This window comes from Bos indicus x Bos taurus, chromosome 3 (assembly GCF_003369695.1).
Source record: "Bos indicus x Bos taurus breed Angus x Brahman F1 hybrid chromosome 3, Bos_hybrid_MaternalHap_v2.0, whole genome shotgun sequence".
Lineage (NCBI taxonomy): Eukaryota > Metazoa > Chordata > Mammalia > Artiodactyla > Bovidae > Bos > Bos indicus x Bos taurus.
Window position 1 is genome coordinate 54734781 of NC_040078.1, and position 122564 is coordinate 54857344.

The following is a 122564-nucleotide window of genomic DNA, read 5'->3' on the forward strand; positions in this document are numbered from 1 at the left end:
AGGCTAACTGTGATAACCTGGGGGGTTCTGGGTCTAGTGCTAGATGACCTGTGAGTGATGTGAGGCTCTGGGAGACCTGGGTGTTGCCCACACACTGGTGGGTAAGGCCAGGTAGTGGGGCTAGTTGCCAGTTTTGGGAACTGGAGGAAAGAGCCAGTTTTGGGGGACTGGTTGCAGGCTCCAGGGTCTTGATTACAGGGTCTAAGAGCCCCAGAACCTATGTTGGTTAACTGTAAGGTAGCTGGTTCCTCACACAGGTGGCTGCTGGGCCTGGGATGTCTTGAAACTTCTGTTGGCCTGAAATTGGTCAAGGCCTGAGCCCAGCTGGGTGCAGGGTGGGATCTGGCCTGCTAGTGGGTAGGCTGGTCATGCAGCCTGGGAACTGAGGTTTTATTGCTCCTGGTTATCTTCCCACTGGTTTGGAGATGTAGGTCAGAGGTCTCTGTCTGGAGGGCCCAGGGATTTTCAGGTTTAGACCCCGTGGCTGGTGAAGGTTGCTGGGTTCTTTCCAGAGTTGGCTTTGGATCTCAGGAGTTTGTAAGGTAGTCTGGCTTCTGGTGGATGGAGCTATGCTCATGCTCAGTTAGTTGCCTGAAGCATCCCAGCAGTGGCAGCTGACTGGGCCAGGGTAAGCCTGGGTCTTAGAGCTAATAAACTAAAAGCAAGATTTCTAAATGGTGATGGCCAGCATCAATGTGCACCTGGGATAACGAGTTCTCAAACATGATGCTGCAGTGACTGTGTCCCCAGAGGGGGCCGCAGTTGCCCTCTGCCTCTAGAAGACCCTCCAAGGTCAGGAAGTAGGTCCAACCCAGGTTCCTGTCAAATTGCTGCTTCCTTTCTGGATTATGGAGCATGTAAGAGTTGGTGTGCACTCTTTCAGGGTTAAATCTGTATTTCCCCAAGCCCTCTGAGACTCCTGACAGGAAGCCCTGCTAGTCTTCAAAGCAGAATGCTGGGGAAGATTGTCTTCCCAGTGCTAGACACTGGCTGTGGGGCCCAATGTGGGAGCCGGACCTCTCACCCCTGTGGGAGGACCTCTAAAGCTGTAATTACTCTGGACTGTGGATCATCCACCTGGGTGTACGGGATGCGGCAATACTGGGACACTGCCCCTCCTATCCATCAATTGTGGCCCATTAAATTTCTGTTAGATTTTGCTCCTTTTCACCAATGATTGCTTTTCAAATAGTTGTGACTTCAGTGTGCCTGTGAGAGGAAATGAACGCAGGGTCAGTGTGCTCCAGATATTACCAAGACAATCAGTTAGTTTAGTCCTCAGAATAATAAACTAGGTACTGCTGTCATTCTCTTTATAAAACTAAGAACTATGACATATGGAAACATCACTAAGTTGCTTAAGATCACAGAGCCATCAAGTGGTAGTGCTGGTGGAGCAGCTGTAATTTTTTGACAATTATTCAAAAATCAGAAAACAGCTTAGGAAAGCTCCCTGGAAGAGGTGGTAGAAGCTCCAAGTTGAAATGACCATAACTGATATTCTAACAAAGAAAGAGTATATAGGCATTAGTCAAAAAAAAAAAAGAGAATATGCATATATAGCAGTTGCAAACAATGGAAGATGGGAGTTTGTAGACCTGCCCTGAGTTCTGGAGTCTGTAAACATTTTAAGAGCGTGCAAAGGATGGAGAATTTAAAGGGTCTCTTGTGTAAGTTTACTAAACAATAATTTCCACAGCAAGACACTACATCTTCCCTACCTGACAAGTCTTTGCTCCTTGTTTCCTTGGGCCAATGAGGTCCTCCAGAGCTTCCTGCAGTCACAGGGAGGAGTAGAGGCAGCCATCCTGCAGCCAGACCAGGCCCTCACTGATGGGACAAGGCCATGGAAGGTACAGGGAGGACTGAGCTCTCAGAGGGGAAGGTGGCTCCTGTGCTGCCCTTAGACAGGTTTGCGAGCAAACACTTCCTGGAACCAGAGCTTCCCCTTCTTCTGTGGAACCTCTCTGCTACATGTAAATAAATGGGGGAGTTTGGGTGGCATGTACATCCAATCAGTGCCTCTGTATCATGTGCTAAAGCAGATTATCTGATGTGGTAGCAGGAACAGTCAGACCCCTTCCCACCAATTTAAAGTCATCCTAGTCTCTGAGCTCAGGAGGGTATAGCTCAGTATAACTGTTATATGTCTCTCTTTAAAATGCTTGTGAAACAGAAGAACGAATCAAGGGACAGAAAGCTGAGATGGAGCAGGAACTGCTAACACAGAAACTGAATGACCAGAAGCAAAAAAAATGGAAGCACAAGAGAGAGGTTTCAGTGAAGAGGTGGCTCAGCTGAGAGAGAAGATGGAAAGGGAAAGAGAAAATCTTCTGAGAGAGCAGGAAATGATGATGGAACACAAGCTGAAGGTAAGTTTGGAAGGGCCTGAGCAGGGCCTGATGGGGAAAACCCTAACTTCTCATGAATAAAAGGACAGGAATTTGACCTAAAGTCAGACCCCAGAGGGAACTCCAAAGACATAGAATTCACTATAATGTCAAAGAGATGTGGATCGTGCTAAAGGCTTACCTCTGTAAGATTCAGCACCTTCTGTAGTGTTAGGGTTTGAATGGGACAAATAAAATGACCCAGACTCCTGGACTGCTGTTCATGGTAATTATAGCATCACATTTGCTCCCAAATGAATAGGACTTCAGTCTTAGACTCCTTAGAATTTGGGGGACAACCATCAGAGACCTGGACTAGTTCCATCTGCTCTTGAAGGTATCAGATGGTGCCTGCTATGAAATACAGGATACTAAAAGCTGTAAATTTTGCTACATTTGTTTCTAGGTCTGCCTGATTCATTTTATGCCGGCTCCCAGCAATTTTATATACCTAGAGTAAATGTATTCTTTCTCCCAGCTTGGAGTTTGAATGCCAGTGTTTTAGAGTCAGCAGTGCCATTCTGGTGATGTGTGTGGGCATTCTACCTCAGTGAAACGGACAGATATTTAGAATTCACCTGCATTCTCTCCCAAGGGCTGGAACCCCTTCCTAGGGTAATTTTCAGACCTGACCTACACCCAGCTCCTCTGTGTCCAGGAAGATGCTGTTGAAGGAACATGGGACGCTCTAAACCCTGGATGCTCTCCCTTCCCTGGTGCAAACATTTGCAAATACTAGACAAACATCAAAAAAGCATCTAAGGTGTTAGAGAAATAGACAAACGTACTTTTTTGCTGTAGTTGTTTGATAAAAAATACTTACTTGGTCTGTTTTCTAAAGGGAACTCTCCCCTTTTTACAGATGCAAGAAGAACTACTTACAGAAGGATTTAAAAAGAAAGCTGAGGAGCTAAATAAAGAGATATATCAACTAAAAGAAGACATTAAAACAAGTAAAAATAATAAGCCTTCAGTGACTGCAGAGTACCTTGATGGGGCTAGCCTAGCATTAGTTGCTGAACTACCTGGGATTAATAAAGTATATGGTTTGATACCAAAAGCTATAAGTGAAATTATGAATAAGATTGAGATTCCCTGATAAGTATATTTTGAAAGGCATCTTTTGTCTTAATAGTGTAACACTGTAGCTCATTTTTTAAACGTGTATGTCATGATAGCTTTGTTCAAGAAGACTTTAAAAATAAAAACCGATTATCAAACAGTTGCTGTAGTATATGTGTGTGTGTGTGAGTCCCTTAGTCGTGTCCAACTCTTTGAGACCCCATGGTCTGTCCATGGAATTCTCCAGGCAAGAATACGGGTGGTGGGCGGGGGAGGGGGGGTTGCCATTCCCTTCTCTAGGAGATCTTCCCAACCCAGAGAATGAACCCAGGTCTCCTGCACTGCCGGTAGATTCTTTACCTTCTGAACTACCAGGGAATCCCATTTAAGTGATTACCAACATGATTACCGTGGTCTGATACACAAAAAATAAAAAACAAGCAATTCTGATTGAATTAGTGAATTAAAAAAATGGAAAACAAGTTGAAAGATAATGATTAATTCTGGTAAAGTGTTAAGAGGAGCAAGAAACAAATATAAGAGGAAGAACATCTGCAATCTATAATATACAGTCCTGGAGATCAGCTCTTTAAGTTATTATGAGCCCTTATATAACAGTGAGCAAACAGCAACAAGAACATTTTTACATGGGCAAAAATATAGAAAGAGAAAGTGTGTTTAACTTCACTGATAATAAATGACATACAAGGTAAAATTAGGAGGGACCTGTGTCACCTCCCACCTGGGCCAGAAACAGCAGTTTGGACAGGACACTAGCTGTCAAGAGTTCCAGGAAATTGGGGGTCTCTGTTAACTGTTAGGGAGAGTGCAAATTGGTACAAATACAATTCAAAGATTTGAATGCAAGTACTGCTGCTACAGAATCCACATTTAGTAATCTGTCTTAACGGACTTATTAACCTGAGTTGAAAATGGCATATGCTATAGTATATTTGTTTCAGGATTGCTTTAATTTCAGAAGACTGGAAACAACTTTATTTTTTATAATTTTTATTTATTTATTTTATTTTAATTTTGCGTTGTCCTTATCTTTGTTGCTGTGCAGGCCTTTCTTTAGTTGCAACAAGTGAAGCCTCATCCTAAATGCAGAGTGCGGGCTTCTCATTGTGGTGGCCTTCTTGTTGTGGAATTCAGGCCCTAGGACACTCAGCCATCAGTACTTGGAGTACATGGGCTCAGACATTGCAGCTCGCGGCTCTAGAGCACAGGCTCAAAAGTTGTGATGCACAGCCTTAGTTGCCTGCCCCACAGCATGTGGAATCTTCCAGATCAGGGACAAACCAATGTCTCCTGCATTGGTAGTTGTATTCTTAATCATGAGTTGCCAGAGAAGCCCTGGAAACAACTTTCAAGCCCCTGTCTCATACACCAGTGAGATAAAACCTGAGACACACTTACAAAGGAATACTTCACAGTCTCTAGAATGAAAAAAGGAAACTCTCTTTGTGCTAGTGTGGGAAAATCTAAGATATGGAAAGTATGTATAGTTGTATTACTGATTGAAAAAAATAATGAATGTATGCATTAGTTATCATCTATCTTCAAAAATACAGAAGAAATTGGTATCCATGTGCACAACATGAATACTCCTTCATGTTTGATGTAAGACATGCTGCTGCTGCTGCTAAGTCACTTCAGTCGTGTCTGACTCTGTGCGACCCCATGGACTGCAGCCCACCAGGCTCCTCCATCCATGGGATTTTCCAGGCAAGAGTACTGGAGTGGGGTGCCATTGCCTTCTCCATGTAAGACATGAGAGGATAACTAACTTTGCATGACACTTTCTTCTGTGACATTTATATTTTTCAAGAATTCTTACATATTGAAACATAAGTACAGTTATTAAAATTAAGAGCAGAATAATGTATGGAATGAAGAAGTTCCTATGACAAGGTGAAAGGATTATAACTACTAGAAATAACATGTCAGCTCAACAGGGAATACCTACCTGTTACAGCAGGAAGTGGAAAATACATGATGTGCATCCTAACTTTCTTGTCATTTGGAGTTCTTGCTAAGGCATTGAAATTTAGTCCCTAATTCTTTACAGAAAAAGGGTCCCTGGGTGTGTTGGCTAAAATGTTCTCTAAGTATTAATCTTAGATTTTAAAAGATGGTGATTTCAAAGAAAAATTTCTCTTCAACTCAACATTTTAGGAATTCTTCTTAGCTGTCTGATGCTTGACCATTGACTTAGAATAAATTGCTGGCAATTCCCCAATAGGACAAATTCTCTTGATTTTGGGAATTTGAGCCCAACACAGATATCCCTAACCCAGGTCCCCAGCCTGAAACCCTGATCTGTCACCATCCATTCCTCCTTACCGTCTCTGATTTCCTAATTTCCTAAGATTGGGTCTGGTGTCCTTCTCTGTGATGCCATTGTATCAGATTTCCTTCAGACCACAGGATTTTTGTGTAATTTTAGTACTGAAACGACCTATTTATATTTTGTCTCCTACTGCCTCATGATTTTGTCTTTTTGATCTTCTTCCCTGTCTATGTAGCTCCCACCACAAACCCTACCACATAAGCCCCAGGTATTCAAACAAGGCATGTAAATAAATACATGAGCTTCCACCCATCAAGGCCACAAATAGCCGTGGCCAACCCACTCTAGTATTCTTGCCTGGAGAATCCCATGGACGGACAAGCCTGGCGGGCTACAGTCCGTGGGGTCGTAGAGTCAGACACGGCAGAGAGACTTTCACTCACTTGTGGGTATTAATTGGAGTCATCATCTAAACAAATACAGCACACATTATTCTGAAATATTTTACTACTGATTTCCATACAGAACTTGGACAGGGGAACCTGACGGGCTACAGTCTATGGGGTCGCAAAGAGTCAGACGTGACTTAGTGACTAAAGACAACAGCCACACGGAAAAAAATAACCTTCTCAAGTTCCAATCTGTGATTGTTCAGAATGTTTGTCTCCTACTTAATCACTCGGATAAAACACCCTTATTGCACCCTGCAACTACATAAATTGACTCTGGATTCTGTCCAATCCATGAGGATGAGTAAAATACCTCATTGCTGCCTCATTTCCTATGCAAGAGACTTTATTAAGATAACTCATCTGAGGATATTGAACACTCTATATGACAGATTTTATGTAATATCATTCATTAATTAATACTCATCAAGTAAATGTATGACAAGGGATTTCACCACCCATCGCCTAGCAGAAAATTTTTCTTAATATAAATGATTTCTCTCTTTCAGAGGAAAAGTACTTTCCTGTTGGGTATATGTTCTTCTATGAGTATCAAAGAATTTAGTATCATTTTAAAGATTTACTATTCACAGAAAGGCTCCTTCATAGCTCCGTTGGTAAAGAATCCACCTGGAATGCAGGAGACCCTGAATCGATTCCTGGGTCAGGAAGATCTCCTGGAGAAGGGATAGGCTACCCATGCCAGTTTTCTTGGGCTTCTCTGGTGGCTTAGCTGATAAAGAATCCGCCTGCAATGTGGCAGAACTGGAGTGGATCTCTGGGTTGGGAAGATGCCCTGGAGAAGGGAAAGGCTACCCACTCCAGTATTCTGGCCTAGAGAGTTCCATGGAGTTGCAAAGAGTCAGACACAACGTAGCGACTTTCACTTTCACTTATTCACAGAAAAGTATAAAACTAATAAACTGCAATCCCAATAGTGAGTTAAAAATGCTATTCATGCTGCTGCTGCTGCTGCTGCTGCTAAGTCGCTTCAGTCGTGTCCGACTCTGTGCAACCCCATAGACGGCAGCCCACTAGGCTCCTCTGTACCTGGGATTCTCCAGGCAAGAGTACTGGAGTGGGTTGCCATTGCCTTCTCCAGTGCATGAAAGTGAAAAGTGAAAGTGAAGTTGCTCAGTCGTGCCCGACTCTTAGTGACTCCATGGACTGCAGCCTACCAGGCTCCTCCGTCCATGGGATTTTCCAGGCAAGAGTATGGGAGTGGGTTGCCATTGCCTTCTCCGTTAAAAAAAATGCTGTTCATAATGGAATGCAAATGTTCAAAGCTCTGATTTATTTATTGTTGTTCTTGTTTATTCACTAAGTTGTGTCTGACTCTGCAATCCCTTGGACTGTAGCCCAGTAGGCTCCTCTGTCCACGGGATTTCCCAGGCAAGAATACTGGAGTGGGTTGCCATCTCCTCCTTCCCAACACAGGGATCCAACCCACATCTCCTGCTTGGCAGGCAGATTCTTTACCACTAAGCTACCTGGGTAGACTCTGATCTACTTATTATTGATATATAAATACTGTGCAAAACAGAACAGTATTGCACCTATTATGAACTGAGTTATTCACAGCCAACATGCCCAAATTTGTTGATAACAATAACTTTGATTATCTAGAAAAGGGTGTGGAATATGGGCAAAAAATTCATTCCTTCATATTATTGATGAATTAAAAGTCTTAAAGAAATTCCTCTTCATAACAACAGAAAAAGAGAACACTTTATATTATTGAATAAGCAGTACCCAGTACATGTGTATCAGTAGATTGAAATGACTAAAAAGAATAAACTCATGTTAATTATATATCTAAGCAAATGAGTCCTTTACTATTGCAGTTTTTAGCCAGTATAGAGCATGTTTCCTTAAGATCAATGAGATCTTATTTTCTGTTAAGCAGATAGGATGGCACAATTTACTATTACATGCTAAACTTTCTGTACCTTGCTTCAGAGAGTCAAACTCATGCTAAATTAGAAACTGAATAATCGATATTTTGGATACTTGAAAGAATAATCTAATGTCTTTCATCTCCCTGAGAAGAAATGGTTACAGCCAGGATTGAACCTATGTTAAGATTCCAAGGTGTCAAGGAGCCTGTAGATACAACTACCATATATCCTAGCTATTCCAAGTTTGTGGAATAGTACAGGGTAAACTCCGGGAGTTGGTGATGGACAGGGAGGCCTGGTGTGCTGCAGTCCATAGGGTCGCAGGGAGTCAGACATGACTGAGTGACTAAACTGAACTGAAACGAACAGGAAATTACCCAAAGTACAGGAAAACAGTAATTCAAACTGATATAGGCACTGAGATCTTCTTTGTAGCATTATTTATATCAGCCAAGATATGGAAACAACCGAAGTGCCAGTCAATGACTGAAAGGATAGAAAGATATGAGATATATATATATATAATACTCAGCCATAAAATAGAATTCAAGTCTGACATTTGTGACAACATGCATGGACCTTGACAGTATAATGTTGACTGAAATAGGTCAAGTGAAGAAAGACAAATGCCATATGATTTCACTCACATGAGGAGACAAAAAAAAAAAAAAAAGCAAATGAGCAAACAGGGTAAAACAAACAAACAAACAAAGCCCTCATAGATACAGTGAACAACTGGTGGTCACTAGAGGCAAGGGGGGACAGGGCGGAGGAGGCAGACAAATGGTGAAGGGGGTCAACTGTATGGTGATCACTTTTTGTGTAAACAGAAATCAAATTGTAATACTTAACATGAAACTTTTGAAGTTAAAAAATAGGGAAAGGATCCTTACCCAGCTGTCTCCAAAGAAAATTTCTAAAAAGGAGATGGACAAATGGGCTTTCTTCAGGTTAGAAACATGAAGAATTCACCATCACTTACGTTTACCTGGCACATAGTATATAAGAACATTTACTTGTCCCTGGTATCAATGTTTTGGTTTGTTTGCCACATAAATAGTAGATTTTTTGATCAAAGTAAGAAGCTGGTTTCCTAGCATTAGTCCCATTTCAAAGCAGTCCTGCCCCTACTTTCATTTGCAATCTCACTTCTAATAACCATAGACTGCATTTCACACTTTGTCCTAAAATAGACACCAGCATTTTACATTCATGAAGAAAGGTGGCGATAAATTTTAGAACTTACCATTTATAAAATGTTAATCAGACAAAACAAGAAATGAAAGGCAAGGGAGGAGACAGGCAGAATTCATTCATTGTTGCCCAATTTTTCTCAAATTAGAGTTAAATATAGCCTGAAACTCTATGGACACACTGACTTATCATTTGAGTACCTGACACCAATTCCTTGAAAGCTTAGGTAAGAAATAACTTTTGAGAGCAGCCGAAATGGCATTGTAGAAAGACCCTGAGCTTACTCCCTCTCATGAGCACACCAAACCACAAATATCTGCAGAGCAGACATCAGTGAAAAAGACAGGAACACACCAGAATAGATCTTCTACAATTAAAGACATAAGGAGGGAATGACAAGGAGATGGGTAGGAGAGGCAAAATCATATCATCAGATCCCATAGTCCCTGGGTGAGTGACCCTCCAACTGGAGAATAATTATCTTGCAGAGGTTCTCCTGCAGGAGTGAGAGTTCTGAGCCCCTCTGCAGGCTCTTAAACACAGGGCTCCAGCACAAGGAAGATGAGCCCCAGAGCAAGTGGCTTTGAAGGCCAATAGGGCTTAGTTGCAGAAACCCCACAGAACTTGGGAAAACAGAGACTTCAGTCTAAAGGGGTTCACACAAAATTTCACCCACACGTGGACCCAGGGGAAAAGCAGTAACCTGATAGGAGCCTGGGCCAGACCTACTGGCTAATTTTGGAGTCTCCTGGAGAGGCAGGGTAGTGATTGTGGCTCACTCTGAGGACATAGACACTGGAAAGTGAAAGTGAATGGGTTAATCACTCACTTGTGTCTGACTCTTTCCAACCTCATAGACTGTAGCTCACCAGGCTCCTCTGTCTATGGGATTTTCCAGGGAAGAATACTGGAGTGGTTTCCCTTGCCCTCCTACAGGGGATCTGCCCCACTAAGGAATTGAACCTGGCCCTCCCAAATTGCAGGCAGATTCTTTACCATCTTAGCCACCAGGAAAGCCCATAGAATACTGAAGTGGGTTGCCATGCCCTCCTCCAGGGGATATTTCCCACCTGCAGATCAAACCCATGTCTCTTACATTTCCTGCATTGACAGGTGGCTTCTTTACCACTAGCACCAACATTGGGGTGGCAGCCATACCTGGGGAACTTTGAACCACATGAACACTCTCGGCAGCTGCCATATTGACTCTTTAGTGCCGAGATTTTTCCCTACTCAATACACTGAGGACAATTTAAGAGACCCTTATACCATTAAGCTCACACATATTTGCATTGTAGTATAGGAGTCCCAGAAGGAGAAGAGAGAGTGGAAACGGGATGAAAGTATAACTGAAGACATAATAGCTGAAATCTCCCAAACCTGGGAAAGGAAACAGTCACTCAAGTATAGGACGTGCAGAGTGTCCCATATAGGATGAACCCAAAGAGGAATATAGACCAAGATACACTGCAATTAAAATGACAAAAAATAGGGGGAGGAGCCAAGATGGCGGAGGAGCAGGACAGGGAGAACACTTTCTCCCCCACAAATTCATCAGAAGAGCATTTAAACATCGAGTAAATTCCACAAAACAACTTCTGAACGCCGGCAGAAGACATCAGGCACCCAGAAAAGCAACCCAACTCTTCAAAAGGAGGTAGGAAAAAATATAAAAGACAAAAAAGAGACAAAAGAGGGAGGGACGGAGTTCCGTCCCGGGAAGGGAGTCTTAAAAAGAGAGAAGTTTCCAAACACCAGGAAACCTTCTCACTACCGAATCTGTGCCGAGCTTTGGAAGCACAGAGGGCAACATAACAGGGAGAAAAAATAAATAAACAATTAAAACTCGCAGATCGCGAGCCCTATGGTAACTCCCTCAGTGGAGAAGCAGCGCAGATGCCTGCACACGCCATAGGCAAGCGGGGGCTGGGCAGGGAGGCGCGGTGCGGGCTGCATCGCTCAGAGTAAGAATCTGGCCTGAATACCCTGAGCGCTATCTGAGCGAAATAATTTGGGCTAGCAAACCAGACTGTGGTATATCTACCACGGGAAAAGCCAGCCCCAACCTAAGACACCGCCAGGTCCGCGCACGGAACAAAGGACTGAACATAGATAGCCGGCTGCAGACTTTCCCCTCTGGTGACAGGCAGCCAGAGCTGGAAGGGGGCAATCACAGCCCCAGAGAGACATTATCTATAAAACTGTAAGCAGGCTTCTTTGCTAACTAAAAGTTCTTGGGGGTCTGGACGGTTAACATCTGCCTGAGAAGGTGCGCCGGTTGTACACCCAGGTAACTGAGTGGCGGGGAGGCGGTAAGTCGCAGCATTGGCATTCGCCAAACACCTCATCACCTGAGCTGCTCGGACCTGGGAAGAGCACAAAACGCAGGCCCAACTGAGTCTGCGACTCTGAGGACTACCCAAGTGCCTGAACCCGAGCGGCTTGGACCTGGGAGGTACATGCAGCCCAGGGCCGGCCTTGGATTGATCCCGGCAGAACAACCTAGAGCCCGAGCAGTGTGGGCAGGGAGGCTACACGCGCCGTGAGCGGGGGCAGACCCAGTGTGGCTGAGGCACTGCGAGTGCACGCCAGTGTTACTTGTTTGCAGCATCCCCCTCCCTCCCCACAGCGCGACTGAACAAGTGAGCCTAAAAAAAAAAAAAAAAAAAGTTTCTTCCACTGTCCCCTTTGTGTCAGGGCGGAAACCAGACACTGAAGAGACCAGCAAACAGAAGAAGCTATAACAGAGGGAAACGCCCTGGAAGCTACAGGCAATAGATGAAAACCCTGTGGTTACTACGGACTACATAGGAAGGGGCCTATAGATCTTGAGAAATATAAGTCGGACCAAGGAACTAGCCAAAAATGAACTGAACCCACAATACTCACAACAAAACCAGAAAAAGTCCTAGATATATTTTCACTATTTTTACGATCATTCTTTCTTTCTTTCTTTTTTTTTTAATTAAAAAAAATTTTTAAGTCCTCTATTGTTCCTTTAATTTTCACTTTTATAACCTATTACTTTGCAAAAAAAAAAAAAAGACCCTAATTTTTTCTTCTTCAGCAAACTTCATATACATATATTTTATAATTTTTTGACCTTGTTTTTTTTTTTTCTTCTTCTTTTCTTTAACATTGTATTTTTGAAATTTCAAACTCTACTCTAGTTTTTAAATTTTAGCTTTTTGGTATATGTTATCAATTTTGTACCTATAGTTCTTTTTATAATTTTTGTGACTTTTTTTTTTGTTTTTCTGTTTCTTTCTCTTCTTCTTTTATATAAAATTGTATATCTGAAATTCCAAATTCTACTCTAGATTTTTAATTTATGCTTTTTGGTATTTGATATCAATTTTGTACCTGTATTTTCTTTATGATTTTTGGACATTGTTTTTGTTTGTTTGTTTGTCTTCTCTCTTTATGCTTCTTCTTCCTTTTTTTTAACATTGTATTTTTGAAATTCCAAACTCTACTCTAGATTTTTGATTTTTGCTTTTTGGTATCAGTTATCAATTTTGTACCTATATTTTCTTTATAATTTTCACAACCTTGTTTGTTTTTCTTTGTTCGTTTTTTTCTCTCTTTCTTTTCCTTCTTCTTTTCTTTAACATTGTATTTTTGAAATTCCAAACTCTACTCTAGATTTTTAATTTTTGCTTTTATGTATTTGTTACCAATTTTGTACCTTTAAGAACCCAATCTTCAGGACCCATTTTTCACTAGGGAGCGAGATTACTGGCTTGACTGCTCTCTCTCCCTTTGGACTCTCCTTTTTCTCCACCAGGTCGCCTGTGTCTCCTCCCTAACCCCTCTCTACTCTACCCAACTCTGTGAATTTCTGTGTGTTCCAGACGGTGGAGAACACTTAGGGAACTGATTACTGGCTGGATCTGTCTCCCTCCTTTTCATTCCCCCCTTTTATCCTTCTGGCCACCTCTGTCTCCTTCCTCCTTCTTCTCTTCTCTGTATAACTCCGTGAACATCTCTGAGTGGTCCAGATGTGGAGTGCACATAAGGAAGTGACTGCTGGCTAGCCCACTCTCTCCACTATTGATTCCACCTCATTTCATTTGGGTCACCTCTAACTCCCTCCTCCCTCTTCTCTTCTCCATGTAATGCTGTGAACCTCTCTGAGTGACCCTCACAGTAGAGAAACTTCTCATCTTTAACGTAGATGTTTTATCAATGGTGCTGTATAGAAGGAGAAGTTTTGAAACTTCTGTAAAAATAAGACCGATAACTGGAAGCAGGAGGCTTAAGTCCAAACCCTAACTCCAGGGAACTCCTGACTCCAAGCAACATTAATTGACAGGAGCTCATCAAACGCCTCCATACTGACACTGAAACCAAGCACCACACAAGGGCCAACGAGTTCCAGGGCAAGACATACCAAGCAAATTCTCCAGCAACAAAGGAACACAGCCCTGAGCTTCAAAATACAAGCTGCACAAAGTCACCCCAAAACCATAGACATCTCATAACTCATTACTGGATATTTCATTGCACTCCAGAGAGAAGAAATACAGCTCCACCCACCAGAACACTGACACAAGCTTCCCTAACCAGGAAACCTTGACAAGCCACCTGTACAAACCCACACACAGTGAGGAAAAGCCACAATAAAGAGAACTCCACAAACTGCCAGAATACAGAAAGGACACCCCAAACTCAGCAATTTAAACAAGATGAAGAGACAGAGGAATACCCAGCAGATAAAGGAACAGGATAAATGCCCACCAAACCAAACTAAAGGGGAAGAGATACGGAAGCTACCTGATAAAGAATTCCAAATAATGATAGTGAAATTGATCCAAAATCTTGAAACTAAAATGGAATCACAGATAAATAGCCTGGAGACAAGGATTGAGAAGATGCAAGAAAGGTTTAACAAGGACCTAGAAGAAATAAAAAAGAGTCAATACATAATGAATAATGCAATAAATGAAATTAAAACCACTCTGGAGGCAACAAATAGTAGAATAGCAGAGGCAGAAGATAGGATTAGTGAATTAGAAGATAGAATGGTAGAAATAAGTGAATCAGAGAGGATAAAAGAAAAACGAATTAAAAGAAATGAGGACAATCTCAGAGACCTCCAAGACAATATTAAACACTACAACATTCGAATCATAGGGGTTCCAGAAGAAGAAGACAAAAAGAAAGACCATGAGAAAATACTTGAGGAGATAATAGTTGAAAACTTCCCTAAAATGGGGAAGGAAATAATCACCCAAGTCCAAGAAACCCAGAGAGTCCCAAACAGGATAAACCCAAGGCGAAACACCCCAAGACACATATTAATCAAATTAACAAAGATCAAACACAAAGAACAAATATTAAAAGCAGCAAGGGATAAACAACAAATAACACACAAGGGAATTCCCATAAGGATAACAGCTGATTTTTCAATAGAAACTCTTCAAGCCAGGAGGGAATGGCAAGACATACTTAAAATGATGAAAGAAAATAACCTACAGCCCAGATTATTGTACCCAGCAAGGATTTCATTCAAGTATGAAGGAGAAATCAAAAGCTTTTTAGACAAGCAAAAGCTGAGAGAATTCTGCACCATCAAACCAGCTCTCCAACAAATACTAAAGGATATTCTCTAGACAGGAAACACAAAAACGGTGTATAAACTCGAACCCAAAACAATAAAGTAAATGGCAATGGCATCATACTTATCAGTAATAACCTTAAACGTAAATGGATTGAATGCCCCAACCAAAAGACAAAGACTGGCTGAATGGATACAAAAAAAAGATCCCTACATATGTTGTCTACAGGAGACCCACCTCAAAACAGGGGACACATACAGACTGAAAGTGAAGGGCTGGAAAAAGATTTTCCATGCAAATAGGGACCAAAAGAAAGCAGGAGTAGCAATACTCATATCAGATAAAATAGACTTTAAAACAAAGGCTGTGAAAAGAGACAAAGAAGGTCACTACATAATGATCAAAGGATCAATCCAAGAAGAAGATATAACAATTATAAATATATATGCACCCAACACAGGAGCACCACAGTATGTAAGACAAATGCTAACAAGTATGAAAGGAGAAATTAACAATAACACAATAATAGTGGGAGACTTTAATACCCCACTCACACCTATGGATAGATCAACTAAACAGAAAATTAACAAGGAAACACAAACTTTAAATGATGCAATAGACCAGTTAGACCTAATTGATATCTATAGGACATTTCATCCCAAAACAATGAATTTCACCTTTTTCTCAAGCGCACATGGAACCTTCTCCAGGATAGATCACATCCTGGGCCATAAAGCTAGCCTTGGTAAATTCTAAAAAATAGAAATTCTATTTCTAAAAAATAGAAATCATTCCAAGCATCTTTTCTGACCACAATGCAGTAAGATTAGATCTCAATTACAAGAGAAAAACTATTAAAAATTCCAACATATGGAGGCTGAACAACACGCTGCTGAATAACCAACAAATCACAGAAGAAATCAAAAAAGAAATCAAAATTTGCATAGAAACGAATGAAAATGAAAACACAGCAACCCAAAACCTGTGGGACACGGTAAAAGCAGTCCTAAGGGGAAAGTTCATAGCAATACAGGCATACCTCAAGAAACAAGAAAAAAGTCAAATAAATAACCTAACTCTACACCTAAAGCAACTAGAAAAGGAAGAAATGAAGAACCCCAGGGTTAGTATAAGGAAAAATCTTGAAAATTAGAGCAGAAATAAATGCAAAAGAAACAAAAGAGACCATAGCAAAAATCAACAAAGCCAAAAGCTGGTTCTTTGAAAGGATAAATAAAATTGACAAACCATTAGCCAGACTCATCAAGAAACAAAGGGAGAAAAAGCAAATCAATAAAATTAGAAATGAAAATGGAGAGATCACAACAGACAACACAGAAATACAAAGGATCATAAGAGACTACTATCAACAATTATATGCCAATAAAATGGACAACAAGGAAGAAATGGACAAATTCTTAGAAAAGTACAACTTTCCAAAACTTGACCAAGAAGAAATAGAAAATCTTAACAGACCCATCACAAGCACGGAAATTGAAACTGTAATCAAAAATCTTCCAGCAAACAAAAGCCCAGGTCCAGATGGCTTCACAGCTGAATTCTACCAAAAATTTAGAGAAGAGCTAACACCTATCCTGCTCAAACTCTTAGAGAACATTGCAGAGGAAGGTAAACTTCCAAACTCATTCTAGGAGGCCACCATCACCCTAATACCAAAACCTGACAAAGATCCCACAAAAAAAGAAAACTACAGTGAACTACTATGTTCACTGATGAACATAGATGCAAAAATCCTTAACAAAATCCTAGCAATCAGAATCCAACAACACATTAAAAAGACCATACACCATGACCAAGTGGGTTTTATCCCAGGGATGCAAGGATTCTTCAATATCCGCAAATCAATCAATGTAATACACCACATTAACAAATTGAAAAACAAAAACCATATGATTATCTCAATAGATGCAGAGAAAGCCTTTGACAAAATTCAACACCCATTTATGATAAAAACTCTCCAGAAAGCAGGAATAGAAGGAACATACCTCAACATAATAAAAGCTATTTATGACAAACCCACAGCAAACATTATCCTCAATGGTGAAAAATTGAAAGCATTTCCTCTAAAGTCAGGAACAAGACAAGGGTGCCCACTTTCACCATTACTATTCAACATAGTTTTGGAAGTTTTGGCCACAGCAATCAGAGCAGAAAAAGAAATAAAAGGAATCCAAATTGGAAAAGAAGTAAAACTCTCACTATTTGCAGATGACATGATCCTCTACATACAAAACCCTAAGGACTCCACCAGAAAATTACTAGAGCTAATCAATGACTATAGTAAAGTTGCAGGATATAAAATCAACACACAGAAATCCCTTGCATTCCTATACACTAATAATGAGAAAACAGAAAGAGAAATTAAGGAATCAATTCCATTCACCATTGCAACGGAAAGAATAAAATACTTAGGAATATATCTACCTAAAGAAACTAAAGACCTATATATAGAAAACTATAAAACACTGGTGAAAGAAATCAAAGAGGACACTAATAGATGGAGAAATATACCATGTTCATGGATTGGAAGAATCAATATAGTGAAAATGAGTATACTACCCAAAGCAATTTATAGATTCAATGCAATCCCTATCAAGCTACCAACAGTATTCTTCACAGAGCTAGAACAAATAATTTCACAATTTGTACGGAAATACAAAAAACCTCGAATAGCCAAAGCGATCTTGAGAAAGAAGAATGGAACTGGAGGAATCAACCTACCTGACGTCAGGCTCTACTACAAAGCCACAGTTATCAACACAGTATGGTACTGGCACAAAGACAAAAATATAGATCAATGGAACAAAATAGAAAGCCCAGAGATAAATCCACGCACCTATGGACACCTTATCTTTGACAAAGGAGGCAAGAATATACAATGGATTAAAGACAATCTCTTTAACAAGTGGTGCTGGGAAAACTGGTCAACCACTTGTAAAAGAATGAAACTAGAACACTTTCTAACACCATACACAAAAATAAACTCAAATGGATTAAAGATCTAAATGTAAGACCAGAAACTATAAAACTCCTAGAGGAGAACATAGGCAAAACACTCTCTGACATACATCACAGCAGGATCCTCTATGACCCACCTCCCAGAATATTGGAAATAAAAGCAAAAATAAACAAATGGGACCTAATTAACCTTAAAAGCTTCTGCACATCAAAGGAAACTATTAGCAAGGTGAAAAGACAGCCTTCAGAATGGGAGAAAATAATAGCAAATGAAGCAACTGACAAACAACTAATCTCAAAAATATACAAGCAACTCCTCCAGCTCAACTCCAGAAAAATAAATGACCCAATCAAAAAATGGGCCAAAGAACTAACAGACATTTCTCCAAAGAAGACATACAGATGGCTAACAAACACATGAAAAGATGCTCAACATCACTCATTATCAGAGAAATGCAAATCAAAACCACTATGAGGTACCATTTCACACCAGTCAGAATGGCTGCGATCCAAAAGTCTACAAATAATAAATGCTGGAGAGGGTGTGGAGAAAAGGGAACCCTCTTACACTGTTGGTGGGAATGCAAACTAGTACAGCCACTATGGAGAACAGTGTGGAGATTCCTTAAAAAACTGGAAATAGAACTGCCTTATGATCCAGCAATCCCACTGCTGGGCATACACACTGAGGAAACCAGAAGGGAAAGAGACACGTGTACCCCAATGTTCATCGCAGCACTGTTTATAATAGCCAGGACATGGAAGCAACTTAGATGTCCATCAGCAGATGAATGGATAAGAAAGCCGTGGTACATATACACAATGGAGTATTACTCAGCCATTAAAAAGAATTCATTTGAATCAGTTCTAATGAGATGGATCAAACTGGAACCTATTATACAGAGTGAAGTAAGCCAGAAGGAAAAACACCAATACAGTATACTAACGCATATATATGGAATTTAGAAAGATGGTAACAATAACCCTGTGTACGAGACAGTAAAAGAGACACTGATGTACAGAACAGTCTTATGGACTCTGTGGGAGAGGGAGAGGGTGGGAAGATTTGGGAGAATGGCACTGAAACATGTAAAATATCATGTATGAAATGAGATGCCAGTCCAGGTTCGATGCACGATACTGGATGCTTGGGGCTAGTGCACTGGGACGACCCAGAGGGATGGTATGGGGAGGGAGGAGGGAGGAGGGTTCAGGATGAGGAACACATGTATACTGGTGGTGGATTCATTTTGATATTTGGCAAAACTAATACAATTATGTAAAGTTTAAAAATAAAATAAAATTTAAAAAAAATAAAATGAAAAAAAATAAAGATAAAGAGACAATATTGAAAGAACCAAGGGAAAATAAACAAATAACATGCAAAAGAACTCCCATAAGCTATCAGCTAATTTTTCATCAGAAACTCAACAGGCTAGATGAAAAATGGCATGATATAGTTAAAGTGATAAAAGGGAAAACCCAAAACCAAGCTTACTCTATGCAACAAGGCAATCATTAAGACTTGATGGAAAAATCAAAAGCTTTATGGATAAGCAAAAGCTTAAAGGGTTCAATACCACCAAACCACCATGACAACAAATGATAAAGGAATTTCTTCTAGGCAAAAAAGGCCACAAGTAGAAACAAGAAAAGTTATGAAATGAAAGGCACACCAATAAAGGCAGACGTACAGTAAAGGCAGAAAATCAGCCACACATAAAGCTAGTATGGAGGTTACAAGACAAAAGTAGTAAAATGGTCTCTAATCACAGATCAGATCAGAACAGATCAGTCGCTCAGTCGTGTCCGACTCTTTGCGACCCCATGAATCATAGCATGCCAGCCCTCCCTGTCCATCACCAACTCCCGGAGTTCACTCAGACTCACGTCCATTGAGTCAGTGATGCCATCCAGCCATCTCATCCTGTGTCGTCCCCTTTGCCTCCTGCCTCCAATCCCTCCAAGCATCAGAGTCTTTACTAATGAGTCAACTCTTTGCATGAGGTGGCCAAAGTACTGGAGTTTCAGCTTTAGCATCATTCCTTCCAAAGACATCCCAGGGCTGATCTCCTTCAGAATGGACTGGTTGGATCTCCTTGCAGTCCAAGGGACTCTCAAGAGTCTTCTCCAACACCACAGTTCAAAAGCATCAATTCTTCTGTGCTTAGCTTTCTTCACAGTCCAACTCTTGCATCCTTACATGACCACAGGAAAAAACCATAGCCTTGACTAGACGGACCTTTGTTGGCAAAGTAATGTCTCTGCTTTTGAATATGCTATCTAGGCTGGTCATAACCTTCCTTTCAAGGAGTAAGCGTCTTCTAATTTCATGGCTGCAGTCACCATCCGCAGTGATTTTGGAGCCCAGAAAAATAAAGTTTGACACTGTTTCCACTGTTTTCTCATCTATTTCCCATGAAGTGATGGGACCAGATGCCATGATCTTTGTTTTCTGAATGTTGAGCTTTAAGCCAACTTTTTCACTCTCCACTTTCACTTTCATCAAGAGGCTTTTGAGTTCCTCTTCATTTTCTGCCATAAGGGAGGTGTCATCTGCATATCTGAGGTTATTGATATTTCTCCTGGCAACCTTGATTCCAGCTTGTGTTTCTTCCAGTCCAGCGTTTCTTCCAGTCCAGTGTTTCTCATGATGTACTCTGCATTTAAGTTAAATAAGCAGGGTGACAATATACAGCCTTGATGTACTTCTTTTCGTATTTGGAACCAGTCTGTTGATCCATGTCCAATTATAACTGTTGCTTCCTGACCTGCATACAAATTTCTCAAGAGGCAGATCAGGTGGTCTGGTATTCCCATCTCTTTCAGAATTTTCCACAGTTTATTGTGATCCACACAGTCAAAGGCTTTGGCATAGTCAATAAAACAGAAATAGATGTTTTTCTGGAACTCTCTTGCTTTTTCTATGATCCAGTGGATGTAGGCAATTTGACCTCTGGTTCCTCTGCCTTTTCTAAAACCAGCTTGAACATCAGGAAGTTCACGGTTGACATATTGCTAAAGCCTGGCTTGGAGAATTTTGAGCATTAGGAAGTCATGAAACACCTGGAGTAACAGGGAAATTTGGCCTTGGAATACAGAATGAAGCAGGGCAAAGACTAATAGAGTTTTGCCAAGAAAATGCACTGGTCATAACAAACACCCTCTTCCAACAACACAAGAGAAGACTCTACACATGGACATCAGCAGATGGTCAACACCGAAATCAGATTGATTATATTCTTTGCAGCCAAAGATAGAGAAGCTCTATACAGTCAGCAAAAACAAGACCAGGAGCTGACTGTGGCTCAGACCATGAACTCCTTATTGCCAAATTCAGACTTAAATTGAAGAAAGTAGGGAAAACCACTAGACCATTCAGGTATGACCTAAATCATATGCCTTATGATTATACAATAGAAGTGAGAAATAAATTTAAGGGACTAGATCTGATAGACAGAGTGCCTGATGAACTATGGAATGAGGTTCGTGACATTGTACAGGAGACAGGGATCAAGACCATCCTCATAGAAAAGAAATGCAAAAAAGCAAAATGGCTGTCTGGGGAGGGCTTACAAATAGCTGTGGAAAGAAGAGAAGCAAAAAGCAAAGGAGAAAAGGAAAGATATAAACATCTCAATGCAGAGTTCCAAAGAATAGCAAGAAGAGATAAGAAAGCCTTCCTCAGAGATCAGTGCAAAGAAATATAGGAAAACAACAGAATGGGAAAGACTAGAGATCTCTTCAAGAAAATCAGAGATACCAAAGGAACATTTCATGCAAAGATGGGCTTGATAAAGGACAGAAATGGTATGGACCTAACAGAAGCAGAAGATATTAAGAAGAGATGGCAAGAATACACAGAAGAACTGTACAAAACAGATCTTCACAACCCAGATAATCACGATGGTGTGATCACTGACCTAGAGACAGCCATCCTGAAATGTGAAGTCAAGTGGGCCTTAGAAAGCAACACTACCAACAAAGCTAGTGGAGGTGATAGAATTCCAGTTGAGCTATTCCAAATCCTGAAAGATGATGCTGTGAAAGTGCTGGACTCAATATGCCAGCAAATGTGGAAAACTCAGCAGTGGCCACAGGACTGGAAAAGGTCAGTTTTCATTCCAATTCCAAAGAAAGGCAATGCCAAAGAATGCTCAAACTACTGCACAATTGCACTCTAAACACAAGAAGCAGTTTAAAAAGACACAAAATAACTAGATGTAAAACAGGCTATCAAAAACAGCAATCTTGAAGGGAGGAGAGTACAGATGCAGGGTTTTGAAAATGTGTTTGAAAATGAGAGATCAACAACTTAAAACAATCACCTATACATATAGCCTGGAGAAGGAAATGGCAACCCACTCCAGTATTCCTGTCTGGAGAATCCCATGGACTGAGAAGCCTGGCGGGCCACAGTCTATAGGGTCACAAGTAGTTGGACATGACTGAAGTGACTTAGCACGCATGGATACACATAGCTTTTCATTAAAAAAAAAAAAAAAGAAACCTCTTGGTAACTGCAAACAAAAAAATCTATAATAGATACACACACACAACACAAGGAAAAAGGAATCTAAACATAACATTACAGTTAGTCATCAAATCACAAGAGAAGAGAGCAAAAGATGAAGTAAGAGGAAAAGAAGACCTACAAAAACATTTCCAAAACAATTCACCAAATGGCCATAAGAATATACATATTGGTCATTATCTTAAGTGAAAATATCCAAAATGCACCAACCAAAAGACACAGAGTGGCTGAATGGAAACAAGTCAAAACCTGTGTATATGCTGCCTACAGAGGTCACTTCAGATCTAGAGACACACACAGTGTGAAAGTGAGTGTATGGCAAAAGGAGTTCATGCAAATGGAAATCAAATGAAAGTCAGAATAGCAACACTTGACAAAGTACTCTTTAAAATAAAAGAGAGAAAGACACTACCTAATCAATCAAGGGATCAATCCAAGAAGAAGATATAACAATGCTTATCCTCTGGCTCAGACAATAATCCACCTGCAATGCAGGAAACCTAGGTTTGATCTCTAGGTTCTGAAGATTCCCAAGAAGAAGGAAATGGCAACCCTCTCCAGTGTTCTTGCCTGGGTAATCCTATGTAAAGAGGTCTGTGGGTACAATCCATGGGGTCACAGACGAGTTGGCATGACTCAACAATGAAACAACAACAAAAATACACGTGCACTCAGCATAGGAGCACCTCAATATACAAGGTAAATCAGACATGTAACAGAGCAAGATAATGGAGTAGTGTGTGTCTCCTCACACAGGGCATTAAGTAGGCACTGGTGGGGGTCCTCAGACACCTAAGGAGACAGGAGGAAGCCCCTCGGTACCAGGTGAGACTTGGGAAAGAGGAGAAGGAGGGAAAGTAGAGGCAGGGTGGGATCAGTGCACCTGTGGGTTTTGGGGGTGTGGAGAGGCTCTGATGCTCAGAGGGGCCCACTCACCAAAGTGGGATCAGCAGGAGCAGAAAGGCAATTCTGTGGATCCAATGATTGGAAGGGAACCCTGCCAGTATATCCTCTCACCCTCTGAGGCTCAGGCAAGCCTGTTGGGGTGCCCTGCCTGAACCCCTACTCTCCTCTGCCCCTTCAGAGTGAAGGCACAGTGAAGGGACTGGTGAGAATGGAGAGTGACCTTGAGGGGTTTGAGGGAAAGGCTGCCAGAGACTCTCCTACCTGCTCAGGCCCTGGCCAGCCTGATGAGGTCCCAGGCTTGAAATTTCAACCCCCAGGGCCCCTTCTGGGTGAATGGATCCTGGGCCAGAGCACCCCACCTTAGGCCTCTTCTAGCCATGTAGGTCCCCTCTGGGACACACCCACCCGCTAAGGGCCTTTCCTGGTGCATGGGACCCCAGGCCTGAAGTGCACTCCCTGGGCCCCCACCCGCACCAAGGCCTGTTATGGAAATGTGGGTCTTGGCAGCCCGAGTGCCACCCTTGACAGGGTTTCCTGGCTGTGTGGGGCCAGGAGGACTGAGCACCAGCTCAGTCCAAGGCTTACTCTAGCTGCACCAGCCCTTGCAGGGATGCCTGTGGAAATCTGCATCTCTGATGGCCTGCACAGGCACCTGTGCTCAGAAGCAGCTCCAGGAGCAAACGCTGGTGAGAAAAGCACACACAGAGATGGACTGACACAACAGGACCAGAGAGCTGCCTAGGAGCCTTGGAGGCCTGCCTGGGGGTGCGGGGGTTGGTTGTAGCTCACTGCGGGAGTAAGGCCACTGAAAGAGAAGGCACCAGGGAATTGTTTATTTTTTATATTATTATTATTGTTGTTTTATTTTTTTTATCTTATTTTCAGTTTTTATTTATTGATTGATTTTGCTGTTGCGGTTCTCGTTTCTTTGTTGTTGTTTCATTTTTATTGTTATTTTTTATTGTTTTATTTTTATTTTATATTGTTATTGTATGTTTTTTATTCTTTTCATTTTACCTTAGCTTTTATTGTGTGTTATTGTTCTTCTCCTTACTGCTTGTTGCTTTTTGTCTTTTTCCCACATAGCATGGCTTGCAGGGGCCTGGATCTCCGGCCAGGGATTGGGCTTGAGTTTTTGCGCTAAATCCAGTCCAGTGGACTAACAGAGAATATCAGGTCCCAAGGAATATTAATTGGTGTGAGATCTCCTGGAAGTCCTTGTCTCAGCACCAAAACCAATAGATGAAAAGATGTAACATGTTCCAGGGTTGGAAGAATCAATATTGGTCAGATAACTATACTACCCAAGGCAATCTACAGATTCAATACAATCCCTATCAAGTTACCAATGGCATTTTTCACAGAAATAGAACTAAAATCTCCTGAAGTTGGGAAGGAGACACAAAATTAGTAAACAGAAATCTATTGCACTCAACAGACTAAAAATGAGCCACCAGAAAGAGAAATTAAGGAAACAATCCCATTTACCATTCCATCAAAAACAATAAACGACATAGGAATAATCTTACCTAAAAAAAGTGCTGCACTCAATATTCCAGAAAATTTGGAAAACTCAGCAGTGGCCACAGGGCTGGAAAAGGTCAGTTTTCATTCCAATCCTAAAGAAAGGAAATGCCAAAGAATGCTCAAAATACCCCACAATTGCACTCATCTCACGCTCTAGTAAAGTAATGCTCAAAATTCTCCAAGCCAGGCTTCAACAATATGTGAAATGTGAACTTTCAGATGTTCAAGTTGGATTTAGAAAAGGTAGAGGAACCAGAGATCAAATTGCCAATATCTGCTGGATCATGGAAAAAGCAAGAAAGTTCCAGAAAAACATCTATTTCTGCTTTATTGACTATGCCAAAGCCTTTGACAGTGTGGATCACAACAAACTGTGGAAAATTCTGAAAGAGATGGGAATACCAGACCACCTGACTTGCCTCTTGAGAAACCTGTATGCAGGTCAGGAAGCAACAGTTAGAACTGGACATGGAACAAAAGATTGGTTCCAAATTGGGAAAGGAGTACATCAAGGCTGTATATTGTGACCCTGCTTATTTAACGTCTATGTAGAGTACATCATGAGAAACGCTGAGCTGGATGAAGCACAAGTTGGAATCAAGATTGCTGGGAGAAATATCAATAACCTCAGATATGCAGATGACACCACCCTTACGGCAGAAAGCAAAGAAGAACTAAAGAGTCTCTTGATGAAAGTGAAAGAGGAGAGTGAAAAAGTTGGCTTAAAACTCAACATTCAGAAAACTAAGATCATGACATCTGGTCCCATCATTTCATGGCAAATAGATGGGGAAACAGTGGAAACAGTGACAAACTTGATTTTGGGGGTGTTCCGAAATCACTGCAGATGGTGACTGCAGCCATAAAATTAAAAGATACTTGCTCCTTGGAAGAAAAGCTATGACCAACCTAGACAGCATGCTAAAAAGCAGAGACAATTCTTTGCCAAAAAAGGTCTGTCTAGTCAAAGCTGTGGTTTTTCCAGTAGACATGTATGGATGTGAGAGTTGAACTATAAAGAAAGCTGATCGCCGAAGAATTGATGCTTTTGAACTGTGGTGTTGGAGGAGACTCTTGAGAGTCCCTAGGACAGCAAGGAGATCCAACCAGTCCGTCCTAAAGGAAATCAGACCTGAATATTCATTGGAAGGACTGATGCTGAAGCTGAAACTCCAATACTTTGGCCACCTGATGCAAAGAACTGACTCTTTGAAAAGACCTTGATGCTGGGAAAGATTGAAGGCGGGAGGAGAAGGGGACAACACAGGATGAGATAGTTGGATGGCATCACCCACTCAATGGACGTGAGTTTGAGTAAACTCCTGGAGTTAGTGGTGTACAGGGAGGCCTAGCGTCCGGTAGTCCATGGGGTTGCAAAGAGTTGGATACAACAGGGCGACTGAACTGAATGAACTGAAGGAGACAAAAGACATATATCAAAATACCAGTATTTTTCACACATATAGAAGAAAAAATTTTCAGTGCATATGTAAACAAAAGACCCCCAAAATCCAACTGGGGAGGAAGACTGAGGGTGGGTTTGTGAACTTGACTGTGAAGGAAGTGATGTCATTACTCCCACCTCATCTCATTCCTGCCTCAAAGAATAAAAAGGAAAGAAAGAAAATCTAATAACTAACCTCTCCAGAAAAGGTCATGTGGTTTAGACTTGATTTCCTCTCCTTTGGGGGCTTCCGTGATAGTTCAGTTGGTAAAGAATCCGCTAGCAATGCGGGAGACCCCTGTTCTATTCCTGGATCGGAAAGATCTGCTGGAGAAGGGATAGGCTACCCACTCCAGTATTCTTGGGTCTCCCTTGTGGCTCAGCTGGTAAAGAATCTGCCCTCAATGCAGGAGACATGGTTTCAATCCCTGGGTTAAGAAGATCCCCTGGAGAAGGGAAAGGCTACCCACTCCAGTATTCTGGCCTGGAGAATTCCATGGACTGTATATTCCATGGGGTCACAAAGAGCTGGACACGCCTGAGCAACTTTCATGCCACTTTGTTTTTTCTCTTTTTATCAACTCAACCCATAACAGGATGGGTGTAACACCCTGCTCCATTTTCAGTTTCAAAATAGACGTGTTTTCTCAAAACCAAACACAGGAGGGGCTCAGGAAACAAGTGAGGACAGCTGAGAAATTGTTTCCTGGCTGCAGAATACACACAAAGTACACTCCTAAAATTTACTTATACGTACTTTCTTGTTGACTAGAAATAGCAATAAGTCCCCCAGCACAGTGCCCACACTTTGGGAGGGGAGGCAGGAGAGTATGGAGGGAGTGAAGGACAAGCAGCCTGCAGGGAGCTTTCCTCCTGCCGCTCGGTATCTCGGTTTGGACCTGAGGCAGCTGGCAGGTAACAGCCTGTGCACCATGTCCTGGATGGATGCTCCTCCTCCAGCATCCATCCAGGAGTGCAGAAAGGAGCCCACCACGGAATACAGAGGTGTGCATCCTAACTCTTCTGAGGTAAGGGGGCTGAAGTCCTTCCTAGGACTGCATGACCCAACACCTACCTCTTCACAGAGGCACTGGTTGGGGCTGTTTCCCCTGCCCCTACCCCCCCCCCCCCGACTCTGACTGAGTCCTGACTTTACTTTGCTGGGCATTGAAAAAACTAGAGAGAGTGGAAGTCCCATAATATACAGATTATGTAAACTCTAAGAGATAAACACGATTATTTTTGTATTAAAAATATTTAACAATCCATGGGGGAAGGATGGGAAGAAGGGATAGTTAAGGAGTTTGGGACTGACATGTACTCAATGCAATATTGAAAATGGCTAACCAATGAGGTCCTACTGTATGGCACATGGAACTCTCCTCAGCATTACGAGGCAGCCTAGATGGGATGGAAGTTTGTGGAAGAATATGTATGACAGAGTTCCTTTGCTGTCCACCTGAAACTATCACAACATTGTTAATCAGCTGTACTCCAATATAAAATAAAAAGTTTTTTTAAAAAAATTAAATATTCCACATACTATTAAACTGTATTATATGGAATAATTCAATCTTAGTCTCATTAACCAACTATAAATAATAGCTTTAAGGTCTAATCGTGTTGATTTATCATGCACTGCTTTTAATACCTTTCCCATATAAGAACTGCCTCATAATAACTTTTGGTATTTCCTGAAAAATACAAAGATTAGAGTACTTTTAACCATCACTTCAGATAACTCTCCTGAACAGTAGCCTTTGGAAAACGTTAGTCATCTGCCGTGTAGTATCATTATTTCATTCTATTTGGTTAGTTTTAAAGTGAAAAGTTTCTTGGTTTGGGTACCTCAGTATACTTTGAATTCTAAAAAATACATTGCAAACTTATGGACTCTTACACAAAACTTTATCACTATTTAATCTCAGAAAGAAAGTCTACAATTCCTCTTGCTTATGACTGCTCACCTTAAAAATTAAACAGCTATTTTTCAAGTAAAAGTGGATTTATTCAGGAATAGCAGAGGAATTGTAATTCAGAAGTAGCAAGTTACAGGAAAGCCATGGGCAAATCTCACAAAGAAAGAATATTATTTTATTGAGAAAAGGAAGGAGTTGGGAAAGATCATTTTGAAAACAAGTCCATTAGTAAAAAAAATAAGAGGTCGGGGTGATGACCCATCCTCATTGGCTGAATTGCTGGGGGAGACAATTCTTCTAGGAGATGCAGTGTACATCTTTTCCTGTTGGGGACTGTCATTGATGATTCCCCTGTTGAAGGTTTTGTCCTTGGGGTCTATATTTGACAGTTTTCCTTATAACTTACCTCCAGTTGTACTGCATGCGAGCTCTTCTTTCTGGCATGCTGACTCCATTTGAGTGAAGTTTCCCCTTATTAAGTTTCACATAACACGGAAGTAAAAGATCATTTTGTTCTCCCATCTCTGCTGCCAATCTACTATAGGAAAAAAAAAAAAAAAAGATACGTGTAGAGAGGAATTCTGCTGAAAAAAATTCATGTTTTTTTTTTTTTTTAAAGGTTTTAGATACCTTGATTATTTACAACTTACTGGAAGCACTAACAGATTATTACATTTTCTAACATGTTCATCGTTAAAACAGTACATTAATGCAGGAAATTTTCTTAAAATTTTCTGAGACCCTATATGTTATCAACTGTACAGCAATGAATCAGGCAGGAATTATTCTTTTTCCTACAACATTGATAGAAAATGGAGGCTTCCAAAGTTAAATTCCTTTTACAAGGTCTCAACAGCAAACAAGTCACGTGAACCCTCTGATTGAACCCTGGCAGCCCAACTCCAGAACTTGCACTTGGACTTGGCCAGGCAGCTCTGAGCTCCTCCAGCCTGACTCTCCCCCATCACCATCCTCTCTCTCAGCTGTCCCCACTGGATCTCCCCAGCCTGCTCATCTTCCTCTTGGGATGTGTCCTCCCACTTGCTTGCAACCAGGGAGGGAAGTGTCACTGTTTCAGGCCAGAGCCAATCCTCCTCTTTCATTCAGAAATTATCTTCCCCTTCTGCAGAGGACTCAACTGTAAAGCAATACTTACATTGGATTTACTATGAACCAGCATAATGTTAAGAATAGTGTAAGTATTATGAGGTATTTAATTCTCCTAATGACCCTAACAACAAACTGATTTTTACTTTTAGCGTCACCAGTTTATAGCAGAGAAACATAAGGCACAGAGAAATTAATTTTCCCAGTTGTCACATGGTTAATAAAGTATGGGAACATGTACATACTGCTTAACATGGTCTGTGAGAAAAGAAACAATGGGACTGTCAAAGCCCTCAGAGTGCTGTTTGTCTCTTGAGATCATGAAACACCTGATCATTGTGACAAAATCATTTTAAGTAGAGCCTGGCCCAAATGTGAGACTCTGACCTAGGCAGACCTTTAAACACCCTGGCTGCTTGCATCTCTTCCCTATCAGCTTAAGTAATAAGAAAAGTCTTATAATTTCAGCTAATAAATTAATTCGTACATACACAACTTTGAGTAGCCACATTAAAGGTCTATCCTTTTGTGTTTGAGAGAGAGCTATGTTCTTTATCTCAATTTTTTTCCCACACTCACTCTTCCAGCTTGTTCCAGATCCCACTGATTCCCTGCATCCATCTGTCTTCATCAAATCATTGATTACATTCATTTTCCTTACTTGGCATGGTCTTCCTTGGCTACTGACTTCATAAATTCAACCCCCAGTGCTCTATAGGCCATTCCTTTATCCTTTCCTTCTGATCTCTTCCCATCCCCTAATATACACATATATGTTTTGTTTGGGGTCGTGGTGGGGGGCGGTTTCCCTGGTAACTCAGTGGTAAAGAATCTGCCTGCCAAGCAGGAAACGTGGGTTTGATTCCTGGGTCAGGAAGTTTCCCCTGGAGAACAAAATGGCAACCCACTCCAGTATTCTTGCCTGGGAATCCCGTACATGGAAAAGCCTGGCAGGTTACTGTACATGGCGTTGGACAAGATTTAGCAACAAAACAACAACAGCAATTTTGGTTTTACTTTATTATCTGTCTCCTCTAGAATAGAGCTCCATGATGCTGAGATTTGTCTCCATGTTGTTCACTGTTTGTTTCTGAGCCCCTAGACCTGTGTCCAGCACATGGTAGTTTCTCAATAAATATTTGTGCAATTACTGAGTGACCAAATCATTTGGAATTCCAGAAACGGTGTCTGGTCACTCCTCATCCCCTTCATATCCCATCTGCCTCTCAGATCAGATAAGATCAGTCGCTCAGTCGTGTCCGACTCTTTGCGACCCCGTGAACTTCAGCATGCCAGGCCTCCCTGTCCATCACCAACTCCCGGAGTTCACCCAGACTCATGTCCATAGAGTCAGTGACGCCATCCAGCCATCTCATCCTCTGTCGTCCCTTTCTCCTCCTGCACCCAATCCCTCCCAGCATCAGAGTCTGCCTCTAATACCCACTAAATGCTTGTGTTCTTAAGGCTTCATCATCAGTGCTTTGTGTTCTCATTGTATTCACTGCATGCCTCCCATGGACAGGTTGCTTTAGGGTTCATTAAGGATCCATGAGGAAATGTACATAATTCACGTGTACAGGCCTAGGCACACTAGGCTAAATACTTACCTTTAAACCCCAGAGCACTGAAGATTCTCGAGCAGATATCTCAGCCTGTGGTGGTGGTGGCCATCGCAGGGCTCTATCAGACGGGGAAGTCCTACCTGATGAACCGCCTGGCAGGACAGAACCATGGTGAGTGTTGTTCAAGACCTTTTACTTGGAAGCAGTGATAACACAGTCTGCTGATCCTCCTCCTCTAGGGTCATGTTACTGAAGAGCCTAACTCCCTACTGAAGAAAACGCCTAATTCTCACCTCCGAATTTATAACTTCAAACCCATCCCTCCACAATGTTAACTCTTTTATCCAGTAATTGAGAATTCCCAACGTCATCCAAAAATCTACCTCATTCGTCCTGATCCTATCCATTGCCAACTGCTCAGGAGCTCATCTTCAACAATCATTCCCTTCCCTTCTCCTTCTCCATGTTTGCCCTAAACCACAGGGACATTTCAGGTAGCACACAAATTTTGTTCAACATGTTCTGTTTTTTAAAAAGGATAGAAGGAAGTACAGACAGATGAATCTCTGTAAAACCCATATCTCAATGGGGCTACCACCCACCTTTTACTTCATTTAATTTGCTTATTTCCAATTTGGTAAATTATACTTTCGTTTTCTCTTTTTCCTACTATCAGCTATAACACATACAGAATGGTGCATAAAATATACACATATAAATACTATAAAATTGATAAACATAATGTAATCATCTGTCTAATCACTACTGAGATCAAAAAATAATACTTCAACACCCAAAATCCCAAGTTATGTCCTCTCACACCTTCATTAGACTTCACCAGTGTTCTGATTTTCATGGGGTATTCTTTCACTCTTCCTTTTAAAAAATTGCTTCATATTATGTTTCTCCATTTGTAAAACATGAAGTGAAAGTCGCTCAGTCGTGTCCACCTCTTTGCAACCCCATGGAATATACAGGTGTTTCAACAACATTCTTTTTATTCTATTTGAGATAACATCAGATAATAAGGAGGTGAATGGCATCACTGATACAATGGACATGAACTTGGGCAAACTCCAGGAGTTCATGAGGGACAGGGAAGCCTGGCTTGCTGCCATCCATGATGTTGTGATGAGTCAGACTTGACTGAGCAACTGAACAACAAATTCTGTTACTAAGGAAATCCCTCACTTAGTTATGTTTTAAAGAACTTGAATTGTGACTCTACCACTCCAGTTGTATGACAAGGAGACAAAAACCAAAAATGAAACAAAATTGGTGCCCAGTCAAAGTCCACGAGCAGAAGCAAGTCACTGCACTCTGCCCTTGTGGTGACTTCTTTGTCTGTCCTTTACCTCACATAACTGACAGCGATGATCCCCAGTTATACCTTGTCTTTTCTCCCTGTGGGAAATGGGAGCTTATATTTCTCTGTATTAATTGGCAAACAGTGAAAAGCCATCACGATGTTGAAGAGTGCAGATCACCTCAGGTGTTATATCCTCTCTGAACAGAACACACAGGATATGATCATTGAATGGCCTGAGCCGTGCTGAACCATGCTCCACTAGGGATATCATCATATCCATTTCTAGTCTCATTGAAGGGACCATGGGCATCCGGTGGGCACTTAAAATCTTGCACTATAGATAAGATTCACTGCCTGCAGCTTTTAGGCATATACCTCACATAATCTCCCTCTGGGCCTCCCTGGTGTCTCAGCGGTAAACAATCTGCCTGCAATGCAGCAACCATGCGAGACTCAAGTTAGATCCCTGGGTGAGGGAGATGAACTGGAGGAAGAAATGCAGCCCACTCCAGTATTCCTGCCTGGGAAATCCATGGCCAGAGGAGCCTGGTGGGCTACAGACCGAGCACACACACAATCTCCCTCAGTTGTTTTAAGACTCTAGAAAGAAGGGCAAACAATTCTCATGGGTCTTTTCTGATTCACTGCTGTAATATCAGCAACCTCGGGTCAATGAATGAAGAATTCATCATTTCTTGAAGAGGAAAACAGAAATGAGGAAAATACAGGGAGGAAGGGAAGGAAAAACAAATCTATCAAGAGTGTTATATCAGTCTAAGTCCTGGAAGGACATATGGAAGTCACTTAGGGGGTAAATCAAGATGTTTAATGAAGAAACAATCACAAAGGAACAAGCAGAGCAAAAGGAATCAATGAAGGATGCAGAAGCAGTCAGAGGGTGGCAGGAACAATGGCCATGTAGCCTTTGTATCTTCTGTAGTGTGAAGAAGCAAGCAATGAATGGATTCCAGAATGTGACAAACACCAGAGCTACTGGATGGAGCTAAACAAAAGGAGATGTGGTCAAGGTAGAGGAACAGAGCTGCTGGGACAACGTGGCTCACGAGGGTGGAAGCCAGCGGAACAGGAGGCTTACTCCTGATCTCCTACTGGTACTGGTGGGACTCCATCAGAAAGTGGAGGATATGGAAGCTCTTTAATATCAGATAACTAGAAAGGTTAACAGAGTTTACACTGACCTCTTAATGTGATACAGTATGAGCCATTAATGTTAGAAGGTGAATAAGGGACATTAAATATTTCTTGGGAAGGTCCTGAGTATGTGTAGCACTTGTCCTTGCTGAAATGGAAACACCTGTCCCCAACCCAGGCACTCACATTCCAACCATTTTACCCAAAGCAACCCCTGGGTAGCCTGAACTCTCTGGTCTTACTGTGCGTTGCTTCCTCCTCTTTCTGTGCAGGTTTCTGTCTGGGCTCCACAGTGCAGTCTGAAACCAAGGGAATCTGGATGTGGTGTGTGCCCCACCCCTCCAAGGAGAACCACACCCTGGTCCTTCTGGACACTGAGGGTCTGGGTGATATGGAAAAGGTGAGGCAGGGAATCTTCTTTATTCCTTACTCTACTTACATTTCAATTTCCCACCTCAGTTCAATTTTTATGACATGTCCCAATCAAATTATGCAAAGCAAACTATGAATGATGAGGCTAAAAAAACTTTGCTTGAATTTATTCTATAATAAATTCAATAGTTTGGTTATTATAGATAGATCTTATTTTCAGCACTGAGACAAAAAACGTGCTGTGCTGTTGCTTAGTTGCTCAGTTGTGATGGATTCTTTGCAATCACATGGACTGTAGCCCACCAGGCTCCTCTGTCCATGGGGATTCTTCAGGCAAGAATACTGGAGTGGGTTGCCATGACCTCCTCCAGGGGAGACGAAAGATACCAGTTAATAAATATTTATTGGGCATATGAATCCCAGGGCTTTGTGTTGAATGCAACAGGTATCAGAGTGATGGAGCTAAGGGCCCAGAGGTCAGTTGGGGAGGTAAGAAATATGCAGTGTTATCAGCACACAGAACCATGTTTACACAAAGTGATAACCTATACCAGTTGTTAGTTTGGGAAGTCTGGTGAAAGCTAGACTGGTGGAAGTCTGGCTATAGTCAGAAGATGATAACCAGTCTTTCACCAGTTATAGTGGTTATATATATATATATATATATATATATATATAACTGGTGAAAGACTATAGTTATAGTCCAGTAGAAGCTATAACCCATGGGAACAATGGGCTCTACTAGTTGAGAGCTGTGGAGTTGATGGGGTTGTAAGTAGAAAACATGAAATAGTTTCTCTGAATAAAAATCTATTTTAATAAAAAATATATTTAATAAAATAACATTTTTAAACATAAATAAAATTTAAAACTCTATTTAACAAAAATCTATTATATATATGTTTTTTAAATCTCCAGAAAAGCTCCTTCTGTACCCGGAACATTTTAGTCCAAGGCTCTGAGCATTGTCAGTGAACTCTTAACTAAAAAGCTTTGTAAATGGGAAAAATATAGATATTTTGACTTTATAGTGTTAGTTACAATCAGTTTTTTTCTCCTATTTGTATTAATCTGCATCTAAATTAAATGTAGGAACACTGAATCTTGGGTTTCATCACTGCAGAAAAGAGCTGGGACATGAATTCTGAATTATAAATTAAAATTTAATTTATTCTTAATCACATCAGTGTCAACCCAAGATGGTCTATGATTCATAATAGGTTGTAGTTTGCATAATCTGCCGCCTTTATCTAACCTCATTTGCCATAAGCCAGTGCACAACAAACTGCACACTGATAGTAGCAGAACCACTTGCTGGTCTCACTATCTGTAACGTATCTGGGTGAAAAAAGTGAAAGTGTTAGTCACTCAGTAGTGTCCAACTCTTTGTAACCCCATAGACTGTATCCAGCCAGGCTCCCCTGTCCACGGAATTCTCCAGGCAGGAATACTGGAGTGGGTAGCCATTCCCTTTTCCAAGGGATCTTCTGGACCCAGGGATCAAACCCAGGTCTCCTGTATTGAAGGCAGATTCTTTACTGTCTGAGCCACCAGGGAAGCCCAAGAATTCTGGAGTGGGCAGTATACATATAAATCAGTTCCAAAGTCACTCATGACTTGTTCTGAATATCATTTTCCACCTCGTTATCTACTACTACATGGGTAACACCACTTCAGCCAAATAAAATAACCTCGTAATACCTCTATATAACCACAGTTTCTGGCAATCATGATCAGCTTCTGTGGGTCCTTCCACTTGCATGGTTCCTGAAGTGACTGATGTGAAAGACCTCAGTCGTGTCCAACTCTTTGTGATCCCATAGACTACAGAGTCCATGGAATTCTCCAGGCCAGCATACTGGACTGGGTAGCATTTCCCTTCTCCAGGGGATCTTCGAAACCCAGGGATCAAACCCAGGTCTCCCGCATTCTAGGAAGATTCTTGCCACATTGCAGGCAAATTCTTCACCAACTGAGCTATCAGGGAAGTTTCTGTCAATTCTTTAATGTCCAGTTCTTTTCAACTTCATGTCATCACATCACTGTAAGACACAATCACTCTTGGCTCTGAATACACAGAGTATTTTTTTTTTCTGTCTTTGTGGTATTACTCCTTTATCTATTACAGTAACACATTTGGTTCTACACTGAGTTGTTTATCATCTTGGATAAATAGGTATGTTCCCATATATATCTGACCCTCCAGAAAGCCATCTCTCTAGGGTAGGGATTATTATGTGGAACTTTATATTCAAGTAAGCAAATGAGTGTCTCCTATTATCTAGATGAACAGTTAGTAGTTGAATTTAATTGATTAGTATTTCTATTCCTAATATCCATCATGATCTAGAAAATGTTGCAAAGGAATCGTTGTCCACTTTCTACTGGAAAACTTCTATGTTCCAAGTGCTATAGTAAACATTCAAACATATATAAGATGTCATTCATTTCTGCTAATAGCTAATCACACAAAAGAGCTTAGATGGGTCAATATCAACACCAGAATGATTTGCATTTAGTCCATGGGGTCACAAAGAGTCGGACACGACTGAGCCACTGAACTGAACTGAGATGAAAATTTATGTTGCTTGCCTTCCTATCGAGTTACAGTCTGCTGTTACAGCAAATGAACAATTGAATGAGAGCATGAGTAGTGTCCTCACCCTGTAATGTACTTTCTAGGGTGACTCCAAAAATGACTCATGGATCTTTGCCCTGGCCGTGCTCCTGAGCAGTACCTGTATCTACAACAGCATGGGCACCATCAACCACCAGGCCCTGGAGCAGCTGCAGTATCCTTCCAGAGCTGAACTAGCACATTTCATTGAGTTTATGGGAATAGCAGCTGACACCGTTTCTCCTATTCCATGACTCCATTCTGTTGATTGATGAGATGGTAAAATGGGGCAAATTTTAAAAGGGAATATTTGTAAAACTTGCTTTGGGGTATGATCTGGAAATTTTGTTGGAGAGTGCTTCTTTTTCCTTACCTAAGATCCCAGCTATGTGACTGAATTAACAGAGCTGATCAGAATCAAATCATCTCCCATCTCTGATGATGTAGAGGATTCAGTCGAGTTTGTGAGATTCTTTCCAGACTTTGTCTGGACTGTGCGGGATTTCATGTTGGAGCTGAAGTTTAATGGAAACCCCATCACTGAAGATGAGTACCTGGAGAATGCCTTGAAGTTGATTCCAGGTATCAGAGCAGGGGCAAGGTGGTAGAAAGCTCAGTAGGAAGTGGGATCAAGAGCCCTGATATTCAGCACTTGATGTCACTCTTAATTTGGGGTTGGAATGAGGCTATGCTAATGGTGCCTGGTGAATGACTGGTGGGTGGCTTCAGTCATTGTTGTTACTGGAAGAACTTCAGAGACCAGAGCATAAGCTCACTGAGGAAATTTAGAATCTAGTATTAAACAAATGATTTTAGAAAAATTAATATGAAGAAAAAGTCTCACATATTGTATTACATATTAAGTGCTCTTCTTTCCTCTTTGAGAAAAATAACCCATCAAATTGAAATTGGTAGATGTAGAATCATAAGGTAAATAAAAGGATTAGTTTGTGAAATATTGATACATTTCACAGAGTGTTTTTTATTGCCCTATATAGATATATTCTTAATAGACAAACTATTTATACTCTAATTCGTTCAAAAGAAAAGCATTGCTACATCCTTCCATTGAGACTATCAGACTTCAAAGGCTTTCTCATAACATCATACTCTTCATTCTAGAAACTTACACCATATGTACATGCATGCTCATGTGCTCAGTTGCTCAGTCATGTTTGACTCTTTTTGAATGTATGGACTGTAGCCCACCAGGCTCCTGTGTCCTTGAGATTTTCCAGGCAAAAATAGTGGAGTGGGTTGCCATTTCCTCCTCTGGGGATCTCCCCTACCCAGGGATTAAACTCACATCTCCCATGTCTCCTGCACTGGCGGATGAATTCTTTATGATTGAGCCACATATAACCTCTCTTACATGGTATATGTCATATTCATCCAGTAAGTTGTTTACTCAGATTATATTTATCAGAGAGAATAATAGGTGGTACCTAGAAGCAATATTGACTTTGTTTAATCATATACTTAAACCTTTCAATAAATATTTATTGAACTGATGATATATGCCCCCAAATCCCTCTGTATGATACTGTCACACCCAATAGAAAGTGTTGCAGAGGACTGATGGAGTGTCCTCATTTCCTTTAGGCCAATCTAACCATGAGATTGGTATGCTAAAGTAATCTCAAAACATATTTATAGAATGTGCATTTTTATTCAATTTTATAAAGCATTTCTTTCCTGTATGTCATTTGTTCCCAATGTGATTTCTTTCCCAGATATATTGTGAATATCCTTATTTCCACCATTACTTTTCATGTCTGAAATGGAGATTGTAACATCAAACTAGTGTTTTTGACAGTTATTTGGATTGGCTTAACTTTCAAGAAACACCTTATAAATAATTGATCCAGTGCATACTATGCAATGGCTGAGGAAAACAAACATTTCTTCAGTTGGTATAAACAGTTCTTTTTCCTCCCCAGAAGTATTTCCTTCAATCTTGGCTCAGTATAAAAATAGAGTTTCTATGGTAGATAACTTTAACTTATTTAACTTTATTTTGGGGGGCTCAAAAATCACTGTAGATGGTGATTGCAGCCATGAAATTAAAAGACGCTTATTCCTTGGAAGGAAAGTTATGACCAACCTAGATAGCATATTCAAAAGCAGAGACATTACTTTGCCAACAAAGGTCCATCTAGTCAAGGCTATGGTTTTTCCAGTGGTCATGTATGGATGTATGAATTGGATTATAAAGAAAGCTCAGTGCCGAAGAATTGATGCTTTTGAACTGTGGTGTTGGAGAAGACTCTTGAGAGTCCCCTGGACTGCAAGGAGATCCAACCAGTCCATTCTAAAGGAGATAGGTCCTGGGTGTTCTTTGGAAGGAATGATGCTAAAACTGAAACTCCAGTACTTTGGCCACCTCATGCGAAGAGTTGACTTATTGGAAAAGACTCTGATGCTGGGAGGGATTGGGGACAGGAGGAGAAGGGGACTACAGAGGATGAGATGGCTGGATGGCATCACCGACTCGATGGACATGAGTTTGAGCGAACTCTGGGAGTTGGTGTTGGACAAGGAGGCCTGACGTGTTGCAATTCATGGGGTCACAAAGAGTCCAACACAACTGAGCGACTGAACTGAACTGAACTAATGGTAGATTAGTGTAAGGTTGATTTTCAAATAGAAATGATTTATAGGCATAGGCATTAGAATGATTGTAAAAATTCCTGGAAATCAAAGTCCTCAGCACCCTTATCAAGAGTCTGTCTCTTCTTTGATTGTTCATTTCCACTTTTGCAGATGAAAATCACCAAATTCAAAATTCCAATTTACCCAGAGAGTGTATTAAGAAGTTCTTTCCCAGACGGAAGTGTTTCGTCTTTGACCGCCCTGCAAGTAACAGAAAACAATTACTCCATCTTGAGGAAATACCAGACAACGAACTGGATGTGAATTTCAAGAAGCAGTCAAAAGTTTTCTGCTCGTATATCTATACCCATGCAAAGACCAAGACTTTAAAAGAGGGAATCACTATCACTGGGAAAAGTGAGCCTCCTTTGCTACAGCATGTCTCTCTGTGATTCACTGTGGTTGAGGAATGTCTGGTGGAGTTGAAGTTGTAAATGTACTCTGGGATTGTCGATAATGGTGCTTTCTTCTTTTTTTCTTCATTAACTGTGTTCTCTATATAATTTGGAAAATCAGATATTCATCCCCACATAGAAATGCATGCTTCTTCACTAAATTGCCCTGTATGAGGCTTTTTTGAAGCATACCAAATCTCATGAAACTATTGGGTTGGCCAGAATGTTCTTTCAGGTTTTTCAGTAAGATATTATGGAAAAAGCCAAACAAACATTTTGGCCAACCCAATATTACACTAAAGATATGTTAAGGATACACATATTCATGGTGATGAACCACTGAGTGGGTAAGTGTTTCTAATGAGGATATACAAGGTATTCTGTGAATTCACATGAATCAATAATAAGTAGTAGGTCATGAATCCATGTAAGCTCATTGAGAGTCTGAGAAACAAGTCTAAATATAATCTTACGTAGTTCTGGCTTCATGCCCATGTCAATGGGGCAGTCACATAGTGCCCTGTGCTGAGATGGGGCTGCTTGCTTTAAAGTTTGTATCATGGTCTGGAAATTCTTGATGACATTTTTGCATGTGGCACTACATTTTCATTTGGAAATAGTGCTCACAAAATATGCAGTTTGCTCACATATATATAAGTTCTTTGTATTGTATTACAATGGGAAAAGTGTTACAGGAGAACCTTGAACATATTGTTTGAGATATTTCAGTTAATAATGAATTGTGATGAACTGAGAACTATAAAATAGTGTGAATGGGAGACACAGTGATGTTACTATAAGAAAGTTGTAGAAGGTGGAGGATACAATGATGAGGATAAGGATGAAGATGAGGAAAAGAAAGAGAAGAAAGAAAACCTCAAAGTCAATAAAACTTTAGTAATTTTAAGAGTATTGATCTAAAGTTCATAAAACAAGGGAGAATGTTCTGTTTATTTTCAAAATATGTGTCATTCAGGGTTGGGGACTCTGGTGGAGGCCTACGTAAATGCCATCAACAGTGGATCAGTTCCTTGTCTGGAGAACGCGGTGACAACTCTGGCCCAGCTAGAGAACTCAGCAGCCGTGCAGAAGGCAGCAGACCACTACAGTGAGCAGATGACCAAGAGACTGAGCCTCCCCACAGACACGCTTCAGGAGCTGCTGGAGGTGCACGCAGCCTGTGAGAAGGAAGCCATTGCAGTCTTCATGAAGCACTCCTTCAAGGATGAAAAGAAGGATTTCCAGAAGAAACTTCTGGTAATGTAGCCTAGAATATAGCCTTCCTGATACATTTTCTTCTAGAAATGTACTTAGGCTCCTTCTTTTTACCTGTGGTTCACATGCTTCTCACTTGTAAAAGGAGTTTGGATTCATGTGAAAGACAGGATTCTACAGGCTGCATTCCATCCCTTTTTCTAAAAACTGGCCTCTTTATTTTCTACTGTAAGCAAATTACCCTGTACTTAGCTGTTTAAAACAACACACATTTATTAGCTCAAAATTCTTCAGGTTAGATCCCAGCTCAAGGTGTACAGGTGATGTGCTCTGTGTACAACAAGATGGAGGGGGGAAAAGGCGCAAAGGGCTTAGTAATACTCCCAAGAATAAACAGCAAACAGTTTCTCATAGCATAAGAAGAATATGATTTGAGCCAAATGAGGACTAGAGCCTTGAAGATACACATACAAGAAGCATTTGAATTGTGCTCCACTGGATTCCAAAATGGGTGCAGGGAGGAGGGGCTGCAAAACCCTCAATATAGGCAAAACCCACAAAACTACCTGTAGTATTTGTTAAGAATTAAGACCGGAGTTGGAAAGAAGTAAGAGTGCTTGTTAAAGGATTGTTTGGAGTCTGAAACCATTGCCTGTTTACAGTGGGATCTTTGAGACCATAAGTTTTCACCTTCCAGTTGCTATTATAGCAGACACTGTTTTGGGAATGGATGGTGGCATCCTTGAGTGTGACAAAGTTCAGGTTTTTCAAGTTCTCAGTGATGCAGAAACATGCCTGAAACCACATCCAGAATGGCCACCAAGGTCAGTTTTGAATTTCTGCACAAGTTATTCCATTTTGATTTTTAAATGTATTCCTTTAATGATTGAAGCAGATGTAAATGCATGCTTGATAGGCCACAAACAGATTATTGTATTTAGCATAAAGTTTAATTTAAAGCCACACTGTCATCCCTGCATGTAAATATGTGAATGTATCTTTCTTCAGCACTCATATGGGCTCTGGATAACCACCCTGCTCCATCTTTGGGCCAGCAATGGTGCCCTGTATTCTTCTTTTCTTTCTAATCTCTCTGATTACTTCTTCTGCCACCAACAGGAGAAGACTACATGTGAAAGACTTAAGTGATTAGGTATTGTCCACTAGGGTCATCTCTACATTTTAAAGTATCCTACGCTATACAACATAATCTAAAGGCTAATAGAGTTTTGCCAAGAGAATGCACTGGTCATAGCAAACACCCTCTTCCAACAACACAAGCGACCATGCTATACATGAACATCACCAGATGGCCAACAGCCAAATCAGATTGATTATATTCTTTGCAGCCAAAGATGGAGAGGGTCTGTACAGTCAGCCAAACAAGACCAGGAGCTGACTGTGGCTCAGATTATGAACTCCCTATTGCCAATTTCAGACTTAAATTGAAGAAAGTGGGGAAAAACACTAAACCATTCAGTTCAGTTCAGTTCAGTCACTTAGTCGTGTCCAACTCATTGAGAACCCAAGAACTGCAGCACACCAGGCCTCCCTGTCCATCACCAACACAGAGCCCACCCAAACGCATGGCCATCGAGTCGATGATGCCATCCAACCATCTCATCCTCTGTTGTCCCCTTCTCATACTGCCCTCAATCTTTCCCAGCATCAGGGTCTTTTCAAATGCATCAAATCTTCTCATCAGGTGACCAAAATATTGGAGTTTCAGCTCCAACATCCGCTGGATCATCGAAAAAGAAAGAGAGTTCCAGCAAAACATCTATTTCTGCTTTATTAACTATGCCAAAGCCAAAGCCTTTGACTGTGTGGATCACAATAAACTGTGGAAAATTCTGAAAGAGATGGGAATACCAGACCACTTGATCTGCCTCTTGAGAAACCTGCATGCAGGTCAGGAAGGAACAGTTAGAACTGGACATGGAACAACGGACTGGTTCCAAATAGGACAAGGAGTACGTCAAGGCTGTATATTGTCACCCTGCATATTTAACTTCTATGCAGAGTACCTCATGAGAAACGCTTGGCTGGATGAAGCACAAGCTGGAATCAAGATTACCGGGAGAAATATCAATAACCTCAGATAGGCCGATAACACCACCCTTATAACAGAAAGTAAAGAAGAACTAAAGAGCCTCATGATGAAAGTGAAAGAGGAGAATGAAAAAGTTGGCTTAAAGCTCAACATTCAGAAAATGAAGATCATGGTATCCAGTCCCATCACCTCATGGCACATAGATGGGGAAACAGTGGAAAGAGTGACAGACTATTTTTCTGGGCTCCAAAATCACTGCAGATGGTGATTGCAGCCATGAAATTAAAAGGCGCTTGCTCCTTGGATGGAAAGTTATGACCAACCTAGGCAGCATATTAAAATTCAGAGCCATTACTTTGCTGACAAAGGTGCATCTAGTCAAGGCTATGGTTTTTCCTGTGGTCATGTATGGATGTATGAGTTGGACTATAAAGAAACCTGAGCGCCGAAGAATTGATGCTTTTGAACTGTGGTGTTGGAGAAAACTCTTGAGAGTCCCTTGGACTGCAAGGAGATCCAACCAGTCCATTCTAAAGGAGATCAGTCCTGGGTGTTCATTAGAGGCTCTGATGTTGAAGCTGAAACTCCAATACTTTGGCCACCTGATGCGAAGAGCTGACTCATTGGAAAAGACCCTGATGCTGGGAAAGATCGAGGGCAGGAGGAAAAGGGGATGACAGAGGATGAGATGGTTGGATGGTATCACTGACTCAATGACATGAGTCTGGGTAGGCTCCAGGGTTGGTGTTGGACAGGGAGGCCTGGCGTGCTGCAGTTCATGGGGTCTCAAGAGTCGGACACGACTGAGCAACTCAACTGAACAGAAACATATGATCAATGTTCAACTTACTCAGAAGTCCAGGAATGTGCATACCAGGGAGAAAATTCTTGGTGATCATAATTCTGCTTACCATTGGCATAGTCACAGAAACTTTGTCTTTTAGTCTACCTTTGTCCATCCTCCCAGTTAAAAAATCTCTTAGAGAAAAATCAGATCACTTATAGTTTACAAGTACAAAGGTGACAAATAAAATTCCTATATTTTCATACACTCAACCCCTCAATGAAGCAACAATTCAGAAAGAGTTCAAAATTCTGTTGTGTATACTTAACTCATTAAGTTAGGCAATTGATTAGCTATGTATTAATATATATCTTTATCTATAGCACCTAGGAGGCATAGGAAGCCCTACTTCAAGTCATAATTGAGCTTTCCATTTTTCTTGGTTGATGGGTGGATCACAATTAATCCTATTACTGTTAAAGAACAATGGAATTCACAGCTGCCAATCCATCAGTTCACAGATATTGAGACTAAGCCAACAGAGTTTAGAGACTTCCTGTAAGTCACATAAAAAGTTGGTCAGATCTAGAACTAAAACTAGTCTCATGACTCTGTATCTATTATTCTGTTTCTCATGTGCCCTGATGTTGTGTGACTGCTTCCTTCAAGAGGATCACAGTTGGACCTTCTCTTCTAACAGCTTCTTTCTACTGAATTTCTCTTCATTTCCTTGACAGGTCATGATCAAGAAAAAGAAAGAAGATTTCTTGCTGCAAGATGAAGAAGCATCTGTCAAGTATTGTCAGGCTGAGCTTAAGAAGCTTTCAGACCCCTTGATGAAGAGTATTTCAGAAGGAACTTTCTCTTTCCCTGGCGGACACCGTCGCTACTTAGAAGCAAGGAACAGGTTTGAAGAGAACTATAAACTCATTCCCAGGAAAGGAGTTAAGGTGAGGAGTAAGGGGATTGGGAAAGAACAGAATATTGGAGTCAAAGGGTCTTTGCTGGTTCTTTTGAAATTCTAAGACCATAGCACCATTTTTGTAGAGAAAGCAGAGCATGGTGGTATTGCTACACTTTTAGCTTTTATATCCACAATTTTGCAGCTGCTTGGAGATCCTGGTTCAATTCCAAGGTTGGGAAGATCCCCTGGTGGAGGGAATGGCAACCCACTCCAGTATTCTTGCCTGGACAATTCCATGGATACAGGAGCCTCATAGGATACATACAGTCCATGGGCACACAAGGAGTCAGACATGACTGCGTGACTAACACTTTAATTTTCTTTAAATAAACTAGAAATACTTCTTCTCAAAGACAGGATCTATTATCAAGAATCTAGATGGAAGAGAACATTCCTTTCAATTAGCAAACACTGTAATAAGTTTTGAAAAAACACTAAATCAAAAAGATACCAGCATCCCAATGTTCATAGCAGCATTACTTACAATAGCCAAGACATGGAAGCAACATAAGTGCCCATCAACAGATGAATGGATAAAGGAGATGTGGAATGTGCATATACTGGGATGGTACTCAGTTATCAAAAAGAATGAAATTTTGCCATTTGTGGCAACCTGGATGGACTTGGAGGGCATTATTCTCAAAGCAATGTCAGACAGAGAAAGACAAATGCTGTATGATATCACTTACATGTGAAATCCAAAAAATACAACAAACTAGTTAGTATAACTGAAAAGAAGAAGACTCACAGATATAGAGAACAAATTAGTGGTTACTAACGTGGAGTGGGGGCAATATAGGAGTGAGGGTGGGAGGTACAAGTGACTGGGTGTAAGATAGGCTACAAAGATATATTGTAAAATACAGGAAATATAGCCAATATTTTGCATTAACTATAAATAGAGTATAACCTCTAAAAATTGTGTAAAAAATAAAATAATAAAAAATTTAAATGAGTACCCCCAAAATGGACTTTCTGCAAAGTGTAGGGAAAATTAAAGAAAAGTTGTTGTTCTCAAGAAGTTTATAATCTTACCTGAGGACACATAAATAGCCATTGGATATGGTGGCACAATGGTTATCATACAGGTACACACTGATAGAGATAGTGACAGGGACGAATGTAGTGGTAGTGATGATGACTGACGTATGTTGAGCCCTCACTACTTCAAGTGTACTTCAGGTGTTTTGGTTAGATCATCGATTTAGTCCTCAGAATAATATAGATTAGATGCTGCTATCATCTTTATTACAAAATTGATAAGTATGACATAAGGAAAAGGAACTCAGTTACCTAATGTCACATATCTATCAAGTGGTAGTGCTGATAGGGTAGCTGTTAGGTTCTTGGCAGCCATTCAGAACTCAGAATAACGCTTAAGAAAGCTTCCTGGAGAAGGGGGCAAAAGCTACACATTGAAATGTCAATAAACGATAACTTAATAAAGAAAGGGTAGGTGAGCATGAGTCAGAAGGAAAGCAATGTGCAGCTAGAGCAGTTGCAAACAGTGGAGGATGGGTGATTTTACAGCTGCACATAATTCCGGCATCTACAACCACTGTGGGGTCTGAAGAAAGGTGAAAAATTTACACGGTCGAACCTGGAGGGTCGATGCTGTTGTTCAGTCACTAAGTCATGTCTGACTCTTTGTAATCACATGGACTACAGCATGCCAGGCTTCTCTGTCCACCATATCCTTGAGTTTGCACAAATTTATGTCCACTGAGTCAGCAATGCTACCTAAACATCTCATTCTCTGTTGCCCGCTTCTCCTCCTGCCTTCAGTGTTTCCCAGCATCAGGGTCCCACTGAAAAGTGGGTCAGCTCTCTACATCAAGTTGCCAAAGTATTAGAGCTTCAGCTGCAGCATCAGTGCTTCCAATGAATATTCAGGGCTGATTTCCTTTAGGATTGACTAGTTTGATCTCCTGCTGTCCAAGGGACTCTCAAGAGTCTTCTGCAGTATCATAGTTCGAAAGAATCAGTTCTTCGGTGCTTAGCCTTCTTTAGGGTCCAAATCTCACATCTGTACTTGACTACTGGAAAAACCATAGCTTTGACTATATGTACCTTTTTTTGCAAAGTGATGTCTCTGCTTTTTAATACACTGTCTAGGTTGGTCGTAGCTTTCCTTCCAAGGAATAAGCATATTTAATTTCATGTTTACACTCACCATCCACAGTGATTCTAGAGCCCAGGAAAATAAAATTTGTCTGCTTCCACTTTTTCCCCTTCTATTTGCCATGAAGCAATGGGACTGGATGCCATGATCTTACTTTTTGTTTTAATGTTAGGTTTTAAGCCAGCTTTTTCCACTCTCCTCTTTCACCCTCATGAGGCTCTTTAGTTCCTCTTCACTTTCTGCCATTAGAGTGGTATCACAGGCATATCTGAGGTTGTTGATATTTTGCCCAGCAATCTTGATTTCAGCTTGTACTTCATCCAGTCCAACATTTGACACGATGTGCTCTGCATGTAAGTTAAAAAAGCAGAGACACAATATACAGCCTTCACATACTCCTTTCCCAACTTTGAACCAGTTTGTTTCAAACTAACCGTTGCTTCTTGATTTGAATACACGTTTCTCAAGGGACAGATAAGGTGGACTGGTAATCCCACCTCTTGAAGAATTTTCCACACTTTGTTGTGATCCTCACAGTCCAAGGCTTTAGCAGGAGCAGAAGTAGATTATTTTCTGCAATGCCTTTGCTTTCTCCGTGATCCAACAAATGTTGGCAATTTGACCTCTTTGAAACCCTACTTGTACATCTGTAAGTTCTTGGTCCATGTAATGCTGAAGCCTAGCTTGAAGGATTTTGAGCATTTGCTAGCATCTGAAATGAGCGCAATTGTATGGTGGTTTGAACCTTCTTTGACATTGCCCTTCTTTGGGGTTCGAATCAAAACTGACCTTTTCCAGTCCTGTGGCCACTGTTCTTTTCCAAATTTGCTGATGTAGTGAGATGCTGATTTAACAGCATCATCTTTTAGGATTTTAAATAGCTCAGCTGGAATCTGTCACCTCCACTAATTTGTAGTAATGCTTCCTAAGGCCCATTTGACTTCACACTACAGGATGTCTGGCTTTAGGTGAGTGAGCACACCACTGTATTATCCAGGTCATTGAAACCTTTCTTGTGTAGTTCTCCTGTGTATTCTTGTCACCTCTTCTTAATCTCTTCTGCTTCTGATTAGGTCCTTATCGCTTCTGTCCTTTATCATGCCCATTCCTTGCATGAAATGTTGCCTTGATATCTCCCATTTTATTGAAGAGATTTCTAGTCTTTCCCATTCTACTGTTTTCCTCTATTTCTCTGCATCTTCCATGTCAGAAAACCTTTTTATCTCTCCTTGCTATTCTCTGGAACTCTGCATTCAGTTGGGTATATACTTACCTTTCTCCCTTGCAGAGGGAAAACTACTAGGCCATTGAGCTATGACCTAAATCAAATCCCTGATGATTATACAGTGGAGGTGACAAATAGATTCAAGAGATTAGATTCTGTTAGACAGAGTGCCTGAAGAGCTATGGATGGAGGTGTGTAACATTGAACAGGAGGCGGTGACCAAAACCATCCCAAAGAAATCTGTAGGTTCACTGAACAATAATTTCCCCAGGAAGATACTATATTGAGGTTGCCTGACAAGTTTTTGCTCTTTGTTTTTTCCTCAGGCAAACCACATCCTCCAGAGCTTCCTGCAGTCACAGGCAGGAGTAGAGGCAGCCATCCTGCAGGCAGACCAGGCCCTCGCTGATGTGGACAAAGCCATGAAAGGTACAGGGAGGACTGAGCTCTCAGAGGGGAAGGTGGCTTCTGTGCTGCCCTTTAGCAGGATTGGGAGGAAACACTTTCTGACACTAGAGCTTCCTCTTCTTCTGTGGATCCTCTCTGCTACACGTGGAAATAAACAAGGGAGTTTGGGTTGAATGTACATCTAATCAGTGTGTCTACATCATGTACCAAAGCACATTGTCTGATGTGATAGCAGGAACAGTCAGACTCCTTCCCACCACTTTAATGTCATTTTAGTCTTTGAGCTCAGGAAGGTATAGCTCAGCATAACTGTTTTTTGTTTAAAACTCTTGTGAAACAGAGGAATATACCAAAAGACAAGCAGCAGAGGTGGAAAAGGATCTGCTAATACAGAAACTGAATGATAAGACGCAAAAAATGGAGGCACAAGGGAGAAGCCACAAGGAAAGTATAGCCAAACTGAAAGAGAAGTTCATGTTGGAAAGAGAAAACCTTCTTAGAGAGCAGGAAGAACTGCTTGAGCACAAGCTGAAGGTAAGTCTAGATGGGCGTGGGCAGAGTCTGATGGACAAAATGCTAGTTTCTCAGTAATAAAGGGACAGAAATATGACCTATATTCAGATCCCAGAGAGAAATCCAAAGACAGGTTTCATGTAACATCAGTGTGGATTGTGCTGAAGAATTAACCTCTGTAAGACTCAGCATCTTCTGTAGTGCTAAGGCTTGGAAGGAACAAATAAAGGTCCAGGCTCCTGGACTGAGGGTCAAACTTCCCCTAAGTGAACAGGATCCCAGTCTTAGAGTACTTAGGACTTGCAGTACAACCATCGAAGACCTGTAATATTTCCATCTGCTCTCAAAAGTATCAATTGTGCTTCTACCAAATACAGGATATTGAAAGCTTAAAATGGCTACATTATTTCCAGATCTGTCTGATTCACTTTATACACCTAGAGTAAATGAATTCTTTGTCCAAACCTGGAGTTTCAGTGTTCTAAAGAAAGTCAGCAGACCTCATTATTTATGACATGTGCGTGGTCACCCTACCTCAAGGGAACTGAGAAATATTTAGAATTCACCTACAGTTCAGTTCAGTTCAGTTGCCCAGTCGGGTCCGACTCTTTGCAACCCCATGAATCGTAGCACGCCAGGCCTCCCTATCCATCACCAGCTCCCGGAGTTCACTGAGACTCATGTCCATCGAGTTGGTGATGCCATCCAGCCATCTCATCCTCTGTCATCCCCTTTTCCTCCTGCCCCCAATCCCTCCCAGCATCAGAGTCTTTTCCAATGAGTCAACTCTTCGCATGAGGTGGCCAAAGTACTGGAGTTTCAGCTTTAGCATCATTCCTTCCAAAGAAATCCCAGGGCTGATGTCCTTCAGAATGGACTGGTTGGATCTCCTTGCAGTCCAAGGGACTCTCAAGAGTCTTCTCCAACACCACATTCAAAAATATCAATTCTTCGGCACTCAGCCTTCTTCACAGTCCAACTCTCACATCCATACATGTCTACTGGAAAAACCATAGCCTTGACTAGATGAACCTTTGTTGGCAAAGTAATGTCTCTGCTTTTCAATATGCTATCTAGGTTGGTCATAACTTTCGTTCCAAGGAGCAAGCGTCTTTTAATTTCATGGCTGCAGTCACCATCTGCAGTGATTTTAGAGCCCCCTAAAATAAAGTCTGACACTGTTTCCACTGTTTCCCCATCTGTTTCCCATGAAGTGATGGGACCAGATGCCATGATCTTTGTTTTCTGAATGTTGAGCTTTAAGCCAACTTTTTCACTCTCCTCTTTCACTTTCATCAAGAGGCTTTTTAGTTCCTCTCCACTTTCTGCCATAAGGGTGGTGTCATCTGCATATCTGAGGTTATTGATATTTCTCCCAGCAATCTTGATTCCAGCTTGTGCTTCTTCCAGCCTAGTGTTTCTCATGATGTACTCTGCGTATAAGGTAAATAAGCAGGGTGACAATATACAGCCTCGATGTACTCCTTTTCCTATTTGAAACCAGTCTGTTGTTCCATGTCCAGTTCTAACTCTTCCTACAGTCCCTCCCAAAGTGCAATCTTAGGGCTGGAACACATTAGTGGGGTAGTTTTAAGTCCTGACTTAGGCCTAACTGCTCCTTGCCCAGGGAGATGGTGTTGAGGGATCCTGGGAAGCTAAACCAGGGATGCTCTCACTCCCCACCATGTTCAAACATTTGGAAATACTGGACAAACTCATCAAAGAGCATCTAAATTAGTAGGGAAATAGACACATGTGCTGAGCTGCTGAGGTTGTTAGATACTGTTCTTTCAGTTCAGTTCAGTTGCTCAGTCGTGTCCGACTCTTTGCCACCACATGAATTTAGCACGCCAGGCCTCCCTGTCCATCACCAATTCCTGGAGTTCACCCAGACTCACGTCCATCGAGTCAGTGATGCCATCCAGCCATCTCATCCTCTATCGTCCCCTTCTCCTCCTGCCCCCAATCCCTCCCAGCATCAGAGTCTTTTCCAATGAGTCAACTCTTCTCATGAGGCAGCCAAAGTACTGGAGTTTCAGTTTTAGCATCATTCCTTCCAGAGAAATCCCAGGGCTGATCTCCTTCAGAATGGACTGGTTGGATCTCCTTGAGTCTCTCAAGAGTCTTCTCCAACACCACAGTTCAAAGGCATCAATTCTTTGGTGCTCAGCCTTCTTCACAGTCCAACTCTCACATCCATACATGAACACTGGAAAAACCATACCTTGACTAGACAAACCTTTATTAGCAAAGTAATATCTCTGCTTTTCAATATACTATTTAGGTTGGTCATAACTTTTCTTCCAGGGAGTAAGCATCTTTTAATTTCATGGCCGCAGTCACCATCTGCAGTGATTTTGGAGCCCCCCAAAATAAAATCTGACACTGTTTCCACTGTTTCCTCATCTGTTTCCCATGAAGTGATGGGACCAGTTGCCATGTTAGATACAAATAAATGACAATTGGATATTTCCAACAGGGTACTGTCTTCTTTCTACAGGTGCAAAGGGAACTACTCAATGTGGACTTTCAAAAAAAATCTGATGAATTATGTATTGAGATAATTAGACTACGACAAGTAACTACAAGAAATGAAAATACATGCTTACTACTTTAAGGATCCTGGCAGGTTTTACCTTTGTCTTAATGTCCTTATGAAGTGACTTTCTTTAACAATGTGCATAGGGATGATGTATCTCATGTGCATTAAAGATCTAAACATAAGACAGAAACTATAAAAATCTTAGAGGACAACATAGGCAAAACACTCTCCAACATACATCACAGCAGGATCCTCTATGACCCACCTCCCTGAATATTGGAAATAAAAGCAAAAATAAACAAATAGGATCTAATTAAAATTAAAAGCTTCTGCACAACAACAGAAACTATAAACAAGGTGAAAAGACAGCCTTCAAAATGGGAGAAAATAATAGCAAATGAAGCACCTGACAAGCAACTAATCTCAAAAATATTCAAGCAACTCCTGCAGCTCAATTCCAGAAAAATAAACGACCCAGTCAAAAAATGGGCCAAAGAACTAAATAGACATTTATCCAAAGAAGACATACAGATGGCTAACAAACACATGAAAAGATGCTCAACACCACTCATTAGCAGAGAAATGCAAATCAAAACCACAATGAGGTACCATTTCATGCCAGTCAGAATGGCTGTGATCCAAAAGTCTACAAGCAATAAATGCTGGGGAGGATGTGGAGAAAAGGGAACCCTCTTACACTGTTGGTGGGAATGCAAACTAGTACAGCCACTATGGAGAACAGTGTGGAGATTCCTTAAAAAAACTGGAAATAGAAGTGCCATATGACCCAGAAATCCCACTGCTGGGCCTACACATCAAGGAAACCAGAATCGAAAGAGACACGTGTACCCCAATGTTCATCGCAGCACTGTTTATAATAGCCAGGACATGGAAGCAACCTAGATGTCCATCAGCAGATGAATGGATAAGAAAGCTGTGGTACATATACCCAATGGAGTATTACTCAGCCATTAAAAAGAATACATTTGAATCAGTGCTAATGAGGTGGATGAAACTGGAACCTATTATACAGAGTGAAGTAAGCCAGAAAGAAAAACACCAATACAGTATACTAATGCATATATATGGAATTTAGAAAGATGGTAACGACAACCCTGTATGCGAGACAGCAAAAGAGACACAGATGTACAGAACAGTCTTTTGGACTCTGTGGGAGAGGGAGAGAGGGATCATTTGGGAGAATGGCATTAAAACATGTATAATATCATATAAGAAATGCATCACCAGTCCAGGTTCGATGCAGGATACAGGAAGATTGGGGCTGGTGCACTGAGATGACCCAGAGGGATGGTAAGGGGAGGGTGGTGGGAGGGGGGTTCAGGATGGGGAACATGTGTACACCCTTGGCAGATGCATGTTGATGTATGGCAAAACCAATACAATATTGTACAGTAAAAAATAATAATAATAAATAAATAAATAAATAAACTAAATATCTAGAAAAATAAATAAATAAAAGAATTGACAATTCCACTTAAGTACATTATAAAGGGTTTCATATAATAGTTGCTAACCTTTGAAATATGCCATTGTAGTTTCAAAACAGAAAAGTTTAAAAGTAAAAAAGATGTGATTACTAAGAATCAGGGCCTGATATCCAAATATCTAAGTAATTTTGATTGAAAGTGAAAGTGAACTCGCTCAGTTGACTCTTTGCGACCCCATGGACTGTAGCCTACCAATCTTCTCCATCCATGGGATTTTCCAGGCAAGAGTACTAGAGTGGATTGCCATTTCTTTCTCCAGGGGATCTTCCTGACCCAGGGACTGAACCCAGGTCTCCCGCATTGTAGGCTGATGCTTTACCATCTGAGCCACCAGGGAAGTCCTAATTTTGATTGAATTAATTTAAATAAATGGCGAAGAAGTTAGTGGGTAATGGTTGATTCATAGAAAAGTTTTAAGAAAAGTATAAAAAGAAATCATAAGAGGAAAAGTCTCCATGGAACAGGTATGGAGATGATTTCTTTAAGCCATAATGAGCCCTTATACGTCAGTGAGGGAAGAGCAACAATCACATTTTTCAAATGGGTAAAAACATGAGAATATAAATGTCTAATTATACTGATAATAAAAGACATGAGGGGTAAAATTAGGAGGGACCTGTGTCACCTCTCAGATGGACCAGAAAGTAGTTTAGACAGGACATAGGCCAGCAAGGGTGACAGGAAACTGGCAACCTCTGATATATGCTAGGAAGAGTGAAGATTAATGCAAATATATACCAAACCTTAAGTGAAAATACTGTTGATACAGCAAGTTCTCATTTAGGAGTTTATCTTAAACATTTATGTACCCAAGTTGAAAATGGAATGTGTGGTAGTATATTTATTGAGGGGATTGTTGTAATCCCAAAAGACTGGAAACATCTCTAAAGTCCCTCTGTCACATACTAGTGAGATAAATCCTGGGACACACTTACACAGGAGTACTCTACAGTCACTGAAATGAAAAGGGAGATTCTATTTGTGCTAAGGTGAGACAGTCTCCAAGATGTTGTTGCTCAGCTGCACAGTTGCATCTAACTCTTTGCAACACCACGGACTGCAGCATGCCAGGCTTCCCTGTCCTTCACTATCTCCCAGAGTTTGCTCAGACTCATGTCCATTGAATTGATAATGCCATCCAACCATCTCATCCTCTGTCACCCCCTTCACCTCCTGCCCTCAATCTTTCCAAGCATCAGGGTCTTTTCCAGTGAGTCGGCTGTTTGCATCAAGTGGCCAAAGTATTGGTGCTTCAGCTTCAGCATCAGTCCTTCCAGGGAATATTCAGGGTTGATTTCCTTTAGGATTGACTGGTTTGATCTCCTTGCTGCCCAAGGGACTCTCAACAGTAGTCCTCTTCAACACCACAGTTTGAAAGCATCAATTCTTCAGCATTCAGCCTTCTTTATGGTATAACTTTCACGTCCATACATAACTAGTGGAAAAACCATGGCTTTGACTATATGGACCTCTGTCGGCAAAGTGATGTCTCTGCTTTTAAACATGCTGTCTAGGTTTGTTGTAGCTTTTCTTCCAAGGAGTGAGTATCTTTTCATTTCAAGGGTGAAGTCACCATCTGCTGTGATTTTTGGAGCCCAAGAAAATAAAGTCTGTCACTGTTTCCATTTTTTTCCCCATCTATTTGCCATGAAGTGATGAGACTGGATGCCATGATCTTTGTTTTTTTGAAGTTTGAGTTTTAAGCCAGCTTTTTCACTCTCCTCTTTCACCTTCATCAAGAGGCCAAGATATATCATGAGTGAAAAAAATAAAGATAAAGAAAGTGTGTAAGTTGCATTACTGATTTAAAACATAATCAGCATATACACACATTTTCCTCTATTTCTGGAAATAGGAAAGAAACTGGTATCCCTGAGCACAACAGGAATGGACCTGTATATTTGAGATAAAAAACAAGAGGAGAAATAGGTCCATTTGACATATTCCTCTGTGGGTTTTATATTTTGCATGAATTATTACCTACTCAAAAATAAAAAGATATAATTAATGAAATAAAAATAACAATATATGGAATGGAATGGTTCTCATGACAGGATGAAAGTATCAAACACTATGAGAAATAAAAAGTCAGCTCCAGAGGAGGAATCTGCTTACTACAGCAGGAAACAGTACTAGATCTGCATCCTGACATTGTTGTCATCAAGGCTTTGAAGCCCTAGTCCCTAAGCTACTCTCAGGTGTAAAGTCTATTGGAATGTAGGCTGGAATGGCCTCAAAGTTCCTGCACATTTATAAAGATCGTGTATTCAAAGGAGACTCATTCCATTTCAACTCAACATTTTATGTATTCTTGTCAGCTGTTCAATGCTAGACTCGTGTACTCGGAATGAACTGAGTGTGGTGTCCCTCCTGTGTGCTGCCATCATACTATGTTTCACTCTGACCACAGGATTTTTATATAATTTTGATATTGAAATAACCTGTTGATATTCTGTCTCCCCTACTGCCTGATGATCTCTTCTACTTGATGATCTTCACTGTATATTTATCTCCCCTGCAAAGCCCAGGTTTTCATAATCCCCAGGTGTTCAAACAATGTATGTGGATAAATACATGACCTTCCACTCATCAGAACCACAGACTGCCATTTCCTTACTCTATTAACTGCTGCCTAGGACACTCAAAATCAAGAACAGTTTTATGAACTAGTACTAGAAGGATGGACTTCCCTGGTAAAGAACTCATCTACCAATGCAGGAGACAAGGGTTCAATCCCTGGGTCAGGAAGATTCCCTGGAGAAGAAAATGGAAACCCATTTTAAGTATTTTCTTTTTTTTTTCTTCTAATATTCTTGCCTGGGAAATCCATGGACAGAGGAGTCTAGTGGTCTACAGTCAAAGGGGTTGCAAAGAGTTGGAAACCATTCCACAATTAAAACACAACAACCGAAAGGAGTTGGTTGGAAAGCACATGCACACCCATCTGAACCTGCTGCTTTTCTCTGGAAGGGACTGGACACCCCACGTGCTCTGGGTTCCTTGAACTTCTCTGCAAGAAAACTATCCAGCAATGAAGCCATCACCTTTGACCCATGAACAATGATATTGTAATTGGAAATACTCCAGTTGTCATCATAATTGCAGCTGTTCAAGGAGCTTCTGTTGAAATAAAACTATACTTTTGATGCTGCTGCTGCTTCTGCTAAGTTGCTTCCGTCGTGACCGACTCTGTGCAACCCCATAGATAGCAGCCCACCAGGTTCCCCCATCCCTGGGATTCTCAAGGCAAGAACACTGGAGTGGGTTGCCATTTCCTTCTCCAATGCATGAAAGTGAAGAGTGAAAGTGAAGTCGCTCAGTCATGTCCGATTCCTAGCTACCCCAAGGACTGCAGCCTACCAGGCTCCTCCATCCATGGGATTTTCCAGGCAAAAGTACTGGAGTGGGGTGCCATTGCCTTTCTCACTGAATATGACACCCACATGCTGACAGACCGGGGCATCTGGCAGATGACTCTGCTTTCTTAAGGAATGTGAGTTAACACTCAGTTGCCACTTCTGTAACCAAACTCTCTGGAATAAGTCCTGCAGCTTGTCTAGTCCCCAAAGACCCTCTGGTGTCACCAGAAGAATGCCCTGAATACCGGAAGTCTGGATGGTCTGGTAAAGGGGTCAGTGAGGAGTTCTGCTTCCCCATCAAGTCTCTCTGACACACATAACAAGTAATGCAAACAAGAAACAGGCACACATGCTTCCACCATGAAGTGATCATGGTTTAGAGAAACAAAGGGGTCAAGAGTAAGGGACTGGACAATTACAGCAGAGTGAAAGGAACCTGCATTGCTCTGATGATCAGTCCTAAGTGGTCGTCTATTGGAATAAAGTTATACTCATCTCAAGACAAAGCTCCAGGTGAAAGGCCTCTTCCAGACTTTATAACTAATAAATATATGCTAGCTGCTAATGGAATTAAAGATCTAGACAAGTATTTGTTGAACAATTCTGTAGGAAGGCAGCATCACAATCATTCTCTCACACAACATTTGGTATAGGAAAAGTGAGCTACTCTGGACATCTCTACATTCCTTACTGCTTCTCCTCAGACTTGTTTACAGCATGCTCACAAGGGTCTCTTGCCTGTTGACTGGGTATTACACAGTCCTCACAGAATATATTTATTAAGTAAATTCTTTAGTGTTACAGATGGATTGTCAGAACTCAGTAGAAATGCAAATAGAAAATCCAACTCTTTGAGACCCTATGGACTGTAGCCTGCCACACTCCTCTGTCCATGGGATTCTCCAGGCAAGAGTACTAGACACAACTTTCTGACTGAATAACAACAACAACAGTGTTTTTATTCTGCTCCCAAGAAAACAAGGTCTGCAAAAACACATATATGCCCTTAGGACTTGTAGGCTAGTATTTTCACCAAAATATTCCTCCCTGCTCCCATCACATGGTAGCAATAGTACCTCTTCATGAGGATCAAAGTCAATTGTCATGATAAACTACTTCTGTGCCTGCTGCTTTATTGGCAAAAGATGCCCGGAGAAAACAGGCAGCATTTAAGCTTTAGGTTTAAGGTACTGTTAGTGTGCCCCCTCAATGAAACACTCCCTCTCTAGAACCACAGGCCTAGATTTTCAAGGTCAAGGAGCACAAATTTCCCCAAAGAAGTCCCTGTGAGTGATACTGTGTGCCACTGCCTCCAAACCCATGCATTATGCCTATTGGGTACACAGCATCCTATAATGACTTTGGGCATAAGTTATTGACCACATCCAGAACAATGGTGTCCCATCCTCTCAAGAGTTCTGGTCAAATAGGCATCTCAATTGCCTCCTGAGAGTGTTCCACAATGCTACTGGGCAAGCTAGTTCTGAACTGTGTGATTGTGGTGGAACCAGAAGAATTCATATCACATGATTTTAAGCTCATTCTGTATAATGTGAGTGGCCAAACACATCCCAAACACAACATCTGAAAAAAGGCTCATCTTTGAAAGGACACTCAAGTCCTACTGTGATCAGAGCCAGCATAACAAGAAGTAACTACAAAGCTATAGCTTTAAAAAGAGATTCACATGTTTTCCTCCAAATTTGTCTGCATTAGCTTCCCTTTGTTTGCTTATCATTTAAGGCACATTTAAAGGGCACAAAAGATGGAGTGGAATTCAGCTGGGTATATTGAACACTTGGGAATACTTTGAAAAAGAAAATGTTTGTGCCTAACTAGAGTTTGTCCTTGTTGGGTAATGGCTGCAGTTTCTATTCCCCTCATTCGAAGTAAGAACCAAGACAAAAAGAGTAGCAGTTTAATTGATAGATGTCCACACCACTTCTTATGCAAGAATTAGACAGACTAGTTTAAGATACATGGTTTAAGATAATTAGATATATAGTTTAAGATGTTCACTATAGTAATAAAATTGTGACATGACTATTGGCTCCAATATTCTTAAAAAGTAGTGGAGATGAGTGAGAAGGTAACCATCCTGGTGACATACATGTGGATCCTAAAAATTTAAAACAACGGACAACACAGAATGAGACTAACGGTGGATGAGTGCACAGACACTTGGGGCTTTCGGTTTGTATTAGATCCTGCTTTCTGTTTCTGTATAGCGCTAATAGACTCCGTCCCCTGAAACTCCTGCTGCTGTTGCTGCTGCTGCTAAGTCTCGTCAGTCGTGTCCAACTATGTGCGACCCCACAGACGGGCAGCCCACCAGGCTCCCCTGTCCCTGGGATTCTCCAGGCAAGAACACTGGAGCAGGGTGCCATTGCCTTCTCCCTGAAACTCCTACCCAGCTATATTAAAGTCTGTGGACTTTGATCATGAGAACTCTCTGACACTTCAAAAATGGTAAAAGGAACCTTAAGCCAGAAATAACTTTTTCCTTTACAAATGAGATCTAAGGAGAGTTTAGCTTGAACACTGTCAGTTATCCCTTTACCTCATGTTGCAGATACACTGAGGCTGAACTTCCTCAGGTGACACACCTCCACTCCAGCTTGCAAGCAGAGTGACATACTTATTATAGCCAAATAAACAATAAAGGTCTATCACCTTACAATTTTATAGTCCTGAATGCCTATTCTTTTATCTTATTTATTTCTGTGCTCAGCAATATCCAAGGTGCTTTTAATTTTGCACATTTTTACAAATATTTTGTCTCAGTGGCTACTCTCTCCAATTCTACAGCTCCCCAAACCAAGGAATTTTATCCCCAAAGGCTATTATTCCTTTGAATCCACATTTTCCACACCTGATGAACTGCACTCATATTTCAGACCTGAAAGTGCTTCAGGTTTGAACTGTTTACAGTGCTGGTCAATCCACAGCCCATGGTCTTTCACGAAACTCTGAGGATGTGAAAAAGAGACTCTTCCTCTCAAAAGTTTCACTAGACACAAAGTTCAGTGCACTAGATGATAAACAAGCACAATTTCTAAAGCAAGATGCAAGACCACTTATTCTGGAATTCAGTTCAGTTCAGTCACTTAGTTGTGTCTGACTCTTTGTGACTCCATGAACCCCAGAACGCTAGGCCTCCCTGTCCATCACCAACTCCTGGAGTCTACCCAAACCCATGTCCATTGAGTCAGTGATGCCAACCAACCATCTTATCCTCTGTCATCCCCTTCTTCTCCTGCCCTCAATCTTTCCCAGCATCAGGGGCTTTTCAAAGGAGTCAGCTCTTCGCATCAGGTGGCCAAAATCTTCCATTTAGGAACACATTTTAATCATTCTTCAGTTCAGTCTAGTGGCTCAGCTGTGTCCGACTCTTTGCGACCCCATGAACCACAGCACGCCAGGCTTCCCTGTCCATCACCAACTACCGACATTCACTCAAATTCATGTCCATTGAGTTGGTGATGCCATTCTTACTTACTTAAGTAATTATTCTTAATTTTCCAAAATAGTATACTTTTGTCAATTATACCTATGGGATATAATTTTAAAAGGATTTTTCCTGAAGCAGTGACAAACCATGGAAAATGAAGATAAAACTCCAAATATATTTGTAAGTAATAATATATATCATGTTTATAATATGTATAATATATATCATGTTTCAGAGCCAAATAAATCTAAGTGGCCTTAGGGTCTTCATTTTGAAACATATATCTTTATACTCACATTGACAAAAACAAAAAGTTCATGAAAACAGAAGAGAATAAATCAAGAGATACAGAACAAGACCAAGAGTGAGGGAGGAAAAGAGAGAAATTTCTGGGATCCAGGTAACTGAGAAAAGATTAACATTATTTGGCTTTAGGTTATGTGCCCAATCTCCCCCTAAATCCATCTCAGTGGCTCAGGGATTATAGAGCCATGGTAGTTTTCCCAGTTTGGGTTCAAGTCTTGAATCTACCAAGGGAAGTCTCAGAATTCTAGAAAAATCTGACCCTGATATTATAGCATATACCTTTAGAGTTATATAACACGCTTTGCAGCTCCAAATATGGTCTCATTCTATTTTACAAAATAAGCATACAGCAATCTAGCTGCTTTTTCTACTTTTCTAGCTGCTTTTTCAGCTAAAGAAGTCTGCATAGGGAATACGTGCCAAAGCACTTCTTCTTGGGGACGTTTGGCCATAGAACTTTGAGATGATATTCTGCCTGTCCTTCCTTTCCCTCACTTCCATCTGAAATACAAATGGGATAGTGAAACCCTGCTTCATAGGGTAAAAACTTGACACAGAAACTGCAGACTAAGGGAAATTCTTGAGCTCATCTTACAGAATGAGCAGATAAGGGAAGAGCTTGTTTGAAAACTCCTTCCTCTTGTAACACAACAAACTGTCTGAGGCCAGGTGAAACTAACATAGCTGATCAGAGTCAGAATAGACCTGCCTGTCCCATAGAGGACCTAGTGTCATCACAGCCCCTGCAGCCTTACTGGGTTGCCTCACAAATCAACTCTCTGCTGCAAATCTCCTGCTCTCAGTGTTTTGGCTTGCAGCTCCTTGGGCAAAAGAACCTGGTTCCCTAACAGCAGCAGTCAAGCTTTTAACTTACGGGTTAGTACAACACCTTAAAGGATACAGAAAAGAATGGAAGGAATCTGAATCAACCCCTAACCTCCAAATCTGGATCCACACTACTAAAAGAAAAGAGGAAAACTCTAACAAAATAATAGTGAAGCTCAAGAGGAAGGGGATATACATATAATTATGGCTGATTTGTGTGTTATTGTGTGGCAGAAACCAGCACAACAATGTAAAGCAATTATTCTCCAATAAAAAAAATATAGTGAATATGTCTGGGCTATAAAATTGAGGGTTTTATACACACATATTTATTTTGCTAATGAAAAAAAAGACCGAGTTAAAACACTTTTTAAAAAGGAAAGAGAAAGGAAAAAATGAAACATTTTTCAAGTGAAGAAACATTAATAAACTCCCTCTCTGACAAACCACCCCTGAGAGACAGACTGTTGAACTCATCCTTACCATTACTTGTACTTCCTTCAAGCCAACTGTGGAGGAGGGACAAAGTTGCTCTGACCCAGCCAGGCCTGGAGGAACACCTGTCTCCCTGTCTTTCCTGGAATTCATCCGGATTTCTGCGTCCATTAAAAAAAGAAACAAAGAATTATCCCTTTCGGTTTTGATTTCGTTTCCCATAAGCCCCACCACTTTTAATAACCAGCTGGCTTTTCAGCTTTTTTTTTTTTTTTCCTCCAGCTTCTGAGCATAAGAGTCCGTTTCCAGAGGGGCCAGAAGCAGGAAGAACCCTAGGAGCCAGCCAGAGCAACTGACTTGACCCCCAGCTGCAGCTCCAGGTAAGTCTGCTCCTAAACTTGACCTTCCAAGCACACTTCGGTTAAATAACAATAAATCTCCCAGCGCAGACCCCACACTGGGGGAGGAGAGGAGCAGATGGAGGCGCGGGGCCAGCGGGTGGCGCCGGCCAGGCGCATTGTTCAGGCAGCTCCGAGTCTCCTTTTGGATCCCAGGCTGCTTTCAGGCTTGTCGCCCGGATGCGCCGCTGCTCCCGGAGCATCTAAGCAGGGCTGCAGCAAAAAGCAGGAGAGCAGGTATGTCTTCTGAGGAAAGGAAGCTGAAGTCATTTTTGAGATTGAAGACGCAAACTCACCCTCACTCCCCAGCCCGCCCTTCGCAGAGGCGATGGGTGCGGTCTCTTCTCCTAGCCCCCTCTTGCCCTCCTCAGGCACATCCTGACTGCACCCCGCTGGGCAGTGGTCAAACAAAAAAGATGGTCCTACACACAGAGCCAATTTAAATCCTAAATGATGGACTCAGGATTATTTTTGTCTTAACATTTGATACTCTGAATACATACAGAACTGTTTTCTTTGGAATAATTCAATCTCACTCTTACTAAAAAAAGCTATTAATAATAACTGTAAGATCTAATCATGTTTGTTGATCATGTATTGTTTTTAATGAGTGGCACATACAGCCTCAGAATAACTTCTGGTACTTGCTGAAAATCTCCAGTGTGGGGTATTCTTGACTATCAGATAATTCTGAACAGTCACCTTTGGAAACTTGTTGGTCATCTTCTGCCTTCTATTAGCACTGTTCTTTTCTATTTGTTTAGTTTCTTTTTATGACTTTTTGTTGTTATATTTATTTATTTATTTATGAGGCCATGCCATGCAGCACGTGGAGATCTTAGTTCCTGGACCAGGGAACCCCTGTCTCTTGCATTGGGAACAGGGAGTCTTAACCACTGGACTGCTGGGAAAGTCCCTCCAAGTGCTTAGTTTTGAAGTTAAAAGCTTCTTGGTTTTGGTCCCTCAGTATACTTTGAGTTAAAATACAAAATCTTTGTAGACTCATTGACTTACACAAAGCTTTATCAATATTTGGTCTAAGAAATAAACTCCACAATTTCTCTTGCTTATAGCTATTCACCTTAAAAATAAAAGGTATTTTACAAGCCAAAGTGAATTTATTCAGAAATAGTCGAGTTATTGCAATTTGGGACAAGCGAGCTATTAAAAAAAAAAAAGCCATAAGGAAGTCCAACAAAGAAAAAGAACATTATAGAGAAAAGTAAGGGGCTGGGAAGTTTGGTTTGGAAAGAAAAGTCAGAGTTCAAGAGTGATGACCAATTCTCATTGACTGAGTTGCTGGGGTAGTCAATTCTTGTAGCAGATGCAGTGTACACCTTTTCCTCTTGAGCGTTGTCATTGGAAACTCTTTCCTTGTTGAAAATTTTTCCCTTGGGGTCCATAATTGACAATTCTTCAGTAACTGACCTCCAGTCTGTAGTTCTGCAACAAGCCCCCTTCTGGCTTGCTGACTCCATTTGAGTGAAGTTCATTTTGGGTGTGGGGGGGTGGGGTTGGGGACACATGAAACCCAGTTGGCTCAGAATCCGCCTGCCAGTGCAGGATATGCAGGAGACACCAGAAACATGGGTTTGATCCCTGGATCAGGATACCTTGGAAGAGAAAATGGCAACAGGCTCCACTATTCTTGCCTGGAGCACACAGCACATACATGATGGGGGAGGGGACACAGGCCTTCAAGTGAGATCTTACTTCCCAGACCAGGGACGGAACCGGCACCCTTGTCAGTGAAAGCACAGAGTCCCAACTACTGTCAGGGAATTCTCCAGGTTTTCCTTGATTAATTTTGACATAACGCAGCAGTAAAAGGTCATGTTTTATTCTCCCATTTCTGCTCCAAATCCACTATAGAAAAAGAAAAGAAATCGTTCTGAAGAAATCTGTTAAATAAATAAATGTTTTTTTCTGATAAAAAAGATTTTAGATACCTTATAATTCTTGGCAATTTGCAGCTTACAGAGCTCACTGACACATTATAACACACTGTCTAATTAAAATAGTACATGAATCAAGAAAAAATTTTTTTCATGATTTAGAGCCTGTTATCAGCTGTACTGTAATGAATCAAGAATTGTTGCTTTACATATAAACCGCTAAGAAAAAAGAAGGTGTTGGAGTTAAGTTCCTTTTTCAAGGCATCAACAGATAATAAGCGCTATAAACCTTCAGGTTTGAACCCTGGCAGCCCGACTCCAGAACCTGTACTTGGACATCCCAGGGCAGCTCTGAACTCCTCCAGCCTGACTCTTCCTACATCACTGCTATTCCCTCTCAGCTATTACCACTGGATCTCCCCAGCCTGATCATCTTCCTCTTGGGCTGTGTCCTCCTACTTTCTTGCAACAGGGAGGGAAGTGTCAGAGCCAATCCTCCACTTTCATTCAGTAATTCCTGTCCCTGTATTCAGACATTCCGTTGTAAAGCAATACTTATATAGAATTTACTATGTACCAGCATAATTTTAAGACTATTGTAAGCATCATGAGATATTTAATCCTCCAAATAACCCTAATGACAGATTGATTTTATGTCTAATGCTGCCATTGTATAGAAGAAAAAACTGAGGCACAAAGAAATTAATCTTCTCCGTCGTCACACAGCCAGTAACATATGGAAACATGTGGATGCTGCTTAGTATTGTTTTTGAGAAAATAAAGGAACAGTCAAAGCCTTCTGACTTCTGTCTGTCTCCTAAGATCATGAAACATCTAGTCATGGTGATGAAATCATTTAGAGTAGAGCCTGGCCCAGATGTGAGACCCTGGCATATCTAGCCAGACTTTATAACACCCAAGTTGCTTGCATCTCTTCCCTATCTGCTTAAATAATAAGAAATACCCTTTAATTTCAGTTAGTAAATTAATTGTTACATGTGCAACTTTGTTAGGTACCTTAAAGATCTGTGCTGTTTTAAGAGAGAGCAGCATCTTTATCTCAACTTCTCTCTCTCACAATCACTCTTCCTCCAGCCTGTCCTACTCCAGTGATTCCTTCATCTGGTCACCAGTCACATTCATTTTTCCTTTGTTGGCAAGGTTTTCCCTGATTAATCTCCATGTAAATTCAAGTCCCATTCCCTGCTCATTTCCTTCTGAGCATTTACCACCCTCTAATATCCATATATGTGGATACTTTATTTCTTCACTTTCTATATTATTTGTCTCCTTTACTAGAATAGAGATCCATGAAGTAAGAATTTGTATCTGTCTTGTTCACTGTTTGATCCTAAGCTCCTAGAACAGTGTCCAGCACATGGAAGGTTCTCAATAAATATTTGTGCAATTAATGAGTGATCAAATCATTCTGGAACTCAAGAAATCATCTCTGGTCCCTCCTCATCCCGTTCATGTCCCATCTGTCTCTACTTACCCTCAAAATGTTAGTGTTCTCAAAGCTCTATCATCAGTGCTTTGTGTTCTCAGTCTGTTCACTGTATGCCTCATGTGGGGAAGGTTGCATTAGGGTTCATTTAAGGATCAATAAGATAATATACATACTGTACCTGTATAGACCTTGGCACACTAAGCTAAATACTTAACTTTTTGAAATATACAAAGCAAAGAGAATTGATATCTAAGTTCCACAAGCAGAAGACTAATGTGCATATGACTTTGGTAACCATGAGGGATGACCTCAGGACCCTGTAGGGTTTTTTTTTTTTTTTTTCATATTTCATTATTTTTTAATTGAAATATAATTTCTTTACAATGTTGTGTTAGTTTCTGCTGTACAACAATATGAATCAGCTATATGTATACATATATCCTCTCCCTCTTGAGCCTCCCTCCTGCCCCCCATCCCACCCCTCTGGGGACCTTGTGTTCTACTGAGTTGTTTCTCTGGGTTACAGCTTCCCATGGCATCTGGATCCACCATAATGGACCCCATCTGTCTGGTAAGAAACCAGAACAATCAGCTGACAGTCAACCCTAGAGCACTAAAGATTCTCGAGCAGATATCTCAGCCTGTGGTGGTGGTGGCCATCGCAGGGCTGTATAGGACCGGAAAATCCTACCTGATGAACCGCCTGGCAGGACGGAACCACGGTGAGTTTTGTTAAGTGTCGTTCAGGACATTTGCTTGAAAGCATGGTAATGCAGGCTGCTGATCCTCCTCCTCTAGGGTCATGTTAAGGAAGAGCCTAACTCCCCCACCCGCGTCATTGAAAAAACTTCTAATTCTCACCACCGAGTTTATAACTTCAAACCCATCCCTCCACAATGTTCACTCTTCTGTCCAGTAATCGAGAGTTCCCAATCCCATCAGAACATCTACCTCTTTCATTCTGATTCCATCCACTGCCATCTTCTCGGGCTCATCTTCAGCAATTACTGCCTTCCTTTCTCCTTCACCACATTTGCCCTAAACCACAGAGTCATTCCAAGCAGCACACAAATATTTTTTAATATGTCTTATTTTTAGAAAACAATAGAAGGGAGCACCGACAGCAAAATCCCCATATCCTATACCTCAACGAGACTACCATGCATTCCTTTTGGTTTAATTTCACAGTAAAACTTTAATAACTATACATATTCTCTTTCTCTAACTAGTCTTTTCTAATATGTGAACTCTAAGGCACATAGATGGGGCTTCCCTAGGGGCTAATATGGTAAAGACTCTGCCTGCAAAGCAGGAGACCTGGTTTCAATCCCTGGGTCAGGAAGATTCCCTGGAGAAGGGAATGGCAGCCCACTCCAGTATTCTTGCCTGGAGAATTCCATGGAGAGAGGAGCCTGGCAGCTACTGGCTACTGTCACTGGGGTTGAAAGAGTCAGGCAGGACTGAGCGACCAACACTTCCAGGTTTCCCAGGTGGTGCCATGGTAAAGAATCTGCCTACCAGCGCAGGAGATGCAGGAGACTCAGGTTTAATCTCTGGGTTGGGAAGATTCTGCGGAGAAGGAAATGGCAAGCCACTCCAGTATTCTTGCCTGGAAAATGCCATGGACAGAGGAGCATGGTGGACTATAGTCCATGGAGTCACAAAGAGTCAGTCAAGACTGAGCACACACATGTAATAACACTTATGGAAGAATACATAAAAATATATATATACATATTAAAAAGTTGATAAGTATGAAGTGATCAACTGTTCAGTTGCTGCCCAGAGTAAGAAATAAAACATCACCAACACCCAAAAGCCCAAATCACACCCTCTTACACCCTCACTGGAGCTCACCAATGTTTTGATTTTCATGGTGCCTTCTTTCATTCTTTGTATTTAAATATTGTTTTACAATCTATGCAACTATATCTTAAAAATAGCTTAAACTTTATAGAGGAAAGTACATTCTGGTATTCATTGGGATCTTGATTCATATTCTCAATAAGAAGTTTATGAGGTTCATCTAGTTTGTCATGGGTGTGTCTGTAAGTACTTTCGCTATTTTGTACTTTTAAACTGACAGAGGATACCACAATTTACTGATCCATTTGTTGTTGATGAACACTGGCATTATTTGCAACTTTTATCTTTGATGAATGGTGCTCTCATGATTATTCTTCATCTATATCCTGGTGTGTGTATATACTAACTTATGTTTTACCTAGAAGTGGAATTGCTGCATCAAGAAGTATTTGTCTTCAGCCTTTCTGGATAACATCAAACAGCCTTTTTAGCTTTATGTTCAGTTTATGTGCTTATTAGCAGCAATTTAGATTTTCCACATTTTCACAAAATTTCAGTAAAAACATTTTTAAACTTTTGTCGATCTGGTGTCTGTATGGTTGCTTGTTATATACCTCACTACTAATAGGTTTGAGCACTTTTTCATATATTTGCCTTTTGCCTTTCCTATTTCAAGAGGGTTTTTTTCTACCAAGTTGCCTGACTTGTTTCTGATTTTTAGGATAATACACTCATGTCCTGTTGGACATTTCTAAGAAGACACACCATTTCTTTCTATTGCCTTCCTCTGTGGCCCAGCAGCTTAGTGCAATTAGGGAATAGAACCTCAGTTCACTAAACTCTAAGGGTCCCTAGGAATATCTCAGTGTCTCACTCAAATTCTCTGTTTTTGCATCTGTCTCTCTCTCTCTTCCCCCATCTCTCTTTGTTCTTCCTTTCTCCCACTCTCATTTTTCCTTTGCAATCTCTTACTGACTTAAAACAAGACATTTTGTCTTTCTTTGAAAGGAAATTGATCACCAATCAGGGGAGGATGCTTTTGCTTGCCAGTGTAAATTAATAAATAGGTCATTTTGGGAGAGATTTAAGATTTCAGAACTCTAAGAAAGAGATACATGCAAGGAGTTTGAGGAACATTCTTTCTTTTCCTACTTGAGATAACATCTGGTAATAAAGAGGTGATTTTCCTACTGAGGAAACCTTTAACCTAGTCATATTTTAGGGCTTCCCTGGTGTCTCAGTTGGTAAAGAATCCACCTGCAATGCGAGAAGCCTGGGTTTGATCCTGGTTTGGGATGATCCCTTGGAGGAGGGCATGGAAACCCACTCTAATATTCTTACCTGGACAATCCCCATGAACAGAGAAGCCTGGAGGGCTACTGCCTGTGGGACCACAGAGTCGGACACAACTGAGCGACTAGGCAGTCATGTTTTAAAACATCTGAATTGTGACTTACCACATGAGTCATATCACAGGAAGAAGAAAGCACAAATTAGCACCCAGTCAGGGTTGACTAGCAGAAGCAAGTCAGTATTTTCTCTCCTGTGGTAATACCGTTGTCTGTTCTTTACATCTCATAACTGACTGTGATGACCTCCACTTATAGCTTGTCTTTTCTCCCTGGAGGATCTGAGAGTTCACATTTCTCTGTATTAATCAGCACACAGTCAAATGCCATCATGATGTAGAAGAGTGAAGATCGTCTCAGATCCTATACCCACTTTGAGCAGAAGACACAAGATACAGCACTGAATGGCCTGAGCCATGTTGAACCATGCTCCCTTAGGTATTGCGTCATATCCATTTCTATTCTCAATTGAAGGGAGCATTGGCATCTGACCAAGGTCAAAATCTTGGACTGTTGGGTGAGATATCTTACCTGCAGCTTCTTAGGCGTGTACCTCACATCCTCTCCCATCTCTGGGCTTAAGCCTTGGGAAAGAAGGGCAAGCAAGTCTTACAGGTCTATTTTGCTTTCCCTTCTGTTATATCTCCGTGTGAGTCAGTAAACAAAGAATTCATCATTTTTGAAGAGGAGAAGAGAAATGAGGAAAATAAGAGGAGGAAGAAGAGGAATAAAACTAACAAAAGCTGATGTATCAATGCAGGTTGTGAAAGGACACAGAGAATCCACTTAGAGGGGACCTGAAGATGTTTATTGGAGGGACGATTACAAGGGCACGAGCTGAGCAAAGGGAACCAATGAAGTAATGCAGAAACACTCAGAGGGTGGCAGGAACAATGTCAAGTAGCTTTGATATCTCCTACAGCATGAAGAGACAAGCAGTGAGTGGATTCCAGATGTGGTAAAGATCAAGGTCTTGTGCTTAGTTGCTCAGTCGTGTCCAACTCTTTGCAATCCCAGGGACTGTGACCCACCAGGCTACTCTGTCCATGGGGATTCTCCAGGCAAGAATACTGGAGTGGGTTGCCATGTCCTTCTCCAGGGGATCTTCCCAACTCAGGGATTGAACCCAGATCTCCCCCATTGTGGGTGGATTCTTTACCATCTGAACCACCAGGGAAGCCCAAGCATTCTGGAGTAGGTAGCCTATCCCTTCGCCAGGAGATCTTCCTGATCCAGGAATCAAACAGGGTCTCCTGCATTGCAGGCCAATTCTTTACCAAAAAGGAGATGTGACAAAATATGGGAACAGAGGCACCGGGACACCATGGTTCATCAGGGTGGAAGCCAGGGAAACAGGTGCCTGCCTTCTAATCTCCTACTGTTACCTCTCACTGGTAAAAGTCCATCAGAAAGTGGAGGATAAGGGAGCTCTTCAGTGTCAGACAAATGTAGAGAGGTTAATAGAGCTAACATTATTTAAGAATGTGACACAGTTTGAGCTATTAATGCTAAGAGATGAATAGGGGACACAAAGTGTTTCTTGAGAAGGTTCTGAATATGTGTAGAGGTTGGATCTTCTGTACTTGTTGAAGTGAAAGCATCCTCCCCACAGGCAGGCACTCACATGCACACAAGTTCACCCAAAGTAACCTGTGGGCGGCCTGGACTATCTGCTCTTACTTTGCATTTCTTCCTCCTCTTTCTGTGCAGGTTTCCGTCTGGGCTCCACAGTGAGGTCTGAAACCAAGGGCATCTGGATGTGGTGTGTGCCCCACCCCTCCAAGGAGAACCACACTCTGGTCCTTCTGGACACTGAGGGTCTGGGTGATGTGGAGAAGGTAAGGCAGGGAATCTTCTTTACTCCTGACACTCCACTTACAAATTCAATTTCTCACCTCAATTCAACTTTTACAGCATATTCCTGTAAACTGCAAATCCAGTTATAAATAATGAGGTTAAATTCTCTTTCCTTGAATTTTCTCTTTAATAAGATCAATACTTTGGTTACTGGGGACACATCTCCTTATTTTTAACACTGGGATGAAAGATGGAAGTTAACAAATATGTATTGGGTTCAAATCTAAGGCTCTGTGTTAAGTGCAACTGTGAGTGAAGTATAACAGAGCTGAGTTGGGGAGATAAAAAATAAGCAGACCCATGAAAAAAAGAGTGAGGCCTTACCCCAGGTTTTAGGTTTGGGAAGAAATCTTAGTGAAAGCTGTAATTCATGCAGTCAATTGGATCTACAGGTTCAGATGTGTAGAGTTAATCAAGCTGGAAGTAGGAATCATGAAAGTAGATTCAGCAAATAAACTATTTTTTAAATCTGCAGAAAAGCTTCCAACATACCAGGAGCATTTTATTCCATGTTTTGGACCTCTGAAGAGGAATTCTTCAGTAAATTCTATAAAAACTTGAGCTAGACTCATGAACTAGAGAATGTAAATGGGATAATATTATATATTTTGTCTTCACAGTGTTACTTGCAATCAAATTTTCTCCTTATTTATATTAATCTGCTTCTAAATTAAAAGTAGTAGCATTGAATCTTTGACTTTCATCACTGCAGAAAAGGATTTAGGGCATGAATTCAGAAATTCTGAGTTTAAAAATCCAGATTTAAAGTATTCAATAATCATCTCAGTGTCAACCCAAGATGGTCTACTAACTCCTGCTAGATTCTAGCTTGCATGACCTTCTTCTTTTTGTCTAATTGTATTTGTTAAGAAACCAAAGCACACCAGACTGCACACTGATAGCAGCAGAACTTGCTGCCCTCCCTACCTGTAGTGTGTCTCAGCAATATATACTCTGTTCCAAAGTCACTCGACTTCTGAATCTCATTTTCAGCCTCATCATCTACGACCACATAGGTAACCACTACTTCAGTCAAATAAAATGAGCATGTAATACGCTTTCTGATCATGCTCTCTGACAACTGAGATTGGTTTCTGTGGGCCCTCCATGTGCATGGTCCCTGTAACTGCACAAGTCCATGTTCGGTCATTTCTTTAAAGCCCAGCTCTTTTTAACCTAATGCCATATTGCTGTCAGACACAATCACGTCTGGCTCTGAAAGCACAGAGTACATTTTCTGGTTCATTTGAAATCATCCCCTTTGTCTTTTACAGTATAGTATTAGGTTTCATGCCTGGCATCTTGGGTGTATTTACATGTTGCCAGATAATCTGCCCCTCCATCTCTCTAAGGAGGGACTGTCATAGGAAACTTTATATCCATATAAGCAGATGTTGTATCCACTGTTTTCTAAATGCACAATGAATAGTTGATGAATTTAATTGAATAACACTAGTTCCTAACATAGCCTATGGTCAAGAAAAGAAGTGCAAAGGAATCATGGCCCATTTATTATTGCATAACTTACGTGTTCCAGGCACTGTACTAAACATTTGACATTAAAAAAAAATAATTCTGTTTATTTATTTATTTTTGACTTCACTAGGTCTTTGTTGTTGTGCGGGCTTTTCTCTAGTTGCAGACAGTGGGGGCCACTCTCTAGCTGCAGTGCTTAGGCTTCTCACCCCTGGGTCTTCTCTTGTTGCAGAGCACAGGCTCTAGGGTGCGTGGGCTTCAGTAGTTCCAGTGCATGGGCTCAGTAGTTGCAGCTCTCAGGCACTAGAGCACAGGCTGAATAGTTTGGTGCTCGGGCTATTCCTCCACAGCATGTGTGATCTTCCCAGTTTAGGGATCTAACCCATGTCTCCTGCATTGGCAGGTGGGTTCTTTACCACTGAGCCATGAGACAAGCCTGATGCACATTTATGATGTCATTCACTTCTGTTAATAGCTAACCACACCAAAGTGCTTAGAGGGATCAGTGTCAACACCAAAAAGGTTTGCGTTTAGCATTGTCTTGAAAATTTATATTACTTGTCTTACTATTTAATCACAATACAACTGTTATAGTAAATGAACAACCATATGGGAGAAGGAGGAGTAGCATCTTCACACTGTAATGTACTTTTTAGGGGGACTCCAAGAATGACTCGTGGATCTTTGCCCTGGCCGTGCTCCTGAGCAGCACCTTTGTCTACAACAGCATGAGCACCATCAACCACCAGGCCCTGGAGCAGCTGCAGTATCCTTCCAGGAACTGAACCAGCACATTTCATTGAGTTTATGGGACTAGCGACTGATACTGTTTCTTCTTTCCCATGATTCCATTCTCATGGCTGACATAGAGGGAAAATGGGGCAAAAGAGAAGGTTGATATAATGTGTTTTGGGGCCAAATCTGGAAATCGTGTTGGAGGGTGCTTCTTATTCCTTAGCTAATCACAGCTATGTGACTGAACTAACAGAGTTAATCAGAACCAAATCATCTCCCAGCTCCAATGAGGAAGAAGGCTCAGCCGAGTTTCTGAGTTTCTTTCCAGACTTCATCTGGACTGTGCGGGATTTCACATTGGAACTGGAGTTAGATGGATACCCCATCACTGAAGATGAGTACCTGGAGAATGCCTTGACATTGATTCCAGGTATCAGAGCAGGGCCAGAGTGTTGGATGGTTCGGTAGGAGGTAGTAGGGCAACAGAGCTCTGACATTCAGCACTTGATGTCAGTCTTGATTTGAGGTTGAGTTGAGGCCATGCTAATGGTGCGTGGTGAATGACAGATGGTGGCTTCAGTCATTATTGTTACTGGGAAAACTCTAGTGACCAGAGCTTAAGCTCACAGAGGAAATGTGGAATCCTATATTAGACCAAATGATTTTAGAGAAATAAATACCATGAAAAAAAAGGCTCACATAAACTTATATTACATAGTAAATCTAAGTGCTTCTCCTTTTCTATTTGAGAAAGATAATCCATCGAACCAGAATCAAAAGGTAAACAAAAGAACAAATTTTCAAAGTACCTTTAACACAGTGCATCTTACCAGCATAGGTAGCTGCATTCTTCATATTGATAGATAGGCTATTTATACACTGCAGAGTTCAGGAAAAAAGCACTTCCATGTCCTTCCAGTAAGACTGTCAGATCCTTTATATGCTCTTCCTCATAATATCACACTCTTCATCCTAGAACCTGACATAGTATATGTCAGCTAATATAATAAGTTAGTCATTCAAATTATTTTAGCAGAGTGGTACCTGGAAGCAATATTCATTTTTGTTCACTTAATCATTTACTTCCCTGGTGGCTCAACTGGTAAAGAATCTGCCTGCAATGCAGGAGACCTGTGTTCAATCCCTGGGTTGGAAAGATCTCCCAGAGAAGAAAATGGCTACCCACTCCAGTATTCTTGCCTGGAGAATTCCATGGACAGAGGAGCCTGGCAAGCTACAGTCCATGAGGTTGCAAAGAGTTGTTCACTTTCAATAACTTGTTCATTCTTTCAATAAATAAGTATTGTTGAACTACTGGTAGATGCCCAGAATCCTTCTATATAATAACCACATCCAGTGTAAAATTATGCAAAGAAGAGATGAGGTCTCCTGGTTTCAGTTCAGTTCAGTTCAGTTCATTTCAGTCGCTCAGTCATGTCCAATTCTTTGTGACCCCATGGACGGCAGCACGTCAGGCTTCCCTGTCCATTACCAACTCTCTGAGCTTGCTCAAACTAATGTCCATCAAGTCGGTGATGCCATCCAACCATGTCATCCTCTGTTGTCCCCTTCTCCTCCTGCCTTTGATCTTTCCCAGCATCAGGGACTTTTCAGATGAGTCCGTTCTTTGCATCAAGTGGCCAGAGTATTGGAGTTTCAGTTTCAGCATCAGTCTTTCCAATGAATATTCAGCATTGATTTTCTTTAGGATGGACAGGTTGGATCTCCTTGCAGTCCAAAGAATTCTCAAGAGTCTTCTCCAAAACCACAGTTCAAAAGTATCAATTCTTTGGTGCTCAGCTTTTTTTATAGTCCAACTCTCACATTCATACGTGACTACTGGAAAAACCATAGCTTAGACTAGATGGACCTTTGTTGGCAAAGTAATGTCTCTGCTTTTCAATATGCTGTCTAGGTTGTCATAACTTTTCTTCCAGTTGGCAAGCGTCTTAAAATTTCATGGCTTCAGTCACCATCTGCAGTGACTTCAGAGCCCCCCAAAATAAAGTCTGTCACTGTTTCCATTGTTTTCCCATCTATTTGCATGAAGTAATGGGACCAGATGCCATGATCTTGGTTTTTTAAATGTTGAGTTTTAAGCCAACTTTTTCCACTCTCTTCTTTCACTTTCATCAAGAGGCTCTTTAGTTCTTCTTCACTTTCTGCTATAAGGATGGTGTCATCTGCATATCTGAGGTTATTGATATTTCTCCCGGCAATCTTGATTCCAGCTTGTGCTTCATCCAGCCCAGCATTTCGCATGATGTACTCTGCATATAAGTTAAATAAGCAGGGTGACAATATACAGCCTTGACGTACTCCTTTCCCAATTTGGAACCAGTCTGCTGTTATTCTTGAGAATGACAAGAGTTATAGTGATGCAAAGGTCCTTGGAACTGAAAGTCCTCAGGCCTCTATTCCTTTCATGATTGCTCTTTTTCCAATTCTGCAGGCAAGGATCCCAAAGTCCAAAATTCCAACATGACCAGAGAGTGTATCAGGAAATTTTTTCCAAAAAGAAAGTGCTTTGTCTTTGACCGGCCTACAAATGACAGAAAGCTATTACTCCGTGTTACAGAACTATCAGATAACCAATTGGATGTGAATTTCCAGAAGCAGTCAAAAGATTTTTGCTCATATATCTTTACCCGTGCAAAACCCAAGACCCTAAGAGGAGGAATCACTGTCACTGGGGGAGGTGAGTCTCCTTCGCTACCTCATGTCTCTCTGTGCTTCAGGGTGTGGTAAACTTGTGATTACACTCTGGATTCTCTTGGTTTCTCTGTAGTTGCGTTTTCTTCTCCATGTGACTTGGAAAATGGATGTTCACACCACTCATGAAAATGCATGTTTATTCATTTAAAGAAGCATATATAAGTGCTTTGCAGTCTACCAAATCTCATGAAACTATTACATTAATGATATAAATTAAAGATAGAAATCTTCATGGTGATGAGATGTCTGAAGGGATAAGTGTTTCGAGTGAGAATGGGCAAGATATTTTGTGAATTTACATGAATCAGGAAATAAATAGTAGTTATGAATCTGTGTGAGTTCATTGAGAGTCTGAGAAACAAATGTAAATACAATCTTATGTACAGGGCTGGCTTCACAGACATGCCACCTGCGCAGTCATGCTGCGATGAGCCCTTCTTGGTTTCATGTTTGTTTTAACTGTCCTGAAATTCTTGATGACATTTCAACAAGACATTTTCATTTACAAATAATGCCCACAAGCTATGTAATGTACTTATATCTATAATAAGTTCTTTTTATTTTATTACAATGGGGAAAGTGATCTAGGAGAATCTTGGGCATATTGTTTGAGATCATTTGTTCGATATTGTAATATGATGAATTTGAGAACCATAAAAGATAGAGTGAATAGTAGACATAGTGATGTTATTATAAACAAGTAGATTCATAGGTCAAAAGGAGAGGGATACAAGAATGAGTAAATAGAATGAGGAGAAGAATAGAGGAAAAGGAAACTTCCACTTCCATAAAATTTTAGTGATTTTTTTAAGGTGCTAATCTCTAAACCTATAAAACAGGTAAGAATTCTCTCTTAATTTAATAAATATTATGTATCTTTCAGGGTTGGGGACTCTGGTGGAGGCCTACGTAGATGCCATCAACAGTGGAGGAGTTCCCTGTTTGGAGAATGCAGTAATAACTCTGGCTGAGCGTGAGAACTCAGCAGCCGTGCAGAAGGCAGCTGATCACTACAGCGAGCAGATGACTCAGCGACTGAACCTTCCCACAGACACGCTCCAGGAGCTGCTGGAGGTGCATGCAGCCTGTGAGAAGGAAGCCATTGCCATCTTCATGGAGCGCTCCTTCAAGGATGACAAGCGGATGTTCCAGAAGAAGCTCGTGGTAATATGTCCTAGAATATATGCTTCCTTATTCCTTTCTTCTGGAATGATATTGAGACTCCCCCTTTTTGACAAAGTGGTCCCTGTGCTTCTTATCATAAAAGGAGTTTAGATTCTAATGAGTGATAGGGCTCTACAGGCTACAGGTCATCACTTTTCTAAAAATTGGGCTTCTTATTTTCTGTTGTGGCAAAACAAATTACTCTGCTCTTAGCAGCTTGGAACAACACACATCGATTAGCTTATCATTCCTCAGGTCAGATCCCACCCAGGGTCTGTGGGTATTCTGCTTGGTATACCATAGCTAAAAATAAGGTTCACATTGACTTGGTATCCACATGGACGTTCTGGGGAACTCCCCTCCGTCTTCAACGCAGCAATGGTGCACTGTTTTCCTCTTCTATTTCTAATCTCTTAGACTACCACTTCTGCTACCAACTAGAGAAGAATAACATGTAAAGTGCAAGTGTGACCAGGAAATATCCACCTGAGTAATCTCCATTTTATAAAGTCAACATGTTCCATGCAATATAGTCTGTACACAGAATAATTGTTCATCATATTCATAAGTCCAGGGACTAGGTAGAGTGTGGACCCTGGGAAAGAGAATTCTTAGAGATCACAATTCTGCTTACCATTAGCACCTTCACTGAAAGTCTGACTTTCAGTCTTGCTTTACCATCATGTTACAAAAATCTCTTACTTCGTATTGAGAAAACAAGCCTGATTGGAATTTATAAGTACAAGCAAAAATTTCTTTTCCTATATTTTCACACACTCAAATTCTCAATGAAATGAGAGTATAAGAAAAGTTGAAAACTCTAATTGGTGTGGTGTTGTTTCACTAAGTCACGTCTCACTCTGAGATCCCATGGATTATAGCCCCCCAGGCACCTTTGTCCACAGAATTTTCCAGGCAAGAATACTGGAGTGAGCTGCCATTTCCTACTTCAGGGGTTCTTCCCAACCCGAGGACTGAACCAGCATCTGTTGCGTGTCCTGCACTGGCATGCGGATTCTTTACCACTGTGTCACCTGGGAAGCCCTGCTCAGTGTATAGTTAATTCATTAGTAGGAACTTGATTTCCTATGTATGTATGTTTTATCGTTACGCAAGTTGGCAGAAGAAGCCCTACTTTCAGTCATGATTGTCTTTTCGTTGTTCATTGGTGATGGATAGATCACTATTAATGCTAATGCTGTTAAAGTAGTACTTTGCTTCTGCCAACCTGTTCATTGCACAGATATTGACATTGAGCCCAGGGAATTTAGGGGACTTCATACAAGTCACACAAAGAGTTGGTCAGAACTGGGACTACAACTGAGGCCTGACTCCATGTCTATTATTCTGAGTCTCATATGCCCTGATGCTGTCAGACTGCTTCTTCCAAGGGAGCACAGCTGGACCATCCTGTCTAACAACTTCTTTCTATTGAATTTTCCCTTATTTCCTTGGCAGGACATCATGGAGAAAACGAAGGACAGTTTCATGATCCAGAATGAAGAGGCTTCTGTCAAATATTATGAGGCTGAGCTTAAGCAGCTTTCAGAATCCTTGATGAAAAGTATTTCAGGAGGCACATTCTTTGTCCCTGGAGGACACAGTCTCTATTTAGAAGCAAGGAACAAGTTTGAACAAGACTATAAACTGGTTCCCAGGAAAGGAGTTAAGGTGAGGAGTAATGGGGTTGGGAAAGAGCAGCAGATTAGAGTCAAAGGGTCTTTGTTGGTTCGTTTGGTTGCCAGATCCTGATTTGCACAGAGGCAGCTGGTCATGAGGAGGCTGACTTGGAACCCCAGGAGGGTTCTGAGTCTAGTGCTGTTTTTCTGATGAGTTGAGTAAGAGTCCAGGAGATCCCAGGTCTGTTGGCTGCCCACTGGTGGGTGAGCCAGGTCCTAGGCCTAGTAACACCCTACTAGAGGAGAGAGCCACGTCCCGGGGATGGGTGCAGGGTCCAGGAGTTCCAGAGCATGTGTTGACAATGGTAGAGCTGTTAGGCTCCTGGATCTGGGGGATTTTGAAGATTCTGTTGGCCTGATATTGGTCCAGGTGGTCTTGAACCCAGCTGATCCCAGGAATGACATGGCCTGCTAGTGAGTGGACTGGCCTTGCAGACTGAGAAACTGAGGTCTTTTGCACCTGGTATCTTTCCCTGATGTGTCCCAGGGTCTCTGGCTGGAGGGTGCTGGGGTTTCAGGTCTTGTGCTTATGTCCTAGTGAATGGGACTGGGTCCCTGGCCCTCTGGTAGACATAGCCATGTCCAGAGGCAGCTGTGGGCTCAGGAGATCTGCTGGTGGATGGAGCTGCATGCATGTCTAGTCCGTTGCTTGGCCTGAGGCCTCCCAGTACTGGCATCTGCAGACCATTGCATTAGGGCAGGGCTGGGTCTTGGGGCTAATAAGATTGGGGGAAGATTCCAAAATGGTGCTCGCCAAAACCACTGTCCAAGTGGTGGAAGGAGCTTCCCAGAATGTCTTCTGCCAGTGTCTATGTCCCCCAGAGAAGCTCCAGTTGCCTCCAGCCAATCTGGGAGACTCTCCAGGGTCAGCAGGTAGGTCTGACCCAGGCTCCTATCAAGTTAGTGTTTATTCTCTGGGTCCTGGGACACGTGAGATTTAGTGTGCACTGTGTAAGGGCTAGACTTTTATTTACCCAGGCCCTCTGGGACTCCTGAAAATCAGCTCCACTGGCCTTCCAAGCAAATGCTCATGGGTGTTTGTAGACATGCACATAATTCTCAGGTCTGTAACCATTTGGGGAGCCTACAAAGGATGGAGAATTTATAGGATACAGTCTGTAGTTTACTGAACAATAATTTCCACAGCAGAACACTACGTCTCTTCTACCTGACAAGTCTTCGCTCCTTGTTGTTTCCTCAGGCGAACCAGGTCCTCCAGAGCTTCCTGCAGTCACAGGCAGGAGTAGAGGAAGCCATCCTGCAGGCAGACCAGGCCCTCACGGATGCGGACAAAGCCATGGCAGGTACAGGGGTGGACTGAGCTCTCAGAGGAGAAGGTGGCTCTTGTGCTGCCGTTTGGCAGGTGTGGGAACAAACACTTCCTGACACCAGAGCTTCCTCTTTTTCCATGGAACCTCTCTGCTACATGTGGAAGTAAACGGGGGAGTTTGGGTTATATGTCCATCCAATCAGTGCTTCTACATCATATGCTGAAGCATGTTGTCTGATGTGGTAGCAGGAACAGTCAGACTCCCTCCCACAATATTAAAGGCACCTTATCTCTGAGCAAAGGAGGTGACAGCTCAACATAAGTCATGTTCTCCCCTCTTTAAAATTCTTGTGAAACAGCTGAGTGTGCCAAGAAGGATGCAGCTGAGAGGGAACAGGAGCTGCTAAGAGAGAAACAGAATGAAGAGAAACAAAAAATGGAGGCACAAGAGAGAAGCTTCAAAGAAAACCTGGCCCAACTGCAAGAGAAGATGGATAGGGAAAGAGAAAACCTTCGGAGAGAGCAGCAAACGATGCTGGAGCACAAGCTGAAGGTAAGTCTAGATGGGCCTGGGCGGCACCTTGGGGAAACCCTAACTCCTCAGGCGTAAAGGGACAGGAATTTGACCTTAAGTCAGCTCCCGGAGGGAAATACAAAAACACAGGAGTCACTGTAACATCAAAGAGATGTGAATCGGTTTATGTCTGTAAGACTCGGCACCTTCTGAAGTGTTAGGGTTTGAATGGGACCAACCAGGCTCCTGGACTGCTGTTCACAGTGATTATAGCATCACATTTGTTCCCAAGTGAATAGGACCTCAGTCTTAGAGTCCTTAGAATTTGGGATACAACCGTCAGAGACCTGAAATAGTTCCATCTGCTCCTGAAAACATCAGATTGTGCGGGTATGAAATACTGGATGCTGAAAGCTGTAAAATTTGCTACATTTGTTTCCATGTCTCCTGATCCATTTTATACACCTAAACTTAAATGCATTCTTTGTCCCAGCCTGGAGTTTGATAGCTAGAGTTCTAAGTGAGTCAGCAGTGCCATCTTGGTGACATGTGTGTGGTCATTCTACCTCAGTGAAACTGACAAATATTTAGAACTCACCTACATGTTCTCCTGAAGTGTATTTATGAGGCTGGAACCTCTCCCTGGGGTAGTTTTCAGACCTGACCTATACCCAACTTCTCTGTACCCAAGAAGATGGTGTTGAAGGAACATGGGAAACTCTAAACCCTGGATGCTCTCCCTTCTGTGTTGCAAATGTTTGCAAATATTAGAATAATATTAAAAAAAAATCTAAAGTGTTAGAGAAGTAGACACACATGCATATCAACTGTAGTAGTTCGACACAAAATGCTGATTTGGGGTATTTTCAAAAAGGGACTCTTCTTTTTACAGATGCAAAAAGAGTTACTCACAGAAGGATTCAAAAAGGAAGCTGAGGCATTAAGTAAAGAGATAAATCAACTAAAAGAAGGTATTCAAACAACTGAAAAGTCCTTCAATATTTCAGATGTCTTTGATATGATGAGCATGGCATTGATTGCAGTACTCCCTGGGGCTTATAAAGTACTTGGTATGGGACTGAAACTTCTCAATGATCGTATGAAAGGGGCTGAGAAACCCTACTAAGTATATTTTGAAAGGCTTCTTATGTTTTAGTAGTGTAACACTACAGTTCATTTTTAAAATATGTATGTCATGATAGTTTTGTTCAAGAGGAGCTTAAAAACTGATTACCAAAGAACTGCTAATGTTATTACAAAAGTGATTACCAGTGCTTGATATGCAAAAAATCCCACACAATTTTGAATGAATTAGTTAATTTTTAAAAAATGGAAACAAGTTGGAAGATAATGACTAATTATAGATAAGTGTTAAGAAAAGCAAGAAACAAATGAGAAGAGGAAGAACAGTCGCAGTCTCTAATAAAGTCTTGGAGATCAACTCTTTAAGTTATAATGAGCCCTTATAAATCAATGAGGAAAGAACAACCAACAGATTTTTAAATGGGCAAAAATATACCAACAGAATAAATATGTTTAACTTTATTGATTATAAATGATGTACAAGGTAAAATTAGGAGGGACATGTGTCACCTCCCAGATGGGCCAGAAAGAAGAGTTTGGAAGAGACACTGGCTGGCAATGGTACCAGGAAATTGGTGGTCTCTGATAAACGCTAGAGAGAGTACAAATTGGTGCAAATATGTGTCAAAGATTTAAATGCAAGTACTGCTGATACAGAAGTCCATGTTTAGCCATTTATCTTACAGATTTTTTACCCAAGTTGCAAATGACATATGTAGCAGTTTATTTGTCACAAAATTGTTGTAATTCCAGAAGACTGGAAACTTCAAAGTCCCTCTGTCACATACTAGTGAGATAAATCCTGAGACACACTTACACAGGAAAACTCTACAGTCACTGAAATGAAAAGGGAAATGCTATTTGTTCTAAGGTGAAAAAATCTCAAGATGCAGAAAGTGTGTATAGTTGTACTACTGATTGAAAAAAATAATGAATATGTGCACATATTATCATCTATCTTGGAAATTAAAAAAGAAATTGGTATCCGTGAGCACAATGAGATAAATATGATAACATGAGAAGATAACTAACTTTGCCTGGCACATTCCTAGGTGACTTTTATACTTTGTAAGAATTCTTACTTCTTGAAACATAAACTAAGTTATTAAAATTAAAAACAGAAGCAGTAATGCACAGATTGGAAAAGAGACTTCTCTTTAAGAATATGCGAAATAACTTCTTAAGGAAGCAGGACTAGTAAAGTGTCTTGAGCTCCTTTGATCTCTTGAACATTTGTGTGAACATTGAGTGTAACACAGGCAAGAACATTTAAACAACCAATCTGCAGTCTGGGGAAGTCCTGCTCTGAAGCAAAGGCCTGGTCCATGGTGAGCAGCTGTGGCAAGTCCTCTGGGCTTGAGGTTCTCTCAGGGCCTGGGTTCCCTCTGGAGTGGGGAGAAGTGGGGCAACAGGAGTGAACCTTGGAACATGCACAGCAAGCAGAGCCATGACCCCTCCCTACGTTATGTCCTCTTCATACAAGGAGGTTGGGATCTGTTCAGTTCTCTGGACATATCACATGTTTTACGCCACACTGACTTCATTGTTAATTCTTATGCCACTTAACAAACTCCTTGCTGTTAATTCAGATAAGAAGGCCTCCTGTACAAAATCACCTTAACATGTTTCATTCTAGATTTGGTCAGTTCACGTTCTATTAATCACCCTATGGGCATTAATTGGAGTCAGCATCTAAACATAAAGAGCACACTTATTATTCGGAAATATTTTAGTGTTAATTACCACTTGGAAAAAATAACTTTTTCCAGTTCCAACTTCCTTGTGTTCTGAATCTTGGTTTCCTACTTGCTCAATAGAATAAAACACCTTTATTGCACCCCAAAACTATATCATTTACCCCTGGTTTCTGTCTAAACCAAGAGGACTAGTAAAATCTCTTATGCAGTCTCATTTCTATGTAAGCATCTCTATTAAGATAATTCATCTGTGTACATCAAACACTCTGTATGACAGATATTATGTAATGTCATTCATTGCTTAATACTCACCTAACAAATGTATGATAATGGATTTCAATACCTATCACCTAGCAGGAAATTTTCTCTTGAAAATAAATATTTCTCTTTTTCAAAGGAAAAGTATTTTCCTGTTGTACATGTGTTATTCTATGATTATAAAAGAATTCAAAATCATTTTAAAAAATTCACTATTCACAGAAAAGTATAAAAGTAATAAGCTACAATCCTAACAATGAGATAGAAATGCTGTTTATAATGGAATACATAATGTTCAAGGCTCTGATGTATTTATTATTGCTGTACAAATGTTTTTATAAAGAGATCAGTTATGTACCTATTATTAATTGATTTATTCACAACGAACATGCCCAAATTTATCTACAGACAGTAACTTTGGTCATCTGGAAAGGGGTGTGAAATGTAGGCAAAAAATTCAATCCTTCATATTATTGGTAAATTAAAAGTCTTAAAGAAATTCCTCTTCTTAATGATGTATAAAGAGGATATTTTTTATATTATTCAATAAACTATACCTAGCCCGTGCCTATCGGAGAAGGCGATGGCACCCCACTCCAGTACTCTTGCCTGGACAATCCCATGGACGGAGGAGCCTGGTAGGCAAAGAGTTGGACATGACTGAGCAACTTCACTTTCACTTTTCACTTTCATGCACTGGAGAAGGAAATCGCAATCCATTCCAGTGTCTTTCCTGGAGAATCCCAGGGACGGCGGAGCCTGGTGGGCTGCCGTCTAAGGGGTTGCACAGAGTTGGACACGACAAGCGACTTAGCAGCAGCAGCAGCACATGCCTATGGGGCTTACCTGGTGGCTCAGAGGTAAAGAAACCGCCTGCAATGCAGGCGCCATGGATTTGATCCCTGGGTCAGGAAGATACCCTGGAGGAGGAAATGGCAAGCCACTCCAGTATTCTTGCCTGCACAATCCCATGAACAGAGGAGCCTGGCAGGTTATGGTCCATGGAGTCGCAGAGTTAGACACAGCTGAGCACACATGCATGACAGTACATGCGTATAGGTAGACTATAATGACTAGAAAGGATAAAATCATGTCATTTATAAATCTAAGCAAATGAGCCCTTTCTATGGCAGTTTTTAGCCAATATAGAGGAGGACTTGGGTGGAAAGCACTTACACGTCCATCTGAACCTGCTGTTTTTCTCTGGAAGGAACTGGATACCCCATGTGCTCTGGGTTCCTTGAGTTTCTATGTCAGAAAACTATACAGCAATGAAGTAACCACCTTTGGCCAACAGAACAATGATGCTGTTTAAAATAGTGAAGAAAGAGCCTGTAATTGGCAATACTTCAGTTGTCACCATAATTGTCAGTTGCCTAAGGAGCTTCTGTTGAAATAAAACTGTGCTTTTGATACGAGGATCCATTTCTCACTGAACATGACAGTCACAGGCTGACAGACTGTGGCATCTACAGCATGACTCTGCTTTCTTAAGGATTGTGAGTTAAGGTTCAGTTGCCACTTCTCTGACCAAAGTCTCTGGAATAAGTTCCACAGCTGGTCCAGTCCCCAAAGACCCTCTGGTGTCACCAGAGGAATGCCCTGAATACCGGAAGTCTGGATGGTCTGGTAAGGGGGGAGAGGGGGCAGTGAGGAGTTCTATTTCCCCATCAAGTCTCTCTGACACACATAACAAGTAATGCAAACAAGAAACAGGCACACCCATTTGTGCCAGGAAGTGATCATGGTTTAGAGAAACGAAGCGGTTAAGAGTGAGGGACTGGACAATTACAGCAGAGTGAAAGGAATCTGCCTGACTCTGATGTTCAGTCCTAAGTGGTTTTCTGATGGAATAAAGTTATACATATCTCAAGACAAAGCTCCAGTTGAAAGGCCTTTTCCATACTTCATAATAATAAACATATGTTAAATTACTGATGGAATCAAAAATCTATACAAGCACTTGTTGAGCAATTCTGTAGGAAGGCAACATCATAATCATTCTTTCAACACAACATTTGGTAGAAGTGAGCTTCCCAATGTTCTACCAACATTGGGAAGAAGTGAGCTACTCTGGACATTTCTACATTCCTTACCCCTTCTCCTCAGACTTGTGTATGGCCTGCCTCACAAAGGTCTCTCATCTGTTGACTGGGTATTACATAGTCCTCACAGGATGTATTTATTAAGGCAATTCTTCAGTGCTACAGATGGGTTGCAGGAACTCATTAGAATTGCAAACAAGAGACTTCTCTTCAAGAATACAAGATATGACTTTTTAAAGAAGCAGGACTGAAAAGACAGTCTCAAGGGGTTTCCTTTGGTCTCCTCAGGCTCATGTTCAATTCTGCTAGTTGTGTGAACATTGAGTATAACACAGGCAAGAACATTTAAGCAATCAGTCTGCAGCCTGGGAAAGTCCTGCTCTGTGAAGCAAAGGCCCGGTCCATGGTGAGCAGCTGTGAACAAATGTGGCAGGTCCTCTGGACTTGAAGTTCTCTCAGGGCCTGGTCCTCCCTGGGGTGGGGAGAGGCAGGGCAACAGGAGTGAAACTTAGAACATGCAAAGCTGGCAGGAGCCTCGGCTTCCTACTTTACTTCCTGTTCAGAAAAGGGGCTGGGACTTGCTCAGTTCTCCTAACCTATCACATGTTTTAAGCCACACAGATGTCATTGTCATTACTATTGTTGACTCTTATGCCATTTCACATCTCCAGGGGATCTTCCACCCTCAGGAATCGAACCCAGGTCTCCTGCATTGCAGGTGGATTTTTTACCAGCTGAACCACAAGGGAAGCCCAAGAACATTGGGTAGCCTATCCCATGTCCAGGGGATCTTCCCCATCCAGGAACCGAACCAGGGTCTCCTGCAATACAGGCCTATTCTTTACCAAGTGAGCTATAAGGAAAGCCCATCACCAACTTGATGGACATCAGTTTGATGGCATCACCAACTTGATGGACATGAGTTTGAGCAAGCTCCAGGAGTTAGTGATGAACAAGGAAGCCTGGCCTGCTGCAGTCCATGGGGTCACAGAGAGTCAGATACGACTGACCACGGAACTGAACTGAACTGATGCCACTTAGCAAACTCCATGTTGTTAATTCAGAGGACTTCCTGTACAAAACCAACTTATCTTAAAATGTTTTACTCTAGATTTGTCACGTCACATTCTGTTAACCACCCTATGAGAATAAATTGGAGTCTACATTTAAACATACACAACGCACTATTATTCGGAAATATTTTGATGTTAATTACATGGAAAATAATTTTTTCCAGCCCAGCCTACTATTGTTCTGAATCTTTGTCTCCTACTTACACATGGACAGAGGAGCCTGGTGGGATACAGTCCATGGTGGGGTCGCAGAGAGTCAGACACAACTTAGTGACTAAGCATGCACATGTGAACTTACTAGGATAAAACACCTTCACTGTACCCTGCAACTTCATCAGTTGCTCCTGCTTTCAAGCCAAACCTAGAGGAGTAAAATCCCTCATGATTTCAATCCAAACCAAGAGAAGTAAAATCCCTCATGGTGACCACATTTCCTATGTAACCTAACCTACCTAAGATAACTCATCTGTGTACATTGAACACTATATAAGACTGACTTGGCACAATGTCACTGATTATTAAGTACTTGTATATAAAAAATGGCAGATGAATTTCAATACCAAGCACCTAGCAGAAATTTTTTTCTTAAAAGATTTTTTCAAAAGATAATTATTTTACTATTATGTATATGTTCTTCCGCCATGACTGTAAAATAATTCAAAGTCATTTAAAAAATTCATTAGTCACAGAAAGAATAAAAATGATAAACTAAAATCCCAACCATGAACTAGAAATTCTAAGAATGACACATATAGTAATTAAGGTTTTTATTATTAGTTTATAAATGTTTCCATAAGTAGAATAATTTTGTACCTATTATGAATTGAATATCCACAAGCAACATGCCCAAATTTATCTATGGACAATAACTTTGGTCATCTGGAAAGGGATATGTAGTGTAGGCAGGAAATTCATTGTTTCATATTATTGGTGAATTAAAAGTCTTAACAATGAAAATTCTCTCCATAACCAATACAACAGAAGGAAATTTGTTATTTTACTGAATAAGCAGTACGTAGTACATGCATAGGCTTCCCAGGCCACACTCGTGGTAAAGAACCTGCCTGCCAATGCAAGAGATATAGAAGACTCAGGTTTGATCCCTGGGTGGGGAAGATCCCCTGGAGAAGGGCATGGCAACCCACTCCAGGATTCTTACCTGGAGAATCCCACGGACAGAGGAGCCTAGCAGGCTACAGTCCATAGGGTCACAAAGAGTCGTACATGACTGAAGCAACTTAGCACTCATGCACGCACATAGTACATGCATATAGATAGACTGAAATGACTAGAAAGAATAAAATCATGTTACTTATGTATGCAAGCAGTTGAATCTTTTTGCATTGCACAATTTTTAATATATAACATATTTTCTTAGAATCAATTGTATCCCATTTTCCCATTAGTAGACTGAACAGCACATTTTGCTGTCATATGCTGAACTTTCTGTACCTTCCTTTATAGAGTTCAACCTATGCTAACATGGGAACTGAGGTATTCATTGTTTGGTTAATTGCCCTCATCTAAAAGAATATTCTAACTTCTCTCATCTCCCTAAAGAGAAATGTTTACAGCCAGGATTGAGCCTAGTTTAAACTCTCAAGGTGTCAGGGAGCCTGGGGCTCTAACTTTCTGGCTATTCACATTTCAAAAGGAATGGAGCTGAAACACTTGGAGACCTCTCAAGGTTATACAGCTGCCAGTCCCTGGGAAGTTTTATTGGCATTCAAAATTTTAGAGAAAATATAGAGATTGGTCCAGCAACTATGGAAAACAGTATGACGTTTCCTCCAAAAAAACCTGGAACTACAATATGACCCAGCTGTTCCAATTCTGAATATTTACCCAAAGAACACAAAAACTAATTTGAAAGGATATATGCATAGCCATGGGCTTCCCTAGTAGCTGAGGCAAAGAATCTGCCTGCAATACAGGAGACCAGGGTTTGATCCCTGGGTCAGGAAGATTCCCTGGAGGAGGAAATGGCAACCTACTCCAGTATTCTTGCCTGGGAAATCCATGGATAGAGAAGCCTGGTGGTCTAGAGTCCACGAGGTAGAGAAGAGTCCAGCACGACTAAGCAACTAAGCTTATACACACACATGACACCTATGTTTATAGCATTATGTGTGATAGCTAAGAAATGGAAACAACCTAAGTGCCTGTCAATAGATGAATGGATAAAGAAGATGAATGGTTTACGCATAAAATAAATACTACTTGGCCATTAAACAGAATGAAATTCTGCCATTTCCAACAACATAGATGGACCTTGAAGGTGTTATCCAAAGTGAAATAACTCAAGCAGGGAAAAGCAAATGCCATATTATTTCACTGGTATGTGGAATCGTAAAAAAAAAGCAAATGAACAAACAAATAGAACAAAGCACACTCATAGATACTGCAAACAGTTGTCATCTGAGAATCTGACACTATCTTCTTGAAACCTTTGGTAAGAAATTAACTCTAGATCAAGTTGATATTGTCCAGTGATTCTGCAAAAGAGTCTAAGTTCTTGACCTGACTGTGACATAGAAAAACAAGCAGTTCAGGGATGTTTAATTTTCCTTTGTTTTTGATAAAAAACACTGATAATTGGAGGCCTCAACTGACCTTTTTCTTAGTGTTAAAAACTTCTCCCAAAAGATCTTTAAACATTTTAAATTAAAGCAGGACAAAAGAACACAAAAATGCTCAGTTCAAAAGTACATAATAGGTGAAATATTACAAAATGAACACACTCCAGTAATTATTTCTGAGGTCAAAAATAAGAACACTCCCAAGTCCAGATGTTTTCTTGTACCCCTTTTAAACTTTAACCCAAGCCCTGCCACTCCAACGCATAGCTATTAGGTTGGTTTAAAAGTAATGGTGGTTTTGCATTGTAGAAATTTGCCATTTAACATTGGAATATATCCTCAAATAAATGTAGTTATGTCATATATCATTTTAATGTGCACTTCTTGCTTTATATGTTTTTGCTAATGACTTATTACTTGCTGCTTATTTTATATTTATTTTAGACTGTGACATGTTAGACGAAAAGCAAATTTGAGCAATTTTTTTATTTGAGTTCAAAATGGGTTGTAAATCAGCAGAGATAACTTGCAATATCAACAATGGATTTGGCTGAGTAACTGCTAATGAAAGAACAGTACAGTAGTTGTTCAAGAAGTTTTGTAAAGGAGACTAGAGCCTGAAGATGAGGAGTGTATCAGCTGGCCATTGAAAGTTGACAATGGCCAATTGAGAGCAATCATTGAAGTCGATCCTCTTACAACTACATGAGAAGTTGTTGAACTCAATGTTGACCATTCTATGGTTGTTCAGTCTTTGAAGCAAATTGGAAAGGTGAAAAAGCTTGATAAGTGGGTGCCTGGTAAGCTGATCGCAAGTCAAAAAATGTCACCGTTTTGAAGTGTCTTATCTTACTGCATGCAACAACAATCAACCAATTCTCAATTGGATTGTGACATGTGATGAAAAGTGGCTTTTATACAACCATAAATGTCCAGCTCAGTGGTTGGATCAAAAAGAAGCTCCAAAGCACTTTCCAAAGCCATACTCGCATCAAAAAAAGCTCATGACCTTTTGGTGATCTGCTGCTGGTCTGAAGCACTACAGCTTTCTGAATCCTGGCAAAACCATTACATCTGAGAAGTATGCTCAGCTAATTGATGAGATACACTGAAAATTGCAGTGCCTGGCATTGGTCAAAAGAAAAGATCCAGCTCTTCTCCATGACAGTGCCTGACCTGTCTGACCACACAAGGTCATAACCAATGCTTTGAAAGTTGAGCAAATTGGGCTACAAACTTTTGCCTCATCTGCCATATTGCTAACTGACTACCACTTCTTCAATCATCTCGACAACTTTTTGTAGTGAAAATGCTTCCACAACCAGCAGGAGGCAGAAAATGCTTTCCAACAGTTCATTGAATCCTGAAGCACAGATTTTTATGCTACAGGAATAAGCAAACATTTCTTCTTGGCAAAAATGTGTTGATTTTTATGGTTCCTATTTTGATTAATAAAGATGTATTTGAGCCTAGTTATAATGATTTGAAATTCACAGTCCAAAACCGAATTACATTTGCACCAATCTTGCAAGAGAGTTCCAGAAAAACATCTATTTATGCTTTATTGACTACGCCAAAGCCTTTGACTGTGTGGATCACAATAAACTGTGGAAAATTCTAAAAGAGATGGGAATACCAGACCACCTGACCTGCCTCTTGAGAAACCTATATGCAGGTCAGGAAGCAACAGTTAGAACTGGACATGGAACAACAGGCTGGTTCCAAATAGGAAAAGAAGAAGGTCAAGGCTGTATATTGTCACCCTGCTTATTTAACTTCTATGCAGAGTACATCATGAGAAACGCTGGGCTGGAAGAAGCACAAGCTGGAATCAAGATTGCTGGGAGAAATATCAGTAACCTCAGATACGCAGATGACACCACCCTTGTGGCACAAAGTGAAGAGGAACTGAAAAGCCTCTGGATGAAAGTGAAAGAGGAGAGTGAAAAAGTTGGCTTAAAGCTCAATATGCAGAAAACGAAGATCATGGCATCTGGTCCCATCACTTCATGGCAAATAGATGGGGAAACAGTGGAAACAGTGACAGACTTTATTTTGGGGGGCTCCAAAATCACTGCAGATGGTGATTGCAGCCATGAAATTAAAAGACACTTACTCCCTGGAAGGAAAGTTATGACCAAACTAGATGGCATATTCAAAAACAGAGGCATTACTTTGCCAACAAAGGTCCATCTAGTCAAGGCTATGGTTTTTCCAGTAGTCATGTATGGATGTGAGAGTTGGACTTGAAGAAAGCTGAGCACTGAAGAATTGATGCTTTTGAACTGTGGTGTTGGAGAAGACTCTTGAGAGTCCCTTGGACTGCAAGGAGATCCAACCAGTCCATTCTAAAGGAGATCAGTCCTGGGTGTTCTTTGGAAGGAATGATGCTGAAGCTGAAATTCCAGTACTTTGGCCACTCATGCCAAGAGTTGACTCACTGGAAAAGACTCTGATGCTGGGAGGGATTGGGGACAGGATGGCATCACCAACTCGATGGACATGAGTTTGAGTGAACTCCGGGAGTTGGTGATGGACAAGGAGGCTTGGTCGCAAAGAGTCAGACATGACTGAGCAACTGAACTGAACTGAATAGCTACTACCTGGCTTTTAACATCAGAGAGTAGATCTGCTTGCTTGTCAACATTACAGAGATGGAATCAAACAGTATGGATTCTACTGTAGCTGGCTCCTTTCATTCAACATTACCACTAGGAGATTCATCCATGTTGTTAGATTTAACTGTAATTTTGTCATTTTCATGCTTTAAGTCTTTTCATAGTAGTTGTTAGAAGTTATGTTATACAGTGCAAATATACTACAATGTACTTATCCATTTACTGTTTATGAACAATTTGGCTATCTTCACTGCTGAAGTATTTCAAATATTGCTGATATGATCATTATATGTATTTCCTTGGTGTGCATGTGCATACATTTCTGATAGCAATATATTTAAAAGTGAAATGGCCACGTTCTTGGGTATTTATGTTAAACTTTAGTATATAATGCCAAAGAGCTTTACCACTGGTGGACTCTATTGTCTGTTGCTACATAAGAAACACTGCAAACCTATTGAATAAAAGCAAAAATTATTTTATTTCTCATAATATGAGAAATATTATAAGAGTTGAGTGGGTAGTTCTTTTCCTGGACTCACCTGGTCTCAGTCACATGGCTGTATTCTATGTGTGAATCTGTAGGAGGCGGAGGACCTTGCACTGCCTCGCCCACAAGTCTGTGGCCTGAGTGGGATGGCCAGAAGACTGGAACCTCTCTCTTCACATGGACTTTCATCATCAAGTTGTCTAGCCTTCACTGAGTCAGCCATCGATTGATTTCCATTTTATCATGTTATGCTTATGCTATAAAGTTGAACAGACTATCACCCTATCCAACAAATCTTGTAGGCCTGTTATAAGAGAAAATGGGTCCTGATCATAGAGAGAAAAAAAAAGGTGTGTTTTTTTTTTTTTTTTTTAAACTATTTTCCTCTGCAGACTTGGTAAACTAAATAGGGGACAGGACTCACTTCCTATTAGAAATAAGCCTTCAGTGTTAGCAGGTCAGAAACAATCAACTCTATAGTGGAAGCAAATCATTCTTCATTATAGGATAAGACTGAAAACTAGGGGGTTATACTCTATGTTTATTTGTATCTCAAAGAGCTAACAAATGTTAGGTCATGATGACCTCAAGTTGTCAAGATTGAGACATTGAAATTAAAAAGACACGGAAAAGCCTACTAACAGAAGGTTTTTGCTGCTTTTAACTCAACAAAATTATCAAATCATCCAGGCCTCGTTAAAGAGGCCATGCCTACAATTGTGTAAATAAATACACTATGGAGAGTAGAATTCAGAGGAAAAAACAAGCCATGATTCATCAAAAACTGCTTCATAATGGTAGCTTTGTTGCATGAATGAATTTAAAGCAATATACAAGCTAATACATATGAAAGTGATAAAGAATAAATTTAAAAAAAAAGAGAGAGGTCAAAATCTGAAAACACAATTGAGTAAAAAGCCAACAGAGTAAGAGTCACATTGAGGTTTCAGGCCTGGTGAGAAACATGTGAATGCAGATGCAAAGATTGAGAACCAGTGAATGGAAGACAAGATGGGCCCTGCAGCTCCAGGGGCCATGCTGAACAGTAAGAGGAGAAAGCCACTGGGGAGTCTGAATCACTCCATCTGACCCAAACTGTGTTCAGAGACAGACTTAAGAGAAATCAGGACCAAGGCTAGATGAGGACAGTGTCTGTGTTTCAAAGTACAGAGGTATATTTGACACAGTTCTCTACATGCAGGCTACCTACTATTGATACTATACACCTGACCTGAGAAAGCTCAGCTTTGTTCAACGCAGTGACCTAAATATGAAGAAGTGGAGCTTCCAAAGCAAATTTTCTGGTGAAGTCAAGAGATGAGGGACGGTCCTAAGATGGCAGAGGAATAGGACAGGGAGACCAATTTCTCCCCCACAAATTCATCAAAAGAGCACTTGAACGCTGAGCAAATACCACAAAACAACTTCTGAACACTGGTGAAGGACACCAGGCACCCAGAAAGGCAGCCCATTGTCTTTGAAAGGAGGTAGGACAAAATATGAAAGATAAAAAGAGAGACAAAGAGTCAGGGATGGAGACCCATCCCAGGGAGGGAGTCTTAAAAGAGGAGAAGTTTCCAAACACCAGGAAAGCCTCTCACTGGCAGGTCTGTGGGGAGTTTTGGAATCTCAGAGGGCAACATAACGAGGAGGAAAAATTAAATAAATAAAACCCACAGATTATGCACCTAACTGCAACTCCCAGCGAAGAAGTAGCCCAGATGCTTGCGTCTGCCACCAGCAAGCAGGGGCTGAACAGGGAGGTGCGGGCTGCATTGCTTAGGGTAAGGACCAGGCCTGAATGCCCTGAGGGTAATCTGAGGGAGCTAATGTGAGAGAGAAACCCAAACCGTGGGATAGCCAGAGAGGAACAAAAAAAAAAAAAAAAAGGAAAGACAGAGAGAGAGAACTTTCCAGTGAAAAGTTCTAACCTAAGGCACTGACAGGCCTGCTTACAGAACAAAGGACTGAGCGAATACCAGAGGAGAGTCAGCTTGCTGCAGACCGACCCATCCTCTGCCGGAGGCAGAGAGGCAGGTGGGTGCCAGGCAGAGCCAGAAGGAAAGGGGCAAACTTGGCCCCAGAGATGGCATGCCCTACCAAACTGTGAGCAGGCTCCCTGTTGCTAACCAAGTCTTCCTGGGATCCTGGACAGTTGACATCCATCAGGAGGGTCACAGCCAGAGATCAGCGCCCCAGAAGAGATACACGGCACACCTGAGATGGCGCTCCCAATGCGCACCCAGGAAACCCAGTGGCTGGGACCGGGGAGGTGATAAGAGGCACAGCCCAATTAATATAGTGAAAATGAGTATACTACCCAAAGCAATTTATAGATTCAATGCAATCCCTATCAAGCTACCAACAGTACTCTTCACAGAGCTAGAACAAATAATTTCACAATTTGTATGGAAATACAAAAAACCTCAAATAGCCAAAGCGATCTTGAGAAAGAAGAATGGAACTGGAGGAATCAACCTACCTGACTTCAGGCTCTACTACAAAGCCACAGTCATCAAGACAGTATGGTACTGGCACAAAGACAGAAATATTGATCAATGGAACAAAATAGAAAGCCCAGAGATAAATCCATGCACATATGGACACCTTATCTTTGACAAAGGAGGCAAGAATATACAATGGATTAAAGACAATCTCTTTAACAAGTGGTACTGGGAAATCTGGTCAACCACTTGTAAAAGAATGAAACCAGAACACTTTCTAACACCATACACAAAAATAAACTCAAAATGGATTAAAAATCTAAACGTAAGACCAGAAACTATAAAACTCCTAGAGGAGAACATAGGCAAAACACTCTCTGACATACATCACAGCAGGATCCTCTATGACCCCCCTCCAGAATATTGGAAATAAAAACAAAAATTAACAAATGGGACCTAATTAACCTTAAAAGCTTCTGCACATCAAAGGAAACTCTAAGCAAGGTGAAAAGACAGCCTTCAGAATGGGAGAAAATAATAGCAAATGAAGCAACTGACAAACAACTAATCTCAAAAATATACAAGCAACTCCTACAGCTCAACTCCAGAAAAATAAATGACCCAATCAAAAAATGGGCCAAAGAACTAAATAGACATTTCTCCAAAGAAGACATACAGATGGCTAACAAACACATGAAAAGATGCTCAACATCACTCATTATCAGAGAAATGCAAATCAAAACCACTATGAGGTACCATTTCACACCAGTCAGAATGGCTGTGATCCAAAAGTCTACAAATAATAAATGCTGGAGAGGGTGTGGAGAAAAGGGAACCCTCTTACACTGTTGGTGGGAATGCAAACTAGTACAGCCACTATGGAGAACAGTGTGGAGATTCCTTAAAAAACTGGAAATAGAATTGCCTTATGATCCAGCAATCCCACTGCTGGGCATACACACTGAGGAAACCAGAAGGGAAAGAGACACGTGTACCCCAATGTTCTTCACAGCACTGTTTACAATAGCCAGGACATGGAAGCAACCTAGATGTCCATCAGCAGATGAATGGATAAGAAAGCTGTGGTACATATACACAATGGAGTATTACTCAGCCATTAAAAAGAATACATTTGAATCAGTTCTAATGAGGTGGATGAAACTGGAGCCTGTTATACAGAGTGAAGTAAGCCAGAAAGAAAAACACCAATACAGTATACTAACGCATATATATGGAATTTAGAAAGATGGTAACAATAACCCTGTGTATGATACAGCAAAAGAGACACTGATGTATAGAACAGTCTTATGGACTCTGTGGGAGAGGGAGAGGGTGGGAAGATTTGGGAGAATGGCATTGAAACATGTAAAATATCATGTATGAAACGAGTTGCCAGTCCAGGTTCAATGCACGATACTGGATGCTTGGGGCTAGTGCACTGGGACGACCCAGAGGGATGGTATGGGGAGGGAGGAGGGAGGAGGGTTCAGGATAGGGAACACATGTATACCTGTGGCAGATTCATTTTGATATTTGGCAAAACTAATACAATTTTGTAAAGTTTAAAAATAAAATAAAATTGTAGTTGGAAAAAAAAAAAAAAAGATGCACAGCCCAGCTGGGAAGAGTGTGCTCGGCAGGCACCTGGTCGGCTGAGCTGCTGGGACCTGGGAAGGGCACAAAACTCAGGCCCAACTGAGTCTGTGCCTTTGTGGGAGTACCCGAGAACCTAAACCTGAGCGGCATAGATCTGGGAAGTGTGGGCAACCCAGGGCCCATCTTAGACAGTTCCCTGGCAGAGCAACCTGGAGCCTGAACAGTGTAGACCGAGAAGGCACACATGCCGTGAGTGGGGGCAAACCCAGTGTGGCCCAGACACTGCAAGTGATATTTGTTTGTAGTATCATGCCAGTGATATTTGTTTGTAGTGTTCTTCCCTCCCTGCAGTGCAATTGAAAAAATAAGCCTAAGTAAATGATCACCTTCACCCCCTTGTGTCAGGGCAGAAGTTAGATACTGAAGAGACTTGCAAACAGAGGAAGCCAAAATAAACAAAGAAGAGGGAATGGCTTTGGAAGTGACAGGTGCAACAGATTAAAACCCTGTAGTTAGCACTGGCTACATTGGAAGGGACCTATAGACCTTGAGAAGAAGTGTAAGGTGGAACAAGGAACTATCTGAAACTGAACTGATGACACAATGCCCTCAACCCTCCAGAGAAATTCCTAGATATATTTTTACTATTATCATTAAAAAATTTTTAAAGATTTTAAAAATTTTAAGTTATTACTCCTTTAATTTTCATTTTAAAGCCTACTATTACCTTGAAAAAAAGACCCTATTTTTAAAGCAAATTTCATTTTTTTATGTATATAACTTTTGCAATTTTGTTTTTTTAATATAGTATTTTTGAGAGTCTAACCTCTCCTCTAGATTTTTAATCTTTTCTTTTTGGTATTTGTTATCAATTCTGTACCTTTAAGAATCCAATCTTCAGTATCCATTTTTACTTAGGAGTGTGATTACTGGCTTCATTGCTTTTTCCCCTTTTGACGCTCTTTTTTCTCGCCCAGGTCACCTCTATTTCCTCCCTCCCCCTTCTCTTCTCTACTTAACTCTGTGAATCTCTTTTGGTGTTTCAGGCTGTGGAGAACACTTAGGGAACTGATCACAGGCTAGACTGGTCTCTCTCTTGACTCCCCCGCCTCTCCTCCTGGTCACCACTATCTCATTCCTCCCTCTTCTCTTCTCTATGGAACTCTGTGAATGTCTCTGAGTGTAGTTGGAAGTGACCTTGTTTTATCTAGGTTTAGGCTCAATTATTGAATGAGCTTGTCTGTTGTGTCACTTCATCATATCAGAGAGTTACTGTCTGATGTTAGTGTTCTGTCAGATTGCTATATTGCACCAGGAACCCCCAGGCTAGTTCCTAACACTGAAACCCTAAGAGTAAGTTTCAGTTCAGTCGTTCATACTGGGTCAGATCAGATCAGATCAGATCAGTCGCTCAGTCGTGTCCGACTCTTTGCGACCCCATGAATCGCAGCAGGCCAGGCCTCCCTGTCCATCACCAACTCCCAGAGTTCACTGAGACTCATGTCCATCGAGTCAGTGATGCCATCCAGCCATCTCATCCTCTGTCATCCCCTTCTCCTCCTGCCCCCAATCCTTCCCAGCATCAGAGTCTTTTCCAATGAGTCAGCTCTTTGCATGAGGTGGCCAAAGTACTGGAGTTTCAGCTTTAGCATCATTCCTTCCAAAGAAATCCCAGGGCTGATCTCCTTCAGAATGGACTGGTTGGATCTCCTTGCAGTCCAAGGGACTCTCAAGAGTCTTCTCCAACACCACAGTTCAAAAGCATCAATCTTCGGCGCTTAGCCTTCTTCACAGTCCAACTCTCACATCCATACATGACCACAGGAAAAACCGTAGCCTTGACTAGACGAACATTTGTTGGCAAAGTAATGTCTCTGCTTTTCAATATGCTATCTAGGTTGGTCATAACTTTCCTTCCAAGAAGTAAGCGTCTTTTAATTTCATGGCTGCAGTCGCCATCTGCAGTGATTTTGGAGCCCAGAAAAATAAAGTCTGACACTGTCCTGGTTTTCTTTTTCTCATATTTAACAAATGCATGAAATGACAATGTAGTAGCAAGGCTTATGGAGGTAATGGGTCACAGAAAGTGTCTCAGACCTTAAAGAGGAAGAAACAGACAATAATCAAATAAATACATACAGTGACTTCAGATGGTGATAAGTGCTCTGAAAGAAACAATGAGGGTTGGAGACTGCAGATAGTTTAAATATGATAGTCAGGATGTCTTCTTTTTTGAGAAGGTAACATTTGAACCAGAAGTGAATGATAAAGAAGCAGCCCTGCCAAAAGTGATTCTGGAAAGGAAAATAGCAGTTGAAAAGGCTCTGATATGTTAGTAAACTTAGCAAGTGAGGAACAGGAGAGAGGCCAGTGTGTCTAAAACACAGCAATCCAGGGGAACGTGCTTCCAGATGAGGATGGAGAGGAAGACAGGGACCAGATCACACAGATGAAGACCACAGAAAGTTTCTATTTTATATTGAAGTAACTGTTTGAAAACCTTAAGCAGAAGGATAATGTAATCTTCAGTTCAGTTCAGTTGAGTCACTCAGTCGTGTCCGAATCTTTGTGACCCCATGAACCGCAGCACGCCAGGCCTCCCTGTCCATCACCAACTCCCGGAGTCTACCCAAACCCATGTCCATCAAGTCAGTGATGCCATCCAACCATCTCATCCTCTGCCGTCCTCTTCTCCTGCCCTCAATCTTTCCCAGCATCGATTCTTAGCCGCTCAGCTTTCTTTAAAGTCCAACTCTCACATCCATTAATGACCACTGGAAAAACCATATAGGCTGGACTAGATGGACCTTTGTTGGCAAAGCAATGTCTCTGCTTTTTTCTGTCCTGTCTAGGTTGATCATAACTTTCCTTCCAAGGAGTAAGCGTCTTTTAATTTCATGGCTGCAATCACCACCTGCGGTGATTTTGGAGCCCAGAAAAATAAAGTTAGCCATTGTTTCCACTGTTTCCCCATCTATTTGCCATGAAGTGATGGGACCAGATGCCATGATCTTCGTTTTCTGAATGTTGAGTTTTAAGCCAACTTTTTCACTCTCCTCTTGCACTTTCAAGTCACATTTAAGGTAGAAACTCCAGTTCCTTTGGAGAAGAGACTTGTCCTTGGGCCTAGAGTAGAAGCAGAAAAGTCTGAGATTAGAGGAAGAGATGATGTTTTCTGGGCTCGGATGGTAGCAGAGGAGGGAAAGAGGGCTGAGGGTTACAACGTTCATTCTGCTGACATCCACTTATTCCTCTATTTCAGCTCTACCCCTCCACAGTCACCTCTGCCTAGTTTCTCCTGATTCAGACCCTCTGTGTTTACACTCTTCAGAGTATAAACTGCCAATCTCTTGCTGAGGTGAAGTAACACCAATTATTGGGGGTGGGGGGTAGGGATGGGCAGTGAACTTGCTGTGGGGATCTGGGGATCTAGTTGTTTCCTAGAAAAGCCTTTAAATGACCTACTTGTGTTTAGTCCTGAACCTTTGGAGAGTTCTGCGTGGGTAGATGTGGTTGCTTCTTGCCTTTCTTTGTTAGTTGTCTGGGATTCAGCGTTTTGAATCTGCTGTCAATTCCTACCTGTCAGTTTGCTTTCTAACATGTCTAGTCTTGTTGTCACTGTCTTTCCCTCTTTTTGGCTATCATGGGGCTATGGCTTAAAAGAACTGCCTCATTGTTATTTCAGTGGGGTTTAAGTAAAGAGAGAGAGCATAAGTATGATTTGTTGTTATTGGTTTAATTGCAGGTTCATTAAGTGATTGAAAAACCAAAAGCTGGGAATTGGAATATTTTGTGATATGTCAAGCTATGTGCTATTCTTTATACTTGTGTTGGCTTTTAAAAGAGGAGGGTTCGGGATGGGGAACACATGTATACCTGTGGCGGATTCATTTTGATATTCGGCAAAACTAATACAATTATGTAAAGTTTAAAAATAAAATAAAATTAGAAAAAAAAAATAAAAGAGAAATGTAACTCAATCCTTGGGATTAATAGCTAATGAGTGTACTTTTCTTATACGTTATGCTCATTTGTTTTCTGTGTAAAAGGCAGTATCTCCCTTATGGAGATAAAGCCTTTTCCATTGCCTCATAGAGAAGACTAGAAGTATTCGGAAATACAGCAGAGATGGCAATATAGCTTAGCTGGTGAGCCAAATTGTGTGGTTCAGATCTCAGCTGTGCAGTTTTCTAGCTGTGTAACCTTGGACGAGTTACTTCATATCTCTGCTTCAATTTTCTTATTTGTAAGATATGGATTATACATCCTTACCTATAGTGCTATTTTGAAGATTAAATGACTTAATAGACCTAAAGAAAAAAAAACAAACAAACTTAGACCTGTTTTTCCTAAGTACTGTACAATTGTTCCTTAAGAAAAAGGGAAAGGGAATCTTTAGGATAGGATACTTACTTAAAGACTGTAATCCCAGTCTGTTGTAGCTGGTAGGCCATAGGATATAAGTGGAAGCTGTCTGTGCTGTTTTTAGGAAATGTCTTAAGTGATCTTACGCTCCTATTACTCCCTAGGTTAGTGGTTTCTCTGACAGTTTGAGTCAGGCATGTTGGCTATTTGGACCACCAGGTGGAATCTTCAACTTGAAGATGGTAGGACAATGGGTGGGAGAGACGGAACCTGAGCTGTAATATCATGAAGCCACCACTCTAGCTCCAGACCTCATATACTTACATAGGAGAGAAATCAACCTCAATTTTGTTTAACTCTTGACCCCTTTTGTTGACCCCTTTTGCTTGCTGACCAAAGGCACTCCACTTTACTTTACATGGACCTTCCAGACCTGACAGTAGAGTGAGAACAAAGTGAGAACAGAGTAGACAGAGAGGGGAGAACAAAGTGGAAGATATTAGCAATGCCTTATTATCTGGAAATGCTTCTCAAGTGGCATTTGTTCCTTGTAGGTACTAAGTGTCAGGCAGGCAGAACTATATTCTTCTTTTACTCATAATCCTAGAGCAGTACTAGGAAGGACCTGATCCAGGAAAAAATGACGATTGAGTCTAAGTTTACAAGTTTCTAGAGCCTTTTCCATCTTACATTCCTGCTATAAAGAGTTATGTTCTTGGAAGTTGCTGAGAGTAAATCTTAAGCATTTTCAGCACACACACACACACACACACACAGGAATTAACTATGTGAGGGGGATATATGTGTTAATTATCTTGATCTCCTTAATCATTCTACAATGTATATGTATATGGAATCACCATTTTGTCTGCTTCTATGTATAAGTATATCCATCAAAAAAAAAAAAAAAAGGAGTTACATTTAGTTTTCAGTCTCATGCAGCTATTTTAAATGGAATACTTTGAGTGTGCATATATATTATTACAGTAAATTAGTTTTATTCAGCCAGATTATGATAGTTGTACAAACATTAGCTTAAGCATTTCAAAAATTGTAGTAGAAAGATTGGCCAACATAACTATGTATCTGTTTTTTGTATTTGTTTGTCTACCTGTGAACCTTTTCAAATACACATTTGACTGGATTTATAGCAATTCAACTATTAGCATTGGTTACTGAAGATGAGAAAGTCTTCACAGCTGTAAACAATTTTTAAAAAGCAAACATGAATTGTGACTTTACAAATCAGTTGGGTAATAAAAATTCATTAGGGCTTCCCTGGTGGGCCAGTGGTTAAGAATCCACCTGCCAATGCAGAGGACACAGGTTTGATCCCTGTTTGGGGAAGATTGCACATGCCACGGGGCATCTAAGCCTGTGTGCCACAACTGCTGAGCTTAAATGCTGAAGCCCATGCGCCTAGAGCCTGTGCTCTGCAACAACGGAAGCCACTGCAAGGAGAAGCCTGCACACCACAACTAGAGAGTAGTCCCCACTCACACCTAGAGAAAGCCCGTGCACAGCAAGGAAGACCCAGCACAGCCAGAAATAAATAGTTTTTTCATTCATTCAAAACATAGGGACCATGTGTAAGGTGTAACAATAAAAATTGTGCTGGTAGAAACATTGTTCTTTGGGATTAGAATTTGGGATTGGTATTTCTTTGACTGTGTGGATCACAACAAACTGGAAATTATTCAAGAGATGGGAATACCAGACCACCTGACCTGCCTGCTAAGAAATCTGTATGCAGGTCAAGAAGCAACAGTTAGAACCAGACATGAAGCAACAGACTGGTTCCAAATTGGGAAAGGAGTACATCAAGACTGTATATTGTCACCCCGCTTAATTAACTTATATGCAGAGTACATCATGTGAAATGCAAGCCTAGATGAAGCACAAACTAGAATCAAGATTGCCAGGACAAATATCAATAATCTCAGATATGCAGATGACACCACCCTTATGGAAGAAAGCGAAGAAGAACTAAAGGACCTCTTGATCAAAGTGAAAGAGGAGAGTGAAAATGTTGGCTTAAAGCTCAATATTCAGAAAACTAAGATCATGGCATCCAGTCCCATCACTACTTGGCAAATAGATGAGGAAACAATGGAAACAATAAGAGACTTTACCTTTTGGGGCTCCAGAATCACTGCAGATGGTGACTGCAGCCATGATATTAAAAGACACTTGCTCCTTGGAAGAAAAGCTATAACTTACCTAGACAGCATATTCAAAAGGAGAGACCTTACCTTGCCAACAAAGATCCGTGTAGTCAAAGCTATGGTTTTTCCAGTAATCATGTATGGATGTGAGATTTGGACTATAAAGAAAGCTGAGAGCTGAGCTGAAGAATCGATGCTTTTGAACTGTGGTGTTGGAGAAGACTCTTGAGAGTCCCTTGGACAGCAAGGAGATCAAACCAGTCAATCCTAAAGGAAATGAGTCATGAATATTCATTGGAAGGACCGATGCTGAAGCTGAAACTCCAATACTTTGGCCACCTGATGCAAAGAACTGACTCATTGGAAAAGACCCTGATACTGGGAAAGATTGAAGGCAGAAGGAGAAGGGGATGACAGAGGATGAGATGGTTGCATGGCATCACTGTCTCGATGGACATGAGTTTGAGTAAACTCTGGGTGTGGGTGATGTACAGGGAAGCCTGGCATGCACGCTCCATGGAGTCACAAAGAGTCAGACAAGACTGAGTAACTGAACAGATCCATAGACTCTTTCTTTCCTAAGTTTGTTTCTCTTCCTATTTCTCCTTCCCAATTTGGATTTTTTCCTTCTAGTTGATAAGGGAAAACCTTATCAACTAGACGTATGAAGGCATCATCTGAGATATGTTGGTATAGGTGTTTAGATCAACTCCTTCCAAATCATAGAAATCCTCTCCCCTCAAGTTCCTGGGTATTTAATTTTCTGTATTTATTTGTTTAATATCTGTATTCACCATTAGACTGTTTTCTCCTTAGGAGAGAAATTTCAACTGTGTTTTACAGTCCTTGGCAGCATACCTGCTAGGTCCTCAACAAATATTTTGAATGGATGAATCCCTATAGTCTGAGCAACTCCTGTTTTCCACATGATGTCATCTAACTTTCTTGTTGTTGTTGTTCAACTGCTCAGTCATGTCTGACTCTTTGTGACCCCATGGACTGCAGCACCCCAGGCTTTCCTGTCCTTCCCCATCTCCTCAAACTTGCTCAAACCTATGTGCATTGAGTTGGTGATGCCATGCAATCATCTCATACTCTGTCATCCCCTTCTCCTCCTGCCTTCATTCTTTTCCAGCATCAGGGTCTTTCCCAGTGAGTCAGCTCTTCACATCAGGTGGCCAAAGTATTGGAGCTTTAGCCTTAGCATCAGTCCCTCCAATGAATTTTCAGGATTGATTTCCTTTGGAATTGACTGGTTTGATGTCCTTGCAGTCCAAGGGACTCTCATAAGTCTTCTCTAACACTGTGGTCAAAAGCATCAATTCTTCAGTGCTCAGCCTTCTTTATGGTCCAGCTCTCACATCCATACATGAGTACTAGAAAAACCATAGCTTTGACTGTTAGGACCTTTGTTGGCAAAGTGATGTCTCTGCTTTTTAATACGCTGTCTAGGTTTGTCATAGCTTTTCCTTCAAGGAGCAAGTGTCTTTTAGTTTCATGGCTGAAGTCACCATCTGCAGTGATTTTGGAGCCCAAGAAAATAAAGTTAGTCAAAAAAATCTGTCTAGAGAGATTGTTTTGGAGTTAGGTTGGAAAAAATCTCCATGATAAAAACTGGGTGAGTTTGCCTGTCTTGTGTTCTATGAATGGTTCTCTGTCAAAGACCTCCCCAGGGGATGAGAAGAGTAAGGTATGTGTGTTTGCATATGACAGGCAAATAATTTGGCATTTTGAGTTCTAACCCATATTTCCCCCTTTTTATTTGGATAAAAGCCCAACACAACAATGGACGAATTTTTAGTGCCCATTGGAACTTAGCCGCCAGTGTTAGGCACGTGCTTTTGTCAGGGCTGACTCTAGAAAAGCGTCTTAAACCTTCTGCTCTGCAGTGAGTGGCAGGATCATTGTAAAAACTCCTGCTGCTGCTGCTAAGTCGCATCAGTCGTGTCCAACTCTGTGCAACCCCATAGACCGCAGCCCACCAGGCTCTCCCGTCCCTGGGACTCTCCAGGCAAGAACACTGGAGTGGGTTGCCATTTCCTTCTCCAATGCATGAAAGTGAAAAGTAAAAGTGAAGTCGCTCAGTCGTGTCTGACTCTTAGCGACCCCATGGACTGCAGCCTACCAGGCTCCTCGGTCCATGGGATTTTCCAGGCAAGAGTACTGGAGTGGGCCGCCATTGCCAACTCCTAGGTAGATGGAATCTATGCTGTAATCTCTTGATATTAGATTTGTTTTCAATGCAGAGAACATGTACAGGTTTTGTTAGATTTATACCTAAAGTGTCTCGTTTTTTGGTAGCTATTGTAAATGGCATTAATTTTTCAGTTTTGGTCTCTGTGTTCATTGCTTGCATGTAGAAGTACAGTTGAAGATAGATTTTTGGGTGTTAATCTTGTATACTACAAGCTTGTTAATAAATTCACTCATTAGTTCTAAGATGTTGATTTCCTGGGACTCTCTATGTGGACGATCTTGTTTGAAAATAAGGACATTTTATTTTATTCTTTCTGATCTATACGCCTTTTATTTCTTTCTCTTGCCATATTATGCTAAAATTTTCAGTGTAACATTGAACTGGAGTAGTGAGAACAGACATCTTTGTCTTATCCTTTAGTAGGGGCCAGGCACTCAATTTTTTCATCATTAAACCTGATGTTAGCAATAGGTTTTTTGGAGATGGCTTTAATCAGTTTGAAGAAGTTGATTTTTACTTCTAGGTTGCTGGGAGTTTTATCATGATAGGTGTTTTGTCAAGGTTTTTCTGCATCTATTTCTATAATTAAGTGATTTTCTTTCTTCATACTGTTATATGGCAAATTACATTAATTGATTTTTGAACCACTCTTGCATTCACATTATAAACCCCACTTGACTGAGGCTCCTTATGTTTATGTATTGCTGGATTTGACTTTTCATGAGGTTAATGGTCAGTAGTTTTCTTTCTTGAACTGTTTTTGTCTGATCATGGCATCAGAATAATGCTGCTTTGTAAATGAATTGGGAAATCTTTCCTCTTCCATTTTAAATTGGTGTTAATTTTTTCTTTAAATTCTTGATTTAAATTCTTGATTAAATTCATAAGGGACGACACCTCTCCTAAACTCCTCCCTACCTCTTCTTCAGAGGTCATTAATCCAGCACAGTTCACCATAAGCTATCAATTTCAAGTTTATACACACTCCAATTTCACAGAGCCTTGTTTTCCAGCCAACTCCTGTAAGCTGGCTTCCCTTTTTCCTGCAAAAGAGCTCTGATAAATTGTTGTGTTGGATACCACCCACTTCTGTCCTCTCCCTGTTTCCTGGGGTGAAACTGCAGGGTTTTACACCTTCTCTCAATTCTACAGAGCTCTGCAGCCCACCATAACCTCCTGATTCTTTTCCCTAGGTTATTGTACTGAAATGCTGAATCCTTGGGTGCAAGTTTCACTTCTTTCCCTCCCACTTGATGGAGAAGATTCTGAATCACGTGTCTTATCCTTACCTACAGAGCCATTGCAGCTATTAAGAGTCACTGATTCCTTTTTCTCTATGGCAGCATAGTAAAATGACAAAGTTTATGGGAATGGCAGGAGGTTGGGTCAAGTTCTACTTCTTTTCCTTTGTCTTGAAAGATAAGGCTCAGAATTGTGTGCTTTGTCTCAGTCCTGGAGAGCCATGCAGGCTGCTAAGAGCTTCTGCCCCTGTTTTTTGTTCTTAGCTTCTCCCAGGAGTCTAACCAATTTGGTTTATCTCAGAGCTCTGAGGGAGGTGACATGGGAATAGGTTTCTTGAGCAGCATTTGGAAAGTCTAGGGAAGTTGGCTGCATGCTTCACTCGTTCTTTGCCCTCAAGGGAAAAAGTGTGGGCTGAGTGGATTTTTCTAGGTGCTGAGTTGTTCTGGCTTAGGGGAAAGGCTGATGTTATTAAAGGAAAACTGCTTCTCATACCCATTTCAGAGAGATATCTCTAAGTTTGTGTTCATCTGCATGCTAAGTTGCTTCCGTCATGTCTGACTCCGCAACCCAATGGATTTAGCCCACCAGGCTCCTCTCTCCATGGGGATTCTCCAGGCAGGAATACTGGAGTGGGTTGCCATGTCCTCCTCCAGGGCATCTTCCCTACCCAGGATCAAATCCGAGTCTCCTGATCTCTGCATTGCAGGTGGATTCTTTACCTACTGAGCCATTGGGGAAGCCCATGTGTAACTTCACAACAGTTAAAAGTAAGAAAAGAAATAAGAATAACCAATACAGATTTAAACATTTTTTTAATTTAAAGATCAATGGAAATGCTTTCACTACATGAATGTTTTTGTAAATGTCTTATAGTTTATTTTTACGTACATTACTTATTTTTTATTACCACATTAGTCTTTCTAGAAAAGGAACAATTTATGCTTTTAAAAAAGAAACTAAGACAAAGTGCAAAGAGCTGTGATCTGATACAGGTCATAGTGACAATGGCAACATGACTGTGGACTGAAAGTTAGCTTTCAATATTCCTTCCGGGTCTCTCACTTCCTCTCCTCACATCACTGTGCTACATGCTTGGAGTATGGGTGGACAGAAGGGACTTGGCTGGGTTCTGCTGGTCTTACTCACCCTTTTTCTCCCCAGCCAGATTGTTCATCAGGTAGGATTTGCCCGTGCAGTAGAGGCCCATAATAGCCACCACCACAACAGGCTGCTTGATGGCAGATAGGATCTTCAGGGCTTTCAGATTAACCAGCAGTTGCCCATTAGTGTTCTCACTGAGGCACTCTGGGCCTGGCATGTGGGCCTCTGAGGCCATGTTGCCTTGTCTGCAGGGGAAGAGATGGGATGAATTAGAATTTCCAGGCTAAACAGATCAAGAGCTTTCATCAGGTTATTTTGCATTCAGAAGGAGGAATGTAAAAATCTCCATGATATAATTGTGTCCCCGGTTAACAGAGACAATATCAACAAAGAGAAAGACAATCCTAACGCATTTTGTGATTTTTTTTTTTTTTTTTTTTTGGCCAATCACAAAAAAACCTTGGCCATTTATGTCAGCAGAGTATTAGCAAAGTAGCCCATTTAAAATACTGATATGACAGTGACTTACCAATATTCAATCACCCTCATAAGCAAAGTCTTCCATTTAATTTACCATGGAAATCTTCTGTTAGGATCCACATTAAAAAATTTATGAAAGTGAAAATTGCTCAGTTGTGTCCAACTTTTTGGGACCCCATTTATAGTCCATGGAATTCTCCAGACCAAAATACTGGAGTGGTTAGCCTTTCCCTTTTCCAGAAGATCTTCCCAACCCAGGGATCAAACCCAGGTCTCCTGCATTGCAGGCAGATTCTTTACCAGCTGAGCCTCCAGGGAAGCCCAAGATTATGGGAACGGGTAGTCTATCCCTTCACCAGCAGATCTTTCTAGCCCAGGAATCCAACCGGCATTGCAGGTGGAATTTATACTAGATGTTAAATGTAAAACAAAACAGGGTTCAGAGGGATTTGTTGCACTTCCTAACTGTGAGAATCCATATTTATTTTTTATTCATTAATTCTTACTATGAATAAAGAATTTCATGAGCAAATGTTCATCACTTGATATGTCTCAAAACTATTTTTAATGATTTGAAATGCATCTTTTTTCTCACTAGTTACCCTTATTTCTACTGGAATAATGGTCCACAGAATTTCTCACATTTCTTTTCTAAAAGTGGAACTTACTTTAGCAAATTTTATAAAAATATGTAACCTTGAGAAACACATGATTTAAGACTCTTCCGAAACCTTGCTATGGACTTGTATAAGCAAGGGGCTCTGAAACTTAAAATTCATTAGCTTCAAAATAAACTAGCCTCCAAATAAGTGGGGATAAACTATACAATTGCAAATACTGTATGGTGCTAAGAATTGTGTGTATGTAAGGGAAGAAAAAGACAATGAATTAAAAGATTAAAGATTAAAATATCAAGAAGAGATCAAGAGAGCTAGAGAAGAAAATTATTGAGAGAAATAGCTATATTTCCAGCCAAACCATTCTAAGTTTTCTGTTTTGTTCTCTTCTCCTGTCTTGTAGAGGAGAAGTAGAAACAAGAAGAGGATGAAGAGAGGTAGGGATAAAGAGAGAGGAGTGGGAAGGGAACCAAGGAGAGGAAACTGAAAAGAAGAGAGAGAGGTGTCAGACAGTAGGTGATGAATGGAGCTAGTGTCAAGCCAAGAAAGTCAGGGGAAGAGTCTCCAGAAGGCAAGATCAGAACTCCTTGAGAGACCATAGAGGGCAAAGTAAACAACAGTGGTGACTTTAGCACTGCTCCAGAGTAGATTCTTTAAAGAAAAAGCTTTTTAGTAAAGTGGTAGGGTCGAATTCTGTCCTAAGGCTTAAGCCATCCTTGAGGTGGCACCAAGAAATTGAACTTAGTGAACCTGTGCTGTTTCTAAAGGAAGACATCCATTTTGAAGCAGAATTTAAGTGTAGGACCGAAGAGTATGATGTCCTTATAAATCTACATCTTTCACTCTGGGTTTCAGTTTTTTTCCTTGTCTTTAACAGTATCAGGTGGCTGTTTCCACTGTAGCTCACTTACTGTTCTCTCCTTCTCATGAAAAAAAAAAAAAAAAATCTGTTACCTTTTCAGTTTCTTAGCTGCAGACAAATCAGTATTGAGCAAGTTGTATCAAAGACAATGGTAATACAATTGTGTCCCCAGTCAACATAGACAACATCATCAAAGAGAAAGATAATCCTAATTCATTTCAAACTCTTAGTTTAGCTCCATGTCCTTGATGATTAATTCCACACAAGCACAGTCATGACCCTGGGATGGGCTGCCCCTTGCTCACAGCTAGATCTCATCTGACCAATGTCCCAAATCAGGATGAACTACAGTCTATCTTGATGCTGATCATTTTTTAGAAAACTAACTAACCCTTACAGATTCCTTCCTACCCCTGCACTAATCTTGCCATGGGCTCCTCTTCCCACAGGAGGGCTCCTTTAGCACTGAAGAAGAATCTGCTTTAAGGAAAAAGTAAACTTCTTACCTGTTTTCTGCTCAGCTCAGGTAGAGTGGTTCTGTAACAAAGTTCTCCGTCTCTCACTAGATGGTTAGGCTTTTATTTCACCAGCTCAATTTCCCGGGTCTTGCCTGCTTTCCTTTAGTAAATAGACAGTTAGAATTAAAGCAACCTCTCTAACAGCTTTAGAGTTATATGAAACTGAAAGCACTGAGAACAAAGCAATGACTCAACAACCAGAAAAGGAATTTCTGGAAGCTATCCTAGTAGGAGGGAAGATGGGTTTGATACAATTTCTCTAGAACCTTCACATTAATTGTTTTGAAAGATGTCTTAGAGACCATTTAGTGCTGAAAAAGGTATCTGTTAGATCCTTAAATATAATGCAATGTATCTCAGGATTGGGTGTCAGTTGAATAGAAAGCATATTAATTTTTAGGTTTATATATTTTTGAGATTAGTTCTTTGTCAGTTGCTTTATTTGCTATTATTTTCTCTCATTCTGAAGGCTGTCTTTTCACCTTGCTTAGAGTTTCCTTTGTTGTGCAGAAGCTCTTAATTTTAATTAGGTCCCATTTGTTTATTTTTGCTTTTATTTCCAATATTCTGGGAGGTGGGTCATAGAGGATACTGCTGTGATATATGTTGGAGAGTGTTTTGCCTATGTTCTCCTCTAAGAGTTTTATAGTTTCTGGTCTTACGTTTAGATCTTTAATCCATTTTGAGTTTATTTTTATGTGTGGTGTTAGAAAGTGTTCTAGTTTCATTCTTTTACAAGTGGTTGACCAGATTTCCCAGCACCACTTGTTAAAGAGATTGTCTTTAATCCATTATATATTCTTGCCTCCTTTGTCAAAGATAAGGTGTCCATATGTGTGTGGATTTATCTCTGGGCTTTCTATTTTGTTCCATTGATCTATATTTCTGTCTTTGTGCCAATACCATACTGTTTTGATGACTGTGGCTTTGTAGTAGAGCCTGAAGTCAGGCAGGTTGATTCCTCCAGTTCCAATCTTCTTTCTCAAGATTGCTTTGGCTATTCGAGGTTTTTTGTACTCCCATACAAATTGTGAAATTATTTGTTCTAGTTCTCTGAAAAATACCACTGGTAGCTTGATAGGGATTGCATTGAATCTATAGATTGCTTTGGGTAGTATACTCATTTTCACTATATTGATTCCTCTGATCCGTGAACATGGTATATGTCTCCTTCTATCAGTGTCCTCTTTGGTTTCTTTCACCAGTGTTTTATAGTTTTCTATATATAGGTCTTTAGTTTCTTTAGGTAGATTTATTCCTAAGTGTTTTATTCTTTCCATTGCAATGGTGAATGGAATTGTTTCCTTAATTTCTCTATTTTCTCATTATTACTCTATAGGAATGCAAGGGATTTCTGTGTATTGATTTAAATCCTGAAACGTTACTATATTCATTGATTAGCTCTAGTAATTTTCTGGTGGAGTCTTTAGGGTTTTCTATGTAGAGGATCATGTCATCTGAAAACTGAGAGTTTTACTTCTCCTTTTCCAATTTGGATTCCTTTTATTTCTTTTTCTGCTCTGATTGCTGTGGCTAAAACTTCCAAAACTATGTGGAATAATAGTGGTGAGAGTGGGCACCCTTGTCTTGTTCCTGACTTTAGGGGAAATGCTTTCAAGTTTTCACCATTAAGGATAATGTTTGCTGTGGGTTTGTCATATATAGCTTTTATTATGTTGAGGTATGTTCCTTCTATTCCTGCTTTCTGGAGAGTTTTTATCATAAATGGATGTTGGTTTTTGTCAAAGGCTTCCTCTACATCTATTGAGATAATCATATGGTTTTTATTTTTCAACTTGTTAATGTGGTGTATTACATTGATTGATTTGCAGATATTGAAGAATCCTTGCATCCCTGGGATAAAGCCCACTTGGTCATGGTGTATGATCTTTTTAATGTGTTGTTGGATTCTGATTGCTAGAATTTTGTTAAGGATTTTTGCATCTATGTTCATCAGTGATATTGGCCCATAGTTTTCTTTTTTTGTGGCATCTTTGTCAGGTTTTGGTAGTAGGGTGATGGTGGCCTCATAGAATGAGTTTGGAAGTTTACCTTCCTCTGCAATTTTCTGGAAGACTTTGAGTAGGATAGGTTTTAGCTCTTCTCTAAATTTTTGGTAGAATTCAGCTGTGAAGCCGTCCGGACCTGGGCTTTTGTTTGCTGGAAGATTTCTGATTACAGTTTTCAATTTCTGTGTGTGTGATGGGTCTGTTAAGATTTTCTATTTCTTTCTGGTTCAGTTTTGAAAGTTGTACTTTTCTAAGAATTTGTCCATTTCTTCCAAGCTGTCCATTTTACTGGCATATAATTGCTGATAGTAGTCTCTTATGATCCTTTGTATTTCTGTGTTGTCTATTGTGATCTCTCCATTTTCATTTCTAATTTTATTGACTTGATTTTTCTCCCTTTGTTTCTTGATGAGTCTGGCTAATGGTCGGTTTTATTTATCCTTTCAAAGAATCAGCTTTTGGCTTTGTTGATTTTTGCTATGGTCTCTTTTGTTTCTTTTGCATTTATATCTGCCCTAATTTTTAAGATTTCTTTCCTTCTACTAACTTTGGGGGTCTTCATTTCTTCTTTTTCTAGTTGTTTTAGGTATAGAGTTAGGTTATTTATTTGACTTTTTTCTTGTTTCTTGAGTATGCCTATATTGCTATGAACTTTCCCCTTAGCATTGCTTTTACAGTATCCCACAGGTTTTGGGTTGTTGTGTTTTCATTTTCATTCATTTCTATGCATATTTTTATTTCTTTTTGATTTCTTCTGTGATTTGTTGGTTATTCAGCAGCATGTTGTTCAGCCTCCATATGTTGGAATTTTTAATAGTTTTTCTCCTGTAACTGAGATCTAATCTTACTGTATTGTGGTCAGAAAATTGAATTTCCTTAAATGATGGACACATAGTGGATGTGGCTCCTCTTTTATGCATGCTGTAAGTGAGGAAAATGACACATCTTACACATTCATGAACACGAATGCCCTGGAACTTATTACCCAGTGAACACACAGCATGTGTTCCATGCTCAGTGTTGATCACTCTACATAGGATAAATAACTGTATTTTGTAATAGACATTTCTCTACCATTTTATAGGAACTGAGGCACAGAAAGATTAAATTTCTTATCCCAAATCACAACACTATAAATAACCTGAACCAAATCACTTTTCATCCCAAACCCTCTTGCTAAGCCGCTTCGCTGTACTGTCTTTCCATGCTTGCTCAGTGAACAGCAGTAGAAGTAACAGCTTTGTTGCTTACTTTCTTTCTAAGAAGCACATATGTTCAGTTCAGTTCAGTCGCTCAGTCATGTCTGACTCTTTGCGACCTCATGAACCACAGCACATATGTTACAATTGTCTGATTCATTTTTGAGTACAACCATGCAAAATGAGTGATTTGTCTCCATCTTGTGAAAACAAGGAGGCTTCAGGAAGATTAAATAATATCCCTGGTCAAGTTCACTAAGCATGTCGTAGAGGTGGGTTGTGAATCTGAAACTCTGTTTACCCTTGAATTAGGCTTTTTTCTGCCCCCCTCAGCATTGCTTCTTAAGGGAGGAAAAGGGAAGTGAGGACGAAGGGAGATATTTCTACGTTCTTCTCCTGATCTCATGGAACATCAGTATTTCTCTACGCCTAGAAGCCAGTGTCTGAAAGTCAACAAATAGAATTAAGTACTCTCTTTTCTTTTCTTCTTTGCTATTATCTTTTAAAGTGTCTCTGCATAAGTAGCACTGCAACTTGCTTTGAAAAATATGACTTCTCTGGGTCTTTGAGCTGCTGGAACACACCCAGGTTCTTCCTGCCTTAGCAGTCTGAGTATAACAGTTTTCTGTATCTGAATCTTTCTTACCCCAGATCTTGGAAAAGTTGGTTCCTTCTTGTTCGTAATAGCATCTTCTCCCTGAGGCCTTCCCTGAACAGTAATCTCCGTCCAATCACTTACTTTTTTTTTTATTCTAACTTTTGCCTGTGACTACCTGAAATTCAAGTTCATAAAAACAGGGACCTCTTGTGTTCACAGATGTATCTCCAGCAAATAGATCAGTGTTCGGCAGAGAGTATAAACTCAATGGATATTATGTGTGACTCAATATAAAATGACTCCAAATATGAGAATAAGCCTACAGTTTGCCAATTTGAAGTATATAAGAAATAGTAAAATGCCTATGTAAAGTGTTTAGTTTGTTTGCTACTTTTGTTACATTTTAAAAATGATATGTTTTGTGTACATATAATACTGATATAGTTTTTTCTCTTACTGAATTTTTATAATAAAATAATTTTTAATTGAAATATAGTTGACATACAATATTACATTAGTGTCAGGTATACTATGTGATGACATAGTTTGACATGTGCATACATTATGAGATGAGCACCACAATAAATCTGTAACCATCTGTCCCCATACAATGTTGTTAAAATATCAGGACAATATAGTTTATGCTGTACATTGAATTCCTGTGGTTTATGCCTTATATAACTGGAGATTTGTAACTCAAGCCCCTTCACCCCTTTGCCTGCCATAGCTCTGTATTTGCAAGAGTGCACTGAAACACTGGTGCTGTGGCCTTACTCACTATACTAACTGTGACATTCCGAGTAGTCATGTTATAGATTTAAAAGTCTCTGACTCTCCTCTACTCTTTCTTATGAGTAAGAGTTTTCTTATGTCAATTAAGGACAGCTTGAAACTATTTTATTGCACATATGTCAGTCAAAAGTGAAAGCAAGAATAGACTTAGTTTCTCAGAAATCCACTGGTTATTAGGAAACCAGCTCCTTCCTGATTAGCATAGTGGGTTGTATGCAGTTTTGTTCATTTTTTATGTCAGGCTGCTTGAAATATTTTCTAGGGACATCTTTTTTCTAAATGCTAGCTGTGAGGAAGCTTTAAATCCTCACTTTCCCATGTACTTGGAGTTGCAGTTACTAGAATACTTATATTCTAAAAGATAGTCACAGATCAAGTTAATTTGCATGTTACTATTATTACATTAAAACTTTTCATGAAAAACTTTGTATATGTATAAGTGCTTAGTGGTTTCATATGTTTTCCAGGACTTTAGTTCCCATAAAACAGCCTCTGAATTTCAGGCATGGAATGTTTTTATATTAGGCTGCTTTTCATGTGAAAAACTCCATGCAGCCTGTTCTAGGGTACCCAGCACCAGAGACACAGCCATTCAGCTAGAGTCGCTAAGTGTCATATACAAAGGAGTCAAGGTCAGCATGTGAGAAAGAGAATCTGCAATATATGTGTATGTATAGGAAGTAGGCTCTGGGAGTTGCTGATGGACAGAGAAGCCTGGCGTGCTGCAGTCTGTGTGGTTGCAAAGAGTTGGATATGACTGAGCAACTGAACTGACTGAACTAATAGGAAGCGTATGTACTTGGGTGGGATTCCTGGGTCAGGAAGATCCCCTGGAAGGGGCATGGAAACACACTCCAGTTTTCTTGCTTGGAGAACCCCCATAGACAGAGGAGCCTGGTGGGCTACAGTCCAAGCAGTTGAAAAGAGTCAGACACGACAAATAACACACACAGACAATTTATTTTGATGTCAGCTATGGATGTGAGAGTTGGACTGTGAAGAAGGCTGAGTGCGGAAGAATTGATGCTTTTGAACTCTGGTGATGGAGAAGACTCTTGAGAGTCCCTTGGACTGCAAGGAGATCCAACCAGTCCATTCTGAAGGAGATCAGCCCTGGGATTTCTTTGGAAGGAATGATGCTAAAGCTGAAACTCAAGTACTTTGGCCACCTCATGCCAAGAGTTGACTCATTGGAAAAGACTCTGATGCTGGGAGGGATTGGGGGCAAGAGGAGAAGGGGACGACAGAGGATGAGATGGCTGGACGGCATCACTGACTCAATGGACGTGAGTCTCAGTGAACTCCGGGAGTTGGTGATGGACAGGGTGGCCTGGCGTGCTGTGATTCCTGGGGTCGCAAAGAGTCGGACACGACTGAAGGACTCATCTGATCTGATCTGATAGGAAATGGATTGAGTTCTAGTATTTTTAAAAAATAGCCTGACAGTTCTTATTATTTTTCAGGTAATCTATTCTGTCCTTTCTGTCCATCCTAGTAAACTCAGTATCACACTTTAAATGGCTATCATTTATATTTTCTTTTAAAAATGTAGTGAAGTCTTTTCAGGTCCATGTTTGGGCTCCTCTTACCAACAAATTCTTAGTGACAATTAGGACCACTTTGTGAAATTCCTCCATAATTGGGATTGCATTGGATATAACAGGAAAATACGGATTTATAGGCACTATTTTTAGTTAATTGCGTTCATATTCAAGATGGATTGATGCTTTCTTTAAAGCCTTTTTTAAGTCTTTCAGTATTATTGTGTACTTTTCTATATTTCTTTTCAAATTCAAATTATTATGAATATTGATGCCTTAGTATTTTTCCTTTTTATTTGTAATTTAAAACAAGTAATATAAATTTTACACTATTCTAAGTGTACAAATTAAGAGATGCTTGCTCCTTAGAAAAAAAGCTATGACAAACTTAGACAGTGTATTAAAAAGCAGAGACATCACTTTGCCAACAAAGGTCAGTATAGTCAAAGCTATGGTTTTTCCAGTAGTCATGTACGGATGTGACAGTTGAACCATAAAGAAGGCTGAGCACTGAAGAATTGATGCTTTTCAATTGTGGTTCTGGAGAAGACTCTTGAGGGTCCCTTGGACAGCAAAGAGATCAAACCAGTCAATCCTAAAGGAAATCAATCCTGAATATTCATTGGAAAGATTGATGCTGAAGCTGAAGCATGAATATTTCGACCACCTGATGAGAAGAGCTGACTCACTGGAAAAGAGCCTGATGCTGCTGGGAAAGAGTGAAGGGAGAAGAGAGCAGCAGAGGATGAGATGCTTAGATAGCACCACAGAATCAATGGACATGAACTTGAGCAAGCTCCAGGAGATAGTGAAGGACAGGGGTGCCTGGTGTGCTGCAGTCCATGGGTTCACAAAGCGCTGGACACGACTTAGTGACTGAACAACAACAAATGCTGTCCTCCTAGAATGAATTTGGAAGTGATCCCTCCTTTTCAGTTTTTGAGAGACTTTGGTGAAGGAAGTTGCTGTTAATAGTTCTTTATGTCTTTATTTTCCCACCAATAGTGCACAAGGGTTGCCTTTTCTTCATATCATTGTCAATATTTGCTATTTGTTGTCTTTTTAATAACAGCCATTCTGACAGGTATAAAATATCTCATTCTCATTTTGATGCCATTTCCCTCACGATTGGTGATATTGAACACCTTTTCATCTGTCTGTTGGGCATCTGTATGTCTTTTATGGAAAAATATCTACTCAGATCCACTACTCATTTTTAAATCACTATACTTAGCTCTCTTGAGTTCAATACTTGAAGCTGTGAGTTTAGTTTTGGGATGTAAAAATTATTTTCTGCTATTGTTGCATACCTTTCAGCTCTTAATATTGTATGATTCTATTATACAAGTCAGGTCATGGAAAAACAGCCAAGGGTTATAGTCTTCTGGCTGATTTACAGCTAAGTCTAGACACATGATTAAGTTTGAACATAGAATATGGGCAGAAGCACATGTGGAAAGGAGCCATAGAATGCTCAGCCTATACTCTACCAGTCTGTGTTTCCCTTCTTATTGTCTGGATCACAGACTTGGCAGTAGTCAAGTTCTGACCTTTCAGGTAAGCAAAATGTCTTAGTGAGTACAGAATATCAAACAGGAAGGAAACAATCCCTGAATGACCTTGTGGGAAATCCTTTCACATAAGCCTTGACTGTTAGAACTGTATCAGTCATGCCTTGCAGCCCATAGCAACAGCCTCCTAGCTGACCTCTATCTCCAGTGTTCACTTTATTCTCTCCTCCTCCCATCAGAGAGATGTTTGTCAAGCACAGTTCTGGGCAAGCCTAGACTCTCCCTATCTGTGAAATAAAGCCCCCGACTCTAAAGCCCTGAAATAAAGCCCAGGTCCCAACTGATCATTCAAACTCTCCATGAACCTCTACCCTAACTTCAGCGGATTCTGGCTGACCCCTAGAAGTCACTCCCCCACCTCTGTATATTTGCTTATTCCCCTTCTCCCTCAGATTATGATGTAAGGTGAAAGTGTCACTTGCTTACTCGTGTCTGACTCTGTGACCCCATGGACTGTAGCCATCAGGCTTCTCTGTCCATGGAATTGTCCCTGCAAGAATACTAGGGTGGATTACCATTTTTCTCCTCCAGGGGATTTTACTCACCCAAGGCTCCATTGAACCTTTGTTTCCTGCAGCGCCAACTTTGGCAAATGGATTCTTTACCACTGAACCACCTGCAAAGTGCCCTCCCACTTCTGTATGTTTGCTTATTTCCCTCTTACTCCCTTGAATTAAAGGTCCCAGTAAAATGTACCCCTGTGTACTGCAGAAAAACCATAGCATTTTGATTCTTTACCAGCTGAACTACTAGGGACACCCTTTCCACTTTAACACTAACCAAAAAAAAAAAGAGTATATTTTAACACTTCAAATTGGGAAGGACAGGATATAAACTCAAATTAAGAGGCAGATTTTTCATGAAAAATGTGATTGGTTGCATCTCATCACATGTCAAAAGAAACAGGTATATTTAATTTCTTAAGTTAGAAATTTGTTTCCTGATTTTTTCCATGTAAAATCTTTCTTGATTCATCTGTCATTTTAAGAATCTTTTTTTGACAGTATTACAAAAAGTGAATCTCTAACATCTTAATAGTTGGGTTTTTTTTTTTTTTTTACAGTATTGTCAGAGCCAACTTCACACAAAGATACTGCCGAAAATGAAATTAACATTTTAAATGTCTTGTCATCCACTCAGAATATTCTGAGCAAAGTGGCTGATGAACCAAAGTGCACAAAGTTCCCATGACACAGTTCCTATCTGTATCCATCCAGAGGCCAACTGATGTCGGTAATGGATCATGCAATTTTAGTTTACTAATTCAATACAGAGGAGTGCCTTACATTCTTATATTTTTAGCTTCTCCAGAATTATTACACTAACATTCAATGATTATTAGAAGTACCCTAATAGAAGAAAAACTGAAAGCTGAGGGAAAATGCTAGATGATTTGACAGATTTGAAAAATTTATTGGTCATGGTTGCTTTGCACACTTAAATAAATATTCACTTTGAATTTTTTTCTTATTTTTAAAAATAAAAAATTATAGTTTAGTTGAGTTAAATGTGTTAATTTATGCTGTACAGCAACTGATTGAGTTTGAATTTGTATTTATGCATCACTGAAAATGAATTCCCCAAATATGTAAACTCTGGCTCCCCCAAATCTGCATTCATTCCAGTGAAAAAAATGAGCCTCCAAATGATAGTGATTATTTTGAACTATAAAATCATATGTTTTATAAACATACACATTCAGACCTTTTAGTGGGGCAACTTTGGACAAGAGAGCTCCTCTGACATGGGCTCCAGGAGGGCCTGAATGACTGTCTAAAGTTACCCCACCTTAGGCAGAGGACTGGAAGCAGTGCGAGAACATGTGAATGCTGCATAGCACAGTCTTAGAATAAAGGGGTAAGCACGCTCTTTGCTCTCTGTATCTTGAGGTCATGAAATGTCCCACTCATTGAGATGAAAAAATACAAAGGAGAGCCTCTCTCAGACGTGGGACTCTTGTCAGACCTGGGAAATCCTCAGACACCTGCACTATTTTTTTCTCTATGCCTGTCAAACTCTAAACAAGAAATGTCTTCTTCCAGTTAAATAAATTAAACCTTGATACATATCTTTCTCTAAACATGATGCAGGTCTTTCCCTTCCTTGTGGAGAGATAAAAATATATAGATTAATAGAGGTTACATTCATTCTGTAATGTCATGGAGTTTAGCTTATAAAGGTGTGTGGTGAATAGGGAATAGAGCATGTTTCCTGAGAAAGTATTTAATATGTAAAGTTTTGATTGCCTGTCTTTGCTGAAATGGAAACAACTTCTTTCCCTTTGGGGCCCTTAATTTCTTACTAATTTTAACTCCTTTAGCCCTGGGGCCGCCAGGATTACCAGCTGTGACTTAAGTTGTGTACTTCTGTTCCCTCACAGGTTTCCATCTGGGATCCACAGTGTGATCTGAATCCAAGGTCATCTAAATATTATGTACTCCATTCCTACAAATAGTGTTTCTTATGGACACAGAGGATTTGGACAATGAGGATCATGGGAAAGAATCTTATTTGCCCAGGACTTTTAATTTGCCCTCCTAATTCAACTTTTGTGACATATTCCTGCAAATTGTAAACCCAAATGGTGGATGTGCATGTGCTCAGTCACTCAGTTGTGTCCAACTCTTTGCGACCCCATGGGCAGTAGCCCGCCAGGTTCCTCTCTGTCCATGGGACTTCCCAGGCAAGAATACTGGAGTGGGCTGCAACTCTCTTCTCCAGGGGAACTTCCCGATGCAGGGGTTGAACCCTCATCCCTAGCATCTTCTGCATTGGTGGCGAGGATGCTTTACCACTAGCACCAACTGGGAAGCCAACATTTTACACCCAACGTTAATGTTGAGTAATAAAGTTTTCTTGATCAGTAGAAACATCTGTATTTTAAGGCAAGATTTTCATCTGATTTTTAACACTGGGAAGAATAACACAATTTAATAAATGCTTTACCGAATTGTGGAATGCAGGGCTCTGTATTAAGTCTTACAGACACTACAGTGAAGAAAGGACCAGAGGCTAGTTTGGGAGATGACAGTACAGAGCGTAGTCAGTGTAGGATGCCATGGATGCAGCCCTGCTGCACACAGAGAGAAATTTTCACTGTGAAACAACCTCTAAACTGTAACATGTGAGGCCAGTAGGAGCCACCAGTTAGAATGTGTGGAGTTATGAGGTTGGATACAGAAGCCTTGAAAACAGGCTTTCAATATATGTAAACTATAAAGGAATATATTTAAACTGTATCTAGAAAGGCTTTAGCTGCTCCAGAAACATTCATAAAGTTTGTGGTTCAAATATTGGGCTTTGCAGACTGATTCTTTACTCCTCAAAAGGACAAGTTTGAGCAATGAAAAACATAGTAAATGTGATAACTTTTGTTACACTGACTTATATAGTAGGTGGAATCTGTCATTTTTATGTTAGACTGAGTCTGAGTCTACACTGATGTAGCACCATGACAATAGGCTTCCTTTTTGGAAAAAAAAAAGAAATAATTTAAAAGTTCTGAATTAAAATTATCTTTAATTTAAAAAGTTTTAAAGTATTCAAACTCTCAATATTTAAAGTTTTCAATATAAAGTATAAAACTAAGGTAGACTCCTAGCATTGAAATAGACTGTACTTAAACTTACTCCTTGGAAGGAAAGTTATGACCAATCTAGATAGCATATTGAAAAGCAGAGACATTACTTTGCCAACAAAGGTCCGTCTAGTCAAGGCTATGGTGTTTCTAGTGGTCATGTATGGATGTGAGAGTTGGACTGTGAAGAAAGCTGAGAGCCGAAGAATTGATGCTTTTGAACAGTGGTGTTGGAGAAGACTCTTGAGAGTCCTTTGGACTGCAAGGAGATCCAACCAGTCCATTCTGAAGGAGATCAGCCCTGGGATTTCTTTGGAAGGAATGATGCTAAAGCTGAAGCTCCAGTACTTTGGCCACCTCATGTGAAGTGTTGACTCATTGGAGAAGACTCTGATGCTGGGAGGGATTGGGGGCAGCAGGAGAAGGAAACGACAGAAGATGAGATGGCTGGATGGCATCATTGACTCGATGGATGCGAGTCAAGTGAACTTCGGGAGATGGTGATGGACAGGGTGGCCTGGTGTGCTGCGATTCATGGGGTCGCAAAGAGTCGAACAGGAGTGAGCGACTGAACTGAACTGAACTGAATAGGAGTGTGCTACAATATCTTAGTGATGTTAACTCGATTTATCTTATGATTTAGCTATTAGATCTTTTTCAAATGTTATGATCATTTGGATACCTTCTTTTTGAAGAGCTGAATTATCATTTTCAATTTTCTATTGAGTATCTATCTTTCTAGAAGTTATTTATATGTTTATATATGATCATTCATCATTTATTTATGTCTTCTCATATGCAGTTTACCTTTTTCTTTTATTAAGGGTGTCTTTTGATAAACAGTATATCTTAATTTTTATATAGTCAAATTTGTTAATCTTTACAACTGTTTCACACATCTTATGCCCTAAAAATACCTCTCCTATCCTCAAATACTTGAAACTATTCTTTCATACTATTTTCTAGAGGCTACTGTTTTCCCTTTTATATTGAATTCTACAATCTTTCTGGAATAACTTTTTGTGTATGGTATGACGTGGAAGTCATTTTCTCATTTTTCCTTGTGGATACTCACTGGCCTAGGACCATTCATTTAAAAATCGTCATTTCTGCCAGTTTTAAATGATTACTGGCTGGTCCTCAAGCTCTCAGTTGAGGCATAAGTCTCAGATAATATTTTAAATGAGCATCCACCATAGCATTAGCATTACAATTTGTTCTGTCCACACTTGCTCTTCTTATTCCCACTGATTCTAATCTTTGCCATTTAGTAGTTTATTGTTTAACTCTCTCTTCAGCTAAATAGGAGGTAATTTTTCAGGTGAAGATTAGTTTTATTCATATTTATATTATATTACTATTTATTTGTATATATTGCTAGATGGAAATTTGGAGACATAGAATGGAATGAAGAGCAAAGAAAGGAATTCTACTGAATTCTGTTAAGTTCTTTTGAACATCTATTGAATATCCATAGAACACTGTACCCAGCATATGAAGGGTATGTTTTAAAGTACACAAGAATATTTAGGCTGACATATTTCTTACCCTCTGACTCTTTTTCCTCATTAAATATGGGGATAATAAGTACCCCATATATAAGTATTGTTATGAGCCTTAAACTATACATTAATAGAAAGAGCATTGGCTTCAAAGTCAGACAGATCTAGATGGCTTCAAATTCAGGTCCAAATTCACGTTTACCAGTCTGGGACTTCTGACAATTCACAGTCTCTGAGAGCCTCAGGTTTTATCATCTGTAAAATGAGGACAAATCTAGTACTTTGCTTATATTTCTACATTTACTGTTTCTAATACTAATACCAAATGCATGGAACAAAGTTTGGTGCATAGTATGGATTTGATTACATTTAGGTGCCACTGTTTTTCAATCATCTGCTGTTATATCAAAAGTGTTTGTGCATCATCTATGTACTGAGAACTTTGCTAGGCACTTTCAAAGACAGAGAAGAAAAATTGCTCTTCCCAGGTGTCTACAATCAGATTTATATGCGGGACCTTGGTAGCATGAAAAGAGTAATGAAACCACTCAAAGAATTTAACTCAGACTCAGAAAATGGATTGAACATTGAGATAAGATTATATGAATCAACACAGAGCAGGATAAGAAACATCAGTTACTTGAAGCAGAAAAAGGATTACGTGACAAATAAGTTATAGAACTCTTCTTCCCTCCCTCCCTTCCTCACTCTGCTCTTTTCTATTACTGGTAAAGCTCTAACAGGGGAACAAGATATTTCTCAAACTTGTTTGGCCATGAAATATTTTTATCAAGGAACATTCCAGAGGCTCACTGTTCAGTAGAATGACCTTTGGGGAATCCTGGCTTAGACCTCCTGATGTAGAGCACAGAGGCTTTTAAACAGCTAGAAGGCCGTGAAAAGAATAAGTCAAAATCCCATGAAAGTCCTCAATCAAAAGAGCTCAATGAAAGAAAGTGAAAGTGAAAGTCACTCAGTTGTGTCTGACTCTTTGGGACCCTATGG

General features: G+C 40.6%; 3 protein-coding genes and 1 long non-coding RNA gene across 6 annotated transcripts; 2 read left to right on the top strand and 2 right to left on the bottom strand.

Annotated features, from left to right (window-relative positions):
* Positions 1-27058: 27058 nt before the first annotated feature.
* Positions 27059-51643, top strand: LOC113889646 (guanylate-binding protein 6-like). 2 transcript variants are annotated; one of them, XM_027536627.1, is made up of 10 exons: positions 27059-27265; positions 33559-33686; positions 36341-36450; positions 36661-36857; positions 39039-39284; positions 40299-40579; positions 44112-44324; positions 48012-48114; positions 48434-48627; positions 51107-51643. In XM_027536627.1, the coding sequence occupies exons 2-10, from the start codon at positions 33606-33608 to the stop codon at positions 51221-51223; spliced, it is 1542 nt and encodes a 513-aa protein (XP_027392428.1). In that variant the 5' UTR covers positions 27059-27265; positions 33559-33605; the 3' UTR covers positions 51224-51643. The 2 variants fall into 2 exon arrangements, with proteins under 2 accessions (XP_027392428.1, XP_027392429.1); XM_027536628.1 differs by lacking the exon at positions 27059-27265 and adding an exon at positions 30867-30996.
* On the bottom strand, positions 28342-61204 carry LOC113889653. Its single transcript, XR_003510310.1, has 3 exons — positions 61081-61204; positions 30871-30977; positions 28342-28694 (listed from the first exon to the last, which is right to left on the bottom strand). It is a non-coding gene; the product is annotated as an uncharacterized LOC113889653 (long non-coding RNA).
* A 103-nt stretch (positions 61205-61307) lies between these two features.
* LOC113889639 (guanylate-binding protein 4-like) lies at positions 61308-82740 on the top strand. Of its 2 annotated transcripts, none has more exons than XM_027536612.1 (11): positions 61308-61412; positions 65302-65497; positions 69641-69768; positions 71920-72029; positions 72232-72428; positions 74451-74696; positions 75597-75877; positions 77336-77548; positions 78758-78860; positions 79186-79379; positions 80233-82740. In XM_027536612.1, the coding sequence occupies exons 2-11, from the start codon at positions 65308-65310 to the stop codon at positions 80464-80466; spliced, it is 1896 nt and encodes a 631-aa protein (XP_027392413.1). In that variant the 5' UTR covers positions 61308-61412; positions 65302-65307; the 3' UTR covers positions 80467-82740. The 2 variants fall into 2 exon arrangements, with proteins under 2 accessions (XP_027392413.1, XP_027392414.1); XM_027536613.1 differs by lacking the exon at positions 61308-61412 and adding an exon at positions 61449-61667.
* Positions 82741-98227: 15487 nt separating this feature from the next.
* Positions 98228-108931, bottom strand: LOC113889650 (guanylate-binding protein 1-like). The gene is made up of 3 exons (XM_027536637.1): positions 108759-108931; positions 106339-106538; positions 98228-98349 (listed from the first exon to the last, which is right to left on the bottom strand). Exons 2-3 carry the CDS (start codon positions 106526-106528, stop codon positions 98291-98293), a joined length of 249 nt encoding a protein of 82 aa, XP_027392438.1. The 5' UTR covers positions 106529-106538; positions 108759-108931; the 3' UTR covers positions 98228-98290.
* Between the last annotated feature and the right edge of the window lie 13633 nt (positions 108932-122564).

Excerpts from the sequence above, each read along its gene's own strand:
- LOC113889646 (XM_027536628.1), top strand. The coding sequence starts at position 30,969 with ATGAACCGCCTGGCAGGACAGAACCATG. Across the intron at positions 30,997-33,558 it reads CCTGGCAGGACAGAACCATG|GTTTCTGTCTGGGCTCCACA; the intron begins GTGAGTGTTGTT and ends CTTTCTGTGCAG. Across the intron at positions 48,115-48,433 it reads TGTGGACAAAGCCATGAAAG|AGGAATATACCAAAAGACAA; the intron begins GTACAGGGAGGA and ends CTTGTGAAACAG.
- LOC113889639 (XM_027536612.1), top strand. The coding sequence starts at position 65,308 with ATGGCATCTGGATCCACCATAATGGACCCCATCTGTCTGGTAAGAAAC. Across the intron at positions 69,769-71,919 it reads GTCTGGGTGATGTGGAGAAG|GGGGACTCCAAGAATGACTC; the intron begins GTAAGGCAGGGA and ends TGTACTTTTTAG. Across the intron at positions 72,030-72,231 it reads CAGGCCCTGGAGCAGCTGCA|CTATGTGACTGAACTAACAG; the intron begins GTATCCTTCCAG and ends AGCTAATCACAG.
- LOC113889650 (XM_027536637.1), bottom strand. The coding sequence starts at position 106,528 with ATGGCCTCAGAGGCCCACATGCCAGGCCCAGAGTGCCTCAGTGAGAAC. Across the intron at positions 98,350-106,338 it reads TCTGGCTGGGGAGAAAAAGG|GCCCAAGGACAAGTCTCTTC; the intron begins GTGAGTAAGACC and ends CTTCTACTCTAG.